Raw genomic sequence first — 144179 nt, forward strand, 5'->3', positions numbered from 1 at the left:
TTCATATATAAAATATCACGAGCCTCCATAAAGAACTCATGCATTTTCTTTAGGATAACCCTAAAGACAAATATAACAGATAAATCAATCACTAAAAGAAAAATCGTATTTAGTGACGGAATTATTCCGTCGCAAATTAGTGACGGATAGCGACGGAATTTCTGTCGCTAATTTTTTTTAATATTTTTTTAATTTAGCGACTGAATTAACGACGGAATACTCGTCCCTAGATTTAGCGACAGAATTTGCGACGGAAAATCCGTCGCTAAATTTTAATTTTTTTTATTTTTTAGCAACGGGAGTAACCCTGTAGCAAAATTTTTATTTTTATTTATTTATTTTTTATTTTTTAGCGACGGGGATGACCTGTCACTAAATTTTAATTTTTTTTTCTTTTTTAGCAACGGGAGAAAGCCCGTCGCTAAATTTTCATTTTTTATTTAATTTTTTTTTATTTTTTAGTGATGGGGTTGACCCTGTCGCTAAATTTAAATTTTTTTATTTAATTTCTTTTATTTTTTAACAAATTTGAAATTTTTTTTTTAATTTCTAGCGACGCGGTTGACCCCGTCGCTAAATTTAAATTTTTTATTTAATTTTTTTTTATTTTTTAGCAACGCACTAAATTTAAATTTTTTTATTTAGTTTTTTTTATCTTTGCGAATTTTAATTTTTTCTTTAAATTTTTTTTTATTTTTTAGTGACGGGACCCGTCGCTAAATTTAAATTTTTTTATTTAATTTTTTTATTTTTTAGTGAATTTGAATTTTTTTTTATTTAATTTTTTTATTTTTTAGCGACAGGGTTGACCCGTCGCTAAATTTAAATTTTTTATTTAATTTTTTTTTTATTTTTTAGCGACGGCGTTGACCACGTCGCTAAATTTTAATTTTTTGATTTAATTTTTTTTATTTTTTAGCGACGGGATTGACCCCTCGCTAAATTTTAATTTTTTGATTTAATATTTTTTATTTTTTAGCTATGGAGTTGACCCGTCGCTAAATTTAAATTTTTTTTATTTAATTTTTTTTAATTTTTAGCCAATTTGAATTTTTTTTATTTAATTTTTTTTTATTTTTAGTAATGGGGTTGACTCGTCGCTAAATTTTAATTTTATAATTTAATTTTTTTTTTATGTTTTAGCTATGCTCCGCTTGGGGATGTTATCCACTACCGATCCCAAGCCCGGATAAAGGAGAAGGGTTGTATTAGGTAGCCGACAGCCAACCTAAAACTTAGTCGGATTCAAAATATGAACTTTAGACAAATTATGAAAAAACGTTTGGACATGAGCGTAACCCTTCATAGCGACGCGCTACACTGCCCGCGTGTAGTGTCAAGTGAGCTAGGGCCGCTGCATCGGCGCCCGGATGTAGTGACAAATGAGCAAGGGTTCCCGCATTTGCTTGGACGGATGTGGGTAAAGAAGTTAGTCCAACATCAAAATCAAAATGAAAATAAAAAATAAAAAATAAAACCAAAATCAAAATCAAAACCAAAACCAAAAATAAAATCAAAAACAAAATCAAATTCAAAGTCAAAGCCAAAAATAAAATTATAGATTAAGGATTGAGTCATGGAGCATACGAACATTAACAGGCAAAGCTATGGAAGTGGTAGATATGATGATTAGGAGAAAGATTAATATTATGTGCCTTCAAGAGACGAGATGGGTAGGGAAAAAATCAAAAATTTTGTCAGAAAATGGATATAAAATATGATACACAGGAAATGATCGAGTAAAAAATGGAGTGAGGATCATTATGGATAAAAGCTTAGTAGATGAGGTAGTGGATGTAAAGAGAATAGGGGATAGGATTATTATGGTGAAGGTTATTCTAGGAAAAATGACTATGAATATCTTTAGTACATATGCACCACAAGCGGGGTTAGGTGAGGAGATAAAAGCAAAATTCTGGGAGGACCTAGAGGGACTAATACAAATGATACCAAGAGGAGAGAAAATGAGTATAGAATGTGACTTAAATGGTCACGTGGGTAGAGACGGAAACGGCTATAAAGAGGTACATGGAGGGTATGGATTCGGGGAAATTAATAATAAGGGTAAGTCTATTTTAGATTTTGCAATGGCATATGGGCTCATCATAACCAATACTAGGTTAAAAAAACGAGACGAACACTTAATCACATATAAAAATGTCACATCAAGCACCCAAATAGATTACTTCCTCGTGAGACAAGAGGACTGGGTATGTTGTAGGGATTGTAAGGTGATACCGGGAGAGTGCTTGACTACTCAACATAGACTTCTAGTACTTGACATCCAAGTAAGAAATTGGAAGAGAAAAAATCACATAAAACAAGATCCAAGAATCAGGTGGTGGGATTTAAAAGGGGAGAAACAACTAATCTTCAAAGAAAAATTAAGGGGTAGAAGAGAATGGAATGGAGAAGGACAAACAAAGCAAATGTGGAGAGAAATGGCTAATGCCCTGAGAAACACAGCAAAGGTAGTTCTTGGAGAGACAAATGGTAGAGCCCCTAACCTTAAGGAGTCTTGGTGGTGGAATGAAGAAGTGCAATTGAAAATTAAAATAAGAAATATTGCTATAAGACTGTATATCAGTGCAACAATGAAGAAAATCAAAAAAAATTATAAAGAATCAAAAAAGGCAGCAAAAAAAGCTATTAGTGAAGCAAGGTCAAAAGCATACGAGAATCTATATAAACGACTTGATACAAAAGATGGAGAAAGGGATATATATAAATTAGCTAAAGCAAGAGAAAGAAAAACAAGGGATTTAAATCAAGTGAAATGTATAAAAGATGAAAATCAAAATGTATTAGTGAATGAGAGAGCGATTAAGAAGAGATGGAAGGAGTATTTCACAAAATTATTCAATGATGATGGCGACACAAGAGTTAGGTTGGGATATCTTAGTAACTCCGAAGGGAACGTGAGCTATACATTTTATCGACGCATAAGTCCAAATGAAATAAGGCAAGCATTAAAAAAGATGAAAAATCATAAAGCGGTGGGACCGGATAATATACCAATAGAAGCATGGAAATGCATGGGAGAAGAGGATATCTCCTGGCTAACGAAATTATTTAATGCGATTCTTAAATAAAAAAAGATGCCAGATGAGTGGAGGAAGAGTACTTTAGTCCCTATATATAAGAACAAAGGAGATGTTCAAAACTGTGAAAATTACAGAGGAATTAAGTTAATGAGCCATACCATGAAACTCTGGGAGAGAGTAATAGAGCAGAGGCTCAAAAAAGAAACAGAGGTCTCAGAAAATCAGTTTGGTTTCATACTCAGTATGTCAACAATGGAAGCTATATATCTACTAAGGCGCCTAATGGAAAGGTATCGGGATCATCAGAAGGACCTACATATGGTGTTTATAGATCTAGAAAAGGCCTATGATAGGGTCCTTAGAAAAGTATTATGGAGGATTTTAGAGAAGAAAGGAATCCGAATAGCCTATATACAAGCCCTTAAGGACATGTATCATGGTGCAGAAACAAGGGCCAGAACATGCGGAGGGGATACTAAACCGTTTAAAATTACAATAGGATTGCATCAAGGTTCTGCACTAAGTCCATACTTATTTGCTTTAGTAATGGATGAACTCACTAAAGATATTCAGATAGAGGTGTCATGGTGTATGTTATTTGCAAACGACATAGTATTGGTGGATGAAACAAAAAAAGGAGTGAACACTAAGCTTGAGTTATGGAGAAACAATTTAGAAGTTAAGGGATTTAAATTAAGCAGAAAGAAAACAGAATATATGGAATGTAAATTTAGTAAGAATGTAAGAGTGAGGGATGTTATAATAAAATTAGAAGACCAAATCTTACAAAGAAAAGACCATTTTCGATATTTGGGATCAGTGATTCAAAAAGATGGAGAAATTGACGAGAATGTCACACATAGAATTAAGGTAGGTTAGCTAAAATGGATAAATGCATCGGGGGTGTTATGTGATGGTAAGCTAAAATGGAGAAATGCATCAGGGGTGTTATGTGATGGTAAAATCCCATTAAAATTGAAAGAAAAATTCTATAGGACAGCTATAAGACTAGTTTTGTTGTACGGCTCAGAATGTTGGGCAGTCAAATACCAACATAAGCAAAAGACGAGTGTAGCAGAGATGAGGATGTTAAGATGGATGTGCGGCCATACAAGAAAAGATAAAATTAGAAATGATGTTATTCGTAATAAGATAAGAGTAGTGCCAATAGAGGAGAAGATGAAAGAGACTAGACTAAGATGATTTGGTCATGTGAGAAGGAGACCAAGAGACACTCCTGTGATGAGAGTTGATGAAATGAAACAATTAATCAAAAAAAGAGGTAGAGGCAAACCTAAGAAGACTTTGAGGGAGACATTAAAGTTTGATATGAAATGTATGGATCTCAATAAAGATATGACAAAAGATAGAAATATATGGAAGTCTAGAATTCATGTAGCCGACCCCACACAGTGGGATAAAGGCTGGATATGTTGTTGTTGTTGTTTTATTTTTTAGCTACAGGGTTGACCCGTCGCTAAATTTAAATTTTTTTATTTAATTTTTTTTATTTTTAGCGATGGGTCGCTAAATTTTAATATTTAAAAATTTTTAGCGACGGGAGTGACCCCGTCGCTAAATTTTAAATTTTTATTTAATTTTTTTATTTTTTAGCGAGTGACTCCTGTCCCTAAAAATTAAAAAAATTAAATAAAAAATTTAAATTTAGCAACGGGTGTTTCCCGTCACTAAAAATTAAAAAAAATTAAATAAAAAATTTAAATTTAGCGACATGGTATTTCCCATCACTAAAAGTTAAATAAAAAAAAATTTAATTTAGCAACGGGCTCAACCCCATCGCTAAAATATAAAAAAAATTAAATAATTAAACAAAAAAAATTAATTATTAAAAATTAAATAAAAAGTTAAAGTAATAATTTTTTACATTTAAAAAATTAAACTAAAAATTAAACTAATTAAATAATAATTTTTAATTATTATAAAAATTAAATAAAAAATTAAAAATTTTACATTTAAACATATCACAATAATTTTTACCAACATTAATATTAGTAAAAATTAAACTAATAGTTTTTTGAATATATTAAAATTAAAATAAAAATTAAAACATAATTATTCACTGCTAATATAATAATTAATAAAATTTTATTTAAATTAATAACGAAATAAATTTAAAATTAATATTCATTTCCCTTTACTAACATTAAATATTAAAATTAATATCATTAAATAAGTTTAAGAAATTTTGGTGTATAAATATAATTCTGAAATATTTAAGAGAGAATAGTATAAATATATTTTATATACATCAATGAACAAGATGGCTTTCAGATCAGCTGGCTCGTGCGCGAAACTTGATCATAAGAGGTTGGGGGTTCGAATCTTGTTGAGAGCATTAAATAATTGTTTGGAATATTATCTCAGTGCTGCCACATGGCGAGTAGAGGAACGGTCACGTGGTGCACATAAGGGTGGCTGGGGCCTGGCGCGGTTGAATTTTGAATTTTGGAGTTGAATTTAGCGACGGGATCAACCCCATCACTAAAAAATAAAAAATAAAAAAATAAATTAATTAAAATTTAGCGACGAGGTCAACCCGTTGCTAAAAAATTAAAAAAATAAAAAATAAAAAAAATAAAAATAAAAAATAAAAAAATTCAAATTTAGGGGTCAACACCATCGCTAAAAAATAAAAAATATTAAATAAAAAATTTTAATTTAGCGACGGGGTCAATCTCGTCACTAATTCCGTCGCTGATTAGCAACGGATACAACCCCCGTCGCTAAAATACTCCCGTCGCTAAATTTCAGCGATGCCGTTTTTAGCGACGGAAAAGTGCCTATCATTAAATCCGTCTCTAAATTTTTTAGCGACAAATTTTTATGTTTTAGCGACGAAATTTTTTGTCGCTAAAACGTTTATTTTTTGTAGTGAATAAAGCATGTAACTAAAACAAGTTTAGCACATATAAGAGCATTAATCATACTAAAATATAAACTTATCAAGGTTCCTTGACGAAGGCAACCTCAACATTCATTCTAAATAAGATTGACCTATCAAGATATAAAACCTATCAAGAAAGACGTAACGTATCCTTAAAACATTATTTTAAATAAGAATACTGTAAAGATCTAGAATAATAATAATAATAATAATAATAATAATAATAATAATAATCCAATTCAAAAAAAATAAAAAAAAGAAATATAAATAAATAAAATAAAATAATATATATATATATAAACAGAAAAATATTAAAAGAAGCCTTATTAGATGACTCGAGACCAAGCAAGACTGACCCCGAGTGTGTTCTAGGCTAGCCTATGATGATGACTGGGGTTTATCCTGAATCCTAATTTATGATAGATTCATTTTATTCCGAGGCTAGTACATTGTAAATCATTTCTTTTAAGCCATCTATTAAATCACTAATTAATTAATTACTATATTTGAAAAATTTTCCAATTGAGTTATAAATATAAATATATATGTATTTTGAAAAAGAGAAACTTTAAAAATACTATCTATATTAAAAGAAATATAGTTTATGGGTGAATATAGAAATATATATATATTATTTTTATTGCAGCCTATAAGTGGGTGTGTAGTTCCACTATACACTTACATGTAGCATTCAAGGCGAGGCATGATGATGTAGTCGATGGCTAAGCTCAACGAATTCCATGGCGCCAAATTCAAATTTGTGCGGGGCTAAGATATAAAATAACCGATTCAAGGTGTTAGACAATTGTTAGGACTTTTGATAATTTTTATTACATTACTACTTTTATTACTCAAATGTGACCACCCCATTCTATTTATTGTAGGTTTGGATTCCCAGGATTTTGCTCGATCTTTTCCGCAGGCTCAGACTTGAGTCATCATTTCCCAGGCGAGTAGACAGGATATGTTATGTTTACCATATTTTGTGCACGTATATATTGTTCCATACATAACTTTTATATGATTTTTATATGCGAATCACATAAAAACACTTTTAAATATTTTTAAATTACATAAAATATTTTCATCCTACTGGAAAAGATATAAACAGAAAGATACCCTAACTGATTTCTTGTCTTTGATTATGTGAAATATTGAATGATATGGTGCATTTTGGGCACCACATAAAATGACAAATGGTTATGATTTGTGCATTAAGTAGGGTATCATTTGCATTATTATTAGAGGACTATCTAGTAGATTCCTTGGTGACTCATAGCAGGAAAAGATCATGGTACTGTGAGGCTTGGCATACCAAGGCCATGAAAGACATGGATAGTATGTTTCAGCACTACTATCATATGGGCTATGATGGTATTATAGTGTGGTGATAATGATGCATGCGCCAGTATATGTACTTGTGTGCATGTGTATATAGGCGCAAGGCCAATTTCTACTAGTGTGTCCTTAGATTCAATACATGCATCGCATAAAAAAAATATAAGAGACTTAAGTGGTTAAGTGAGCAACTTATAGGAGTTATCTCTAGGCACTTACTTTTCCTACACTATGTTTTTCTTTGAACCTCAGATTACGTAAATTTATGATACATATACTCTTTGTTTACCTTACTATTATGTTATTGTATTCATGATGTTCATCTTAACATTTTTATTGTATATTTCCCTAGTGGGCATGGCATACCTTATACTTGCGAGTTCACAAGACTCACCCCTTTTTTAAAAAATATTTTTAGGAGATTCTTCTTTTGAATATTGATCCAGTAGATCTTCTGGTATGATGTCAGATTTCTTTTGATTATTGATTTGATATATAATGCACTATGGAGACGCACATGTATTGTCGAGTTTATTCTTTTGTACTTTATTTTTGTGGTATACAATCGTGCCAAAAACCCGAGATATGGGACTGTATATGTATTTATGATAGCAGGATGACGAAAATTCATTTTTTTGTGTAGCTGCTATATATGAGATATTGAGATTTTTGTGGAAAGTTGAAATAGTATTTTATTCTCTATCTCTATATTTTTTCAGTAGTATTAATGTTTTTAGCAAATCGAGTTAGAAAAGAGGTTTACTAATCCATGGTGGGGCTGTTGGGCCTAGGAATTAGTGCCGGTCATGACTTTTTTAGAAATCGGGTCGTGACAAATACAAAACATATTAATAAGTCTAAGAGAATATAAAATAAGACATTAAAATTTGAGCATAAATATAGTCATCATCAAAATATCCATAACATACAACTCAACAAAAACCTTTAGACCAGAAACATTTTTTATTTGATTCACGGTTAAAAATCAATGCAACAAGTTAATCATAAACTTATTTAATACAAGATCATTTAGACAAGCATTTAATATAATTTTAATAGCCTAGATTTGAGAAATCAATTGCATTTAATGTAATGTAATGGCTAAAATTTTAAAATTTTAAGAAGATCAATCAATTAATATTATATATTAGTTGATTAACAAATATGGTTACTCAATTAATATCAAGTCTTAGTTGACTAATCTCAGTTATTACGTAAGTAAGAATTAATAATAATTGAGTAATTTTTAAATATAGATTCTTAATCGATTAATATTCCTAGATAGTCGATTAATATCATGGTGATTTAGTTCAAGTGACATTTTTCCCGATTAATAATTTTAATCAGTCAATTATTTTAACAAAATCTTATAAATACTTACAAAATTACTTGAATAATACTCAATTATATTTTTCTTGGCTAAACTAAATTTGATGAGTACATCTATTATACCTTGTTCTAAGATATGATGATGATATTACTCGAATATTATAACAAGTCACTCAATTGTTTTATTGATACTTGAGATGTTAATCAATTAATATCTAAAATTACTCAATTAATTAACTTTAATTTGATGTTAATTAATTAACTTGATTATAACTTGAGAATTTTAATCATATATCATAGGTTTAAATAGACCCTAATTACAAGACAACCCTCCAAAAAATGGACATTTTCCAATACTACCATTAAAGACTTAACTATAAAAAAGAAAATGACTTGAACGCCCTTCATCAAAGTAGCTTATAAAGTAAGACTTGTAGGAAATGCAACATGCTAGTAATTAAACTTCAAAACTTCTTCAAATCCCTGATTAAGAGGGAAAAAGACAGCTTGACCATCACCCAACTCATACCGGCATAACCTACCTCTTGTAAAGAACACCAAACTTAGATCCATAAAATAAAATTCCCATGAAACTACACACACACATCTTTCCCATGATACCAATGAAACTAGACGCAGAACGATACAGTCGTCGATTATTCTGCTTCTTCTTCCATCATTTTCTTACAATTAAACACTCAGATATCAGGGGATCTCTCCCCCTGGTTGGGAAGGACTCGCCCTAGACTCTCGATCAGTTTCATTTTCAACATAAGAAGAAAGATCAGAGCCACATTGAATGTTTGCCGAAACATCTTATGCACATATACATATATATGTGTACATATTTAGTTACCTGGCAGTTCTCAAATATATACAAAGTTCTCTCTCTCTCTCTCTCTCTCTCTCTCTCTCTCTCTCTCACACACACACACACACACACATTGGTCAATCTAAATGTAATTTCCGACTAACGATCATTTCATTGAAACACGAGGACTTTGTTCACTTCCACTGTACATTCAAACTCTCAGTTAGAACTACAAATATATTGTGCAATCTAATGTAATTTTGCATGCCAAAGGAGAAATGAAGTATGGATAAATCTAGAGTTTTCTGCAGTCATTCTCCATCAAAAGTTCTAAGATGGAAAATGAAATACATTGCCATCGACAGCTGCAGGATTGTGCCTTGGTCAAGATAAAGATGAAAAACTCATGTCCTTCAGGTAAACATCTTGGATTACACATTGATGCCTCGCTAAGACACTCGAGCTTTATATCACACACCTTAAATGGCACTGCAAACAATGCATGGATGATTTTCAAAAAGCTTCCGACCACATGGTTTGCGGATGTTTTGCAACCTGAAACAACCAAATTATTTGACATTCTTTTTTTTCAGTCGGCATCACCAAGTCCATCGCTACCATCCCCTCTCTTGAATATGGGTGCAAAGTTAGACTTAGGTTTCTTCTTCTGTGAAGCTATTTCAGCATTTTTTCGCAACACAGCTCCAGGAGACGGGTAAGGACGCTGCTGAAAGAGAGGACCCTGAAATTCATAAAGATAACCAATTTAAAGGATTAGTGTATTGATGTTCACAAGGTCAGTTCTATGGTGACACAACAATACAAACAGTTGGCACATATAATGTTCAGCCCATTGATGCATGCATGCAATGTCAGGCTTTTGCACCATAAATTAAATATTTAATTAATGGATGAAGGAAAATACAGGAAAATACAGAAAGAGAAAAGCTAACTACTGAAATAGTCAGATCGGAGGAGCAATTATTTTCTAATGTAAAGGTATCATACCACCTAACAAGAGGACCAATACAAAAGACAGGCCTGTCTTTTCTGTACATCGACTCTCACTCAAAGAAGTACACAGAATATCAAAATTTGTCAAAAGATGGGTCAACCGTGACAGAGAACAGACTAAATAGAAGGGAAAGAACCTAGGTCTTCAACTAGAAGAGAGATCCTTCCTTGCCCATGAAGAACCTTCAGAATGCATGGTAATAGTAGCCATCCTTTCTTTTGTTCACAAAAATGCCCATGGCAACTGATAGGCTCAAGGGTACAGAAAAGGCTAAATAGATTTTGATGATAACAAAAAATCAAAAAAATTAAACCAACCTAAAATCCTAAGCCTGTTCAAATGTCTAAGTGGACCGCAATCTCTTGCACAAAGAGTATGCTGGGAAAAATATTACTCTTATTACCTTGTAATCAACTACAATAAAGTATTTATAACATAACCTTAAGAGACTTAATTGCAAATCTTCTAATCAAAATAGGAAAAGGCCTAACAATATTAGGAAATAAGAAATTGACTCGAAATAGGAAAAGAAGTAATCCTATTCAGGTTTGGACTTAGTTGTATGCATGTAAATTTGGGTGATTGGAGGTCTGGTTGTAAGCCCATAACACCACCCCCCCACTTTAGAAATGTGCTTGTCCTCAAGAATCATCTCCTGCTCCCAAGAAGCTTCAGCCGGAGACAAATCAACCCAATGAATGAGAAACTCCTTGTTACCATTTTGAAGGCACGAATCCAACATCGTTTTGAGGGCAAAAGCAAGGTTCTGCCTTACATGGCGAAAATGCAGGGCACTACAAGTAATCCTCCATGAAAGCATTTTAAGATAAGAAACATGAAACACAGGTTGTACCTTGCTGTCCTCAGGCAAGGATAGTTCATAAGCAACGCTACCAATTCGGCGAAGCACCTGAAAGTGTACATAGAAATGAGGGGACAACTTCTCATTGAAATGAGAAGTGATTGAAGTCTGTCTAGAAGTTTGCAACTTCAATAACACCCAATCCCCTACAACAAACTGTAAATATCAACAGTGTTGGTTTGCTTGTTTCTTCATGGCAGCCTGAGCTGGTAACAAACTGTCCCTTAAAAGACTTCAAAATGGAATCCTGCTGCTGGAAAGCATAATCCCCAGCCTCTTACCAAGCCGTACTCAAATCATAAGAGAGCATCCGAGGAGGAGCTCTCCCATAAACCACCTCAAAAGGCGTGGTCTGCAAATTGGAATGAAACCGTGTTACAGCTATATTCAGTCCAAGGCAACCAATACAACCAATCTCTAGGCTAATCCCCCACAATCCACTTCAGTTTGACCATTGGATGGAGGATGGTAGGCCGAGCTAAGGTCGGTGAGCTAATCCCCCATAATCCACTTCAGTTTGATCATCGGATTGAGAATGGTGGGCTGAGCCAAAATCAGTGAACTCCACAAGCACCTTTCAACCTTGTTACCATCCATCCCAGGTTGGACCGTAACCCTACAAGTCCCATCCAATTCTAAATCAACTTGTCCTTGAAACCTCACTACCTAGTCAACTTGTTGAAACACCATTGTCATGTGCATGAAATCCCAATCAATCTTGCCCAGTGTACTCAACCAATCCACTCCTCAGACCACATCAAACCCTCCTAATTGGAGGACAAACAAGTCAACCATGAATTTTCAATACAGTAAATTCAACTCGTCTGCATAACCCAATGCTTCTCACTCGCTCTCCAGTAGCCACCATGACTCAAAATCCTTATTTACCCTCTATAAACTCTGTCAATTGTGCTGCTAATGTGAGACTCACAAAACTATGAGTGCCACCCGAATCTATCAGAAATAGTGGTGGAATCCTTGTTACCTTAGCCTTGACCTGCATAGTTTAAGAAGTTGCCATGCCTGCAATTGCATGTAATGATATAGTGAGCTTCGGTAAAAATTCCCCTTCCTCCTCTTGGTTGGTTTCCTTGTCCACAACCAAATCAGTGCAAAACAACCACTTGCAATGGTGGTTCAATGTGAATAATCGCAATTAAAGCACAGGCCCTTGGTGCACACTCTGCCATCTCCACAAGTGTTAATCTCCACCTAGGAGGGGTTTTTGATATTGGAGCCGCCAACTTGTTACTAGGTTGCAGTCTCCCTTGTGGATGCCCCATAGCTTGTTTAGACTCAAAAATCTTTTATTCACAAATTCTAGCCAAACGCATAGCCATTGCCAGACTTCACGGCTACTGTAGTTCTACATCAATCCACATTGATCCTTGCAATCTGCTAACATACATCTCAACCTCTTGTGATTTGGTCATCTTCTTTGACCTTGCCAACAATTGCTCGAATCTCCATTGATAGTCCACCACTGATCCTGTTTGTTTCAATTTGATAGCTCCGCAAATCCGCTTCCTTGAACGGGGGCACGGAATTTTTTGTGGCAGTTTCCCTTGAATTCCACCCAAGTCAATGTTGAAGAGTCTTTTTCAAAATTATGTCACGTTCCAAGGGCAGTAATTGTAATTTTCTTTTCCTTTCTGTTATAAATATTTGTCCTTAGCTATAAGTAGTTATGCTTACTGTTTGTACTACACATGAGTGCATGTGGGAGGCAGTTAGGCTATATATAAGCCATAGCTAGACGATAGGAAGGCATGTTGAGAAATGAATTGAATATTCTCCGTTATCTCTCTCTCACTTTGTGTTATCTTTCTCTCCCTTTCTCTCAAACATTCTCCCTCTTTCTAACTGTTTCCCTCTCTTCCATCTGAACTCTCCTTCCAAATTCTGCTCTCTCGATCTCTTTATCTTCTTAATTTCCTTTCTAAACCCTAGCCCAATCCTAGGTTGTGACATTTGGTATCAGAGCCAATCATTCCTCAACTTGGAAGTTGAACTCCAGTGACCTCTGCAGAAAAGCTAGGACAGGTGGATTCCAACAACTCACAAATTGGCTATAGTCCAATAATGGAATCTTGAGAAGCCTGGTCCTGAGAATGAAGGTTCTAGGCAGACTGCTCCCTTGCTATTGGCTTTGGAGAGTTCTAAGGAGTCCATGACTTTGGTTAAATCAATCATCAAGATGATGACAAAAATTCTAACAGGAAATTATCTCTCTACTGCTATGAATATGTTTGATTTCGAGCAATATGACAGTCTTGCAGTCATTTTAGCTGAAGCAGACCAGTCTTTGGTGCTGGTCCTAGTAGAGGAAGAGCAAGAGAACAGGAACGTAAAACAAAAGAGAACAAGCCTAGAAGGAGAAAAAATGAAAGAAGAATAAAACAGATAGAGAATGCTGGGATTGGATGAATAACGACTTAATGGTAATAAGTTTCTTGAGGACAAAAAACATTTCATGAGGGAAAATTTGTCACATTCCAAGGATAGTAATTATAATTTTCTTTTCCTTTCTGTTATAGATATTTGTCGCCACAGCTAGAGGATGGGAAGACATGTTGAGAAATGAATTGAATATTCTCTATTATCTCTCTCTCTCACTTTGTGTTATCTTTCTCTCCCTTTCTCTCAAACATTCTCCCTATTTCTTGTTATTCCCCTCTCTTTCATCTGAAATCTCCCTCCAAATTCTGCTCTCTCAACCTCTTAATCTTCTTAATTTCTAGCCCAATCCTAGGTTGTGACAATTCAGAAACCAAATCTGAGCCCAATCCTAGGTTGTTCCTTGATATCAATCGTTCATGCCCTATGTGTGGCGTTGTTGATGAGTCCGTGGGTCATATTTTCTTTCAATGTCAAGTTAGCTTGGACAATTGGAGCTCGATCAAGACTTGGCTTGGCCTTGCTCGTGCTATGTCTTCGCTGCCAAGGGCATTAAAGTGGTTGCAGCATCAAGCTAAAGAGTCTTCCTGGCTGAGTCGGGTTAAAAGGATGGCTTTGGCAGCCACGGCCTACCACACTTGGGAAGCTAGAAATCGTGTTGTTTTTGAGAATGTTAATCCTTGTTGTGAGAGCATTTCCTATAGGATTAAAACCTTTGTATACAAAACTATGTTTTCTTTATCCCCATGTTTTAATCTAGTACGAGTCTCTTGCTCAAAGGCTTTAGTCTTGGTGTTTCTCTTTGGCCTAGATATGCTCGGTGTATGCTGTACATTTTGATCTTTATAAATATTTACATCTTGATAAAAAAAAAAAAAAGTGGTGCTCACACCGATTTAACCAAGGTAATGGATCTGCCTCACCATTATAACAAGGGAAATCTAGCTTATAGTAGCGTGGCACAAAACCTCCTCCTGCGCTAACCCCCCTAGTGAGTTCTTTCTGTCTTGGCTGCTACTCACTACCCTCCCCTACACTTGATGATGTTGAACCCACCTTAATAGAGTCCATGTCACGCATAAGGGTTTGTATTTGTGCTGACATTCGCTCTCGTTTGTGATGTAGGACTTCAGTAATCCTGCTCACATTTTCATCCCTCTTAGTCACATTTCCATCTTTCCTACAAAACACATCTAGAAACATAACTTAGAGGGAGACTCTACGGGTTCTCCAAGGATTGCAAGCCTCTTTTGAAGGACTGCAAGTCGAGCTACGGCCTGCTGCACCTATCAATGATGGTCCTCGTGATTGGGCAGAGCCACTACCACAACCACCAACAAATTATTTAAATGAACCGCTACTGAATTTAGAAACGCCATTTCATAGACATGTTCAAGGAGAACTTGATGATAGCATTGATGAGGAGATCGAAGCCCCAGCAAACATGAGGCTTAACCAAAGGAGAAACTATTATGGCAGACCTAATTTAGATCGTGCTAGAGGTAATTTTGAGTACCAATTGAAGATGGATCTTCCCACCTTCAATGGTCAACTACACATTGAAGAATTTATAGATTGGCTTAATGAATTAGAAGGTTCTTTGACTACATGAAGATCCCCAAAGACAAAAAGGTCAAATTGGTGGCCTACAAGCTAAAGGGAGGAGCTTTAGCTTGGTGGGAGCAGTAGCAGATGTCACGAATTCGTATGGGGAAAACACAAATCAGATCCTGGCGGCAGATGAAACAACTACTGAATGGTAATTTTCTACCACATGACTATGATCAAATTCTATTTCAGCAATATCAAAATTGCAATAGGGAGATCGCTCAATATGTGATTATTCAACTAAATTCTTTCGATTGCCCACCTGAAATGATCTTTCTGAAACTGAATCACAATGAGCATCAAGGTTTATTAAAGGATTGAGACCGAATATCCAGGATATAATGGGTATTCAAGATGCGTGGAACCTTAGTGAGGCCATTCGACTTGCAATTAAGGTGGAGGCCCAGAGTGATAGAATTTCTAGTCGCAGACAACAGCCTTATAAGCCATACATGGGGGAGTCTTCACACGGAAACCTTGCTCAAAATAAAGGAAAATAAGTGTTGATCGAAGGGCCCCAGGCACAACTTCCTTTCTGGCATACAAATGGGCAACAAAAAGGCCATTTGGACAACAAATTGATAGAGGACCCAATCAACAACAAAAGTCATTCAGTCAACAAACTGAAAGGAAGAACTAACCTCCTAATCCTTACGCTTATCCAACTCAAGATAAGTGTTATTGATGTGGCGCAACCGAGCATAGATCCAACACTTGTCCTCAACCAAGGACTAGAGGAGTTAATCTAGTCAACCAAGAAGTAGTGATGGAAGAACCACCATATGACAATGGTGCCTACAGTGAGGAAACCCAAGAATGCCATACTGATGATGAAGTTGAGTATGCATATGCAGAAGAAGGCAGTTCAACGTGATTCGACATGTGCTGCAAACTGCTAAACAACCACTCCAGGAGTCACAACATAACAAGATGTTCAAAACCACTTGTAAAGTAGGCGAATATGTGTGTAATCTAGTCATTGATAGTGATATGTTGTGGCCAAGGTCGTGGTGGACAAAATGACCTAGCTGGTTGGATTTCGAACGATCATTAACAAGAGGTGAAAGGGCAATGCCGAATTCCATTCTCTATTGGTGGTGTTTATTTTGACGAGCTTGTCTTTGACATCATCGATATGGATGTAAGCCATGTCATTCTAGGAAGGACTTGGCAATACGATTACCAAGTATTGCATAAAGGAAAACACAATTTTTACACCTTTCAAAAGATGGGAAGAAAATTGTTCTTGTTCCATTAACTGTGAGAGCGTCCTAAAACTTCTAAAGTGGAGGGGCGATATCTTCTAGTCACAGAAAATATAATTGAGGAAGTTGAACTAGATCAAGAGTTGATTGCTTTAGTTGCTAAAGGAGAAGGTCCTCCACCTACTAAGGTACCAGCAACATTGCAACCTCTAGTGGAGGAGTATGCTGAACTTTTTCCAGAAAAACTACCAAATGGACTACCACCCATGCGAGACGCTCAGCATGCCATTGACTTAATCCTAGGAGCAAGCTTGTCAAATTTACCACACTATCGGATGACTCCTCAGGAACATTCAATCCTACAAGGCCACGTGGATTAACTTATCATAAAAGGAGTGCAAGCGAGCATGAGTCCTTGCACGGTACCAACCTTGCTCACGCCAGAGAAAGATGATAGTTGGCATATGTGTGTTGACAGTTGAGCTATCAACAAAATCACAATGAAATACAGATTTCCCATCCCTCGGTTCGATGATATGCTTGACGTGCTAGAAGGACCAAAGTTTTCAACAAGATAAACTTAAAAAAAAGTCACTACCACCAGATACGCATTCGCCCAGGAGATGAGTGGAAGACAACCTTCAAAACCAAGGAAGGATTGTATGAGTGGAAAGTCATGCCTTTTGGGTTTTCAAATGCACCCAGCAATTTCATGAGGTTATGCACCAAGTTCTTAAGCCATTTATGGGTGTGTTTGTCGTCGTTTACTTTGACAATATCCTTATTTACATCTAGACACCTACAAATTCTTGTTGCTTTAAAAGAGAATAAGTTGTATGCCAATCTCAAGAAGTGCAGTTTTACGACCAACAAGCTGATCTTTCTTGGGTATGTCGTGAGTGACATTGAAATTATGGTGGATGATGAGAAAGTTAAGGCTATTCGGGAATGGCCATCACCAAAAACCATTTCTGAGGTACGTTCTTTCCATGGTTTAGCCACATTCTATAGACGTTTCATACGTAACTTCAGTAATATAGCAAGTCCCATGACTGAATGCTTAAAGAAAGGGCCATTTGCGTGGACTAAAGCAGTAGAAAAGACTTTCAATTGATTAAAGAAAAGCTGACCAATACTCCAGTCTTAATCTTACCAAGTTTTGAGAAACTTTTGAAGTGCACACAGACGCTTTTATTGTGGGCATAGGTGTTGTTCTTTCACAGCAAGGTCATCCAGTAGCATTCTATAGTGAGAAACTAAGTAAAGCTAGGAGAAACTAGTCTACCTATGAGCTTGAATTATACGCTATTGTGCAAGCACTCAAGTACTGGAAGCATTATTTGGTACAACAAGAGTTTGTGCTATATTCTGATCATCAAGCTCTTAAGTTCAAGAACAACCCACAAAGCCATAATCGGATGCATTCAAGGCAGGTTACTTTTTTTCAACAATTTACATTCACCTTGAAGCACAAGTCCAAGGAGCAGAATAAAGTAGCAGATGCACTCAATTGACGAGTAGCTCTTGTTCATACCTTGCATATAGAAGTCATAGGATTTGATACTTTCAAAGATCTGTATGCCAATGATCCTGATTTTAGAGAACAGTGGAAACAATGAAAAAATGGCCAGCATAGTGAGTTTCTTATACATGATGGATATCTATTCCTTGGGGCACACCTTTGCATACCGTGTTATTCTTTGAGGGAAAAGATAATAAGAGAACTGCACAGTGGTGGACTAGCTGGACACTTTGGACAAGATAAGACCATTGCTCTAGCCAAAGCTCGTTATGATTGGCCACAGTTAAAAAAAGATGTCAGGAGAATTGTACAACGATGCCATGTTTGTCAGGTATCTAAGGGACAACAGCAAAACACTAGGTTGTATACACCTTTACCAATACCAAACAGCCCATGGGAAGACATATCTATGGATTTTGTGTTGGGGTTACCTCGCATGCAAAGACAACTAAATTCAGTATTTGTAGCAGTTGATCGATTCAACAAAATGGCTCATTTCATTCCATGCGGAAAGACTGCTAATTCCACCAATGTAGCCAACCTCTTCTTTGGAGAAGTAGTTTGTTTGCATGGAATACCAAAATCCATTACCTTAGATCAGGACGCGAAGTTTCTCAGTCACTTTTGGAAGACTTTATGGCACCGATTTGATATTGATCTACAATACAACACTACCTGTCATCCACAGACTAATGGACAAACTAAAGTGGTGAATTGATCCTTGGGCAATATAATTAGATGCTTTTTGTAGTGATCATCCCAAACAATGGGATTTCTTCTTATCACAAGCAGAGTTTGCATACAACAAGCAGAGCCATACTACAAGCAAATCCCCATTTGAGGTCATTTATGGTTGGGCCTCATGCCATACCTTAGACCTGGTTCCCCTACCTAAAATTCCAAGATACTCAATTACAACTGAACACTTAGCAGATCACATTCATACAGTGCAAAAGAGAGTACGCAATCAAATTGAGATTTCTAATGCTAAGTATAAGGAACACGTAGATGCTCATCGACGGGAGAAGATTTTTAAAGTAGGTGATGATGTGATGGTCTATTTGCACAAGGGACGATTATCAACTGAAAGTCATGGCAAGTTGACACCAAAGAAAATCGGCCCATACAAAGTTCTTCAGAAGATCAACGATAATGATTATGTAATTGACATCCCCAATTCTATGGGCATATCAAAGACTTTGTAATGTGGCTGACATCTACACTTTCTACCTGGAGGAGTCAAAAGGAAAAATTTAACTTGAGGATGAGTTCTTTTGAAGTGGAGGGGACTTATGTAGGACAGTAGTAATCCAGCTCACATTTTCATCTCTCTTAAGTCACATTTCCATCTTTTCTACAAGCTGCTACTACAACTATATAACCGTTGTGTTTCTAGGTGTGTTTTGTAGAATTTTTTTACATTTACAGCTGCCTAAACATTTGTCTAAAAAGGATGCCCAGCTGTATCAATTTACAGCTGCCTACCCTTTTGTCAAAAATGGCTGCGCAGCTGTAACAGCTTTATTTTCTTGTATTATAGCCCTATGACAAGCTGTATTTTTTCTATCTCCAGCAGCCTATATGAGGCTATATTGTTGTAGTTTCAACTACTTTTTCATCAATCAAGATTACTACTTGTGTGTTATTAAAATCCAGTATTTTCTGAAGAGTTAGAGATTTTATCAACTTCAACTCTAGTTTGTTTTACTAGCTGGTTTGAATTGTTTCAACTCTAAACCAGTTTTTTTCTATTTGTTTCACCACATCAGTTTGGCTACCTCAATCACATGGTACTCTTCTTGCTTCCACACATTATTGCCAAACTTCTGTCAGGAACCCTCATGTTCTAAAAAGGGCTTCCTTATTCATTTTTGTATAGCAGTTATATGCAATTGTACCTTCAAGCTGCTGCTTGAATTGTACCTTGTAGTTGGCTTGGGACCAACGTCAAGTTGCAATTGGGCTTTAGTATATAAACACTAACCCAGCTAATGAGAGGTATCAAGAATTTCCAAACAATTTCAGATCTCTCTCAATTTCTCTCCCTCCCGAACCTTCTTTCTCTCTCGCTCCCTCCTATTCTTCTTATCTTCCTCCATTCTCCTCTCATTTCTCACCCGAATTCTGTTCCAATTCTCATCAATTGAAGAGAATTTGTCCGTCAAGTTCAAGACCCTGACAACTTCTTCATGAATTCATCAAAAGCTTGACAGAAATTGTTATTGTTGCCCATGGTTGGCTCTAATACCAATTTGTTAATGGATCGAATCACCAGCCGATTAGCTAGATAAGAAGCTAACCCCTTCAAAGACCTCCTTCCTTGTCTACCTATGTTGAAAGCTAGGGCTTGTTAGAGAGAACCCTTCAATCTCTTGCACATAGAGTATGCTAGAAAAAATATTATTCTTATTACCTTGTAATCTACTACAATAGAGTATTTATAACATAACTTTAGAGACTCTTAATGGAAAATCTCCTAATCAAAATAGGAAAAGGCCAAACAATATTAGGAAATAAGAAATTGACTCAAAATAGGAAAAGAAATAATCCTATTCAGTTTTGGACTTAGTTCTACACTTGTAAATTTGGGTGATTGGAGGTCTGGTTGTATTGCCCATAACAGGCAACTATGCCCACATTAAGGATGGGAAGAAGGAAACAAGCAATACAATTTAAAACTATAACAATGGACACCAATGCATATTCTGAAAGACTGTTCATAAAGTCACGTGGTAAATGACTTATATGGCCAATGCAAAAGGTTAGGACCTGCTTATAGAGCTGAATTGCATTTAATTTAAACTAAATGACAGACAACACAATATGACACTGTATTTTTTATTTCTAAATGAATCACTATTTCTCAACAAAAAGGCCTTTGTACCGTGGCAGTGGTGTCTGCTGCTCGTGGCTGGACTCCTTTTAGGCCTACGACCCTGAAGAATTCGAGGAATTAAGGAACAATTCAGGCATGCTTCCAGATTACATATGAAAACTTAAGTGTAAGTATGTCAATGCATTGGATCTGTGCTCCTGTGGGTGAGAGGGGAAAGGGGGCAGTTCTATTAAGTGAAAATGCATGTAGCATACCAGCCACCACGAGGAGCATCCGAGTAAGAGCTTGGATCCATGGGATCCAACTCATCATCTTCATCATAGGTATGTTTCTTCTTTTCTTTTCTATAGCCTTTTGCAGCTGGAGGTTTGGAATTGGACCTGCAACCCAAAGATCAGATAAATATGTCAAATACTGAAATGCACCAATTTTTCTTGTTAATTTCTCCTTAGGAGACTCACATATTAAGATGGGCTTATCACTGGCATCCTAGCAGTCCACTGTTCCCCCTAACCCATGGACCCCCTTTAATTCCATATTGGCAAAATGAATGAATGAAAGTATGTTTTGAATAAGAAGCCATCAAACATGTAAAGCATATTGTTTATAAAGTAGATTCTCAGAAAGTTTATCAGATTCTGAGTTGTTGATTTTTCTACCTGAACTTGATGTGACATTTCTTGGTTTTAACTGAACATGACCAACAGAAATAACAATGACCATGATTTGGTAAAATGGGTGGTTGAGGGTAAAACTGGTAGCAATGATAAGATTGTCCAGGCTTGGGTTTTAAACCTCTTTGTAAAGAAAAAGACTGTAAAAACACAATCCCCCTCTCACCATAAAAAAGTGGGGAGCCTCATGCATTAGAGATGCACTGATCTTGAATGGATGTTTGTCTCGTCACCTAAGATCACTTATAGCAATTTGACTTCATCTCATGTCATTTGATTATAAGATAATGCCTTTATTTGCTACCTTAGATCTCTATAAGGTTGTACCTTCTTGCTTAGAGAAATGGGCACAGGAACAAAAATATTCTCAGGCCTGCAATCGCATAAGGACTTCCAAGAAGCAGAAGAGTCCTTATAGGCTCATTCTCTATGGTATACCAGGTCCAGTCCCTTCTGGATAGAGAGTAAATCTTTCCTACTTGTTACTTAACAAAGAAAAGAAGTTCAATTTTTGTTCAACCCTAAACAGCAAGAATCAAGTTATTTTAACATCATCTACAAAAGTTTAAGTTCCAAGAGAAAGTTAGGATACCTCTGCTTAGAGAATCTTTTATCTGAATCATCAGTAGAATTTGAAGAGTTTGTGGTCTGCCACTGGTCTCCAATACTAGCTGACAAGTATTTGCTTTGAGGAAGATTGAGAACTCTGCATGCATAATCAAACTTAATAAACCATGGGAAACTGGAAACTGACCAATGATAGAAGATGGGAAACTGGAAACAGGTCCAGTCTAGCCCACGAGGTTTAAAATGTACAACTAATATCCTTAACTAGAGAATAATAATGATTACTCAAATGCTGCAGACAATGATTACCATAATAGCTACAATAACAACAATATAACACATATATGAGTCTAAAATCATAGATGAGAGAAGGGAATGAGACCATGACAGTGATAGTTAGGACACTTTCTGTAGTTCATGTTTGTCCGTCTATCACGTAAACTATCATCTAGCCTACAATTAAAAATTAATAAATTGACCAACTAAATTTATTTTAGAATTGTTACTAATAATATAACATGGATAGATGTTATTAACCATGTTTTCAGACTTTTAATTTTAGTTTTTACAAAGAAAAATGAGTTATTAAGCACCATGCAAAAGTTTTATTTTTCTAACAAATAACAAATATTGAATAAAAGGAAAACTAAAAACAAACACAATAACTGAAAACATGAAAAATAACAATGTTGTTAAACCACCCTTTGGTGGTTTCATTCTCTATTGGGTTTTAAGAAGTTCTCTATTCTGAGAATATGCAAGAAAAAAAAATTTGTGGTAATATAGAGATGTGAGATGTTTACAATGGACTAAAGAAGAAATAAAACATTTACGCAAATCATATAGGATCACATAAAAAATGTCTTACATGCACATTGCTGACCTAATTCTCAATCCAATGCAATTGCTTGAGTTAAGATATAATTTGTATATAGTATCTCTACAATATTGTAACCATATATCTAGTTAAGTTTTGATTTATATTGACTTATCAGAATGCTAAGAGATCTGCTTAGATTAGGAATGATTTCTAATTATCATTTAGGAATCTTTCCTAATTATCATTTGAGAATCTTTCCCGATTATGTCCATATGTATCTTAGTGTATATTTCCTTTGTGTTTTAATTTGTTTCCTTTTTGATAGTTTCCTTTTTTTATGTAAATATCTACCTCTATAAGAGGACTTTTGTATCCATCAGAATTAATCATGAAAGCATAATTCTGAATTCCTACATGGTATCAGAGCCTTTCCCTTCCCTTCCCAAATTTTTGAAACCCTAATAGTGCCTTCATTGCACTTATTTGCGCCGAACTCCTCTAAGGTTTCAGCCTAGCCTTAATTGCTGTTCTGTTTTGTTCTCCAGCAGTTCTGTTCTAGCTACACTTCCAGTCTCCTTTTCCAAACTCAATCTTCTTAAGACAGTCATTACCACTGTTGAATCCTATCCTAGTGATCAACAACCAATGGGAGGGGGTGACCTGCCCGGGTTGTATCCTTTCTATCGACTTGATGGGCGAAACTTCTTGCAATGGTCTCAACTTGTGAGCACATTCCTCAAAGGCGGAGGAAAGCTAGGCCACCTGATCGAAACTCCTCCAAAAGATTCAGACCCATCCTTCACAACATGGGAAATTAAAGATTCATCAATCATGTCATGGCTTTGAAGTGCCATGTAGCCGGAGGTAAGTAAAAACTTTATGTTTTTAACATCAGTTAGGGACATTTGGGAGACTGTGAGGCAAACCTATTCTAAAGTTCAAGATGCCTCGATAATTTTTGAGGTTAAGACTAAGATTAGTAGGACAAGGCAAGGGGCATCCACTATAATAGAATATTATAATAAAATGAAGGGGATGTGGCTACAACTAGATCATTATCAAGATGGAGTGTAGCAATGATGCTGTCAAACTTAAACAAATTCAAGAAAGGGGCGGGATTGTAGAGTTTCTAGCAGGGATTAATCTGGAATATGATCCAAGTGAGGATCCAAGTGCTTGGTAGGGAAAAATTAGCTACTCTTAATGAGGTTTTTTCCATTGTTCGAAGTGAGGAAAACAGAAGGATGGCTATGCTAGGAGATCACAGTGTTGAAGGCTCAACCATGGTGTCAAGCCATAGAGATGGATCTCGATTTAAAGCAGAAAAGGTAGAAAATTCGTGGAAAAATTCAGGATGAGGTCTGTGGTGCAATCATTGCAAAAAACCTAAGCATACTAAGGATAACTGCTTCAAACTCCATGGCAAAGAAGCTGTGCTAAGCAGGATAGGTGGATTTAAGAGTCGTCCGCCCAAGACTCAAGCCTTTTTTTCCAGCACAAATCAAGGGGAAGCTGAATTAGCGGGTAAAACTGAATCTATTGGTGCTGATATTTCACAATTAAATGTAGAAGAGACGAACAAACTCAAGAATTTCCTTAGAACTCTCCAAGATGGAGCTTGTTCACTTGCACAGCAAGGTAAACTCTCCAATTCTGAGTGTTTTTCTACCTTTAAAACTGCTGGGAATACCAATTGGGTCCTTGACTCAGGAGCTACTGATCACATGACCCCTCACGTAAATTCCTTTGACACTTATCAACCTCTTGTTAGCCCTAAACAGATTGTTATTGCTAATGGAACCACTGTTCCTATTGCTGGCCAAGGTACAGTTAAATTCAGGCCTTTGTTAACAACCAAACAAGTTCTTCATGTCCCACAGTTAGCTACCAATCTTATATCTATTCACCAACTAACCAAAGAATTAAATTGTCATGCTATCTTCTATTCTCATATGTGTGAATTTCAGGACATGACCACAGAGAAAATGATTGGTGTGGCTGAGGAGCGTAATGGGTTATATACCTTACACAAGGTAGGCCGTTCTACAGAGAAGCAGCAGTCTACCATTGCTTGTTCATCTCATTCTGTTTCAGCATCCAACACCATTTGGCTTCAACATTATAGATTAGGTCATCCGTCTTTTCCTTTATTAAAAGCTATGTTTCCTCATTTGTTTAAATCTTTATATCCTACAATGTTTCAATGTGATGTGTGTGTTGTCCAAACACTATAGGGTGTCTTATCCTATGAGCAACAAATTATCTTCTAAACCTTTTTCCCTAGTTCATTTGGATGTTTGGGGACCATCCAAAATTCTCAATTGTTCTAGGGCTCGGTAATTTGTTTCCTTTATTGATGATTGTACTCGCATGCGTTGGGTATTTCTTTTGAAAGAAAAGGTTGAAATTGGCACAATCTTACCTTATTTTTGCAAAATGGTATCCACGCAATTTGTTACTCCTGTCCAAAAATTCATAATAGATAATGCTAAAGATTATTTTAATAATCAGTTGAATTCTTTCTTTCAACATGAGGGTATTGTTCATGAGTCTTCCTGTGTAGACACTCTACAACAAAATGGAGTAGCAGAGCGGAAGATGAGACATCTCCTTAATGTGGCTCAGACACTCCTTCATCACACTCATGTTCCTAAAACCTATTGGGGTGAAGCCATTTTAACCGCGGCCTATGTCATCAACCGCGTTCCCTCCAAAATCCTAAATTACCGCAACCCATTCCTCATTTTTACCCGATTACTATTTGCGTACTCCTCTTCCTCTTCGTGTGTTTGGTTGTGTGTGCTTTGTTCATATCCCCAAAATACATTGAGATAAGCTTGATCCTCATGCCCTTCGATGTATCTTCCTAGGGTATTCTCCAACCCAAAAAGGTTATAAGTGCTATCACCCTCCAACTCGAAAGTTCTTTGTATCCAAAGATGTCTCTTTCCTTGAATCTCAGCCCTTCTTTGGCTCTCTAGACCTTGGTCCTCAGGGGGAGACTCGAGGAATTGAGGACCAAGACTCATTTGAAATTTTTCCCGTCCTAGTACCCAACTCCTGTCTAGTTCTAATCCTTCTTCCTCAACTGTTCCAGCCCAATCTCCTAACCCCTCTCCTCTACCTACAGAATGTACTGAACAAGCAGTTCACAGGCCATCCTCTCTAGTTCGGTTTAAGGGTTCTCCCTATGTGTTCAAAAGGAGGCAACCTATTGTGGAGTCTCGACCCTCACCAGCATTAGATCCAGGTACTGAAACTGCACAATCATCAGATTCATCCCTATCCAGCCCTGTTTATAATGATTGAAACCTACCAATTGCTATGAGAAAGGGGGTTAGAAGCTGTACTTTACACCCTTTAACTAATCACTTGTCCTATCATCGCTTCTCCCAAAACCACAAAAACTTCCTCACCTCATTAGACTCTATTGTTATTCCCAAGTCAGTAGAAGGGGCTCTAAAAGACCAGAATTGGAAGCAAGCCATGCAAGAGGAAATGAATGCCCTATATAAAAATTAGACATGGGAATTGATGCCTAGGCCTAAGGGAATCACTCCAGTTGGATGAAGATAGATATTTAATTTGAAATATAAATCTGATGGCACATTAGACAGGTATAAAGCTAGACTAGTAGCCAAAGACTATACTCAGTCTTATGGCATAGATTACCTTGAGACCTTTGCACCAGTGGCAAAAATGACAACATTGAGAATTCTTATATCCCTGGCAGCTCATTTTGGGTGGAAATGCAGCAATTAAACCTGAAGAATGCTTTCTTACATGGGGATTTAGAAAAGGAGGTATACATGGAAGTGCCTCCTAAACTTCAGAAAAGGGGTCCAAGTACAGTATGTAAACTTAAAAAGGCCTTATATGGACTTAAACAATCTCTCCGGGCATGGTTTGGCAAATTTTCTAAGGCAATGAAGTTTATGGGATATGCTCAAAGTAAAGGTGGAAAAGTTACAGTACTCTTAGTGTATGTTGATGATATAGTTGTGACTAGAAGTGATATGGAAAAACAACAGAGTTTAAAAAGGAAATTAGCTAAAGAATACGAGATCAAAGACCTTGGGGTACTTAAATATTTCCTAGGAATTGAGGTAGCCTACTCAAAGACTAGAATCTTTCAATCACAGCGAAAGTACATTCTTGATCTTCTAGCTAAAACTGGAATGACAGGAGAAAAGAGGTCCAGTATACCTATGGATCCTAATCTCAGATTGAAGGAGAACTCAGAGGGACAAATGGTTGATAAAGGGAGGTTCCAGAGACTTGTGGGCAAGCTAATATATCTCTCACATACTAAGCCTGATATTGCCTTTTCCAAACGAGGAGCACATGCAAGCTGTACGGAAAATCCTGAACTATCCAAAGGTAACACCAAGTAAAGGCATTTTGTTTAAAACAGGGACTGAATTGAATGTACAAGGATTCACTGATGCAGATTATGGTGGATCCTCGGTTGATAGGAGATCCACTACAGGCTATTATGTGTTTCTGGGGGGAAACCTAGTGTCTTGGAGGTGTAAAAAGCAAAGTGTTGTGACAAGATCCAGTGCAGAGGCAGAGTTTAGGGCAATGGCCCTTGGATTGTGTGAACTTTTGTGGCTTCGAATTATCTTAGAAGACTTGAAAATCAAGGTTCAAGGTACTTTTGACCTACTTTGTGATAATCAATCAGCTATTAATATTGCTCATAATCCAGTACAGCACGACAGAACTAAATATATAGAGATTGATCGGCACTTTATCAAGGAAAAATTGGATGCTGATTTAATTTGAATCCCATATGTGCCATCTGAAGATCAAGTGGAAGAAGTGTTGACTAGGTTTTGGTAAGCAAACTGAGAATGATTGATATCCACTCCCCAGCTTGAGGGGGAGTGTTGACTTATCAGAATGCTAAGAGATCTGCTTAGATTAGGAATGATTTCTAATTATCATTTAGGAATCTTTCCTAATTATCATTTGGGAATCTTTCCTGATTATGTCCATATGTATCTTAGTGTATATTTCCTTCTTTGTGTTTTAATTTGTTTCCTTAGAGATAGTTTCCTTTTTGATAGTTTCTATTTTTTATGTAAATCTCTACCTTTATAAGAGGACTTTTGTATCCATCAGAATTAATCATGAAAGCATAATTCTGAATTCCTACAATTTATATATAGTATCTCTACAATATAGTAACAATATATCTAGAGATGTATAGGATATATGCAGGATATATTATTTCCTTTTTTAGTAGTCTGAGTTCATGTATACATATATTATTTCTTGTCTACCCCCTTGCAATCTTACATGGCATCTAAAGGGATTCTTCACCAAACTTCTTGCCTTGGCACTCCCCAGCAAAATGGGGTTGTTGAACGGAAGAATCATCTCATTGAGACTGCATGCAAACTTCTTCTACATATGCATGTTCTCCTTCAGTATTCAGCTGATGCTATTTTGACAACATGTTATCTCATTAAGAAGACGCCATCCTTTTTCCTTGTTGACTAGGTCCCTCATTCTGATTTATATTCTCTTCCACCTCATATATTTGGGTGTAGCTATTTTGTCCACTTACTCCTAATCGTGATAAATTGCCTGCTCAGTCTCTCAAGTGTGTTCTCCTTGGTTATTCTCGTCTTCAAAAAGGATATCGATGATATTCCCCTAAGTTGTCTCAATATGTTATCTCTATTGTAGAAAACCATGTGCAGAAATATAGGAACAATTAGGCAGTTAGGAAAAATAACAACCACGACATAATTGATTCATTATACTATTATTTATTTTTCTAAATTAAGCAGTTTTTTCTGTATTTAACTGTCTCAACGGAGGCAGTTACCATTTGTAATATATATATATATATATATACATGTCCAATCTGAACAATAGATCAAAGAGTTTTATAGTCCAAATTTCTTCATGGTATCAAAGCATTTTTTATTAGAAAATTCCTCCACTGTTCTAATGGTATCCTCCACCACAACAGTCTCTACTTCTTCCTCTCAAGTTTTAGTTGTTCCTAGTTCTAATAGACATTCAGTTATGATGTTTATAAGAGGCGAAAGAAAAGATGACTATCTTAATGGTGGAGCCCCCAAACCGAATTCAACAAATTCGAAGTACAAGACATGAAAGGCATAACACAATAATGTAATGTCATGGCTTGTCAATTCCATGACTAATGAAGTCAGAGAAAATCTCATCCTCCACCAAACGACACAAGAAATCTGGGATGTCACTTACAGGAAAAAAGAAATCTGGGATGCCACAAATGAGACATATTCCAATACTAAAGACATAGAGGCGTTGTCAAGTAGACATCTCAGTCACCCAATATTTTAGTAGTCTAACTAAATAATGGCAGCAACTCAACATGTACAAAGTGACCTAAATGGACAAACACTTCATAAAAAGAAAAATTGAAGGTAGATTTCCTACATACCAAGGATCTACCGAAGGCTCAGTTTGAAGATGTGAAGATCCAAACTGAGCTTACTTCATATTTACAACCCAACTAGAGGGGGCGTGTAGAAAACCATGTGCAAAAATATAAGAACAGTTAGGCAGTTAGACAAAATAATAGAGATAGTTTAATTGATTTATTATACAGTTATTTGTTTTCCTAAGTTAAGTAGTTTTTTCCTGTTTTTTACTATCTCCATAGAGGCAGTTACCATTTGTAATATATATATATAGATCAAGAAGTTTTGCAGTCCAAACTTCTTCTATTGATGTCACCTTCTTTGAGCCCACCCTTTTCTTCTCTCAGTCCACTACATCGTCCGAGTCAATGTTCGTTAGTTTACCACTATTGGTTCCCTTATTTGATCTTGTTGAACAAAAGAGAAAAAAATAGAGAAAACCCTTTTAGGAGAAGAGAACTGTATGAGGTCTAGCCTTCTTCTATCGAGATTTAGTAAGGCTATACAATAATTAAAGTTAAAATTAAGGCCTAATTACAAGCTAATTGACAGCTAATACACACATGCTAATTACATGTATTCCAACACCCCCCCCCCCCCCCCCTCTCAAGCTGGAGCATATAGGTCATATGCACCAAGCTTGTTACTAATGAAACCAATACGAGGACCCCGAAGAGACTTAGTGAAGACGTCTGCCAGTTGATCGGCTGAATTGAAAAAGCTAGTGACAATACATTCAGATAAAATCTTTTCTCTGATGAAATGACAATTAATTTCTCTATGTTTGGTCCTCTCATGAAAAACATGATTTGAGACTATATGCAAGGCGGGTTGATTATCACAAATTTACTTCATTTGTGTCATCTCGCCATATTTTAATTCTTGAAGCAATTGTTTCAACCATGTAAGTTCACATGTTGCCAAGGCCATAGGATGGTATTCTGTTTCGACACTAGACCTAGCAACCACCTACTTCTTACTCTTTCAAGATACCAAATTGCCACCAATTATAACACAGTAACCAAAAATAGAGCAACTATCTGAGAGAGATCCTGCCCAATCGGCATTAGAATACTCAATCACCTGGGTATGACCCTTATCTTCATATATAACAATCCCTGACCTAGTGCGCCTTTGATATATCTGAGAATGTGAACAATAGCATCCTAATGATATCACATGGAGACTACAAAAACTGACTAACCACGCTAATAGCAAAAGAGATGTTTGGCCAAATGATAGTGAGGTAGTTTAGCTTTCCGACAAGTCTGCAATATCTATTAGGGTCAGATAATAACTCTCCCTATCCTCGTAAGAGCTTGATATTCGAGTCCATGGAAGTATCAACTAGTCTACAATCAAACATGCCAGCCTCCTCAAGAATGTCTAAGGCATATTTCCTTTGTGAAATAACCATGTCGCTTTTGGACTGGATCATTTCAATGCCAAGAAAATATTTCAACTTACCCAAATCTTTAGTCTAAAAACGGTTGAAGAGAAGTGTCTTCAGATGAAGAATACCATCTTAATCACTTCCAGTGATGACAATGTCGTCCACAAACGACTAGATAAATGCATCGACCATCTGATGAGTGGCGATTAAAAAAAAAGTGGTTTGTTTCACTACGAATCATTCCAAATTCTTGAAGACCTATATTAAACTGTCTAAACCAAGCTCGTGAAGATTGTTTTAACCCATAAAGAGAGCAACGAAGTTTGCATACTAATTCAGACTCCCCCTGAGCAACAAAACTAGGCGGTTGCTCCATATAGAATTCCTACTAAAGATCATCATGAAGAAAAGCATTCTTAATATCCAACTGATAGAGAGACCAATGATTCATCGAGACAATGGATAAAAACAAGCGCACGAAGGCAATCTTAACCACTGGAGAAAATGTGTCACTATAATCCAACTCGAAAATCTAAGTGTGCCCTTTGGCAACCAGGTGTGACGTAAGGCGATTAACATTTCCATTAGGACCAACCTTCACAGTATAGACCCAGCAGAAACCAACAATAGATTTACCAGGAGGAAAAAAAACCAATTCCCAAGTGCCACTAGAATGTAGAGCATCCATCTTATCAACCATGGCCTAGCGCCACCTTGGATCTAAAAGTGCTTCACTGGTAGTTTTAGGGACAGCAATAGAAGATAAATTGGACACAAAATCATAATAGGGTGAAGCCAAGCGATGATAGCTAAGGAAAGTGTATATGGGGTGAGGATTGCGGGTAGAGCGTATACCTTTTCGAGTGGTAATGGGCTTAGGAGAAGGATCAACAACTGGCTCAGAAGCAACTAGTTGGTCCAAGGTAGGTAAGGATGTCGAAGCACAAGGTGAGTTGGCAGGTTCTTCGTCAACAATCATAGGAGGATGTGGACAACGATGATAACCCTGAAGGGGAAGCTCGGGGCCAGTAGAAGCAGTATCTGAGGAGGGAGAACAAAGGTAAGGAGTAGGAAGAACCTCAGAAACTATGCGACTCTCAACAAGAGAGGAGAGAAAGAAATGAGATGTCTCAAAAAGATAACATCAATAGAGATGAAATAATGTTTCTTATCAGGAGAGTAACACCGATGCCCTTTCTGAAGTCGAGAGTAATCAAGGAAAATGCACTTGATAGTCTTGGCAAAAAGTTTGGGATGGCTAGGGGTCATGTCATGAACAAAACAAGTGTAACCAAAGACACGAAGTGGAAGTAGATAAAGACTCTGAGTAGGGAAAAGAATGGAGTGAGGGACCTCATGCTATAAGATGGAAGAAGGCATTCAATTAATGAGGTAACATGCAATGAGAATAGCATCAGCCCAAAAATGGAAAGGAACATGACTATGCAGTAAAAGAGTGCAAGCGGTTAAATGACAGTTTTTGCGCTTTGCAACTCCATTCTGCTGGGGTGTATAGGTACAAGAGGATTAATGTAAAATACCCTGAGAAGCCATGAAAGTAGTGAAAGGAGCTGAAAAATATTCTCTAGCATTGCCACTACAAAAGGCACGATATAAATATTAAATTGAGTTTGAATTTCAGCACAGAAATCCTTAAAAAAGTTATGGAACAATTAAGAGCACATGTCAATTTACTAACAGAAGCAAGATTAAAGGGGCTTCCAAGAACATATAAAACAAAATCTAAGGGTAACAAAAGGAGCGGTTGGGCTTGACCAATGCCTGTAGCAAATGTTTTGGAACCATTGGCAAGAGTAACAGTTGGCAAACATGAAGAAGTAGAGAGAGAAGAAAAAAGACTTTGGTTACCAAAGAGATGATCGATTGCACCAAAATCGAGAACCCATGGTCTAGGAATGGTAGACCGAGTAATACAAGCAATAGAATTACCAGTGTGCACCACAGAAATAGTAGATGACGATGCAGCCTACTTACAAGCCTGATACTGAAGATAGTCCCCATAATCATTTCAAGTCAAAACAAGAGACGAAGAAGAATGATTCTTAGAAGATTCTATGGGGGAATTAACAGCAACAGACTGAGCCAGATTAGCAATGCGTGACGACCAACCATGCAGTTTGTGGCACTATTCTCAAAGATGTCCCCACTTATGACAGTAATTGCATTTAGGGTGGTTACCTCATTGTGAGTTACCACCTCAATTGTTCCCTTCCTCTCCTCAACCAAAAGTTTGTGACGCCAAGACAAAGAACTCAACCTGAGAACCATCGATGACTGAAGATGAGGAAAAAAACCCGAAGAAGTCTAGCAAAGTCATCTTCTAGCATCAGAACAGTGGAACTGGATAATATTTGATCTCGGACTAGAGCAAGTTCATATCGAATGGCAGTCAATCCCAAAACCATAAAAAACTTATCCCACTACTGCAACTCTTCTTTTGCAGTATTACCAACTGGTAATAAAGAGTTTTAACTCTTCCTTCAAAGATTCTAAGAGGTCAAGAAATTCAGACATATCCATATCCTGTTACTTTAAATGAACAATAGTGGAAACAACAGAATAGAGACGTTTGATATCATTAGTATAAAAAGATTTGGCCTTTTTTCATACCTAAACATAAGTCTTGTATGCCTTGTAAATGATATATAGTTTTGTATCAATGGTTTGCCATAACATATTACAAAGAAGACCATCGGTCTTCTTCCACGTTGCTCTCTTAGCATCGAGAATTTGATCGGCTTTCTTATTCAAGTGATCTTCCATTCCTAGACCCATAAACCATAACTCAACATAAGCAGCCCAAGACATGTAAATAGTACTTCCAACTAGCTTTTCAGAAGTAACAACAAGTGAGGAAGAAAAAGGCGAAGAGAACCCTGCAGATTTAGATCCAGAAGTGATTGAAGATGCTGTGCACTCCATATTTTGGATGGAAGGTAGCTCTGAAAAAACAGATCCAAGGCAAAACAGGGCTAAATAAGATGCCAACGAGTTATTGGAGTGTCAAAAAGGCATGGCGACAAAGAGGCAGAGGCTCGCCAGAGCTCCAGCTATGATAGACAACAGTGAACGATGATGAAACCACCGAAATCGAGACAGACTAAGTGAGACGAATCCAACTATGGTCACAACATTGTGATCGGGGATTGGATCGTCGGGGGGTAGGCCGAAAAAGGGGCGGGAAACTCAACGACGACATTGGTTCTGGCAACCGATGGCCAGAAAAAAGGGAGATTCAGGCAAGGCAACACCAACGAGGAGAGAGAGAGAATGGGAGGCGAGAAAAAATAGAAAATTTAGGGTTTTTCTCCCCCTGGCTCTAATACCATGTTGAACAAGAAAGAAAAAATAGAGAAAACCCTTTTAGGAGAAGAGAACTATATGAGGTCTAGCCTCCTTCTATTGAGATTTATAATAAGGTTATACAATAATTAAGGCTAAGATTAAGACCTAATTACAAGCTAATTGACAGCTAATACACGAATGCTAATTACATTTATTCCAACAGATCTTTGATCTCCATCTTCCTCCTCCTCTATGCTTGATCACCCAAATCTTCAAACATACTAGCATTGTCCTCAACCTGTGGACCCACTGGAAGAGCCATTAGTAGAAGCATCATGAGACCATAACTAATCTTAATGGACCATTGCCTTAACCTTCCGTGTTGATTAGTCTGCCCTTCTCTAGTTCCCCTCTTGATCTTGACTTGCCCATTACCCTTCCAAAGGTACTCGTCACTGTACTACCCAGTAGCCCATCTCAAATTTTTTTAGTTATCATTCATTGTCCCCTGGTTATCATGTCTTTGTTTCTTCTTTCTCTTCGATTTCCATTCCTAACAATGTTTTAGAGGCTCTTTCTCATCCGAGGTGGCGTGATGCAATGGTTGAAGAAATATCTACCTTAAATTTTATGGGACTTGGGACTTAGTATCTCTTCCTCCAAGTAAGTCCACAATTAGTTGTTGTTGGATTATACTATCAAGGTTGGACCAGATGGCCGCATTAATAGTCTCAAGCCTTGACTTGTCGCTCCAGGCTACACTCAAATTTTTAGCCTTGACCATGGGGATACCTTTTCTCTTGTGGCCAAAATCTCATATGTTTGATTGTTCCTATCTTTGGTTGCTATGTACAATTGACCTCTTCATCAACTTGATGTCAAAAGTGCCTTTCTTCATGATAGACTTACAGGAGGAGATTTATATGAAACAACTGCATGGCTTCGTTGCTCAAGGGGAATCTAGGCAAGTATGTTGTCTACAGAAATCCCTTTATGGCCTTAAACAATCTCCTCAAACTTAGTTTGGAAGGTTTAGTCAAGTTGTCATGAAGTTTGGGTTACGTCAAAGTGGAGTTGATCATTCAATTTTTTATTGCTTTAAATCTAATCATCACATTCTTCCGGTGGTGTATGTGGATAACATTGTTATTACTGGGGATGATGATGCAAGCATCATTGAGTTGAAAATGCATCTCCAACAACACTTTCAAACCAGGGATTTGTGTCACGTGAATATTTTTTGGGTATTGAAGTGGCACGATCAAAGGCTGTATCTATATCTTTTAGAGAAAATATGAATTGGATAGGTAGAAGAAACAAGGATGCTTGAATGCAATCCATTAGATACTCCTATGGATCCAAATATCAAGTTGTTACCAAGACACGGAGAGCCTATTTCTAACCTTGGGTGTTAACGTTGGTCAATTGGCAAACTCAACTACTTTACAGTAAATTGTCTTGATATTTCATTTGTTGTCAATGTTGTAAATCAATTTCTAGATTCACCTTGTGATAACCACTTGGACGCAATGATCCATATCCTTCAGTATATTAAAAGTGCCATTGGTCGTGGTATACTGTGTAAGGATCATGGTCATAATCAAATTATGGCATACACCAACACTAATTGGATAGGCTCTCCTAGTGGCATGTGGTCCACATCTAGATATTATGTATTTGTTGGTGGCAACCTAGTCTCTTAGAAAAGCAAGAAACATAGTGTTTTCGCCAGATCTAGCATAGAGGTTGAATGTAGAGATGTGGTCCTAGCAAAGTGTGAGTTGATATGGTTGAAACAACTAGTTGGGGAGTTAGGAGTAATTAAAATAAAGTCTATGCAGTTAATGAGTGACAATCAAACTGCAATGTATATTGCCTCTAATCTCATGTTCTATGAAAGAACCAAACACATTGAAATTGTTATTTAAGAAAAGTTGCTTTCAAGAGATATTGTCACATTGTGGTTTCTCAGGATCAATTAGTTGATTTGTTCGCTAAGTCTATCAGAGGTCCTCGTGTGAGCTACATGTACATCAAGCTAGGCATGGTTAACATCTATGCTCCAGCTTGAAGGGGAGTGTTAAGATATGATTCATATATAGTATTCTATAACATTGTAACCATATATCTTGAAACAAATAAAATATATGTATGAGATATATAGAATATATGTAGGAAAGATTATTTCCCCTTTTAGTAGTCTAAGTTCATGTATATAAAAGCTATACACACCACTCAATGGTGAAGGAAAAAGATACAATGATCTATCACAGGTCACATAATTGCTACTCTATCATTCACATCTTCAATGAGCAAACAAAATTGAAAATGAAACAAGAATGACTAAAACTAGTATCTTAGTATTGCATTCACGTTCAAGATTTAGCTATGTTGAGAAAGGAAAGGAAGCACCAAAGCTAACTATACACATATATGCATATGTATGTTCAAAAGATTGGTTGAAATAAAAAAGAAGGATGGTCAAACCGAGTACAATGATTGCAGTAACCCCACAATTGAACAAGGCTTACTCCCCAACCGCCGCACCCCATGCATTTGTTTAGCATGGATGATTGATCACCCCAATTCCCAATAGGCACACCTTTGGACTCGGTGCTTTTAGAATGTTGTGAGTTGACCTGATGCAATGAATTGGGGTACTCCCACTGTGATATATGGGTCCTCGTATTGTAGTAGTACTTTTGACCTGCATATTAAAGATTCTAGTTTGAGAAATTTATAGGGGCCATAATGAAACTACTAACCTAATTATTGAAGGCACCCTCCCGTAACATGGATTTTAATTCCTCAACAGTTAAGAGAGCAAGGAATGCATAATGTGCAATCAGCTTCAAAAATTAACATCATGAAAGCTAACAACTCAAATATCATCAATCATCATCATCATCAACTACCCTATCCTACCCAAGTTAGGGTCGGTGGCACAACATTCATAGTGTCATTGACTTCTAATGGTCAAATTGACAATAGAAATCCATTAAACGAGCAATGTAATAAAATTTTACATCAAATGCCCTTCCTAATGCAACCTCTTGTGAGAGAATAATGAAATAAAGTTTCAACACAATCTTCATATAAAAAAATTCACGAGATGATGGTGAACTAAGATAATTGATATGGTCATATTTTATCACATAGTTGAAACTGAATTAGAAAGACAAATTAGTCATGGGCGTCCATTCTAAGAGCAAAGATGGTCGAGACAAACAATGTGCAATGTGCATGGGAGTCAATTGTCACTTTAAACAAAAACATCTCATAAAAAGTCATGTGAGGGGATGGAGAAGTGAGACATGAAGAAAGAGAAATGGGGAGTTCTTTGAAGTGGGATGTAACAACTAAAGGTTGAACTATAAATCTATACATATTGTCTAACTTATGGGCACATAATTATCTTTTATCACATAAAAAGTAGGACATAAATTTAATTTCTATAAAATAATGAGGCGCAATCATGACTGCATAAGAAAAATATATATTCCTATATTGGGTTGTCTTGAGGCACAAATCTTTGGTAAAGTGTTGGACAATTTTATAGCCTAAAAAACACGAAGGAAGTAGTTCAAGTCTGCTGGCTAACATAACCTAATTTCTCATAGAAGTTAATTATATGAGCCCTTACTGTAAGAGATCAATCACATAATTGGATGAAATGCTTTGTGAAAAAATAGCAAGAGCCAAGAAATTTTCATTAACTTTAAGCTAGAGCCAAACTTCATTAGACATACTCCTCCCTCCCTTCCTCCCTAATAAACTAATGTGTATTCCATTCACCATTTTCCACATTATGCCTTCAAAGAGTAACACAGATACATGAGGCAGACCTGTTGTCTCATCCAATACCTCCTGCCAATCTTCTGGAAGTGATACAGGTGAGGGAGTATTTCCATTATTAGCTGCCACAACAGGTCTTCCCCACTGACTTATCCCAGAACGTTCATTATAATAGTATGGGACGCCACTTGCAGGATCCTTTGCCTCAACCTACATGAGAATTTATAGAAATCAAGATCAGAATAAATAAATGTAAGCAAAAGCCAAAGCCCAGGAAATAATGATTGACGAAACAACAAAACAACAACTAACTTTTGGAAGAAAAATAAACAAGAAAAATCATCGCCTTCAATTGCGAATCTTCAGCCACACACAAATATCAAGAAAGTCATTCCAGTAAAAAGAAAAAGCTCAAGAAAAATATCACTAAGAGAAGCCACCAGAAAAATACAAAAAAATATATATTTAAGATTAACCCAACATTTTTCTCTTTCTGACTAGAGAGAATATCAAGGGTAAGCTTTATAAGGGTGCTCTTTCATGACCAAAAGATCATAGGTTGGAGTTATGAAAATAGCCTCTTTGCAAAATGCAAAGGTAAGGTTGCATACAAAAAAGACCCTCCCCTGACACTTGCCAGTGGAAGCCTTCTTCAAAGGGGACGACCTTTTTTGAAAGTACAAATATCACTAACCTATCAAGCATAAAAAGAAAAATGTATCATGAAGGAAGCCACCAGAAAGTGGGAAAACATAAATAGACCCAGAAAGCAGAAAGAACCAACTGCCCAAAAATAAAAAGAAAAAAAATTCTGCACAAATTGACCGCTCTCTCTCTCTCTCTCTCTCATTGTGTATGTGGATTAGATTTTCCAAACTTACCCTCCATATTTTTCTCATAATGGATGTACAGGAGCCTATACATCCAGACTTCAACGCAGTTAATGGTACACATTGTGGTTAAAAGAAAATATTTTCCAAATACTACATACCACTCATTGATGTATTTCAGCAGATAATGTTGTCTGAGTTTTGTCTGGGTTTTCTTTTTGTAATAATTGAGCCTGAATGTAATCAAATATTGATAAAGATATTAGAAGTAACTAAATTAAGATATGCTTACATCCACAGCTTTCTATGTGGATATCAGTATCAAATAAGCCACCTATAATCCATGTTCAGATTCATGATATTCAATATCTTGGAGGCCTAGTTTCCAGCAAAATAAAAAGAATATTATGTGATTTGGCCATCCAAAAGACAGAAGAACATAGAAACTCTTCAACTTAAGCAATAATCAAAAAAGCATATATCTAGTGTTACATGTATATTATACAGTCTGAAGAACATTGTTACGACCCTAGGATTTGCCTAGGGTCTAGGAAGGAATTTGGTAAGAATTAGAGGTAGATAGGGCAGAAAGGAAGGGAAGAACAAAACTGACAGACCTGAGGAAGAAGAGAGAAAGATGGGAGAGAGAACTAGGAGAATTGAGAGAGGGAAAATGAGAGAATTCAAATCATTCATTCCGCTCACTTCCTCTAACTACTCAAGCCTATTTATAGGCTTACAATGGAAGATGCTGACAACAACAACAGAAAATGCAACTAATAGGAAAAACACATGACATGTACTACTAATATATCCTTGGGGTCGTGACAAACATATAATAATAGGTTTAAGTTTCAGCTCTGGTCAAGAAGACCTACTCCAGATCACTCAAGTGACTGTCTTTCTATCTAAGCAACATCCTGTTTAAAATCAAGCCATCTCCCTTCTCATGGCCTTTGATCTCTCTTGTCCTCTTGGTGTGAGTTGCAAATTATCAGACAATATAAAGCTATTCGTTTCATTTTATCTTCTATTAGAGCACTCCAAGTTTAGCACAGATGAACTCAATATCTGCAATAAAATACTCAATTCAATTGAATTGTTGGATCTCAAAGGAGATTCTGGATACTTTTAAATCAAAGCAGTTATTTCTCTGTTTCATCCAATCACTAATAACTTGATTTTTTTTTTTTAATTGTAGACAGATTGTATCCCTTATTATTAACTAATGCATTATAACATCCTCATCACGTTGCACAGTGCACGCTCAATCTGCTGAACATGTTATTTCTTTATTCCACTATCTTATGTACCACGGTAAAGACCTAAGGCTACCATTAGTCATCACATTTTTTTCCTTTTATTTTGGAGAAAGTTGCAGTCAACTTAAAACATCTGCTTCAGCATAGAAAGGCACAAAAATAGAATACATCCTAGCAACTTTCTGTCACATCCATCCTACCATATAATTATGCCAGCTCCTGTTAATTCCCTAGTGTAACAAGCATATGTCATGTGATAAGAGCAGGGGAGGGCAACCGGGTAATGGTCTATTAGTAGAAGGGGGTAACACTGTAATAAAGGAGATAGGCGGTTAGAAGAATAGAAGTACGTAGAAGCTTGGTAGTTAGCCGCATGTATTTCAAATGTTGGCGCCACTCCTTGAGGAAGGTATATAAGCCAACACACGCTGCTGAAGCAGATCATCTTGGAATAAAATTGGATCATATTCCCCTCCTCTCTTTTCCCTGAATTTCTTTCTCTTCCGGTTCATAATTCCCACGCAATTCAGAATTGCGGGAGAGGCATTTGTCAGAGTAGAGATCTGACAATCTGGTATCAGAGCAAGTTCGTGGGCGATCGGGAGGGCCATCGCAGACGGAACCAGGATGAAACAGATGGAGGCGCAACTTCAGCAGGTGACGGTGTCGGTATCTGAGATGCAGATTAGGATGGACACGTTTGAAAATTCGGTGAAAAGAAGGATCGATGGAGCGGTAAACTTGTGGCGGGAGGAGAGTTGGTCACAAACTGCTCGATTAGAGGAGCAGATGTGAGAACAAAACCAAACTCTCCGAGATCACATGCATCAGTTTATGCCGATGCTTTCGCGCCAAACTCAGGTACGAATCTCACCTGAGTTTCCTCCGAGGGAACATTCGAAACCGATCCTAAATGATTGAGGAGGTAATAGCAGATCAGAGGGATCTGCTGAACTGGAAATAGAGCAACTGATGATGGAAGAAAACGCGGGTGTCAGGAGGTCGGGCGTTGCACGAGGATTGAACCAGATCGGTTCGTTGATGCCGCGAATGGAGATTCCCTATTTGATGGCCAGAATCCGCAATGGTGGGTGAGGCGATGTGAGAGTGTGTTTCATCTCTACAATGCGACTGAACTACAAAAGGTGATTTGTAAGTCAGCGTGTATGGGATTCTATTGGCAGACGCAGGGGGAAGACTTTGAAGCTGACTTAAGACTCCACGGGTTAGGAGGTTGTGACATGGTCTTGGGCGTGGATTGGATGAGAGGAGTAAGCCCCATTTGCTTTGATTTTAAGAAAATGGAAGTCACTTTCGAAAAAAAGGGGGAAATGAATGACTATCACTGGCAGTGCAGAGGCTAGAACTTGCAAGCTTATTTCAGGAAAAAGACTACATAAGCTATTCAGAAGCAAGTGGACTCAGGTGGCTCAATTGTTCTCAATACGAGCAATTGATCAGAAGGAGGAGGACCCGGACTATGGTGGGAAACTCATACTGGACTCAACGAGGGATGGCTCCATTCCCTAGGAGGTAAACCAACTGGACTTACTTGATGAACTCTTAGCTAAATTTAAGGATTTGTTTGAAGAACCTAAGGCTCTACCACCTCCTACACCTTTAAACCACACCATAAACCTTAAACCCAATTCCGAGCCTGTTAACATTCATTCTTACCGGCATCCCCCAAAACAGAAGGTTGAGATTGAATGCATGATAAAAGAAATGCTACACCAATCAGTTATCTGACCTAGCATCAGCCCATATGCCTCCCCTCTTCTCTTAGTCAAAAAGAAGGACGGCAGTTGGCGATTTTGCATAGACAACCGCCAACTCAACTCTCTTACCATAAAGAACAAATTCCCTATTCCCATCATAGAGGACCTCTTAGATGAGTTACATGGTGCCAAAGTTTTCTCCAAACTCGACCTCCGTTCAGGATATCATCAAATTCGTATGAGCCCCAAAGATATCCATAAAACAGTCTTTAGAACTCACCAAGCGCACTACGAATTCTTAGTAATACCTTTTGGATTGACCAACGCACCAGCAACCTTCCAAACCCTCATGAATCAAATATTTGAACCCTATCTACGCCAATTCATTCTAGTTTTCTTCGATGATATCATAATTTACAGCCCCAACTTCCCTAAACACATAGAGCACTTAAGGATAACTTTGCAAATCCTCCAATTCAATAAGTTGTTCATCAAGAAGTCCAAATGCGCCTTTGCACAAACCCAGGTGGAATCATAGTTGTTGAATCGAGATTCGAATCGAGAATCAAAATCCTTATTTTACGAATCATGAATCGAGAATCGAATCGAATCGTAAGATTCAGTACACATTTTTAATTTCAAATATAAATAATATATATCCATAGAAAATAAATAAAATATATTAAAATTATATCAAAAATATATTCATGTTACCTTTAAATTCAAATTGTATTAAATCAAACCACTTTCAAAATAACAAACTAGAAAAAAACAACTATTAGCCATTAGGCTACCAATAAATGCCATTGTCCATAATTTTCACAAGTTATCAATCATCTTCATCTTCAAGTTGAAGAGCATCATCATCTTCAAACGTAGCCAAATCCACTTGCTCTCCATCCTCTACATCTTCCTCACCATCAATCATTTTTAAATCCAATTCTTCTTCCACTTTGTCTTCAACAACTTTTCCTTTTCTTTTTCTATCTAGCTTCAAGTTCCTTGGCCCTATATTATACAATATAAGTTATAACATATTAGAATTCAACTCAAACTTAAACAAACACATTAACCTAGTTTTAGAAAGTAGGAAACTATAAAGTATAGATATATACCTCTTCTATTATTACTTGGTTCAATACCTCCATCATCTTCAAAACATTCATTAGCATCCATCCATGAATTATCTTGGGATAAACAAGGATTTTCTTGTTCGGTGATCCATTCATCATCGGACTCCATATCACTCAAACAAATAGGATCATAATTTTCACCTCTTTTCTCCCTCTTAGCTTGCCTCAATTCAAGTTAAATGTTATACTTCACAAAGACGAGCATTTAATCTTTGTTGTTCCAAACGATTTCTCTTTTTTGAATGGACATGCTCAAATGTGCTCCAATTTCACTACATGTGAGACTCAAGACTCGTATGGCTAGGTTTTGTAACTCTTTGCATTCTTCCCCATAGCTTTCCCACCATAAAGCTAAGATAGAAAAATAAAAAACTAATTAGTTTAAAGGAGCTAACAATTGAAATTTAAAAATTGAAACATTAAATCAAAATAATACTTGGTTGCTTCTTGTCTCTTGTTAAAGTAGCCATACTCATGCCAAACAATCCTTCGCCTTTTTTAAACTTTTCTAATTGCTCATCAATTTTTAGTCTTATTTCAATATCTGGATAGATCTTTTCTATTGTCTTGTACAAACCAACTTTAACTTCTATATCCGCATTAAAAAACTCATCATATTGAAACCTTAAAAAAATGCAATACAAGTAAGAAACAATAAAGCATATACAATACAAAAATTTGTTATAGGAAATATGATTTTAGAAACTCACTTGGGATTAAGAAAATATCCCGCTGCATGGAGTGGCCTATGAAGTTGCAAATCCCATCTTGTATCAATAATATTCCACATGCGCTCATACTTTATCTTTTGATGGTTGAAATTTTGTGCAATTTCCTCCTTTGCCCTATCCATCGCTTCATATATGTATCCCATTGCTGGTTTCACATCCCCATCAACAAGTCTTAAAACTTTAACAAGTGGACTTACACACTTTAAGCACTTGACCGATTTCTAAAACTTGTCATCGGATAACAAAATTGCTCCCACTTTAATTGTATCCACCTTAGAAGCATAATGACTTTTAGCCCACACTTCCGATGCAAACATAGCCCTACGAGGAATCTTATTTTCCTCAAAGCTCCTCAATGTAAGAAATGATGTGGCAAACCTTGTAACTCCTGGCCTCTTTAACTCTCTCTTCTTAGAGAACTTCCTAAACATGCTAAAGACCAAGCATGTCTATAAATGTATACACAAACTTCTTTAGCCTTCTTTATTGTACATGTGAAAATAGGCAACCCACCTATATCATGTAAGATCAAATCAATGCAATGTGCTGCACAAGGAGACCAAAATAATTTTTTTCTTTTCTCCATCAACAAGTCACCCGCAGCTACATAGACCGAAGCACTATTAGTCACCACTTGAACAACATTTTCCTCCCCAATTTCCCACACCAATGAATCAAGCAACTCAAATAACTTTTGTGCATCTTTTATAACATCTGAAGTGTCAATAGATTTAAGAAAAATTGTTCCACTTGGACTATTCACCAAAAAGTTTGTAAGAGACCTACTTTTCCTATCTGTCCACCCATCCGACATCAAAGTACAACCAGTCCTTTTCCACTCCTTTTTATACTTCTCCAGCATTGAGTTTACATGGTCAACTTTCTTCTTAAAATATATAACCCTAGCCTCATGATAACTAGGAAGTTTTAAACCCTTACCATATTCACCAACCGCTTCCATCATTGAAGCAGAAAGAGGACTTTTTACCAAAACGAAAGGCAATGCATGTCCATACAAAAATCTACAAATGCTATGAACAACGGGCTCCCTTTTCTTAACCATTGCATTTAAAGTTTGTTGTTTTTCTTTCCCTTTAGTGACAAAGACATCCATACTAGTTTTTCTTTTTCCTCCTACCATTTGAACTTCTATCTCTTCTTCTTGGAAATATTCTTTTTCATTCACCTTTTGTCTTTCCAATTCTCCTAAGATTTGAATACAAAGTTCCCTCACATTGTGTACAAGGAGCCACATTATCATGATCACCCGCAAAATGGTGTTTCATTCGATTTATCCCTCCCCATCTTTCAAGTCCACAATAATTGCACTTTAAGTTCATTCTATTTCCATTAATCCGAGTGCAATATTCCCAGGTAGGATCATTATTCTTTGTTGTAGATCCCTTTTTTGATCTTGACGCCATATTCAAAAAGAAAGAAAGCAATATTCTTCTAGCATTGAAAAAAAATATAAAGTCAAATTTTTGAAATAAAAAACAGTAAAAATATCATAAAAGAAAATAAAAGAAGTAAAACAAATTTGACCAGACAAAAAAACATATTAGAAAAAATCAGAAGAAGAAAAAAAGACACAGCACAGCAGTCAGCACTGCAGTGCAACAGCAAGAAAATATATATAAAAAAAAAAAAAACAATAACAAGTTAAGTTAACAATTACAAAATAGGTTCCCTTAACCCCCAAAGTCAACAAAAACAGCTGCAAAAGACATAGTAGTCAGCACTGCAATGCAACAGCAAGAAAAAATAAGAAAAAAACAAAACAACAAGTTAACAAGAAAACCTCAAAGTCAATAAAAACAGCTGGTGCTCGGAACTAAGCATGAGTGGTTGAGGCTCATGTGCCCAACTGCCCACATCTCTGATGTCTTTGTTAGCACGTGAGCACATGAAAAATTATAATATCATTTTCAAGGATGAAAAATGATTTGACGAAAGAAGTGGCTAGAACAGAAGCACTGGTTTCAACACTTGTCAAGACTCCCAAGCTGGATTTTCTCTAGGAATAGATAGAAGCACTGGTTTTAAGCAAATGCAGTCTTCTTCTTAGGATTCGTATGGTCTCGCATAAAGCAAAGAAGAAAGAAGAAGAACTGAAGAAGAAGAAAGCAATGCACCTTGAACAAAACCTGAAGTCTTGCGGTCGCAGCTCTCGAGTCTCGCCTTTGCTTCTGTCGTTTCATCTCATGTTCATATGCAGCATTTTTGCTTCTCTGTTTCTACTTTGCAGCTTCCAGCTCCTAATGTTTCAGGAACTGCCGTTTCACCTCATTTCTATTTCAGTTTTGTGATTCGTTCGATTCACTCGATTCGTCCGATTCTATCGATTCTTTTCCGATTCTTTCGATTCATGGTCGATTCTAAGCAATTTTCGATTCACCCTATAGATTCAACTCGATTTCTCTTGGAATCGAGCCGAATCGTGCGATTCGCATCGACCTGGCCATGTTATATCCAAAAAGGGAGTGGCACAGACCCACAAAAGGTTGCAGCCATGACTACCTGGCCAAGACCGACTAACGTGAAGGGCTTGCGGGGATTCTTGGGCCTTACAAGTTATTACAGACGATTTGTTAAAAATTACAGCATCATCAATAAGCCATTAACTGAGTTGCTAAAGAATGAGGGATTTCTTTGGGGTGAAGCAGTCGAAGCCGCCTTTGATAGGCTGAAGAAGGCCATGAGTGAGGTTCCTACATTGAACCTCCCTGATTTTAATCATCCGTTTGTACTAGAGATTGATGCCAGCAATTATGGGGTTGGAGCGGTGTTGGCAGAAGGAGGAAGACCCATAGCCTTCATCAGCCAAGCTTTAGCACCAAAGCACCTAGGGCTCATTGTATACGAGAAAGAACTACTAGCTGTTTTGATAGCAGTAGAGAAGTGGAGGCATTATTTGGAGGGAAGTAAGGTCATTATTCGAACAGATCATGAAAGCCTAAAATTCCTATTGCAGTAGAAACTACAAACACACCTCCAAAGAAAAGGTATGTCTAAACTAATGGGTCTTAATTATATCATCCAATACAGGAAAGGACACGAGAACAAAGTAGCCAACGCCCTTTCCCGCTGCATGGAAAAATGGACCTCGACGGCCATGACTTTTGTTATACTGAAATGGCACTTAGAAGTAGCAACCAATTACGAGAAAGAAAACTGGACCAAGGATCTAATGGAGCAACTGACCCTAGACCCCACGAGCAAACTGGGTTATTCACTAAAGAATGGACTACTAAGGTACAAAGAGAAGTTGGTGATCGGAGGTGATGAGCTGCTATGAAGGAAGATCCTGACAACCCTACATGACTCTCCAGTAGGAGGCCACTCGGGGGTCCAGAGTACATACAACAAGGTACATCAGTTGTTCTATTGGTTGAGGTTGAAGAAGGCAGTGCAAGATTACGTGAAGGGCTGTGACATTTGCAGCTAGTGTAAGCATGAGAACATTCACCCTCCAAGGCTGCTACAACCATTGCCTAGGCCGGAGCAGGCCTGGTCCAGCATCAACATGGACTTCGTGGAAGGATTTCCCAAGTCAGAGGGCAAGGACTGCATACTGGTAATCGTGGACAGACTCACAAAGTACAGCCACTTCTTAAGCTTCGCTCATCCCTTCACGGCCCAAGAAGTGGCACGAGTGTTCCTCGACCAGGTGGGTAAATTGCACGGATTGCCTCAAGTCATTGTGACAGACTGGGACAAAGTCTTCACCAGCTTGCTATGGAGGGAACTCATGAAATCACTCGGTACCAAGCTCCATATGTCATCAGCATACCACCCGAAAAAAGATGGATAGACGGAACGGGTGAATCAATGCCTTGAGACCTACCTTCGGTGCGTGTGCTTCGTGCATTCAACAGGGTGGCACAAGTGGCTACCCTTGGCACAATGGCGGTACAACACCAACCACCATTCTTCCTTAAAGATGACTCCGTTTGAGGCACTATTCGGCTACAAACCACCACCGTTACCTACTAGTGGAGGTCCCAACTTGGTAGCCACAATGGATGACTATCTGAATCAGAGACAGCAAGATATGCAGACCCTAAAGAGGGTGTAACATCTCGAAATTTGAGATAATTGGCAATTTTTAATTTCGGCATTTGAAGTGATTTGAGGATTTAAGTAAAATAATTAATTTATGGGTTTTAGGGTAATTTATTGAGTTATGTGAGGTTTTATGGAGATTAATGAAAAATATTAAATTTGGTATGTTTTGGGGGTTAAAAATAATTATTTGAGGATATTATTGAATATGTGAAAATTTTAGAGAAAATAATTATTTTATGGTGTTTTGAAAAAAAAAAAATTCGGAGTAGCCCAAGCCCAGGCGCGCGCGCCACGCAGGGCCCTGTGCGGCCCTGCTACGCGCCCACGTGGCTGCCTCCTGCAGCCACGCATCCATATTCCCCCCCCCCCAAAAAAAAAAGAAAGAATTTTTCTCCTATATGCCCTACGACCTCCCCTACCCCTTGGCCCTTTGAGTGAATGGGGAGATTTTGGATGGGGAAGGTTTGAGGAAAGTTTGGGAGAATTTTGGGGGAAATTAAAGGGAAATTTTATCCATGTAAGTTTGGGCTATGACATAAGCAATCTTGATTCATAGTAGAGGTTAAAGAAGAATATCTAAGGCAAGTTCTCTTCCTAGTTTTTGCAAGTTCTTATTCCTATCTTGCAAGTTCAGTTTATCCCTCTTCTCAAGTTCATGTTTTTAATTTGCAGGTTCTTATTCCTATTAAGGGCAGTTCTTCTTCCTCTTTGTTCCATTTAAGAGGCAAGATCTCAATTTCCTTATTAATATGCAAGCTCTTAGTTCCTGATCTTTTAAATTGCAAATTCCTATTACTATTTTGCAAGTTCTTCTCCTATTTTACAAGTTAAATTCATCTTTCCTCAAGTTTATATTTTAAATTGCAAATTCCATATTTATCTCTTGTTATTGTAAGATCCTACTTCTTAATTTTCAAAAATTGCAAGTTATTTCCTATTTTACAAGTTATTTCCTCTTTGCTAGTAAATTATCCCACGATTTACATTTATACTTATTGAGTCTCAAATAGGGTTTTGTATCACCCTATCTTTTCTTGGGAATGATGCTTTATTGTGGACATGTAAGGGTTTGATGTTGTCTTGCATGAAGGTTGCCCTATTACTTTGTTAAATTGCATGCCAGTTATATATGAAAAGTTATTGCGAATATGCATGTTATGATAATGCATGAAGCATATGCATGAAATGATTTTTAAAAATATGTAAAGGCCTCAAGATGCGCCCAGCGGACGAGTTCACAGGATACATCCGCAGCGAAAGTGTTGAGCTCAAAGTTGGACTTCGGTCCCATGTTTATAGTTCTAAAAAATACTGCATATGAGCATGGATGCATGTATCATCATTTTATCATGTGAAAGTACCCTAAATGGCATTCATGTCTCTTTTGCTTCTTGATACCCATGACTTATGCTCGTTTTCTTCCAGTTATACTTGCTGGGCCTTGTGGCTCATGTTTGCTTGCATCATTCTAGGTAAGGGTAAGGCTAAAGTAGATGGCGAGCCAAGTGAGACAGGATCCATGGGGTAGCAGTGTGTATAGAGCCATCTCAATCAAAGGTCCTTGGGGGGTGTTTTGTGGTGTGTAATATTAAGTTATGTTTGTTTATGTTTTAGGTTGTACCCTTGAGGGGATATGGTGGGTTGTGAACCCTAATAAGGTGTGTAATATTAAGTTACATTATGGGTATGTGGACTCGAATGTATTTGTCTATGAGTAAAAATGTATGAGTGTGACTTCCGTTGTCAATATCAAGGAGGATGTGTAATGTTTTAATGGGTTTTGGCATTTATGTCATCTTGTTGTGGGTCCCTGGTTAGGGGCGCCTACAGAGGGAATGGGCAAGTGCCCAAAACCGAATGAAACAATATGCTGACAAGAAGAGGAGCGAACAAAATTTCTCAGTTAGGGACCGGGTCTATCTGAAACTGAGGCAAGCACAATTAAAGACTGTCTCCCCAAAGGCAATGTCCAAACTCAGTCCCAAGTTCTATGAGCCGTATAAGGTGTTAGCTCGGGTGGGCAAAGCGGCGTACAGACTACAACTACCAGCAAAGACCTCCATCCATCTAGTTTTTCATGTCTCTCTCCTCAAACCCTCTCCTGGCACTAGCCCGGTGAGTGCAACCCTACCTCCGGCTATCCCAGCATCCCAACAAGTAGCTGAGCCTATCGCTATCATGGGCAAGAGAGTGATTTACAAACAAAAACTACCCCTTACACAGGTGTTGGTCTGCTGGTCCACCCTTCATCCGGAAAACAACACATGGGAGTATTTACCAGACTTATTCCAACAATTTCCGAGAGCAATCGGACTCCTCTAAACTCTTCTTGAGGACAAGAAGAATTCCACGGGGAGGGAAATTATCACGTGATAAGAGCAAGGAAGGGCAACCGGGTAAGGGTCTATTAGTAGAAGGGGGTAACATTGTAATAAAGGAGATAGGCGGTTAGAAGTATAGAAGTATGTAGAAGCTTGGTAGTCAGCCACATGCATTTCAAATGTTGGTGCCACTCCTTGAGGAGGGTATATAAGCCAACACACGCTGCTGAAGCATATCATCTTGGAATAGAATTGGATCATATTTTCCCTCTCTTATTCTCTCGATTCTCTCTCTCTCTCTCTCTCTCTTCCCTGAATTTCTTTCTCTTCCGGTTCATAATTCCCAGGCAATTCATTCTAAATTGCGGGAGAGGCTTTTGTCAGAATAGAGATCTGACAGCATATAACACAAATATTCATTTAAATATCTTATGTATAAGCAAAGAAGAATAGAGCATGCACAAAGTTCAAGAATCCTATCATTTAAACAGAAATATTCAGGATTGACCCATAATTTCCTATTGCAATTGATCTAGAGATTCAAGCCATGCACCATCACACAATTATTTGAAAAGCAAATCACACTCACCCATCCTGGAGGCAACTTTCCAAGTGCTATCTTTTGAGTTGAAGTCTCCAACTTCTGAAATGTAAAATTCCAGAGAAACCTTTACTACGTGACTGAATAGGATACCTTGATAAGCAAAATGATAAATTTACATAATATCCAAACAAATTAGGAAGGGAAAGAAAGAAGAGAAGCCAACATTGGAAGAAATTGGATCTTTCAATGTCAAATGTAGGTATAAATTTGAAAACAACTAAGCTGATCTAAACTGTTGCAGATCCTACAAGACTAAAGGCCCTTCAACCAAGGCTTCAGCCTCACAGAAGCACCTAAAACAGAAAGAAGAATAAGTAATAGTTACTTGCATTTTCAAGTGAAGGATTCCCTTTAGCTTGCTCATCTTTCAGAATACCCCGTGCTCTCAACTTCTCTTTTAGGAACTCAGGCAACTCTTTGGCAGCAGGCCTCTGCCCCAACTCTCCATCAATTTCAGGAATTCCTTCTCCTATCTCCTGCCCAATACTTCTGGAATTACCTAAAGTGTAACAGCACATGAAATTATTAATTCCTGACATAGATAATAAATAAAACTTTTAAGCATTATAATCTTACTGGAGGTAACAATACAAGGCTTTGGACCACTGTTATAGGCTCCTCCACCTGGTACACCATACCCATTGCCAATCTCCACGTTACCTGACAAGAAGGCAAAAAACTTTAACCATGGGGTGATAACAAGTATTTGGATCTAACCAAATGTTAATAATGTTATGGATCCAATGTGATTACGAACTTCATTAAATCTTAGATATTTACCAATTTGAAGACATATATTTAGTTGTAAGCAACTCAAGGAGTTGCAAACAAACAGTTCCAGCATTGAGCCTGGTATTTAGTAAATGAGGTCCTGAGATTGAAGTACAGGAAGAATTGTGTGCAATTACAACCATCACAAGCCTTAATTCCACTAGGTGGGGTTGGCTAAATTGTGTTCAATTTTTTGGTTAAAATACAACAAAATGCTGATGGCTATTACCGAGAACAATGACCTAGATACCTTTGGAATGTTACTGCTCATACATGAAAATTGAGTAAGCAGAAGTATTACAAGGGATCTAAACCAGTTGATTACTCTGAATTCACAATTACTCTTGTTAATCCATATAACACAATTGAATCAGTGCATTACTCACTTAGCCAGGCCAATTGTGAAGGTCAAAAATGTCAACCTAAAAAACTGGAGAAACTTTAGAATTGCATTGCCTTAAAGTCGGAAAGCCCTCTATAGCTCATTGAAATAAGGTAAATTCTTGAAAGCTTACTAGAGAATTTATTGAATCCGAATGGAGCTATTTATACAAGGTAAAATATCTACTCTATCTCCTAGAAAATAGGAGCAAATTCAAATTTAGATAGCAGTAACTAATATTCAAAACATGTTGGCCATTATCTTCTGATTTCAATCTTGAATCTCTCCCTTGAATCTTGGAGCTTCATCTTATCGTTCAGGCTTCTTTTTTAAATCTTTATCTTATCCAACCACCTTATCTTTCCTTTTTAAACTTGAACACCTAATCTCATCCAACACTCCCCCCCTCAAGCTGGAGAATAGAAACTAGTCATTCCCAACTTGCCAATTAGCAATTCAAAACCTGATCTTGCATGGCTTTTGTAAGCACATCAGCCACTTGACTTGTAGGAATATAGGAGAGGGTAATTCCTCTTTCCTCAATTTCCCTCTTTATAAAACTTCAATCTATTCTCACATGCTTCATGCAATCATGCTGAACTGGATTTTTAACAATACTAATCGTTGATTTACTATCACTATACACCTTCGTTTGCTGTGACAAAAGAATATATAAGTCTTCCATCAGCCTTTCTACTTCACAAATTTCTTGAGCTGTAGCTCGAAATTCTGCCTCAGCACAGTTGCAGGCAACAACTGACTACTTCTTACTTCTCCATGCAATCACATTTCCCCATATTTTGGTACAATAACCTGAAGTTGATCAGCCATCTTCAATAGACCTTACCCAATCTGCATCAACAAAGCCCTCAATACCCTTCTCCTCAATTTTCTGAAATAGTAATCCTTTTCCAGGTGTCCCTTTTAGATACCTTAGGACATGAAACACAACATTCATATGTCTTTGAGTGGGAGAATTCATATATTGACTTATCACACTCACTACATAGGCTATGTTCGGCCTTGTAGGGGACAAGTAGATTAATTTTCTGACCAACTGTTAGTATCTTTCCTTTTCTGCTAGGGCATCATCATTAATTTCTCTAGATTTCTAGTTCTTTTCTAGGGGTGTTCCGGTAGGTCTACACCCTAACATTCCTGTTTCTTTCAATAAATCCATTGTATATTTTCTCTATGAGATGACTAGACCTTCTTTACTCCGAGCCACCTCCATTCCTAGGAAATGCCTCATTGTTCCTAGGTCTTTGACTTCAAATTCATCTCTCAATTGCTTCTTCAAGCTCTCTATTGCTTGCATATCATCTCTTGTCACTATAATATTATCCACATAGACAATTAATATAGCCTTCCTTCCATTTGTTGTGTGTTTTATGAACAAAGTAGGGTCTGTCTGCCCCTGTTTATACCCTAACTGATTTAGGGTCATGCTAAACTTCTTAAACAAAGCTCTTGGTGATTGCTTTAACCCATATACAAACCTCTTAAGTTTACAAACCTTTCCATTGTCAACTTCATGCTCAAAACCAAGAGGAACTCGCATATATATCTCCTCATCCAAATCTCTATTAAGAAAGGCATTTTTAATATTAACAGTAATAGAGAGTAATACCTTAATAGAATTTAGCTTAGCCACAAGAGAAAATGTCTCTTCATAGTCAATCCCATAAGTTTGTGTGAACCTGACATGTACTTAGGGTTTACCTAGTGTTTGAATTGGCAGCCGAAAGGATCAGATAGAGCTAAGTCCAAGAATAGAGGGAATTAAGGGAAGATTGGACAGAAATGGGGAAGAATTTAGAGAGAAATGAGGGAGAGTAATAGAGAGAAACGAGAGGGAGATTGGAGAGAAATCTAAAGAGAAAAAAATGAGAATTTCATTCAATCAATTCAAGCATAATCTTCCATCCTCAGTTGTGGCTTATATATAGCCTAACAACCTCCCACTTGCCCCAATGTGCAATGTAACAAACAACCCAACTACCTATTAGATAAAGACAAAGCCCTGTAACAGAAAATACAAAAGGAAATGTAAACTCCTACTATTATATTTACTAATCTATCATTGGAAAATCCTTAGGGTCATGACAATTCCCCCCCTCCTTGAGAGAGTTCTTATCCCCAAGAACTTGCAGTAAGTAGCCATTGTTTCATCCAATTCTCACCTTCTCTATCTGATTTATCTTTCTTTCTTTCTTTCTCCTTTTAGGCCTTTTCTTCTTTCTCATCCTTAAGTGTCCAAGATCAATCCTAGTCGTAATTTGGCCTAGAACTTCAATAAGAGCAACTTGAAAAGAGTTCAAGTTCAATACACCTTCTACAATAGTTGTCCAATCAAGATTAGTCTCCACTTTAAGAACACAATCAGCCATTGGCTCATCCCACCTTGCAGTAGACAGCAACTTGGATTTTTCAGTAGGGGCAAAAACCAACACAGTAACGAGAGCTTTGTTTTCTTCAGCAAAACCTTCAACTTCTTCAGCTATCCCCCTTAGCTTTCCTCCAACTAGTGTTGTCTTCACCTTCTCGTTGCCTATTTTAACCCAAGTCAGGGGCGACTCAACTTGCTTTTGAACCAAAGTCCCATTGAAAGAATGTCTTTTCTCAACCTCCAACTTCTTCCTTAATGCCGGTCCAAGTTCATCAACCTTAGAATCAGTTTCGTAGAGCCAATATACGATTGTTCAGGTCCTAATTGTTCAATCAAACCTTCTTCAACTGCATGTGGACCTTCACAAGATAGATGTTACAGGCCTTGCCATTCTCAGCTCCAGCCTATTTAATAATCAGCTTATCTAATGGATCCATGTTTTGTTCCAAATCTGATTGTTTATAACAATCAGATTTCAGTAAGTCCAAAATATGAGGAAAGGCTCCAACACCATCATTCGCACCGATGGATAGTCCTTCAGTTGGATTTGTCTGATCCCATGTTGTTCCATCAGCATCTCTATCTCTCGATTTCTTTTTCAGTGCTTCCAACGTTAATTCATGGAGCCTAGCACTATCAGCAGCATGCTTGAGAGTCCTGGGCTAAAGAACCGTCACCATTGGCCTCAACTCTTCGTTCAAACCAATTATGAAGCTGGAAATGAAATAGGCCTCTATCAAATAGGGGTTATGATTGAGCATCAAGGCCATTAGTTCTTCAAACCTCAATTGGTACTCCATCACTGACCTGTCATGTCCCTAGGAGGATTAGAAGGGTAATATTGTGATAGGGATATAATAAAGGGGTAATATTGTAATAGGTTTATATTAGTTTGTTAGAAGATATTTGGTTGTTTGTTAGAAGCACATGGGTGCTGTTAGAAATTAGTTAAGGAGCTACCTATGCCTAAAAAAGGTCCATTGTAAGAGGAGATGATGATGCTTGAATTGATTAGTGAAACTCTCATTTTCCTCTCTAAATTTCTCTCCATTCTCCCTCTCATTTCTCTTAACTTTCTCCCTAATTCTGTTCAATCTCCCCCTTCATTTCTTCTCTATCCTTCCCCAAATTCCTTCCAATTCCTTCTAAGACCCTAGCTAAACCCTAGGGTCATGACAAATTGGTATCAGAGCTACCGTTCCTCGGCGGTTCTCTCTGTTAAGTAAATTCCAACGAATACAAGGACTCCAACGAGTTTCCTTGGTTACGGTGTGATAAGCGTGATCGAAGCAAAGCCTCGAGTGATTTTCAGCAAGCCAGATTAGCATCGATCAAACGAGGAGATCATTTCAGTCATTCAGATCTGACTTGTCCGTACGCTGAAGCAAAGCTAGGCGAATTCAGCTTCCCAGGAGTCCGACGAAAGAATGGCTCTTGGCTTGAGAATTCCGAGAGTGTGTTCGAGTCTTGAAGACGAAGCCGACCATTGACGCTTGGCCACGAATTTCAAATGAGTATTGCCCGAAGTGGAAAGGAACATAGCTTCAATGGATTTGGAAGCCAAGTCGTAAGCTACTGCAACCATCGAATTCTCAATTCCGCAGAATTTCGTTGGTTGCATCACAGTCGCTCAAGGAAGGCGAGCAGCCAATACGATTCCAGATGCAATTCCTAGAGATCTGGCGCAATTCAAATATTCTGGTGCATTTGACGTTCGAGACAGAGAAACAACCAGGAGATTTTTGGTTGAATCTCGGAATCGATTCCGATGACTCTCTGTTGGATCGATCAAGCAGAGATTCAAGGTGATTTCTAAGAATTCAAAGAACTCGTTGGTAGCCACGACGGACACCAATCCACGGTAGGTGTCGACGTTGACCGCGATGCAGTGGGTTGCACTCTAGAGTGTCTCAATACAGTGGGTGTTGTGATTTGGACTCGGGAGTGGGTGTAGTGATTGAACTAGCAGTGAATTCTAGTGATTTTGGAATCAGAAGCGATTACAAATTGTGTTGGGAGCCTTGGACTGTGATTGGGCGGTAGCTGTTCTTTGGCTGCGATTTTGATTTGAGTTGAAGGCAGGGAAATCAGTTTCCATAGTTAAGGTCCAGGTTGAGAAGGCTTGAAGGCGACTTGGCCTAGCAGGTCCAACGGTGTTTTCGGCAACTCCGATGAATTGATTGAGCAGCAAATTCTAGAGTCCAGTGAGTTAATGGAATTGGAAGTTCTGATAACTACTCATTGATCACTTTCCTAAGGTTATAGAGATTGAGCTTGGGCTGATAGCTGAGGCCGAACGCGGAAGGAAAAGCAGATTCGAGCCCAGCCGATTCCAGTGGTGAAGCCGGCAATCAGTGTTTGAATTTCTGCAAGCGTAATAGGAGGTGATTCCAATCAAATTCTAGGTTGCTAGTAAGGTAAACAAAGGGTAATTTTGACTTTGAATTCTGGTTAACTTTGTTTGAATTGGAAAGACAAAGAAGAGCAGTATGTATATAGCTCCTTGGTCTTCAAAGTATGGTGATTGTGAAAAATCGACTAAGGGAAGCAGGGTACACAAAAAACAAAAGGGGTCTCAATTGCAGGCGAATGATGTTGCATTTTCAGTGGTTAATTTTCAAGCAAGAGAGCAACCTCAATTGCAGCGGAAGAGTGCTTCATTTTTAGTGGGATGTCCTACTCGAGAGGTTTTGGGAAGTAGTGCCCACATCAGACAATCAGATCCTCAATGGCAACAAAAAAATGCTGCATTTTCAGTTGACCAGAAGCATCAAACATGGGGAAAAGATTTTGAGAAGGAGATCAGCCAAGGGGACAAGGAAAAAAGAAGCGGGATTGATGAAGAGTGCGAGAAATTTGACCGTATTTTCCACGAGAAGCTGCAAGAGTTTGCGATGATACTAATCAAGAAGTATCAGTACAACTTCCCCGCTGAATACTTCGATGATTATCGCGGGAGTTTTAACAAAGACGAATTCCTTAAAATAGAGCTGTTGAAGGAGAAATTGAGGAGGCGGGAAGCAGATTCATTGCTCACCTCCAATGTTGAGCAGAAGAAGTATATCGGTTTAGGTGAAATTGACAAGGAAGATGCCAACTCATTACCCTCGTTAGCTAGTGCATGGGTTGAAGGATTTGGGGGTATTTTGGATCAGAAGTTTGTGAGAAATGGAATAGCATTGGATCAAGAAAATCTGACTGAAGGACCCTCAATCTACATAGATATTAGGGCTGGAATCCTTCCTCCTATTTTGGACCTACCAAAAGCTAAGGATTCTTTGGCTTGGGGTAAAATGGGCAACGAGAAGGTGGAGAGGGCTGAGGAGTACATGGAAGAAGAGGGTGAGGAAGAGGAATTGTAATAGGCTTATATTAGTTTGTTAGGAGATATTTGGTTGTTTGTTAGGAGCACATGGGTGCTGTTAGAAATTAGTTAAGGAGCTACCTATACCTATAAAAAGGTCCATTGTAAGAGGAGATGATGCTTGAATTGATTAGTGAAACTCTCATTTTCCTCTCTAAATTTCTCTCCAATCTCCCTCTCATTTCTCTTAACTTTCTCCCTAATTTTGTTCAATCTCCCCCTTCATTTATTCTCTGTGCTTCCCCAAATTCCTTCCAATTCCTTCTAAGACCCTAGCTAAACCCTAGGGTCATGACATGACCTACCTGCCTAATTTTGTTAAACTCTTCCACCATATTAGACAAGCCCCAATCTCCAAACCTCTCCTTAGGCTACCCTATTTTAAGGGACTCCTCTTGGTTAAAACTTCCGTAATAATCATCTAAAAGATTTCTTCTCGGTTTATCGAAGAATTTAGCGAAAAAGCTGACGTTATACCTCTTAGTCAACATCCTTGCAAGCTCCTGCATCTACTCTCATAGTACACAGCCCCTATTCCATGCACAATTCGTGTATCACTTTTCTTGTTTCCTTGTCCAATCGACCGGACTCATTATCAAATTTCTTTTCCCCTATCTCGTGATTTTGGCCAAAATCTTCATGATTTCTACCTCCAACTGAAAATGTAGCCTTCTTCTGCTGCAATTGAGACCCCATTTGTTTCATGTGTGCCTTACTCCCCATGGCCGACATCTCACAAACATGACACTTCAAAGACCAAGGGGTAAGGGTTCTGTACATACCGCTACTCTTCAAACAAATTAACCAAAATTCAAAGCCAAAATTAACCTTTGTTTGCCTTGACTTGCAGCCTAGAATTCGATTGGAATCAACTCCTACGGAATCCTCTTCACTGATTCGCTGATTTTAGTTGTTGGACTTCTAATCACTGAAATTGATTGCCCCGGCCTTCAACTCGAATCTATCAGAACCGCCGAAGTTCACTAGGATCTGCTTCGCACTTCCACTTTGCAAGATTACCAGATTTCACAACCGAGAGTCGTAGAATTCTGCTCCGGAACTTGCTGTATGAGTCGTCCAAAGCACTGTCAAAGCCTATTGGCCCAGTCACCTTCAAATTTCCCAACCTTAATTTCAGCTAACACTGCCCTCCTCTTGCATCAAAATTAATTCCTAGATTCAACCAAAAATCACTTGGTTGCTTCTCTATCTCAAACGCCAAACTTCACCGAAACAGTCAGAATTGCACATTGGAATCGCTTGAGCTGCTCACTTCCCTTGATTAACTTTAAGGATGCCAAGATGCACAACCAAGAATTAACCTCCCCCTTCTTGAATCGCAACTATAGTGGCCGAAGTCCCTCGTTTCTTTTGCAGCTAAGGAATTTTGCACAATTTGAATCGAAAGCCTAGATTACTCCTGTGACTTGATCGATCTCTACTTCCCTTAAATTGAATTGAAACCACAGTCAAGGCTAAATGGATCTACTACTAGAACCGAAATTATCAGTCAAAAATCAACCTCTCGCTTCGCTTCCAAGTGCGCATCAATAGTTACCAGAATTCACCTTACTAAATCACACTCTTGTCTAGTTCGCATTTCGTTCCGATTGCGCATGCAACGACCAAATCTAAAACCCCAATTGAAATCACAAGTCCTGTCTCACCTTCAAAATCGCGATAGCCAAGATTGATCGACTGCCTTGTTCACATGCACGCCTTTCTTCTCGCTATCTCCTTTCACTCAAAGTGAACTCAAGTTCGCCAGTGTAATCATCGATGTAATCGCTACCCAATCACCGACCATTGGACCAATGGAGTAGCCTCAAGCCCCACTACCTCAATCGCATACTTCCTTTAAACTCTCCTGCCTGAGTCGCCTGAGTCCACGACAATTGCAGCTTATATCGTCGGACTGCTTCACCCTCCGATGGACTCACGCCCCTTCGAAACATCCACTACTGTCCGCTTAACTCTCCGACGAATTGCCACTTCTCATGAACAACGTTTGTTCGCGTCACCCTACTGTCCACTTCTCACAAACAACGGTCGTACGCTTCTCCAGCGTGCTCGTCAGTCGACCCACCCCCATCCGACTGCAAGACAGCCGGTTATAGTCAGAACCACCTTCCGATCCAAATAAGCAGCACACCGCTGAGCCCCAATCGGATTCGCCTTCAAATCGGAGCCGCAACAGAAACACAGCCGAGGATGGTACTGCTCTCATAGATGTTAAAGGCGTGCCTAAGCACAAGGCGCCTTAAGGCACCAGTTCGACGCCTCAACTGGGCCGAGGCGACTCATTTTCCAGGAGGTGCTGGCCTTACACGACGAGGTGCCAGGGCGTGAAGCGCGCCTTTAACATCTACGGCCTACCACATAGATGTTAATTTTTTGCCTTTAATTTTTTGCATTGTTTGGATGATTTTGCCCTGTATATAAAAAAGCCACCAACTCTCTTTTTAATCCTCTCTCTTCTATCTCTGCAAACCAGCTACTGTCCACCACCATCTTGTCTAATTTCTTCTTCTTCTTCTTCTTCTTCTTCTTATTCTTCCAAGATCTGATTTCTTCCCCTTTCTTTTCTCTATTCCAACACTACGACGTCTACTGTCGCTACTGTCATTCACCTTCATTGTGACTTGCTGCCACCACCACCACCACCACCACCACTTCTTCTTTTGATTTGAACCCAGAAGATCTGGCTTTTGGCAATGAAATCAGATCTAAATTTTATCTTCTGCTTCTAATTTTTCTAGTGGCAATGAAATTAGATGGACCCACCAGATCACTAAGATGAGATAAACCCAGTGATCTGCTAGGTTCATCACACAGGTGATTCAACACCCTAGCAAATCGATGGAGTGTTGAATCATCCCCAACACACCCAGTCTCTGAAGCCATCACTGAAGCTTTATTTTTAAAAAATTTTATAGACATAATATATTTATGTTTGTATATTATATATAGTATTGTTACAATGTTTGAGACTTTGAGTTTGAATTTTGATGATGTTTCTAGTTTAAAATTTGCATGATAAATGAATCAACTTAGATGCTGTTAGTTTAGAATTTGAAGATGATGAATCATGAATGATATGCATGTGTTATTATTGATAATTTGATAATTGTTTATGATTTTACAAGATTTTGAGTTTTTTTCTAAAAGGTGCGCCTCGCTTCGCAAAGGCACGCCTCGCGCCTCAGACTCCAGGAAGCTTTCCTCCTCAATGCGCCTATCGCCTTTCAGAATTATGACTGCTCTAATACCAATTTGTCATGAACCTAGGGTTTGAATTAGCAGCCGAAAGGATCAGATAGAGCTAAATCCAAGAATAGAGGGAATTAGGGGAAGATTGGACAAAAATGGGGAAGAATTTAGAGAGAAATGAGGGAGAGTAGTAGAGAGAAACGAGAGGGAGATTGGAGAGAAATCCAGAGAGAAAAAAATGAGAATTTCATTCAATCAATTCAAGTATAATCTTCCATCCTCAGTTATAGCTTATATATACCCTAACAACCTCCCACTTGCACCCATGTGCAATGTAACAAACAGCCCAACTGTCTATTAGCTAAAAACAAAGCCCTATAATAGAAAATACAAAAGGAAATGTAAACTCCTACTATTATATTTACTAATCTATCCTTAAGAAATCCTTAGGGTCATGACAGAACCCTTGGGCCACCAATCAACCCTTATATATTTCAACACTCCCATCTGCATGGTGTTTACTTGTGAATACCACTTACACCTGACTACCTTCTTATTTGAGGGAAATTCTACTATATCCCATGTATTATTTCCAACCAAGGCTTTCATTTCTTCCAGAACAACAGCCTTGCACTTAGGATCCTTCATAGCACAATGGATAGTTTTGGGAATTTCAATGTTGTCAATACTTGCAACAAAAGCCCTAAATTGAGGAGACGATTTTGTACAGGTCAAATGATTAGAAATAGAGTACTTGACACATGACCTTACCCCTTTTCGTAGTGTTTAGGAACAACCCAATCCAAATCATCCATCCTTGTAGTAGTGTTGTCCTCAAATGGACTAGTCATTGGAATTAATGGCTGGCTGCGCTGAGGTTCCTGATGGCCTTTAAGCTATCTAGAATAAACTAGAAGAGGATTGTTAATAGTTGGAGTTGGAAGATGAGTGGAAGGGACTAGTTTATGAGTCGAGATATCGGGCATAGAAGTATCAGGAGAGGTATCATCAGGGTGTGAATCAAGAGGGCGGTGCAAAGAGGTATTGGGAGAGGTAGGAGCTGCTAGTATGTTGTCAGAAGTTGATGTTGATGATGCTCCCCCATGAGAACACACTGACAGTGTAGAGTCAAGCAGAGGAAGAGAGATGAGAGGATCCCAATGCCACTTTATACTGTCATTTCCTTTAGAGAAGATGTAGGAGGATAAATGGGTGATCCTCGTAGAATGTGACATTAGAGGACACAAAATTTGCGGGAGGAGGGGCAATAGCACTTGTATCCTTTTAGAGAAGGAGAATACCCAACAAAGATACACTTAAGTGCCTTTGGTTCAAATATGGCCCGAGAAGGATTGGTGTTGTGAATATACACAGTGCAACCAAAAACCATGGGAGAAAGATAAGTGAGGAGATGAACATTTGGACACAAATCATGAAGGGTGTTGAGAGAAGTTCTAAATTGCAAGGCTTTAGAGGGGAGCCAATTGATTAGATAAGCAATTGTAAGAACAGCTTCCCCTGAATAGGAATGAGGAATGTAGGTAGTGAACATCATAGCTCGGGCCACCTCAAGCAAGTGTATTTTTTCTCTTAGCCACTCCATTTTGTTAAGGGGTGTATGGACATGAGCTTTCATGAAATATGTCATGTTTAGAGAGATAGTCAATAAAATCATGAGAAAAGTATTCTTGGCCATTACTTGTTCGAAGAACATGAATATGAGTTTGAAACACATTCAAAATGAGTTTGTGAAACCTTTTGAAAGTGTTATTGGCCTCTAATTTTTCTTTCATAAGATAGACTCAGCAAACTATAGCATGATCATCAATGAAGTTTATGAACCATCAAGAACCTGAGATATTGGGGTGTTTAGAAAGACCCCAAATATCACTATGGATCAAGTGAAAAGGTTTAGATGGCTTACAGGGCTGTATAGAATAATGAGAACGAGGTTGTTTTGCAAGAGTACACTGCTCACATTTAAAATATTATTCTTTATTAATGAAAATGTGAGGATACAAGGATTTTAGATATGGAAAACTAGGGTGTCCTAGGTGTTTATGCCACAACAAAACATTGGCATTAGCTGTTACAGTAAGGACAACTTTATTAGTTGAAGAACTTGGAACACCTTTTGTCATATAGTCAAGGCCATCTCTAGTCTTAGCACTATCAATCATTATCCCCAAAGCCTAGTCCTGAAATATACAATAGGATGGGAAAAAGTTATACTACAATTAGTATCTCTTGTAAGTTTACTAACTGATAGTAAATTATACCGCAATCCTGGTACATGTAGAACAAATTTCAACTTTAGTTTTGATAAACACACTATTCCAAACCCCAAGGCAGGAGAGGTCGTGCCATCAACCATAGAAATATCAATAGTTGGGTTACAAGGTGTATAATCCATCATAGAGTTAGTCAAACTTGACATATGATCTGATGCACCAATATCCACTATCCAAACATGTTTAGGGAGCTTGCATGAGACTAGTGAGTAATGAGGAATACCTTGTAAGGCTATTGAGGTTGTTGGTTGAGGAGTAGGAGGACTTGAGGGGTTTATACCTTGATTTAGCAGCCTGTACAAGGTTAGAACCTGCTCTGCTGATAAGTTTAGATTTGAGCTATTCCCAGATTTAGCAGAGACTTCAACAACATAGTTGATCTGGTTGCAAAGGATGGTTATCAATAGGATTGGCAGAAAAATTTGGTGGAGAATGAGGATTAGGAGAACTCATGGTTGAGGCTTCGGTTATGGTAGGGTTTGGTAGAGTTTTAGCCATGATTTTGTAAACAGCCTAGACCTCAAGATCTAGGTGATCAGGATTTGGCTCTAATACCATGAAATAAGCTAAATTCTTGAAAACTTACTTGAGAATTTATTGAATCCGAAGAGAGTAATTTATACAAGGTAAAATATCTACTCTATCTCCTAGAAAATAGGAGCAAATTCAAATTTAGGTAGCAATAACTAATATTCAAAACATGTTCGCCTTTATCTTCTGGTTTCAAGCTTGAATCTCTCCCTTGAATCTTGGAGCTTTATCCTATCTTCCAGGCTTCTTTTTTAAATCTTTATCTTATCCAACCACCTTATCTTTCCTTTTTAAATTTGAACACCTAATCTTGTCCAAGACTCACAGTATAATTTTGCCTAACCCAATAACCTAATTGATAGTGCTCATTCAAAAAATTACATGTGCCTATTTAAGTCCCTTTTTTTTCTGGTCAGTGTCCTATGTTTTCCATGAAAGACAAACACAATATACCAAAATGCGTAATATACATCGTGGCACAGACATGGAAACAAATAAAGTATAAATTCAAATATATATGTAAAACTAATAACATCCTCATTTTTTTTGCCAAAAACATTTATTACGTTAATATTGCAAAAAATTATGTCCACCTTATACATGTTGTAGAAGCAGTAGGAAAAAAAAAATCCAATAGCTATTTTAAAAAGCTATTCCCCAATCAAATTCAACATTTTCATAGGGTACCTAAAATTATAAGGCCTAAAGTAGACATAGATTAATAGTCTAAATCTATAATGTTTTGATTTTAATCATTAATCAACATAAGTTAATTTTTTTCATGAAGATTTATCTCAATGTAGAAGCTGATTTTCTATGCAAATTTTCATGAAGATTGACGTCAATGTAGAAGTTGATTTTCTTTGCAACCAATGGCTTTTCCACATTTAGACACTATTCCCACTTGTGCTTTCTTTATCTCTCATTCCTCAATGCTTAAAACAGGTGGATGCGAATCTCAATCCCGAGCCACTGAATCAAACAAAAAACCTTCGCCAAAGTGATGCAGCTGGAAGCTAATCCACATAACTCAGTGTCTCAACAAAGAACAAACCCCAATTCCTCCTTGTTGGATCCATAACTAAATTCTGTAAATATATATTCAAAAGAATATACAAATAAAACGCAAATCTACATGCATATGAGAGAAAAAAAAAATGTCCTTAAAAGGCACATGAGAACAAGTAACAATTCTTGTACATTGTTCCTTGATGCGTTAAAGAGACTCGATGCTCAATACTTCAAACCGTTCAAGCTATTTCAGACCTCCCTTGGACAAAAACAAAGTATAGAATCACTTTACTTTTTGGGGGGGTATAATGTGACCTGCATCAGTAACACTATTTTTATATAATCCCACCTATCAAACCATTCAAGCTATTTCTAGCCCTACCTTGGATCAAAACAAAATTTAGAACTCTCCTAGTTTTACTTTTTTTGGTGTGTAATATGACCTGCATCAGTATCACTATTTTTTATATGATAGAACTCTCCTAGTTTTACTTTTTTTGTGTGTAATATGACCTGCATCAGTAACACTATTTTTTATATGATAGAACTCTCCTAGTTTTACTTTTTCTGGTGTGTAATATGACCTGCATCAGTAACACTATTTTTTATATGATTCCACCTTCTCAGATCCTTCAAAGTTGTGAGGCTGTTAAAATGACTGACTTGTCCCAAACTCTACTTCAGGTGGAGAGAGATTGATTTTACTGTGATATGCCTTTCTCTTTTTTTTCCCTTAATAACTTTTTCCTTTCTCACTGTTCCGTTATCTATTTCTGCATTTATAGCCACTTATCTTAGAACATCATTATGTTTCCAATAAAAGTCACATTTATCTGAGCTAAATTTGGCTGCTTTTAGTCAATTCTTCTTCTATCTCTTAAAAAGAAAATAGCCAATTTGAACTCTTTGATTATGTATGAAAATTATGAAAGACATGAATCAGTACTGTCAGGTAAATAAAATAAAAAATATCAACCTTCATCAGGGGCAGTAAATTTGCCACGCTTTAGGGCCATTTCTGCACGGTGCTCTGTGGTCATCTTCAATAAATGTTCCTGTATGTGTAAAAAGATGAAATGCATTTATCAGTGCATCAGCATAAAGGCCCAACAAAACAATTCAAGAGAAATCTTAATCAGTACCTTTAAAGCATTTGGGTCATGACGTCCTGAAAAAATGTCTCTACCATCCTCAGGTTGTGCACTTGCACTTCTTAAATATCTGTGTAATGCATGTAAGCAAAAAAAAAAAAAAAAATGGTAGCTTGTAATTCAGCATCATTGATACAATAAGAGAAGCAAAATCCAACCCCCCCCCCCCCCCCCCCCAACCACACGCACAAAAAAAAAGGGCAAAATAAACCTTTGACTTTGTATGATTTTCTGGGTGGCAATTTCCTGAAATTTACAGATAAAAACATATCAACCACCTGAATCCTAACTTGACATAAAAACAAAAAAAAAAAAGAAGAAACATGTAGACAAAGCCTTACATACCTGTTCCCACAACACAGCATCCTGAGCAGCAGCTTCAATGTCAATGGCACTTTTTGAATGCATCCCTGAGTTACTGGTAGATCTATCAGGAGCATCTGGGGAAACATTATACTCATTTGCCAAACATAATTATCAAATTGCAAACAAACTGAGACAGGAAATGACAAATAAAATTTAGAACAATTTGCATTTTCTTCCTCCAGAAACAGGTCATGCAAAATACAATGAGTTAATTTTCTTGAGGTTTTCGATCATTGTTCATTCAGATGTCTGTATCTGAATTGCTGCTTCAACAAGTTTACAAGTTCTCATATTACACTTGACAACTCACCTTCACGAACAACCAACGGTACAGAGGGCCCTCCAGATTCATTCCCATGTCTTATATTACCAAACTGTACATCTCGTTGCTCATTAGTGTCCAGTTCCTTTTCTGGGTTGGTTGAGATGTTTGAGTTAGCTAACTGAGGAAAACTTCTGTTGCCACCAATTTGAAGGCTTTCTGCATGCAGCTTAGAAGCATCAGATTCCACAACAAGATGCTGGGCTCCGTGCACAATCCCAGTGTCATGTACAAAGGGTTGAGGGGCTAGAATCCCAGGTTGACCAGAGTAACCATTCTGGAAGTTATTCAGGGTTGGATATGATGAATGAGGAAGATGAGAAGGATGATCAAATTGCATGGATGGCCTAATATGTGGATAGGAGCTCGGAGAGGGAGGAAAATTGGCTCCATGGGGAGGTGCAGCAGGAAACAGATGATTTTGAGAAAAGTGAGCATGATGGTGTGGATGAGAAGACTGCTGGCTGGATGGATTTAGAGAAACAGAGAATGGTGAAGAACTTGGAAGAGATGGAACTCCGGGAGGCAGTGGTTGGTCATAGTTCTTATCCATAAACTCTAAATATTAATATAACTAGTATGCCCACGATTATAGCAATATTAGCTGGCCAAAACTCAAATGAGCATCTGAGTGCAGAGAATCAACAGAAACCTGAGAAACCTGTGTACATGTGACCAAATAAAAGTAAAAAATAAGCTTTCAATGTGAAAAGAACATCTTGGCGCACCATATTGAACTAAAAAGGGGACTTGATAATGAAATATTCTTAGAGAAAAAAAAAATCTAAACTAAACATTAGAAATAAAAAGATGCAACAACCAAAAGCTAATAATCTTCACTGCTTCAAGTCTTCTCAATTACATTCCCTCTTTAAATTGTTTAATCAAGAAACTACAACTTGTTACAACTGCTTGCAACCAAATCATTCCATCCAGTCATGTCATCTATCTAAATCCGAATTTGACACTCAAAAATATCCAATATTCATTTTAAGAATGAAACATTCCTTTTCATTACAAGTCACAACATTTTTAATACTAATCCCTTCATCTTATTTTGTTGGCAGTTGGTTCACGAGAATATTGCAAGAAAGAGATCCTTTGAAGCTTCCAATTCTAAACTAGGATACTTCCTAAATCAGACTTAAAAAACTTTCCTAAATTTGTTCATATGTATCTTTATGTATCTTTCCTTTTTGCAATTAGATTAGTTTTCTTATGCTGTAATCTTTTCCTCTATAAGAGGATGTAACCATGTACATTCTTATTATCTAAGCGAATCATTCTTATTTCCTACATGGTATCAGAGCTGCTAACATCCTCCTGTTCATCCTAAAACCCTAGAGTGCCTTCATTGCACTTCTTCTTCTTCCTGAAGCCTCCAGTGCTTCGTCTCTATTCAGCCACCATTTACCAACTCCAGTATTCTCTCTGCTCAACCGATTTTTCCCTCAATCATGTCTAAAATATCTGAAGCAGCCCCTACCATGACCACTACTGAATCAAATCCAATCGATCAGCAATCAATAGGAGTAAGAGATCTGCCTGGGATGCACCCTTCCTACCAGTTAGATGGTAGAAATTACTTGCAGTGGACTCAGCTAGTGAGGACGTTCCTTAAAGGCCGAGGGAAGCTAAGTCACTTAACCGGACCCTCTCCAAAGGATTCAGATCCCATCTTCACAGCATGGGATACTGAAGACTCGTTGATCAAGTCTTGGCTACGGAGTGCCATGTAGCCAAAGGTGAGTAAAAACTTTATGTTTTTGACTTCAGCTAAGGGTATTTGGGAGACTATGAGGCAAACCTATTCAAAGGTTCAAGATGCCTCAATAATTTTTTAGGTCAAAACTAAGATTAGTGGGGCAAGACAAGGAGTCTCCACTGTAACAAAGTATTATAATAAGATGAAGGGATTGTGGCTAAAACTAGACCACTATCAAGGCATCAAAATGGTGTGTAGTGAGGATGTTGACACCCTCAACCAAATTCATGAAAGGGATAAAATTGTAGAGTTTCTAGCGGGTCTCAATCCTGAATATGATCAAGTAAGGATCCAAGTGCTTGATAGGGAAAAATTACCTACTCTTCATGAAGTTTTTTCCATTGTTCGAAGTGAAGAAAACAGAAGGGGAGCTATGCTTAATGATCATAGTGCAGAGAGCTCAGCTATGGAGTCAAGTAACAGAGAAGGGGCATGGTTTAGAGCAGGGAAGGAAGAAGGATCACTAAAGAATTCAGGCCTAGAAGGCCTATGGTGTACCTATTGCAAGAAGCCTAGGCACACCAGGGATACCTAGTTCAAACTTCGCGTCAAAGAAGTAGTGGTGAGTAGGATGGGAGGATATAAGAACCTTGCTCCCAAGACCCAGGCCTATATCTCTAGCAAAGAACAGGAGGAATCTGGATATGCAGGAAAAACAGATCCTATTAGATCTTACTCAATTAAATGCAGAGAAGATGAACAAACTCAAGAATTTCCTAAGGACAATCCAAGATGGGGCCTGCTCTCTTGTCTAGCAAGGTAAATGCCTACATTCTGAGTTTTTTTTTGCCTCTAAAACTGCTAGGAGTAACATGTGGGTCCTTAACTCGAGAGCCACTGACCACATGACCCCTAACTTAAAATTTTTTGACACCTATCAGCCTCTTGCAAACCCTAAACAGATTATCATTGCTAATCTAAGCCCTATGTGGCTAGATTAGCAATGATAATCTAGCCCTATGTTATCTTCCAAATAGGTTCTTCATGTTCCTCACCTAGCCACCAATCTCATATATATTCATCAACTAACCAAGAAATTAAACTGTCGTGCTATTTTCTATCCTCATATGTGTGAATTTCAGGACATGACTCCAGGGAAGATGAATGGTGTGGCTAAGCAGCATAATGGTCTGTACTTCTTGCACAAGGAGGGTCACCCTAAGGGGAGGCAGCACACAGTTGCTTGCTCATCTCAGTCAAGTTCAGAATTTGCCAACATTTGGCTCCAACATTATAGGCTAGGTCACCCTCCTTTTGCTTTGTTAAAAAATATGTTTCCTGCTTTGTTTAAAAGCTTAGATCCTAGTATGTTTTAATGTGAGGTGTATGTGATTTATAAACACTCAAGTATCCTATCCTGTCAGAAATAAACTCTCATCTAAGCCTTTTTTCTTGGTCCATTCGGATGTTTGGAGACCATCCAAAATTCCCAACTGTTCTGGGGGCTAGGTGATTTGTTTCTTTTATAGATTGTACACGAATGTGTTGGGTATTTCTATTAAAAGAGAAAGCTGCCATTAACACTATCTTGCCCTATTTTTGCAAAATGATTTCCACTCAATTTGGTACTCCTACACAAAAATTTAGAACTGATAATGCAAAAGATTATTTCAATAATCAATTGCATCATTTTTTCCAGCAAAAGGGCATCGTCCATAGTCTTCCTATATAGATACTCCACAACAAAATGAAGTAGTTGAGAGAAAGATGAGACACCTTCTTAATATGGCTAGAGCTCTACTCCATCAGCATCATGTTCCTAAAACTTACTGGGGTGAGGCTGTTCTCACAACAGCCTATGTAATCAATAGAGTCTCATCTAAAGTTCTAAATCATCACAACCCTTTCCACTGTCTATCCTCATTTTTTCCAAATCTAAGTTTGCATACTCCACTTCCACTCCAAGTTTGGTTGTGCGTGCTTTGTTCACATCCCCAAAATTCATCGAGATAAGCTTGATCCACATGCTCTTAAGTGTATCTTCCTAGATTATTCACCTACCCAAAAGGGTTACAAGTGCTATCACTCGACCTCTAGGAAGTTCTGTCTCCAAAGATGTCTCCTTTCTTGAGTCTCAACCCTTCTTTGGCTCTCCTCAACTTGGTCCTCAGGGGGAGACTAGAGAATATGAGGACCAAGGCTCCTTGGATGCATTTCTTGATTTAACACTAGCACCAAGAAGCTCACATGACTTACCTAACTCTCTTTCTATCCCTCCTCCTCCCTCTGCTACTACTCATCTACCTACAGCATGTACTGAGCAAGCAATCCCAAGGTTACCATCCCCAGTTAAGTTTAAGGGCTCTCCTTATGTGTTCAAAAGGAGGCAGCCCATTGTAGAGTCTCAACCTGCATCGACATCAGACCCAAGTATGGAATTTGCACAATCATCAGATTCACCTCCTCCTAGCCCTGTTTCTAATGACGTAGACCTACCAATTGTTGTGAGGAAAGGGGTTAGAAGTTGTACATTGCATCCTTTGACCAACTACTCGTCCTACCATCGTCTCTCCCAAAACCACAAAAGCTTTCTGACCTCATTGAATTCTATTGTTATTCCTAAGTCAGTAAAAGAGGCCCTAAAAGACCAGAACTAGAAGCAAGCCATGCTAGAGGAAATGAATACTTTACATAAGAATCAGACATGGAAGTTGGCGCCTAGACCTAAGGGAGTCACTCCAATTGGCTGCATGTGGATATTTAATTTAAAGTATAAAGCTGATGGACATTGGAGAGGTATAAAGCTAGGTTAGTGGCCAATGACTATACTCAGTCCTACGGCATAGATTATCTCGAGACTTTTGCCCCTGTGAAAAAAATGAGCATTGTAAGGATTCTCATATCCCTAGCAGCTCACTTTGGGTGGAAGATGCAGCAACAAGATGTAAAAAATGTCTTCTTATATGGGGATTTAGAGGAGGATGTATTCATGGAATTACCCCCTAGTTTTCAAGAAAGAGAAGCAGGTATAATGTGCAAGCTTAAAAATGCCTTGTATGGGCTCAAACAATCCCTCCAGGCATGGGTTGGCAAGTTTTCTAAGGCAATGAAATCTATGAGATACTACCAAAGTAGAGGAGATCACACTCTTCTTCAAACATTCAGGTGAAAAGGTTAAAGCTCTCTTAGTATATGTTGATGATATAATGGTGACTGAAAATGATGAAGAACAGTAGATCCTCAAAGGAAAATTATCCAAGAAATTTGAGATCAAAGACCTTAGGGTGCTCAAATACTTTCTGGGAATAGAGGTTGCTTACTCTTAAGGCTGGAATCTTCCTATCTCAGCATAAGTATATACTTGACTTGTTGGCTAAAATAGGAATGACAGGAGGGAAAGGGTCCAGCATACCAGTGGATCCTAACCTTAGATTGAAGGAGAATCCGGAAGGGAAGGCAATAGATAAAGGAAGGTTCCAGAGACTTGTTGGCAAGCTAATCAATCTCTCACATACTAGGCCTAACATTGCTTTTGTTGTCAGCCTAGTAAGCAAGTTCATGCATAGCCCAACTGAGGAGCACATGCAAGCTATAAGGAAGATCCTAAACTACCTAAAAGTCACACCAAGTAAAGGCATTTTGTTTAAGACTGGGACTGAACTAAATGTGCAAGGATTCACTGATGCAGATTATGGTGGTTCCATAGTTGATAGAAAATCCGCCACTGGATATTGTGTATTTTGGGGGGGAAATCTTGTGTTTTGAAGGTGTAAAAAGCAAAGTGTTGTAGCAAGATCTAGTACAGAGGCAGAATTTAGGGCCATGGCCCTTGGGTAGTGTGAATTGTTGTGGCTATGAATTATTTTAGAAGACTTGAAGATCAAGATCCAAAGTACTATTAACCTATTTTGCGACAATCAATCAACTATTAATGTTGCTCACAATCTTGTTCAACATGACAAGACTAAGCATATAGAGATAGACCGACACGTCATAAAGGCAAAGTTGGATGCTGGCCTAATTCGGACTCCCTATGTGAACTGTTGTGGCTAAGAATTATTTTAGAAGACTTGAAGATCAAGATCCAAGGTACTATTGACCTATTTTGCGACAACCAATCAACTATTAATATTGGTCATAATCCTGTTCAACATGACAGGACTCATGACAGGACTAAGCATACAGAGATAGATGGGCATTTCAAAAAGGAAAAGTTGGATGGTGACCTAATTCGAATTCCCTATATATCATCTAAAAATCAAGTGGCTGATGTGTTGACTAAAGGGCTGGCTGGAAAGAGATTTGAAGTTCTAATAAGCAAATTAGGAATGATAGACATTCATTCACCAACTTGAGAAGGAGTGTTGGTTGTTGGTTCACGGGAATATTGCAAGAAAGAGATCCTTTGAAGCTTCCAATTCTAAATTAGGATACTTCCTAAATCAGACTTGGGAAACTTTCCTAAACTTGTTCATATGTATCTTTATCTATCTTTCCTTTTTGCAATTAGATTAGTTTCCTTATAGTTAGTTTCCTTATGTTGTAATCTTTTCCTCTAGAAGAGGATGTAACCGTGTACATGCTTATTATCTAAGTGAATCATTTTGATTTCCTACATATTTCATAAAGTCAAGTATGTCCACTTCATAGAAAATTCCTGTCTCGGACAACTTTCTCCCTGATAACCATCAAATCATGTAAATTCAAGATTGTGTTCAGCATAGTTCGTTGAAAGGTGAATTTGAATCATTTTTTGCTTTCATGTCATTTGTCTTCAAATCTTAGGTTGCGTTCTCTTTACTGTTTTCAAGTCATTTTTAGTTTTCAATTTTCTAAAATAATGAAAATGCGTTTTCTTTGCTGTTTTTAAAAATGCATTTTTGAAAACAAAAAAAAAAAATTGTGAAGAAAACTCAAAACAACAAAAAGTTGTTTTGAGTGTTTTCATCCAAAACAAACTCAAAACATATTTATTTATTTATTTATTCATATTTTATTATTGTAATAGGAAAAAATATTATAAAATTTATTAAATTTAAAATGTATATATATTTTTAATAATATATTAATATTAAATATTTATAATTTACTTAATAATCAAATTTATTGTATAAAATATCATTAAAAAAATATTTTCAAAATTTCAAAGAGAACACGATTTCTAATTTTCTGTTTTGAAAAATAGTTTTTCAAAATGACAAAAAGAACGCATTTTTAATTTTCTAAAAACAGATTACCAAAACAAAAAACTGAAAATGAATTCAAAACTCAAAATTGAAAATTGAAAATTGAAAAGTAAAGAGAACGCACCCTTAGCTTTCTGAGTTTCCACTTTTACAGATAACAAGAAGTTAACAAAAGCTGATTTTTGGCCAGGAAAGAGTGATTTGTGGTACAAATGGGATTGCGAATGTTAATCAGGTTTCATGAATGTATTGATCAGCTGATAAATCCATCCAGATATTCAACGTCTTCAACAAACGACATATATCCTACCAAGTTTATCTTCTGTGCCTCAGGATTTCTCCCCTGCTACTGTAAAAAATCTAATGTTCAGCCCCAAAGGAAAAGGGAAATAAGTGAGGAAAAAAAAAATTCAACAGCTTAAAAGCATTTAAAACTTCATTAATTTCGCTAAAGCTAAAACATAACTCCAAAACAATTTGTAAGCATATAATTTCAAATTTTGGAGATTTCAAGAGCCAAAGACAGCCATGACCTAGCAGTCTAAACTATCTCCTTGTACGGAAGTAAGATCACCAGTAAATAATCTGCTTAACTGATGTACTTATAGAAAAGCCACAAAAGTTCTACACTTCGTTGAGAAGAACAAAAGGTGAAAAAACCATGAAGGACTACATTGTATGAATGCTTTTTAGCATAACACTAGCTCTAACAAAAATAATTCATGACAAATTCAAAAATATACTTATCTGTCAATGATAATCACTTGTCAACACATAAAAAGAGATATGTGATGAACAATCAAATAAATTGATGCTTGAAAGTAACCTAATGTGGAATCACATTTTTCCAATGAGAAAAAATTGGAAAAATTAGGCCAACCTGAAGGGCAAGAGTCCTTTCCTGCTAGTACTAGGTATTCGGCTATAGGAATTTTCCAAGAAACTGATGAGAATTTTTCCCAGTGGGTTTAGGGGAAGTTCAGCTTCTTCAAAGATAAAGAAGCACGATACAGACAAGTGAGTCGATTCGGGAAGAGGAGTTCTTGGGCGGCTAATGGGATCAGGGATGTAAATTGGGTGGGTTAGGTCAGGTTTCCAGGTTGCTGCCCATTGTGCAACTAAACAATTTTGGGTAAATTACGATTGATGTTTTTTGAGATTTAGTGAAAATATTGTTGACATCTTTATGTTTTTGAAAATGGCAAGACCTCCTCCGGCCGTTTGTTAACATTCCTGAAATTATGCCTTGATTTCCTATTATAAAATTAGAGATAACTTCAGTTTAGGAATCAATCTCTTTGATTGTTGTATTTCCTTGTATGTGTTGTTCCCTAAATTGCTTCTTTCCTTGTAATTAGAATCCTGTCCACGTTTAGAATAGGATTTCTTCTATATAACATACAGCTCTCTTTATATTGAAAAAAGTAGAAATTTTACCAAGAATGTCACGACCTAAGGGTCTAACTGTAATTTTTTCAAAATTTTGAATGTAGAGCAGTAGCCCAACTGAATCTGTTAGCTGTAATTTCCTTTCTACCCTCGATATGGCTCTAACCGCAGGGGATAGCCCATAAAGGGCTCAAAACGCTCAAGGATGAGAATTCATGCATGATAATAACATTGAATTCTTTCCCTCCAAAACTCTATCTCAATTCTCCCTCCAAATTCTCTCTTTCTCTCTATTTCTTTTCCCCCTCTTTCTATTCTCTTAATTGTTCTAAAAATTCAAATCTCGATCGAGAGGCTTGACATTTGGTATCAGGGCCGATCATTCTCAGTTGTGATTCGGCACTAGTAGGAAGTGAGGTAGGTGGAGTAGATCGGTGGAATTGAGGTTGATCCATCGGTGATTCAAAATGGCAGAGGGCATGAGATTGAAGCAACTGGAGAACCAGACGAAGGTGATAGAGTTTGGCCTAACTCAAACTCAGGAAACGATAACTTAGAGTAGGGAGGAAGTGCAATCAATTCGTGAGGAGCTACGGGAGGATATGGCAGCTTCCCAAGATGGAGTTTTGAGGGAGTTGATGAGGCAAAAGGAGTCTATGGATCAACGGCTCAACAGCGTGATAAACATGCTATCCACACTTCTGCAATTCCGGTTACCATCAGAATTTCCTCCCCAATCAGTTCCAGAGACGGGGACATCCGGCCAAGGAATTCTACTGAGGCCTCAAGAAGCAGCAGAAGCTGGTAATTCGCACTTTGAGGAGACCAGTGACTAGATAAGGGAGTTGAATTCCACTAGATCTAGCCAAGGACCCATGTCAAGGCTAGATACCTCTGTTTAAAGGATCTAAACCACGATGGCGGATCTGTAGGTGCGAGAGGTATTTCCAATACTATAATATCCCTTAGAACCAAAGGATAACCCTGGCTACAGCATATCTAGATGATGTGGCTGATTGTTGTTACCAAGGATGGTCCAGATATAGGGGCATGGGGGCAAGGTGGATTGATTTTGTAGAGGAATTGTGTGTTCGATTTGGGGAAAGGAATATGGCCGATGTTATTGAGTTTAACAAACTTAAACAAGAGGGGATGGTCACTGAGTACCAGGTGAAGTTCAAGGAGTTGGAGGCACTAATGTGGAGTGCTCAACCCACTCTTATGGATCAATATTTCGTTTCAAGTTTCATCAACGGCCTTAAGGAAGAATTAAGGTCCATGGTGAAGATGATAACGCAGGCCACAATGAAGGAGGCAGCAAAGAAGGCCAGGCTACAAGAGCTAACTCTAGATGCCATCTTCAATAGGAATAAGAGAGTAGCACGGACATTCACTACGGGAGGCCCCTTGATTGGAGGGAATTCTAAGGCTCTAATGCCAAGTGGGTACAAGGGGGGATCTAATGCAATAGCCAACAGAAACACAACAATGGAGCAAATGAGGGTGATGGAGTTATGTTTCAAGTGCAGTGAAAAATACAACCAGGGGCATCAATGCCGAAGGCACCTACTCAACATGGAAGGGGAGGATGAGGATGAGGAAGAAACGAAGGATAATGATGAGGAAGAAGAGGAGAAGAAAGGTGAGGAGTCAGTAGAAATACCTGAAGAGGAGCAGGGTCAGGAAGGGGGAGAGATCTCCTTCCACGCTCTAAAGGGAGGTCTTACAAGGAAGATTATTAAAGTTAAGGGCTAACTAGGGAAGAAGAAGCTTATGGTTCTTATTGATAATGGCAGCACCCATAGTTTCTTAAATGAAGCTACGGCTAATGAGTTGAAGTGTAAATTGACCCACACTACCCCTCTGTCAATGACCGTGGCCAACGGACACAAAATACACAGCCATTATAAGTGTGTGGATTTTACATGGGTGATGCAAGGACGTGAGTTCAGGTCTGACCTGAGGATTATGGAGTTGGGGGGTTGCGATATTGTGCTCAGGGTGGACTGGATGAGGACAGTCAACCCATTAACCTTTGATTTTAACAAGCTAAAGGTGACAGTGGAAATGGAAGGCAAGAAACCGACGCTAGTGGGTAGTTTGGAACAAGGAGAGTGCAAAATGATCAAGAGGAGTAAGTCACAGAAGCTGTTGAAGAAGGGGGGGGGGGGCAGATATCCCAGCTTTACTCAATCCATGCAATAGAAGGGGAGGAATCAGAAAAGATGGCAGGGGCTCAATCAAAAGAGAAGAAGGATCCCCACTCAACCTATTCTCGTAACTACTTTAGATAGCTTGCATGTACTTTTGGAAGACTTTAAGGACCTGTTCAATGAGCCAAACTCCCTACCTCCTCGAAGGCCATTGGATCATGTCATACCCCTTAAACCCCATACCACCCCAGTAAATATTCGAGCCTATCACTATTCACCCACACAAAAGGCAGAGATTGAAAAACAAATCTCTAGCATGTTAGCTACTTCATTCATACAACCTAGCCAAAGTTCTTTTGCATCCCATGTTTTGTTGGTCAAGAAAAAATATAGTTCTTGGAGATTTTATGTTGACTATCATCAACTCAACTAAGTGATGGAACACAACTATATCAATTATCTTCATTCACCACCATCTCATGAAACTTCTCCATATGAAGATGGTGTTAAAACTTTATTTCACCATTACTCCGCTAGGGGATATTATCCACTGCCGGTCCCAAACCCGGATAAAGGAGAAGGGTTGCGTTAAGTAGCCGACAGCCAGCTTAAAATCTAGTCAGATCCAAATATGAATTCTAGACAAATTATCTGTTGGGATGTAACCCACATAGAAGTTTAGAATTCATGTAGCCAACCCCACATAGTGGGATAACGACTGGATATGTTGTTGTATGTTGTTGTTGTATCATCAACTCAACTCTTACACCATCAAGAACAATGTCATGTACTAACCTGTAAGGGGGAGGTAACTGTAATTAAATATAGTAGAAGGGAAAAATAGTATATGCTATAAGTATGTTGTAATGGGTTGTACCAAGTTTGTTGCTGCATCAACAGCTGGTACATTCCCAAATGCATGTAAGCAGTTACCCGCACGTGGGGGAGGTTAAGATCAGCTATAAATATAGCTAGCTTCCTTCCACGGATGATTATGAAAATTCCCAAGAGAATTCTAAATTTCTCTCTCCCTGTTCTCTCTTTCTCTCTAACTCTGCATTCTTCTCTTCCAAATTCTCTCAATTTGTCTCTCCCTTTCTCACTCAGTCCGTCTATTGATCGAGACTACCGTCAAACCCTTAGGGAGCTGACAAACAAATTCCCCATTCCCCTCATCGATGACTTGCTAGATGAATTGGCAGGAGCCAAGATTTTTTCCAAGCTAGATCTCAGGTCCAGATATCACCAAATCTGGATGAAACTCACAAACATCCCAAAAACAACCTTTTGCACTCACCAGGGCTTGTATGAATTTGTTGTTATGCTCTTTGGGCTTACAAATGCCCCAACCACCTTTCAAGCCCTCATGAACCAAGTCTTTGCCCCTTACCTTCAAAGGTTCATCCTAGTATTCTTTGACAATATTCTCATTTACAGCCCAAGCCTGGAACAACACCTAACCCACCTTCAAACCGCGTTTGAGGTCCTTAGAGCTAATCAATTGTATGTCAAGCTATCCAAATGTATTTTTACCGAGAATGAGGTGGGATATTTGGGGCATATTTTTTCAAGAGAGGGAGTCAAAACTGATCCCAGCAAGGTCACAGCAATAGTGAAGTGGCCTAGACCCCTATCAATAAGAGAGCTTAGGGGATTTCTAAGATTAACAAGTTACTACAGAAAGTTTATAAGGCACTACGGAGTAATTAGCAGGCCATTGACAAATCTTCTAGAATGAGGGATTTCATTGGAACCCTTAAGCCAAAGCAGCCCTCTTGGCACTAAAGAAGGCCATGACACAAGCCCTTGTGCTAGCCCTTTCGAACTTCACCAAACAATTTGTAGTGGAGACAATAGACATATGCTTGTGAGAAGGGAATTGGTGTAGTGTTGATGCAAAGGGGAGACCTATAGCTTATATCAGCCAAGCTTTGGGACCTAAGCACCTGGGTTGCAACGTATACAACAAGGAATTACTAGTTGTGTTGAAGGCAATGGACAAGTGGAGACATAATCTAGAGGGCAACCCATTCATGATCAAGACAGATCATGGGAGCCTAAGGTTCTTGTCTTAACAAAGGTTGCGATCCCAATTACAAAAGAAGGCGGTATCCAAGCTGATGGGCCTAGACTACACCATCCTCTACTGCAAGGGAAAGGAGAATGTAGTTGCAGATGCCCTATCGAGGAGGAAGGACAGTGAAGATGGGGGCCATTGCCATGGAATTACTGCAATAGAGCCAAAGTGGGTGAAGGAAATGGAGCAGAGTTATGAACAGACAGAATGGGTGAAAGACCTTCTAACTAAATTAGCAGTTCAAAAAACAGGAGTGCAAGGATACTCACTGTCCAATGGTCTCATCAGATTTCAAGGGCGTTTGGTAATAGGAGATGACAAAGGGTTAAAAAGAAAAGATCTTGAAGTCCCTGCACTGCTCACCCCTAGGGGGCCATTTAGGAATCAGGGCCACTTATCACAAGATCAGGCAACTATTCTTTTGGCTAAGACAGAAGAAGGATGTGGTGGAGTTTGTTCTAGCATGTGAGACATAGCCTACTACAACCCATGGAAGTGCCGGAGCAAGCATGGGAAGGGATCTCAATGGATTTTGTGGAGGATCTGCCTAGATCTAAAGGTAAATATGTGATATTGGTAGTGGTGGACAGGCTGACAAAATTTGAACACTTCCTCAGCCTAACGCACCCCTTCTCAGCCCAAGAGGTGGCCAGGGTGTTTCTGGATTCGGTGGTAAAGCTGCATGGTGTTCCTAAAACAATTTTGTCCAATAGAGATAAAATTTTCACTAGCAACTTATGGCGAGAGCTATTTAAGAAGCTGGGCATGGGATTGCACATGTCAACTGCATACCACCCTCCATCCGATGGCCAAATGAAGAGGGCCAATCAATGCCTAGAGGCTTATCTGAGGTGCATGTGTTTTACCAAATCAAGGAGTTGGAACAGGTAGTTGCCACTGGCCCAATGGTGATATAACTCATGTTTCCATAGTGCAATCAAGAGAAGCCCATTTGAAGCAATCTTTGGGTACAAGCCTCCTCTCCTACCAGCCATAGCTAGCTGTTCTTCTAGTCTAGCAGCCGTGGAGCAATACTTACAGCAGAGAAGGGAAATACTCTCTATTCTTAAGAAGGAGTTAGCTAGTGCCCAAAATAGAATGAAGCAGGCAGCGGACAAAAAGAGGAGTGACAGAGCTTTTGAAGTAGGAGACAAGGTGTTTCTTAAGGTGAAAAGGTTCCTGCAACAACCTTTCACACCCACACTTGTATCCAAGCTCAGCCCCAAGTATTTTGGGCCCTATGTCATCGAAGCCAAGGTAGGGAATGTGGCATACAAACTAAGGCTACCTGCGAGGATAAATGTGCACCCTGTGTTCCATGTTTCTTTGCTCAAAAGATCCATTGAACCGCACTGTCCACGAGTCAACAACTGTCGGTCACAGAAGATGAATTGGAGGAAACCCTAGAGCCGAGAGCTATCCTAGACAAGAGGGTGGTTTACCAAGGAGCAATGCCCTTAATCCAAGTTTTGATCCAACAGTCACAACTCTAGCCCGACCATACCACTTGGGAAGACTTTCCTGAGCTGTTGAAGAAGTTCCCATGAGCTACCAGTCTACTCTAAAGAATTCTTGGGGACAAGAATGTTTTTGAAGGGTAGGAAAGTGTCATGACCTAAGGGTCTAACTGTAATTTTTTCAAAATTTTGAATGTAGGGTAGTAGCCCAACTGAATCTGTTAGCTGTAATTTCCTTTCCACCCTCAATACGGCTGAAACCGCAAGGGATAGCCTATAAAAGGCTCAAAACGCTCGAGGATGGGAACTCATCCATGATAATAACATTGAATTCTTTCCCTCCAAAACTCTCTCTCTCAATTCTCCTTCCAAATTCTCTTTCTCTCTTTCTCTCTATTTCTTTTCCCCCTCTTTCTATTCTCTTAATTGTTCTAAAAATTCAAGTCTCGATCGGGAGTATCAGAGTAGTTTTTCTAGGTTTTCTATTGGTCTTAATTGCACCAATACTTCCTGCCTTCATTTCTTAATCGGCCTTAGTAGCCCTTTCTTCCTGCCATTGTTGCAACTATCCCAAACCCTCAACCTGAAGATGTTGATAGTCTCCACTGATGCATTCTCACCCAATGCACCCTTTGCTACTATGGGCAAACCTCCTACTACCACTACACCTTTTAAAGTAACCAACCACTCCTCTACCAGATTAGCCAGCGAACTCTAAAGCATGAACCCATTCCACAGCCTTGATGGAACAAATTATCTACAATGGAGTCAGATTGTTCAAAAGTCACCATTCGATTTTTTAGCTCCAAGACATCTACTTTGAGAACCACCTCTCTAGGAACCCCAATTTTGAAAGCAAACACCCTGGTTTTGAAAACCAAACTCCATTCCAACATCCTATTCGCCCCGATTTCAGACCACCTCAGTTTTGAAATCTTGTTACAAATTTTGAAAACTCGATTTTCCAACACTAATTTTCATCCAAAGATTCACTCTTAATCCCCTTTTATCCAACTCAAAAATTCTCCACATTTACTTATTTGATAAAATAGATATATGTAATTATTATTGCGGGAAAATGGGCATAATTAGTGATTAAAGCAATTCAAGGAACCAGACATGAGCTTTTGCAAGAGAGCTATACAAAGGTGCAAACTGATCTTTGACTGTTTTTCTTTCACATGGAAAGCAACAGATGAAAACACGAGCATTCAACACAGATATCACTAAAATTTGTTACAAATCTTAATAACTTACAATGATCAAAAGGACAGAAAAATCTTAATATGTAGAAATCCCTGCTTATCAAAGCAAACTAGAAGCTTTATAAGTTGAATCAAAACTACAGTGCATGAAGAAGCAATTGTATTCTCCTGTAACTGAAATCAGATTTCTTACTAGCTAAGCATGTTCTTGGTGTTCCTATGGCAGTCTAATTAACTAAAGCAATTATACCTATGGCTTCTCCAACCTTATGAATAATTTCACTATGCTTCACAAAAATTACATCTTCTTGTTGTTGATAATTCTGAGAGGATATCATCAAAAGCTACACTTGTTTCCAAGGAATTATTCCCTTGACTTTTAATGGCCAGTAATGCTGAACGGGCTATTCAAACAAGAAAATAAGATCATTTTCAGAGGGGCTTTGACTTCCAGAAGTTCTTGCAAAGAAAATATGCTCCACTTTTATCAATTATCACTCAAGTCATCATAGACTGAAGAAGTTTCTTCATTTGATGGGAGCCATGCCCATTTGTCCAAAAAGCATACAACTCATTGTAGAAAGAAGATAAGAAAATGACCAATTCCAGAGTCATTTTTGGCCATCCCAAATTCCAAACTACATAAAAAATTACTTTAGGGATTTGATGTTCTCATAGAATCAGTTTTATACAGAAAGTATTACAGCATCCAGTGAGCATTTAGGGTTGTTTATGAAGAGTGGGGCTATAATCATTTTGATAAAAATCAAAAGGTCTCATCAAAAACCATATGGTACTATTGTAAGGGTGTAAAAACCGGACCAACTTAATAATAGATAGAATGAAAAAACAAAAACAAAAAATGAACAAAGAAAACATTAAATAGCCCATTCTTGACATATAACAACAACAACAACAACAACATATCCAGCTTTTATCCCACTATGTGGGGTCAACTACACAACTACATAAATTCTAGACTTCCATGTATTTCTATCTTTTGTCAATCTTCATTTAGCCCATACACTTCATATCAAACTTTAATTAAATAGCACATTCTTGACATATAAGCAAGAAAATTGCAGTAATAATAGGAAACACTGATATTCACACAAAAAGAAAATTAGGGTTTCCTCATTCACACATCCCTCTCCTCTAAAACCTGAGAACTTAATTAGGAAACCCGACAGAATCCTATAAAATAGCTTCAGGCACCCAGAGATTCTGAATTGGACCACAAAAAGAAGCTTAAGAACCCATAAACTCTCCAGAAGAACCGGCGAAGAACCAACAGGACGTTAAACCGAACCAGAACAATGAACAACCCCCCATCATTGACCCAAACCCAAGCAACCACCACCCCTACGATCACTCTGACCCCATCCCCAAAAAAACAGAATCGACATTTAAGCCCGAGTCTCACAGAAAAACCTCTTAAAGGGTATATAGCCATTACATAACAAGCTAACAAGCCCTTATGCCTAAACCCCCCAAAAATTCATGACTATCTGCTATCCTCAAGCTGAAGAAACAGAGAAGGAGAAGAAACCAGGGGGGAAGAAGAGAAGAAATAGATGAGAGACACCTGAAGCCGGACGATCTGCTTGGACTGTCGTCAAGCTCGTGACCGAGGTGCTGTGACCGGAAGAGATGGTGGGCGCCGGACGAACTGCTTGATCTATCTCTGTCACTCTCGTTCGATTTGGGGATTCAATTAGGGATTTTGTCAAATTAATTCGGGCATCCCACGCCATCCGTGCAGTTTCGTTTATTCAGGGGATTCATTGATTTGTGTATTTGTTATTTGTATTTTTATATTAATATTAATAACATCTTTATATTCTTTTGTGAATATAATTTAATATTTTCTTTAATAATGACAAAAAATAAGAAAATAAGAAAATAGTCAATAAATTAGTAACCAATTCGTTCCAAAATCACTGTCGATTACATCATGTGAAATTTATCATAAAATCAGCAACAGCTATAAATTATAATCATCATAAAATTATAAAAAAATTATTATAAAGTGTCATTTTTTTAATTAATTTCTTTGCCAATCCTCATGGTCAAAAATTATATTTAATGAGTTAGTTCATGAAAATATACACTATATCATTATCTATTAGTATAATTATAAATAATCAAATACTGAAATCTAAGGATAACTTAAAATTTTAGAGATAAAAGTCTCACCTTAAATTATAGATCTTTAATTAATTACGCTCATGCTCCCATTCTTCTACTACGAATTGCTCACAACTATCAAGTTGCTCCAATTACCATTGTAACCTTCAACGACCATATTTTTGCGTCAAAAACCACTATTCACCTTTATCTTGCATCGTTAACAATAGTAAGCCATTCTTTTAACATAAAATTTGCCAAAAAGTGTTGTCCATTGCCATTACTTCATTATAAACTACCTTTCACCCATTGGAATATCTTCAAATTCCCTCAAACTCATTATTGTTATATTTCGAGTGTAATCTAAATTCCTTATTTATTGCAGTTGAAGGCAGTTACAACTTTTATTACTTAGCTTATTTTCCTTTCTCGTATATATATACACATACATACATGTATATTGGCTTGGTACTAAAAAAATTGTTCTTGTAATCTCCATCTTTATAATGAAATCTTCTTATTTGTTTATGTTTTTTTATCTCGTTTTTTAGGTTTTTCATGTAGATCATTATGTTGATTGTTCATTGTCCATGTATATGTTGCTTTGATTGTTGCTTGGATGATTTACACAATGTGCCTATGGATGTATCAAACTGGTATTAGAGCCATCTTGATCTTTAAAAAGCAATAAAATAGTAACACAGTTGCCTTGCGATCGTCGATGCCAGTTTGTCTCTATGGTTGCCGATGTCGAAACTCCTCTTTGTCATCATGTTTCTCTTTATGAACGTAACACAATCTTTATGTTTGCTTCTACAATTTCTTTGTTTTGGGTGTGAGCAACTAGTGTTGCTGTTGTCATCATTGTACTATTTAGATTTGGGTCAAGTTTTGATTTCTACTTGTGCTAGCTTCTACTAATCTAATTGTTTTGATTGTTGTTGAAATTGGTGAAGGCTTTGTGTTTTGATTTTGGTAATGACAGTTTTGAAACATGATATTCCTTTGTTAGACTATAGTACTAGATTTTCGTTATTATTGGTTAAGATGCAGGCAATTCTTGCACAAATAGATTTATATAATGCATTGCTAAGATGTGATAAGATTCATCTGTCTTGGAGTGATAAAGAAAAACAAAGCAAGGATCGCAAAGCTTTGTCTCATATTCATTTACATTTATCAAATCAAATTTTGTAAGATATTTTAAAGGAGAAAATTGCTATTGTGTTATGGTTAAAATTGAAAAAATTATGTATAACTAAAAGCCTAACCAACAAATTGCATCTAAAGCAACTATTATATTCTCATTGTATGTCATAAAGTACATATATCAAAAATCATTTAACAAACTTTATGGAAATTGTTTTTGATTTAGAGAGCATCGAGGTTTGGTATGATGAAGAAGATTTAGGATTAATTATGTTATGCTCTTTGCTAGCTTTGTAAGCCACTTTTAGAGATACTATATTGTACAGTCGTACTACTCTTACTTTAGATAAAATTTATGATGTCTTTTCTCAAATGACAAAACTGATAACTAGTTAATAGCCAATTCAAAGGCTAACGCAGAGGGCTTTTTTGTTAGGGGAGACACAATAGAGAAAAAAATGTGGCAAAGGAAAAGTTAAATTAAAGTTTTGAAATAAAAATAAAACTTATAACTATTGTAAGAAAAAAAAAAAAAACACATCAAAAGTGAGTGTTTTAAGCTGCAAAATAAAAATAAGAGACATGAAACTGACTAGAAGGAAATTAACCAGATAATTAAGGTGAAGCTTGTAATATTCTAGAATTTTGAAAATAATAATAATTAATTTTATATTTAATATATTTTTGGCATCCATTAGAGATAATAATTGAGAAATGTGGGAGACAAAGTAGGGTATTGACAAATAATCAAAGATAATGAGTAAAATAATTAAGAAATGTTGGAGACAAAGTAGGGTGTGGACAAATAATTAAAGATTTTTTTTTGTAAATAAATAATTAAAGATTATGTGTGAGATTTAGTGAAAAATAATTAGGAAATATGACAAAATAATTAAAGATAATGGGTGAAATAATTGAGAAATGTGAGAGACAAAGTAGGGTGTGGACAAATAATCAAAAATAATGAGTGAAATAATTAAAGATTATGAGTGAGATTTAGTGAAAAATAATTAAGAAATGTGACAAAATAATTAAAGATAGTGGGTCACTACAATTATGCTAAGCTTAATTCAACCTCCTATAAATAGAGGAAACTTGAAAGGTTTGATGACTTAAATTAGAAGGAGAAATGTTGAAAAAAAGATTTGAGAGTGAGAGAGAGATTTGAAAAAGAGAAAGAAAAAATATATATATATATAGAGAGAGAGAGAAAAATACCAAAAAAATTCTTAGAAAAATCCTATATGCTAGGTTTAGTAGTTTGTGCAAAAATTTATGGCAGAAGGCGTTGTTGGATGTGCAAATCGAGGCTTCGTTGCAATATAAATGAATACCGAATCGCTTCACGGGAAGGTGAGTTATCTTCAAAAAAAATTTGAAAAATTTCAGAAATATGAGAATGATATTTTAGAATTTTTGATGATGAAATTGGAAGAGAAATGCATAATTGGTATTTATTATGGATTTTTGAGGCAATAGATGCTTGAAAATCAAAGAAAAAATGAGAAATAAATAAAATATGAATTCTGAAAGTTATGAGAAAATTTCTATGGCTTAGGACTATTATTTTAGAAATTATTGTGAAGAGAAATTGAGAAAAGTATTTATTTCATAATCTTGAGGAAATAATAAGAGGAAATGGGAGAAATTAGGAAAATTAGAGAAAATTATAAATTTGATTTTCTTAAGTAATTATGATGCCCAGGATACGTCAAGGTTCATAATTGAGTACGATTTGAAGTCTGGCATTAATTTTAAGGTAAAATTATGCAAGGGGCAAAATTGTCTTTTTGCAAGGTAAGTGGTACTTCCAACTATATTTAGTTTTATGAAAATGTTTGGTTTGTAAGTGATTTTTCCAAAACCCAATTTTATGTAAATGGTTTTATCATGTTGTCATGTCTTGATGTGAATATGTTCATATAGATTGCATTTACATGTATTGATGATGAGATATGCATATGAACATGATGATATTATTGATCATGCATTGCATAAGGGTTTGAGAGTACGAGTTGGGATCGCTGCTCTACCAATGGTGCACCCATACACCTTAGTCTGGTAAGGAGGCTGTGAAAATGGGGAGTAGCAATAAGGTACGGTCGGCTCAAACAAAAAAAAAAATGAAAAATGACATTTTGTATTTTACATTTATGCACGAAATATGTTTATTGTTTCCTTACTTAGATGATTCATCATCTAACTTGAGCTTTGCCCCTGGAATATTCAAACGTTCCAGATGGAGATTGTAGTAGAAATGAAGATGAATGAGACATGAAATGGCACTTAGCAAAGTGCATAATGAATTGTATGATGAGTTAAATGTATGTTATGTAGCCCATGAGTTTAAGTTATGCTATTTTGAATTATGAATGTTTTGAGAATTGATGATATATAGTCTCATTTATAATTAATGATGATGTATAACCTTAATCAAGGTTAATGAGAATGTAAGAACTGATTTATGATTAATGTTAAGATGTTAGGTTCGATTTTAGTTTCCGCATTTAATGTTTATGATGATTCTCTTTCGAGAAAATGTATGAAAATTTTGGGATGGATAAGAGCAATGATATGATTTAGTTTTAATAGTATTGAAAAAAAAATTTATTATCCCGAAATTGTCCTAAGTTATAACATGCCCAAGAAAACGGGGCATTACAAAGCTAGTGTTATTAAATACACAAACAATTATGGGAAACTTTTGGTTGTGACTAATGAAATTTCCTAACCCAATGAAGATTGGATTCTTAATTCAACGTGTACGTTTCATATGTCTCTTAACCGGTATTAGTTTCGAACATATGAAACTCTGTTTATAGGTGATGTGTTGATGGGAAATAATGCCTCATGTGAAACTGCCGGTATTGGAACAATTAAGATTAAAATGTTTGATGGTGTTGTTAGAACTTTAGTTGATGTCAAACATGTTCCCAATCGTAAGAGGAATCTGTTTTCTTTGAGTACCCTTGACTTAAATAAGTACAAGTACATTAGTGAATGCAGAGTTGTTAAGTATGTAAAATGCTCTTATTGTGATGAAAGGTAAGAAACAATCTAGAAAATTATATGTACTACAAGGTTCCACAGTTATAAGAGATGCTACTGTTACTACTTTTTTGTCAGATAATGATATTACAAAGTTGTGGCATATGTCTTAAACATATGAGTGACGAAGGCATGGTTGAATTAAGCAGAAGATGACCACTTGAAGGTCAAAGTACAGGAAAACTTGAGTTCTATGAATGATGTGTTTTTGGGAAGCAAAAAGCAAGTTAGTTTTAGCAAGGTCATTCATAACACAAAGATGACTCTAGACTATGTTCATTTTGATCTCTGGGGATTGCCCAGAGTGCTTTATAAGGGTGGTGTTAAATATATGTTAACTTTAATTGATGATTTCTCTAGAAAAGTTTGGGTGTTCTTTTTAAAACAAAGAAGTGAAGTTTTTACTACATTTAAACAATTGAAGACTATGATTGAAAAATAGACAGAGGCAAATAAAACACCTTCGCACTAATAATGACTTATAGTTTTATTCAAAGGAATTAAATAATTTTTGTAGAAAAGAAGGAATTATCAGACATTTAATAGTTCCGAGTACCTTACAATAGAATCATGTAGCTAAGTGGATAAATACAACTTTGACGGAGAAAGTGCATTGCATGCTTCCCAATTTTGGTTTACTAAAGTCATTTTGGGTTGAGGTTTCAAGTATTGCATACTTTTTGGTTAACTATTCTTTTATTGTTATTGACAAGAAAACTCTAGAAGAGATATAGTTTAATACTCGTGCAAATTATTCTGATTTAAATTTTTTTGGATGTCCTATATATGTACGTGTCGATGAAGGAAAATTGGAACTAAGATCTAGAAAATGTATTTTTTCTTGGTTACAAATTTGGTGTGAAGGGTTATAAGTTATAGGATCTAAAAGTATTTAAAGTTATAATTGTGGAAATTTTATATTTGACAAAATTGTTATATTCCGTTGTTTGTCTCCAAAGGACATAGTGACACAGGCCTGTAGAAATTGGGGCAAGAATTACATTAGAGCCCTCATCACAGTTTAATTTAGGTCTTCATTCGAGTTCTAAGTTGGGTGTGTTCTATCATAATATTTTATTACAAAAGAAAGACCCAAAAGAAACATTAGACCTCCTCAAAGGTGTCCTAATGTGGATCTTGTTACTTATGCTCTAAGTGTGGCCAAAGGTATTAATTATAGTGAGGAACCTTCTACTTATTCAAAGGTAGTTAATTGGGTTAATTTTGGGAGATGGATGATTACCATGCATGAAGAGATTGAATTCTTATACAAAAATGGTACTTCAAGTTTAGTGAAATTACCAAAGGGTAAGAAAGTTGTTTAGTCAAATAGGTATTTAAGAAGAAAGAAAGTACACTATGAGTTGAAGAAGAAAGGTATAAGGTGAGGCTAGCTACAAAAGGTTATAGCTAGATTCCAAGTCTTGACTTCATAGATGTATTTTTCCCAATTGTGAAACATAGTTTAATTCGAGTATTACTGTGTATTATGGCCATTCAAAATCTTGAACTCAAGCAGTTGGATGTGAAGATGGCATTTCTACATGAGAAACTTGAGGATAATATTTATATAAAGCAACTAGAGGGTTTTGTAGTTATTGGTAAGGAAAACTATGTGTGTTCACTAAAGAAGTCTTTCAATGGCCTAAAATAATCACCTAAACAATGGTATAAAATGCTTGATTCTTTCATGACCACTCATGATTTTAATAGAAGTAATTATGATAGTTGTGTCTATTTTAAGAAGACTAAGGATGGATCAGTTATATATGTTTTTATATATTGATGACATGTTGATAGCATCTAAAGATAAAGATGAGATAATAAAGTGTGAGAAATAAAAGACACATGTTGAGTTTTCTATTATGTTCTAAATGTTTTGATGATGATTGCATTACTGTCAAAACTTTAATATCCTCTCATGTTATGTTCTCACAACTTTATTGCTTGAGGATATGCTAAGCTTATCTTGATAGAATATATGTATAAGGTCAAGGAATCTTCATTACAAGAAAAGTAATTTTTAGTGGCGGCCAAAAGATATTTGTCACAAATACAACTATTAGTGGCGCCCATAAATTACTTGTCAATAAAAAGGCATGTTTAGTAGCAGCTGAAAAAAATGGCCACTAAAGAGCTCATTATTTGTGACGACCACGATTTGTGGCCATTAAAGGTGCACTATTGTGATAGCCGATCATGGCAGCCACTAAAAGTTTTGAGTGTTGATCATGTTTATTTTGTGAGGGGCGGCATTGACAGTTACTAAAAGTGGATTATTTGTGACGGCCATGTGTGGTGGCCACTAAAAGTGGATTATTTGTGACGGCCGAACATGGCGATCACAAAAACAAGCAAGCTTATTTGTGAGGGTCGGTATGGGCGGCCACCAAAAGTACATTATTAGTGACGGCTACGGGTGGCGGCCACTAAAGGTGGAGTATTCGTGGAGGCCACTGTAAGAGGTGTTGATCATGTTTATTTTGTGAGGGGCAGAATTGATAGTCACTAAAAGTAGATTATTTGTGACGGCTTTGTGTGGCGGTCATTAAAAGTGGATTATTTGTGATGATCATGTGTGGCAGCCACTAAAAGTGGATTATTTGTGACGCCGAACATGGTGGACACAAAAAGCTTGGGGATGTGGGAGAGACTCAAACAAGCTTATTTGTGACGGCCGCAAAAGGCAACCACTAAAGGTTCATTATTTGTGACGCCCAAAATTGGCAATCACTAAAGTGTATTATCTGTGATGACTAGAAATGCCCGCCACTAAAAGCTTGGGAGAGTGATTTGAATCATTATGCTTATTTGTGAGGGTCGGGGGGTGAGGCTACTAAAAGATGACTATTTGTGATGACCAAACGTGGCAACCACTAAAGGTGGATTATTTATGACAAGCGAACATGGCCGCCACTAAAACTTTTGCTATAACTTTAATTTCAGTATACTTATTTGTGACGGCTAGCTTTGACAGTTACTAAAAGTGAATTATTAATACAGAAAAGTACAATAATATAAAATATAATTAATAAAAAAAACATTTTCATTTTTAATAACATTCTTCTATTATGTTTTTATTTTTTAATAACATTCTTCTTTTGATATTCTTAAAAAGTATATATTATAATTAATTATTAATAATATACTTATTCTGAAAAAGTATATTTTTATATTCTTAAATTATAAAATATAAAATATAATTAATAATTAAAAACAAAGTATGTTTTTATTTCAATACACTTTTATTTCATTCTTCTTTAATATTCTTAAAAAGTATACTTTTTACTACTAAAAAATTTACAAAAAAGAAAAAAATATTTTGTTTATTTTTCTTTTCCTTTAAAATATAAACAAAAGTTAAAAAATATCTAAAATTTTCAAAAACAGAAAAAGATATTTTGATTATTTTTTTCTTTCAAAATATAAATAAAATTTAAAAAATAAAATTTAAAAATAACTTTTAAAATTTTAAAATTATTTATAAAACTTTAAAAATAAACAAAATATATTTTTATGTTACCCCTTCATTTCCCTCCCTTATCTCTCCCGCCTCCTTCATTTCTCTCTATCTCCCTCTTTGTCTCCTTCTCTCCTGCCTCATTCATTTCCATCGCCTCCGCCACCTGACTGTCACACGCGCATCTCCTTCTCTGTCTCCTTCTCCAGCTTCGACTCTTTCTTTGTCTCCTTCTCCAGCTTCGGCTCCTCCTCCGTCTCCTTCACCTTAACATCTTGCCTCCGTCTCCTTTGCCGCAACATTTTGCCTCAATCTCCTTCTCTCTCTCCGGCTCCAGCTTCGGCTCCGTCACAGCCTCCTCCAGCTCCAACAGGTATATCTCTGATTTTGTTACAATAGAGAACATATTTTGTTTTTGGTGCTTAGAGAATAAATTTCGCTTTAGGTTTTAGCTTGGGGATGTACAAGGTCGTGAGGATTTTATTCGGTTTTTCTTCTTCTTCTGATGGTTGATTTGAATTGCCTTTGGTTTGGTCTATGCTTAGTGTTGATAGAGCAGAAGACGGTCGCCAAGGAAGGCAAGATCAATCAGCTCATGCCTGAGTATTAAGCTGGATATTTGGAGGAAAAAAGGGGGAAATATTAATTAATTTAAGTAGCTGTCTCTTCTATGTTTTCTCTCTTTCTTTTTTTTGTTTTTAAATTTTCTTTTTGGTATATATCTACATGAGACAACGAGTTTTTTCAGATTGTTGTCTTTTTATTGGTATTAGTAATCTTTGCAAAAATCAGTTTTTAGTTTCTCTCTTTTGCCATTTCCCCCTTTTTCCCGTTTTCTTTCCTCCTCCACATCCTCTGCCTCTGGTGTCTATCGTTGTTGCCTCAGGATCCTGATCACGAGTTCTATTATTAATAAAATTTATTACAAAAAATTATCTGTCTTTAGCTTGCTTATTTCATTTATAGTCGTATATCCTTGTCATGCATAATTTCTAAGTAGCCAAATGGTAGGTTGGTTTGCGGTAATCTTCTTGTAGGCTAGTATTTTTTTTGTACTTAATTTTGATAAGATTAGTATTTTGGAGAAATGAAATTGAATTAAGTTGTTCACGTATATAATTGTACATGAGGAAGATGGCTGCAATCTGGAGGATTTATATATGTACTTGTGTATGTATTAGGAAATTGTTATTTTTAATTTTTGGATTTAACTCATTCTCTGTGTTGATTTACAAGATCATTGTCTTGGCATATGCTTGCAATTATTGTCCTTGGTGAGAATTGGATTAGTTTGGGCTGTTTGGTTTGGTTTGCTTTACTTTCTTTTCTTTTTTTATATTCTTTGTCCTGTCTCCATTTTCCATCACATTATATTTTTAGGAAATAGTTTTCATCTCTTTCGTAGTTTACTTGGCATATGAAATGCTTCCAAGCTAATAGTGGAGTATTAGTTCTGTTGCCCTTAATGTTTGTGTTTGTTGTTGATCTGTTTCATTTGCATGCATTTTAATACTTTGATATTTTATTCAAAGGCTTTGGTATTGACAATTATGTTCTAAAATATGTAACCTGGTTAGAACCGTGGATTTATTTGAGTACTAGGTACTGCTAAAGTAATTTTCATAAAATAATTAGACTTTTAATATAATAAATAGTCATGTTTACTACAAATTAGTCATGTAAAATTTCATTATGATGACTATTTTCACCCCTCCTGAAAACTCTACTATTTGTAGGTACAAATTTGTCCTATTTGATTTTTCTGCCTATCGTTAGGCAGAAAATATTTAATGTAATTGTAACGGCCCGCCTCCCAGAGCCCCTATCGCGCATAGATGATCCGTGAGAGGGTCATTATTTGAGTGATACCAAACAATAACACAACTACAACTCTCACACAACCCTTATTAAAATCATAATCTTTCTTCTATATAACATCTCATAATCGTCTTTACACAGCTGATAACCGCGTGCCCATTTGGCTTACACAACATTTATCTAACTCAAAATTATATAACATTACACAATGACACCTAGGACCTATGTTCGGGAGAGCTCTGCACTTGCTATCATGACTCAACGATCGGGACCCAACTTTGTCAAGCGCGCCAGTAGAACTTAGGGCTCTTTTACCTAGAATGATGGAAAACAAACGTGAATCACAAGACTCAGCAAGCTCATGAAAGAAAGGTTGAAGGGTATAGACAAGACTCTTCCCATAACACCCCATGCAATTCGTGCCAATGCAACGTCATGTCATGCCATGTCCAATACCTGTCTTATTTTCATATGCATATAATAAACTTCACATAAACGATCCTTGGGGCTCACATTAAACACACATTAGCACCCAAATCCCACATACATACCTGTCGGCAGCCTTCTATAGGCTACCATTCAATTTCCCTTACACGTTCATTTCCTTGTCACTATCGTCTTATCTTGTCGTTGTCGTGGGACTCTAACCCCTGGTCTTGTTATTGCCGTGGGACTATAATCCCCAGTCTTGTTATTGCCGTGGGAATCTAACCCCCGGTCTTATTGTTGCCGTAGGACTCTAACCTCCGGTCTTGTCGTGGACCACGCCGCCATGGGTCTCACCCCAAGGTCTTACCGTGGCCACGTCCACCACCTATACTGAACACTTAAAACCGCATATTTTCACCATGCAGTGCAACAAATAAGAAATGCAACGGCTTTTGTAGCATAAACGTGATGACAAGGCCCCCATAAACTAAGCATCAAGCCATACTACACCCACATAGGAATACACACATGTAATATGCTCTAAATGCACCGGCTCACCTAGGGAACCCAAGTTGGCTCTTAGACCGACCGGGTCATGCAAATGCTCACACACCCCGTCACACACAAAGCATGTCCCAACAGTGAATGCAACCCAAGCCCTATGTAGCACACACATCATGATATGCACAAGGCAAGGCGGGAATCTGGCAGTACCAGCTCTTTCGGTCCGTCTAACGCTTATCGTAACAGCTAATGACTGGCGCCCATACATCCAGCCATCAACGGCCACGACCTACGGTCGATAGTCAGTGGCTTTGTACCCCATACCCTTAGACACACTTACTGACAACATCAAACTTATACACTTAAACTCATCATTTCATACACTTTATTTATGACAACATAGACACCATTATGTCATTCACGTTCTCATCTCTTCTCATACACATGAAATCATCTCCACGTTCAATAATAAATTATTAACATAACCCCACAATCTTGATCGCATCTATTTTCTAAGATTCTAGCCCCAATGGGTTCGGCATCATTCCCAAGGAAAGCGGAGCGATATGAAGCTCCTTGACGGATGGAATGAGTGACACCAAAACATCATTTACTTAACTTATTTAATCACCAATAGACCCATTATTAACATACAAGTTATGGAATGGTTGCCATGCGGATTAGCGTTATTAATGCGTGGAACCGAGTCACGGTGAGAGAGGGTTTAAAATATGAAAAATAACGAAGACTATCGCAGGAAATGAAGAACAGGAGGAGAGGGTTAGGAGCTTGCTTGAAAACAGTTGATTCTAGACTTTTCTACGATCCTGATGCGAAGTAAAACGTTCTACATAAAATAATAAGTTAACCGCTCAAATTAATTAAATTTAACCGCATAATCGACATAATCCAACTGTGAAAAATCTATGATTTGCATATATAACACCTTTAGTAATTTAACCTACTTATTAGAATATTTTTAAACACTGAATAGCATCAAAAACCCCTTATTTTCTTCACTTTTCTTCTCTTTTTTCTTCTATTCCTCAGCTGTTGTGCGCCTCTTTTTTCTTCTCCTTTATTTCTCTCATTCCTCTCTCATTTCCTTTTCCATTTTCTGCCTTTACCTTACCCAAATTGGGCTTCTAGAATGGCCGAATTGGCCTTAAAAATGACATAGTGAAGGAGCTTGGAGGCCAAGGCAATTTCGGTGGCCCTCAGCGTGCCACGCGTCCCACACACACACACCATATCACACACACACACACATATATATATAATGCTTGGGCTCCCTCTCTCTCTCTCTCCTCTGATTTTAACAAAATGATGCCCCCCTGCGCACCTATACCTATATATATATTTATATACTAATTCATTCATTTAAGTTAAGTTAATATAATTTACACATTTGTTATTATTATTAGCATTAACCCTATTATTGTTATTATTATAACTATTATCATTATTATTATTATTATTATCTCTTTTATTAGTATTATTCTTACCATTATTATGATTTCTATTATTATTGGTATTATTTTTACTATTATTTAATTACCTTAAATCCTCGAATATTCAATACGGACCTCAAATACCGGAATTTAATAATTATTATCGTCTCCAAAATTTTAGAACGTTACATTTCTCCCCTCCTTAATAGAATTTCGTTCTCGAAATTCGCGCTCGGTCCATTTCCTGAAGACATGCTCACAACTCTCATGATATTACTCAACATCACTTCTGAAACATTCCATATCATCATTTTCCAGTATCTGTCTGGGCGTCTCGCCCCACGGGTTACTCCCTAGGTTTTGTCCATGTCGGGTTCGTTTCATGTCATGTTTATCGAGTCAAGTACCAAACTTATCATAAAACAAACTCCCATTTCATTCACATTTACCTATTTTTACATATATAGTGCCTGATATATTTTCGTACACGTACACAACGAGCAACATCAAAACTAAGTAAGTTAGGGAGGTTTATACATATCATATATGCCCATTCAACCTCTTACACGATTTCTTTCTCATTTCCCTTTTCGCCATCGGTTGCTGTGAGAGCGAATGCTCGTCCCCGACCACGGGGCTTGTCATACGCTGCCTCTTGCGGTGCTGGCGGCACCATTGGTTGCCGAGCGGCTTCTCCTTGCAATCCAGGTGGTGGAGGTCTTTAGTCAAACCTCGATCCTTGACCACCATAACAAGATTGAGGGGCTTACGGGCAACTATTTGCTCGATGACCTTTCTGTCCACACCGAAAACATGTTATACCTACATCTTTCCCTAGGTTCATCGCCCCCCGTTACTGAGGGCAATCCCGTTGCCGATGCCCTACCTGTCCGCACAAATAACATTCAATACTACCCAAGTGATAGGTTCATCCATGCCTTTTCCCACAAATGTTGCATGCTAGAGGACTTGCCACATTACCATCCGTTCGCATCTCTCATTTTCTTTTCTTACTGTCGCTAGGTCCTTGAGAGAGTTCTGTCCCTTTCCGGGATGTCTGACTGTTCTTGAATTCATTCTGATCTTTTTCAATGGCATAGGCCCACTGCACAATAGTTGCAAAGTTGAGGATCCTCGCTCCTGCCAAAGCATACCGGATTTCTGCTCGAAGACCCCTTTGAAATTTTACCGCTTTCATGTCTTCTGAAGATACCAGGCCTGGGGCGAACCGAGCTAAGGAGGTAGACTCAGCCTCATATTGTGCCACTATTCTATCTCCCTGCTCGAGTTCGATGAACTCGTATGTCTTCTGCTCCCGTACCCAATCGGGAAAGAAATGCTCATTAAAGGCCATATGAAATTCTGGCCACAAGGGCTCTCGGATTCCAAATTGCTAACGAGTAGTTTCCCACTAGCGTTCAGCGTCTCTTCTAAAGAGAAATGTAGCTAACCGTACCTTCTGCATGTCTGCACATCCAATCATCCGGAGATGTTTTTCCATAGCCATCATCTAATTCTCGGCCGCAATCGCATCAACGCCACCACAAAACTCAGGAGGGTGGTTTGCCATGAAATTCTTGAGTAGCTTGCCAGTTGCATTAACTTTATCCCCGCTTCTCTGAGCCTCAGAATTTGGGGTCTGTTCTTCATTACTGCCAATGGGGTTTCCCCCGGTCTCTTGACTCGCTGGTTCCTGCCTTGCTTGATTTGCTACAAGCATTTCTATCGTTCTCATCATTCCTGCTAAGGTACCACGCACCTCTGCCATCTCCTGGCGCCAATCTCTGTTTGGCTCCCCTGGAGTCTCTGGTGCGGGTACCACTCGTCCTCGACCCTGCTTGCGAATTGGTGGCCTTCCACTGTGGGCACTCATCATTCCATCACATCCCATATACACAAGAATTCAATGCCAAGACTACACTCAACCCTAGTCCAAACTCTCATCACTATAACCTCGCGGAAACCCATGACATAGAGCCTAGCTTCACCCGACAAACCTATGTGTGCAGAGTAATCTCCCTTAAACTTAAATTGCTCTGCTACCAAACTGTAACGGCCCACCTCCCGGAGCCCCTACCATGCATAGAGGATCCGTGAGAGGGTCATTATTTGAGTGATATCGAACAATAACACAACTACAACTCTCACACAACCCTTATTAAAATCATAATCTTTCTTCTATATAACATCTCATAATCGTCTTTACACAGCTGATAACCGCGTGCCCATTTGGCTTACACAACATTTATCTAACTCAAAATTATATAACATTACACAATGACACCCAGGACCTAGATTCGGGAGAGCTCTGCACTTGCTATCATGACTCAACGATCGGGACCCAAATTTGTCGAGCGCACCTGCAGAACATAGGGCTCTCCTACCTAGAATGATGGAAAACAAACGTGAGTCACAAGACTCAGCAAGCTTATGAAAGAAAGGTTAAAGGGTACAAACAAGACTCTTCTCATAACACCCCATGCAATTCGTGCCAATGCAATGTCATGTCATGCCATGTCCAATACGTGTCTTATTTTGATATGCATATAATAAACTTCACATAAACGGTCCTTGGGGCCCACATTAAACACACATTGGCACCCAAGTCCCACATACATACCTATCGGCAGCCTTCTATAGGCTACCATTCCATTTCCCTATCACTATCGTCTTATCCTGTCGTTGCCGTGGGACTCTAACCCCTAGTCTTGTTGTTACCGTGGGACTCTAACCCCCGGTCTTGTCGTGGACCACGTCGCCATGGGTCTCACCCCAAGGTCTTACCGTGGCCACGTCCACCACCCATACTCAACACTTAAAACTGCACATTCTCACCATGCAGTGCACCAAATAAGAAATGCAGCGACTTTTGTAGCATAAACGTGATGACAAGGCCCCCATAAACCAAGCATCAGGCCATGCTACGCCCACATAGGACTATACACATGCAATATGCTCTAAATGCACCGGCTCACCTAGGGAACCCAAGTTGGCTCTTGGACCGACCGGGTCATGCAAATGCTCACACACCCCATCACACACAAAGCATATCCCAACAGTGAATGCAACCTAAGCCCTATGTAGCACACACATCATGATATGCATAAGCCAAGGTGGGAATCTGGCAGTACCAGCTCTTTCGGTCCGTCTAGCACTTATCGTAACAGCCGATGACTGGCGCCCATACATCCAGCCATCAACGGCCACGACCTACGGTCGACAGTCAGTAGCTTTGTATCCCATACCCTTAGACACACTTACTGACAACATCAAACTTATACACTTAAACTCATCATTTCATACACTCTATTTATGACAACATAGACACCATTATGTTATTCACGTTCTCATCTCTTCTCATACACATGAAATCATCTCCACGTTCAATAATAAATTATTAACATAATCCCATAATCTTGATCACATCCATTTTCTAAGATTCTAACCCCATTGGGTTCGGCATCATTCCCAAGGAAAGGGGAGCGAAACGAAGCTCCTTGACGGACGGAATGAGTGACACCAAAACATCATTTACTTAACTTATTTAATCACCAATAGACCCATTATTAACATACAAGTTATGGAATGGTTGTCATGATTAGCGTTATTAATGCGTGGAACCGAGTCATGGTGAGGGAGGGTTTAAAATATGAAAAATAACGAAGACTATCGCAAGAAATGAAGAACATGAGGAGAGGATTTGGAGCTTGCCTGAAAACGGTTGATTCTAGACTTTTCTACGATCCCGATGCGAAGTAAAACGTTCTACATAAAATATCAAGTTAACGGCTCAAATTAATTAAATTTAACCGCATAATCGACATAATCCAATTGTGAAAAATCTATGATTTGCATATATAACACCTTTAGTAATTTAACCCACTTACTAGAATATTTTTAAACACTGAATAGCATAAAAAACCCCTTATTTTCTTCACTTTTCTTCTATTCCTCAACTGTTGTGCGCCTCCTTCTTCTTCTCCTTTATTTCTCTCATTCTCCTCCCCTTTCCTCTTCTATTTTCTGCATTTACCTTGCCCGAATTGGGCTTCTGGAATGGCTGAATTGGCCTTAAAAATGACACAGCGAAGGAGCTTGGAGGCCAAGGCAATTTCGGCAGCCTTCAGCGCGCCACGCGTGCCACACACACACATATACATATATAATGCTTGGGCTCTCTCTCTCTCTCTGATTTTAACAAAATAATGCCCCCCCTGCGCACCTATACCTATATATATATATACTAATTCATTCATTTAAGTTAAGTTAATATAATTTACACATTTGTTATTATTATTAACATTAACCATATTATTATTATTATTATTATTATTATTATTATTATTATTATCTCTTTTATTAGTATTATTCTTACCATTGTTATGATTTCTATTATTATTGGTATTATTTTTACTATTATTTAATTACCTTAAATCCTCAAATATTCAATATGGACCTCAAATACAGGAATTTAATAATTATTATTGTCTCCAAAATTTCAGAACGTTACAGTAATAGCTGATTCAGGTCTTTGATTCATTTCATTAGTTTCTTGCTTTCCCAACTCAAAATTTTCTTTATTGACTTGCTATTATGGATGAGTACAAGAAATTAGATTGACTTTATTATTGATGTTTGTTAATCTAAATAGAGGTGCAATGTGCAATGTGAAATAATTTCTTTGATCAAATCCTTAATATTAAGTTTAAACTTGAAGACAACAAAAACTTAATATTGTCACCTTTAATTTTGTTGAAACAAGACAACTTAATTTCAAGAAAATTCTTATTACTATAAGCTTTGGGGCTACTAATATTGTTACCCTTCTCATTTCCCTTATAGTGTTGGTTTGTTTTCAAATCGTTGCGTTATTTGGGATTGTATTTGCATCGTAAGAGGTATGTATCCCGTGAGTGATGGGGATTTATCACTCCCTCTGGGTGGTGGGAGATCACCTTAATTTATAAGTATGGAATATTAGTGAATATATATATATATATATACATTGACATTGTGTATGTACATACCCTGTGAGTGATGGAGATTTTATCACTCCATCTGGGTAGTGGGAGATCACCCTAATTTATGTGTTTATTTGTCCATTATGTACCTTACATTTGTTGTAGTTTCCTTTATTAGTTTTTTGAATAGGAATATTAATTTTTTTATTAATATTTATTTTTAATTAGTGTGATGGATAGGAGTTGGATGCAATTGGATGACAGACTTTGTGACCAATACTTGAATGGAATTAATGATTTCCTTGAATTCGCGTTCAGAAACCCACGCATAGATGGAAAAATTCGGTGTCCTTGTGTGCAATACAACAATACATATTTTGTTGGTTAAGATGATGTCAAGTTTCTTCTAGTTAGGTATGGAATAGTTAAGAATTATGTTAATTGGTACTATCATGGGGAAGAGGTATTGGTTGAGGTAGAGATTAGTGATGAGGATGATGACAATAATAATAATGACGGTATGCGTCCTATGTTGGAAGAAGCCTTTGGGATGCCACATGTTAATATTGATATGGGTCATGATTCATCTAACGAGAATGAGCCGAACTCGATTGCAAATTTTTTTTATGAATTATTGCATGATGCTAAACAACCTCTATTTTCAGGATGCACCCATGTGTCAAAGCTTTCGTTTCTTGTGAAACTATTGCATTTGAATTGTTTAAGTGGGTGGAGTAACAATTCATTCAACATGCTACTTGAGATAATAAGATCTACATTTCCAATGAGTGAAACTGTCCCATCTTCTTATTATGAAGCTGGGAAATTCATTCGAGCTTTAGGACTCGATTATGAAAAGATAGATGCTTGCCCAAATGATTGCATACTTTTTCGAAAAGAATATGCAAATTGTCATGAATATGTGAAATGTGGTGCTCCTCGGTGGAAGTCAGTGGTAGGATAAAAAGATGTAACTAAGAAAAAGGTACCTACAAAAACCCTGAGGTATTTTCCATTGACCCCAAGGCTTCAAAGGCTATATATGTCATCCAAAATAGCTTCAGATATGCGATGGCATGAAGATAAACGTGTTAAGGATGGATTATTACGTCATCCAACTGATTCTGAAGCTTGGAAAAAGTTAGATGAGCATTATCCTTCATTTTCAATTGAACCTCATAATGTTAGACTTGGATTGGAAAGTGATGGATTTAATCCATTTGGCTCAATGAGCATTGCTCATAGTACATGGCCTATGGTTGTAGTTCCATATAATTTTCCCCCCTGGATGTGCATAAAGCAGCCTTATCTCATATTAACCTTACTTATTCCTGGTCCAAAAGCCCCTGGAAACCACATTAATGTTTTCTTGCAACCTTTGATTGAAGAATTGAAGGAGTTATGGGAGGCCGATGTTCAAACATATGATGCCTCAAAGAAACAAAATTTTCAGATGTATGCAGCTATTTTATGGACTATTATTGACTTTCCTGCCTATGCAAATTTGTTTGGATATAGTACAAAGGGAAAATGGGCTTGTCCTTGTTGTAACAAACACACTGAGTCTATATGGGCCACTGTCGGTTTTTACCTAGGAACCATAAATGGCATAATAATAAAGTTCATTTCAATGGAAAGGTGGAACAAAGGGGCCGATGCTGACAGGGATAGTGTGAAAACAATTGATGGATTATCTGTGTTTACTCAAACAGGTCGTGCTTTAAGAAAAACAACTCAATGTGAGCTTGGAAGAGAGGAATAGTCCTAAGCTCGATTATATGTCCTTAAAAATTATGATGAAATCCAATCATTCATAGAGTAAGTGATAATTTTGACATATTTTATACCAATTAATTTATAACAATTATTTTTCCATGGAATTTTTCTTATCGCTTTTGTGTGTAATTTAAAATAGAGAACACAAACAATTGGGGGTCCAATCTCTAGCCATTCCCATCCCAGAAATGTAGAAAACATGCACAATAGAGAATTCCCAAGTTAGTTTGAGCATCAAGTAAGTATATTAAGATCCAATATGTATCATTTAAATGTTTTGTGGTTACATGTTCAATGCCATCCATTTGAACTATATTGTTATTTAACCTATTTCCCTTTAAATGGATAGGTGACACAAATGTATAATTTAGAAAATGGCAAAGTCACCAATCATTTGTTATCACTTGCTCGAGGGACAAATCATAGTGCATTGTTATACAAAGGCTACATTGTTAATGGTTTTCAGTTCCACACCCGAGATCGAGAGAAAGAATTGAAAACTCAAAATAGTAGAGTTTTCGTGAGAGGGGAAACTAATAGTTTTGTGACTGCAAGAGATGGTAACCCAACCCTTGGTAATGTGGATTATTATGGCGTGTTAATGAATATTATCGAATTGCAATATCTTTGTGGTTTACAAGTAATACTATTCAAGTGTGATGGGAGAGATGTATGTAATAAAGGAAGAGGAATCAAGACAGATAATTACGGGTTCACTTCCTTAAATTTTGATAGATCATTGCAAACTAATGAACCATTTATACTTGCTTGCCAAGCTGAATAGGTGTTTTATGTAAGGGAAATGGGGGAACATAATTGGTATGTTGTTCAACGATCACAACCTCGAGACTTTTTGTGATATGGATGCCTATGAAGCCACTAGTGATGAACCATTTCAACAAAATGATCTGTCAAACATCGGCCAATGTTCAACCCAAGATGCGGATCTAAATGACCGTGAGTTTTCATGCCATAGAAGTGACATTCCACTAGAGATTGCATTTGAAGAAGGGACATCAAGACAACGAAGGAAAAGAATGTATCGTTCAGTAAAGGGAAAGAAAAGGACTAGAGGAAAAAGGAAACAAAAACCAATTTTAAGTGATGATGATTGATTGTTTGCTTAGTTTTGATATGTTTTTTTTTTTTCCTCTATTTTTCTAAAGCTTAGTGTATTTTAGTGTTTCTTTTTTCTTTAGTCACTTTCTACATATAAGTCTATGTTGTAGCCAATGGAGGGTATAGCTGAAACCAACGAACAAACTCTCGTCACACCACCTAATTTTGATCCATCTACAAGACAAAGTTGTGCTGGTAAGAAATAATTAGCTATGTTTTAATAGTTTGGTTCTCTCATATGTAAAATGATAAAAAAATTATTAGTTTTTATTTATCATATATTTATTGTATAGGATCATCATCATCTAATGCAAGAAAAAGAGGTTAAGGGAAAACAAAGAATAAAATACTAACATCTTTGGCTCCTAGTAAAAAATTGCCATTGGAATTCAATAATTATGGTTAAGCCATTGGATCAAATGCTAATGTGTTTGCAAGTCATATTTGCATGATTGTTAAAGTATGTGAAGATGCACCAATATCTTGCAAGCGTTGGGAAGATGTTTCACAAGACAATAAGAATAAAATGTATTCTTATGTACTGGTAAGATTATTAATTATTCTATATTATACTTATATGATATTGTATTAAATCATTCTTCATGACTTATAATGTTTCAAACAACTTTTTCTTTTAACTTGTGTAGGAGAAATTTGAATTTGAAGAAAACGAGGTAAGAAAAAATTGGATCTTAAGAAAGATGGGAAGGGCTTTTGCAAACCATAGATATAGGTTGAAGGCTGACTATTATGATGCATATGACAATGATGATGATCAAATTAAGTTTGCTCCAACAACAGTCGACCAAGGACAATGGAGACAAGTTGTCACTTGGTTGAGCTCACATGAGTTTCAAGTATTTTATACCTTTGTTTTTTTATGCACAAGTCATTTTAATTATTTAAAACATGATTATTGTATTTGGTCTTACATATAGGTTGCTTGTGCTCGTAATAAATCTAATCGGTCAAAGCAAACAATGACTATAACTACAGGCACTAGAAGTTTTGCTCGAGTTAGAGCTGAACAGGTATAATTTAAGTCATTTATACATCTTTCTCTTTAATTTTTTTTTTTGATTAACTAATTGTCTATTTAATATAGGCTGAAATATTAGGACTTGAACCGTCTGCATGGGAAATGTTCAAGGTGACACCTAAGAAAAAAGACGGGTCAATGGTTGATTCCATGTCAAAACAAATAGTTGTAAATTTTATTTTAAGCAGTTTATGTTGTTATTGTGATATATATTTAAGTATTATGTTACAACATATCTATTTTATTTATTATCAAATTTTAGGACAAAATTCAATCTTTAGTAACCCAAAGAGCTGAGGAAGGACCTTCTCAAGCTATTGATGAAAATGAAATTTGCTCTGAAGTAATGGGAAGAGAAAGACATGGACGTGTTCATGGGTATGGATTCAGACCAACTCCTTCTTCTGTCCCTGAAAAGATTCCATCTTGTAATGAGCTCATTACAGAACTAGAACAAATGCGATAACATAATAATGGTTTGAAAAATGAAGTGCAACTTTTGAAAGAGAAAAATGAAGCGTTGTCAACAGAATTGGACCAAGTCAAAGAAAGACAATCAATTTTTGAAACTTTTATGGAAGATATTAGGGCAGGAAGGATTAGAAATAACAATTGACTAGACTTAATTGGTTGACTAGATATATACTTAAATGTAAATGTAAAGTGCTAGATGTATTTTTTTGATAACAATGTGAATGGAAATTGCTAAATGTCTTTTTTTGATGACAATGTAAATGTAAAGTGCTAGTCAATTATTAATTGACTAGAGTTGTTTCCTTAATTGTCACTAAGTTTTAAATTAGTGTTACGAAGTTTCTTGATGATTAGAATGATGTTTATTTTGGATGCAATGTATTAAATTAATAGGGTTTAAAATATAGAAAAACAAGCTAAAAAACACTTTTTGTGGTGGTCAACAAAAAGTGGTTACTAAAAATGTTCATTTTGTGGCGGCTAAAACTATCACTAAAATCTTATCATTTGTGACAACGGTGGCCCTCACAAAAAAAAAAAAAAATTAATAGTGACGGTCACTAGTGGCCGTCACTGAATAGTGATTACTTGTGACAGCCATGACCATTAGCCCTCACAACGGTGGCCCTCACAAAAGAAAATTAATAGTGACAGTCACTAGTGGCCGTCACTGAAGAGTGATTACTTGTGACGGCCATGACCGTCACAAAAAATGATATTAGTAGCGGAGGACTATGGTTGTCACTAAAATTTTTTTTGTGACAATCAATCTCGGTCGCCACTAAAGGGGTATTTTTAGTGACGACCAGCTAATAATCTCCACTAATACTATTTGTGACAGACTTTTTAGTGACAGCTTGTGGTGGCCAATTCGGCGGCCACTAAAACTGTAACGGCCCACCTCCCGGAGCCTCCTCGTGCACAAAGAGGATCTGTGAGAGGGTCATTATTTAAATGATACCGAACAATAACGCAACTACAACCCAAACACCACCCTTATTTAGACCATACCTTTTTAATCACATAGCATCTCATAGTTGTTCTTACATAAACATATATCTAACTGAAAATTATAAATGTTACACAATGACACCCAGGACCTAAGTTCAGGAGAGCTCTGCATTTATTATCATGACTCGACGATCTGGACCCAACTCCGTTGAATGAACCTGATACATCGGATAATTCTCTTACTTGGAATGATGGAAAAATAAATGTGAGTCACAAGACTCAACAAGCTCATGAAAAGAGGGTTGTAGGTTAAAGACATAACTCTTCCCATAACACCCCATGCAATTTATGCCAATGCAACGTCATATCATGCCATGCTCAATACCTGCCTTATTTCTAGATGTATAAACATATAGTAAACTCCACATAAACAATCCTTGGGGCCCACTTAAAACACACATTGGCACCCAAGTCCAATATACCAACCTGTTAGCAGCTTTTTATAGGATACTTTATCATTATTCCAAACATGTAATCTCATGTCATCATACCGTCCTATCATGCCGTTGCCGTGGGACTCTAACCCCCGGTCTTGTTGCCGTGGGACTCTAACCCCTATCTTTCCGTGGGCCACGCCACCATGGGTTTTACTCCCAAGATCTTACCGTGGGCCACGTCGCTGTGGGTTTCACTCCCAAGGTCTTACTGTGGGCCACGCCTACCACACATACTCATTACTTAAAACCACACATTTTCACCATGCAATGTAACAATTAGGAGATGCAACGGCTTATGTAGCATAAACGTGATGACAAGGCCCCTATAAACCAAGCATCAGGCTATATTCTGCATCCACATAGCATCTCATATTTGCATAATCTAACCATATAAAATTCATAATTTAAACATATAAAATTCATAATTTAAACATATAATATTTATTCTAATTTTACCCACTTACCTGATCACTTGAAATCTTGATAAAATTCAATATTTCCTTCAATTTTTTGCATTTTTCCCCCTTTTAAATTGGTGGCGCACCCAATTCCTCACCCCCAATCTCGCTTCCTATTTGCTCTCTCGAGAATGGCCAAAATTAGTCATTAAATAGGCTTAAACGAGCCTTGGCAGCCAAGCAAAAATGGAGGGACCAGTGTGCGCCACATGGCGTGCGGCTGGCCGTACTGGGCCTACTAAAGGCGCCCCTAAACGGCATCATTTTGGCGCCTGCCTGTTAGGAAAAATTCCCAGCTTTTTCCCTCGCCCCAGCAGCGTTTCGAACCCCTGACCTGTCGCACACCCCTCCTCTCATGCGACCGCCCGCGCTACCACTCGCCCCCGTTATATAGCACGTAATTACATTTAAAGTGACTCACGCCTTTCTTTCCCGAATTACACCAGCGCCCCAGATTTTTCGAAGACTTGCACTTAGACCCCCGCATTATAAAACTGCCTATTTCACTTATACCCACAACTTTTCAGAAATCAACCCAATGTAATTTAATTTTTCCCATTTATTATTATTATCCTTGCTATTATTATTAGTTCCATTATTATTATTATTATTATTATTATTATTATTATTATTATTATTAAACGAAACGAACTATCATTTATATTACTTACACTCCGAAACTTAACGCGTAGGAATTAATGCCAAAATGATTGGACCCATTATTGGGTCGTTACAAAAACTTTTAGTGACGAGTTTTTATGCTTTTAGTGATGGTCCTAGCTGCCACTAAAAGTCATTGATAGGTTTATCTTTTAGTATAATTTATCTATTAATTCTCTTATATGTGCTAAACTTGTTTTAGCTATATGCTTTATTGATATATCTTTTATGTTTCTCTTTGGGGTCATTCTAAAGATCATGCATGGGTGCTTTGTAGAGCTCATGATATGTTTAGTGCTTTATGTGGCAACATTACTCAAGTTTAAGAGTAATGTATTCTATTCTTCATATTTGATGTTTAAGTGCTAGACATCAAGATTGTTATGTACATAATCATATTCTCAAGAGTTGGTTCTTGAGATTTGATTTATAGAATTTAAGTTGTTTTATCCTTCATGATAAGGTTATACTAATGATCTTACTATGTTTGTAATTAATCTTGTTTGTTAATATGCTTGAATGTTGATAGGTTGCACTAGGATCTTTAGAAATATCCTAAGTATCGTAATGCATTAGTGTAATGGATAAATGTCATATATCGTTATGACACTTAGAGTAAGCTTGAGGTTGAAAAATATCTTAAGTACTCTAGACTCAAGTCTAAAAGTAGTGTATTTTAGTTGATGCTTTTGTATCAATCTTCTTTGCTCTTGAGTATATGCTTAGGTTGTGATTCTAAAGCTTTAATTCATAAAGCCTTCATTGCCTGTGTTGTAACGACTCGTTAGCAAGTTTAGGTCGTTTAATCATTATTATTGTGAGTGTGATATTTTTTGATTAATGCTTTTGAAAGGTTATATATGATGTTGGGAAATAAAAAATAAATGAAATTATAATTGTAACACCCCAAATTTTTCGGGCATGTTATAACTTAGGATTTCAGGAATTCTTTTTCCTTTTCACATCGCAACCATCAATACACGACATACAATTCCCAAAAATCCCAATTTCACCTTCTCAGCCTAAAAAGCCCAATAAACAAATAGCTAAGATAGGTGATATAATTACGAATATGGAAGCTAGATCGAACCTGATATGGTACACAACCATAATGCTTTATTGATCATATAGGAAATTGTTCAAGATGTCTACAAAATATATTACATGGATATCATTTCTCGGAAGCGATAACCAAATGCCTCAAACATAACCAAGACATACTAAGGCTCACATCAACTAAATTTCTCATACATACTTAAAGATATGTTGAAACATGCTACACACAACAAAACGAACTTATCCTTCAGCCATCTCTTTTCCCTTAAAGCCGCTTGTCGAACTTGGAACGTTTGAATATTCTAGGGACATAGTCCAATTAGAAGATGAACCTTCTAGTGAGAACTCCAAAACAATTTATAGTAATGTATGAACAAGTATAAAACATATTAGGAAATAACAAGAACTATTCTGAAGTACCTCGTGAACACGTCAGCCTCCTCCAACGAGAGCTTTCTTAATGGCGCACACATAGCACATCTTAGGAGGTCCTTAACCATGTCATCTCGACCCAACCTCATAGAACTTATGCAAACACCACATCTGTAGTCCCTTAGGCTCATGGTCTTCCCCATGAGAGCTTTTTCAATGGCGCACGCACAACGCCTCTCGAGGGATATCCTGACTTTTGCCCTCGAACAACAACAAATAGGTACAACAGTATGGCCACACGAATTTTTATAAATGCAACAGTTGAAAACCAATGGCATATATTTTCCAAGAAAACACATTTCATATATGTAACATGATTTCACTAAAAGAACAATAGGATTTTGCGTACAAGAACGTTACACAAAACACGTTTCATGTAATAGAAGTCTCTCATAAGACAATAAAAAATAGGATCTGGAGTATAGGAGTCTCACATAAGAGAACAAAAATAGAATTTGGAGTATAAGAGTCTCACCTTGAACTTAATTTGGGATATCTCAAAATTCGTGCAGATCCCCAAGTCTTTTGACCAAACCATCTCCTCACATGCCCTTACGTGTTGCTTAAGTGTTTCTTATTTTCTAGGAACAAAAGTATTCTCTCCACTAAGCTAGAAGCACTCTCGTCTAGTACGAATTTATCGCAACTTAGAATGAGGAAACCCTTGACCATGAACACCCTATTTATAGGCTTTGAAACTTGGCCACCAAGTAAGTCACAATCATTTCAAATCTTTTCTAAATCTTCCAAGATATTCCAATCATTTCACATCTTCTAAAATATTCTCTAATTGTTCCAAATCTTTTAAGATATTCTTTAATCGTTCCTAATGTTCTAAAATATTCTCTAATCATTCCAAATCTTTTAAAATTTTCTGCAATCATTCTTATCTGAATCAAATCACATCCAATCAAATCTTATCCAAATCAAATCACATCCAATCAAATCTTATCAAAGAAGTCATCATGAGGCTTTATCCTTAATCTCCCATATGCCCATAAGAAAAAGGTTTCAAGAATAACATTTTAGCCCAAACTTTTTGGATAATTGCACTTAGACCCCTTTCAACTTGGTCCTTGGTCCATTTTTAATTCCATTTTAGTCTCTAAAGAAAGGACTAATTACGCTAATACCCATTATTTTTAGGTAAATTATACTTTTACTCGAACTTCAATATTTACGATTTTGCCCCTGGCTCAAAAATTGAATTTACCTCTCAAGACATTCATAACCCTTTTGTTTTATCTCGAAACCACTTAAGGGTTATTCTATTCACAAAATTAGAGCCTCCTCAGGGTTCCGTGGATTTCCCGAAAGCCCTTCACCATCATTCGATCTTTTAAGCCGACTCACAGCTGTACCGAAAATCATATCTGATTTGATTTCTTTCAGTGTCATAAATCTCGTCTTGAGACGCTCATCAAAGACATACCTTTGTCCTTAGGTATCTAAGGTCTAGGGATCTCCCTGCAACTAATTCGACAATTTCAAACTAACTTTTCGATATTTTAAACTCACTTAAAATACGTTGCAACCATACGAAAATATGAGAATGATGCCAAACCAATATGGGGCTAGGTTCTTAGAGAATCGAGGGGACTCAGGTGATTATGGCAATATGATGTGTTTGTACGGTTGTCCTATAGGTCCATGGTGGTCAACTGACTAGCCTCTCTTTAATATTTAATATTATCGAATATGATGAATCAATCAATAATGTGAGTAACAGCGGGCGATATCCCTAATCTTGAAGACGAGGTAGTACAAATATTTATCCATATGAGGGATTCATAATTGTATATTAGAATCATGTCAAATAGAAACATGTTGACTTACGAATATTGGGCTAAAGCCTTATGCCATAAATGTGTTCGGGAACATACTAATATGCGATCAATGATGTGATTTGCATAACGTAAAACATGTGGGCTTTTGCCTAGAATTATCAAAAAAAGTATTCCCATAACAACTGTGTAAAGACCCTTGCATACACATGGTGATATGAGTTTCATATGATCATGCATGGCATTGTATATATGATTATCAAGGGAGGTTTATGATGGGTATTTGTACCCTCGGCCTCTGAGCGAGGGCACTACTATCACTATGCCGGTGACGTCAGGGCAGGTTAAGCGTGTGTTGCCAAGCTAAGGAGGGTGACATATGGTTGATGAGTATTATGGGCTTTGATGTTATATATGGTAGTATTGAGCATGTGCATGTGTGAGCCTAAGAGCTATTTGTATTTTATTGATCATGTGCATGTGTAACATTATGATATGAAACCTTTCATGGGCATATAATGTAAAGCATAATGAATATATGAAATAACTTGAGAGATGACGTGTGAATGAATGTGGGAAGCCTTATTAATGCTAGTCGTGGTGATTGATGCCCCATTTACTTCAGATGTGCTTGCTGAGCCTTGTGGCTCACTTTGTTTTAACATAATTCCAGGTTATGGAAGGGGAAGCTTGAGGTCAGAATCAGGGGTGTCAGATCCTTGTAGATAGCTATGTGTACGGGCCTCTCCCAATAGAAAAGATCTTGAGGGTGTGTTGGAGATAGGGGTGTTGGTTTCATGTTTTATTATGGTTATCAATATGTTTTAGTATAGTGCTACCCTGAGTATGTATTAATGGTTATTTGAGCTTCCATTGTTGTGAAAGAAGATTGGTATCAGAATATTGTGTCTATTGTGTAGGAATAAAAGAATTTATTTGGTATGGAAATTTTTCGATCATTACAAGTTGGTATCAAAGCGGAGGTTGGGATAAGTTCCTGTACACGTATTGTAATATTCGAAAATGATTTGAGGATATAAACGGTATTTAATGAAGGGTATAAATGGAATTTTTGAAAAAATGAGACTCTAGGGTTCACCAACGTAGCTTTAGATGACCAAATTAGACAAAGGGAGTACCCCGGACCCTAGATAGCCAAGGAAAATGGTATAGTAAGGATAAGTGATTCAAGTTATGATTTTAGGAATCAAAAGAAATGAGATCAAGAAAAGTTTTCGGTATAGTTGTCAACCGCGCTTAAAAAATTGAATTAACGTAGGAGATGTCCGAAAGGTCAATGGAGCATGTTGAGGACCAATATTTTATGTGTAGAACAACCTTTAAGTGATTTCGGGTTGAAATGAATGGATTTAAGGTCAAAACGATCAAGCGGGCCTAAGTGCAATTTTCTAAATTTGCCTGAGAGAGGTTTAAACGATGGTTTTATGGAAACTTTGAGGATGAAATGAGAAGTACTAAACTTGTAGGATTTAGTGGTATAGTTGTATAGTTCAGGGGTGCTTGGGAAAGGGCAGAATTGTCATTTGAAGAAAATAGGGGGTCAAAGTGTAATAAATGGAATTTTGTGGTGTGAACACAAAGGAAGAAAAATAGCTGCCGCTTCCACCGCATGTGGCCGCCGTTTTCGGCGATGGGGAAGGTTGTATATGGTCGAGGGAATGCTTGCGGGCCAAGCTTGGCTGGTGATTGGCCGAAATCTGATCGAAATTTGTTATAAAAGGGGGCCGAGGGTTTCAAAATTTGGCAAACAAATTGGCCTCGTTTTGGTGTGATTTTGAGAAAGTGTTTAAGGGGTTTTTGATCCTTGCCTCGAGGAGAAGATTTTGGGAGCATTTTGGTGAGCATTTGAAGCTGTTATGAGCTTCATCGGAGTCGGGTGGCGAACCGCTTATCACCACCTGCAACTCAACTTTTTGGGTGTTTTTCGGTGAGGTTTCAGGCTCCAACCAATGCCATCGTGATCGAATTTAAGTGGGCTTCAAGGGGGTACCTTTAGATTGGCCATCGGAGACATCGGAAGTGGCAAAAAATTTGGGGAAGAAGGTGGTGCGTGGTTACATGCGCCGCACACCACTCACACCTACGCGCTAGGAGCATGAGGGCACGTGACAAGGGGCAATTCAGTAATTTCAATTCCAGTATTTTTATTGAATTATTTTAGGATTTATCATGTTAAAATATTTGAGAAAATATTTGAGGAGATAATTATTTTGGAATTATCAAGGTGAAAATTGGGAGAAAAATAGAGAAAATTATGAAAAATTGAGGAAAAATGGACTTTGATGCTCTTTAATTAAATACGATGTTTAAGGAGTATCATGGCTCGAGGTTGAGTATAAGTTCAAGAGTTTGTGATTTGGCATGCAAATCGATGTAGTGCACGAGGATCGAGGCGATCCGAATACGTTCAAGGTGAGTGATTTGATTCTAATCTTACTCTTGTTTGGAAGTGTGTTGGTGTGTGTATGGTGGGTTCAGGTGAGCGGTTTTACCCTCCCAAACTTAGGTTGCATGTGATTGAGCCAGTTCAAGTGAGCAGTCATACCTTCCGGAACTCGGGATGTTATGCTTATGCGTTTTACTTATGTAATTTTGGCATCGTATGCATATTGAACATGTGGTATATTGCATCAACTATTTTTACTTGCAAAAGAGTTGGTGCATGGCGTGTGATTTTCATATCATCGGGGCATTGGTTTTCGTGTCGATGTTGTGTCATTGGGGGACGGGATGGGGTCTTTTTGAGAATGGGACAAGGTTAATCCAAGTGAATGAGTGATATGGTAGGGCACTCGAGAGATTAAGTATGTCGCGGCAGGGTCAACCCCAACGGTGTGTGGAATGGATTTTTCGCAGGAGGTTGAGTATGTCAGGGAGATTTCTCAAGTTAGACGTGTTGCATGTTTTGTCTGTATATGCCATGCTTGTATGTTTTTATGCATTATGTAAACTATTTCATGCCATCACTTAGATGTATTATCATCTAATCTGGGTTATGCCCCTTGAACATTCAAACGTTCCAGCCAGGGACCGCTGCGAGGGCGAGAACGTGGCCAGTTGAGTGCCAATGGTGTTTAGTTTGATAGTCATTGTATCTTTCTGGAGGCTTTAGTATGTAATTCAGTTTATGTATGAACAATTGTAAGATAATAATGTTATTATTTGGTAGTTTGCAATACGTAGTTTGGTGTAGAAACACCTTGTATGGAACTCGTGGTTGGCCACGGTATTTTGATGTTAATGTATCCGCTATGTTATAATATGTCTCGTTTAGTTGTTAAGATTATTTATCTTGTTAGTTAAACGGGCAAGACTGGGGTTCTCGGGATTCGTTATCTGTATGTGAAGATGGTTCTTGAAATCATCGCGTGTGATGAACTTGAAAAAAAAAAGATTCTCGAAAATACCCTTATAGTGACATGCCTAGCGAGGCGGGGTGTTACACATATGGCATGTTGGGTAGTGAATCAGGAATTTCTAGCAATTGGATGATAGTTGGGCTAAGAACTTTGTAGTCAAGGGGTAATGATATGTGGCAAGCTTTGAGTGTATGCCGTGAGGTGGCATAGATTTACTTGGAATATGTGTTGCGCATTTAAGCTAAGAAGGAAGTGAGTTGTATCCTTCCTCAATTATTTCATCAGTCAAGTATGAGGAAAACTACCTAATTCTGGCAATGATAGTATAGGCGAATGCCTTACTTATGTGACAAGATGGTTAAAGAACTAAATATGAGATAGCAAGGGTAGTGATTAGTGGTTAATTTTATAAAAATTTTGTTATAATTATACCCTTCTTTTGATCTTAAAAATAGTTTAAATTAGATATTAATATATATTTTATGGTTATATGCAAGTTTAAATTGAAAAATGAATGAAATGAAATTTTAAATAAAATTTAATAATAATAATAATAATATATAAAATTATATATAATACATATACATCATTATATGCATTCATGTAATATATATAATATAATATAATATATATATATATATGTGCCATGTGTAATACATATATATAATATATAATTTCTTAATAATATTAAATTATTTTTATTTTTTTAGGCATGAAGAATTAAAGCCCATGAAGACTTAAAGTCCATGAAGAATTCAAGTCCATGAAGAAATCAAACCCATGGAGAAATCAAGCCCATGAAGAATTCAAGTCCATGAAGAAATCAAGCACATGAAAAATTAAAGTCTATGAAGAATTTAAGCCCATGAAGAATTAAGGCCCAATTTGAGCAACCCATGGAAGATATTATTTGGAGAAGGCCCAAGGATTATTTTTAATCCTAATGAAGATTAAAAATCAATTTATAGAAATCTATTTTTATTTTTTATGTGAGAGCTTTATTAGGTGTGTTTTTTAGCTAAAATCCACTTAACTATTAGGTGGATATTATAGCTAAAATCCATTTAACTTTATGAATGCTTTATTAGGTATGTATTTTAGCTAAAATCCATTTAATATTAGGTGTGTATTATAGCTAAAATCCATTTAACTTTAAGTGTGTGAGTGCCCATTAGATATAATTATGTCTAGTTGAATAATTGAAATTGTGTGGTTTGTATTGCATCTTGTGGCCTATAAATAGATCACTTGATTGCATTTGTAAGTGTGATTATTATTCTTGAATCAAAGTTTAGTTGTTTCCTTATAATTCTCTCTTTGAGAATTGTTTTTGTTCTTTCCCCTTTTCTTTAGTATTTTCTCTTGTGATCTTACTTCCTTCCTTTCTTCTTTTAAATTCTTATGTCATTTATTATTACTTTATTATTCACCGCCTAAATGGCCGGTTAATTTGTGCCTTTAAATTTCTGCAATTTTCATTCTTGTCATTTAATTGTTCACCGCCTAAATGGACGGTTAGTTTCTTGCCTTTAAATTCTTGCAATTTTAATTCTTGTATTTTAATTATCTACCGCCTAAATGGCCGGTTAGTTTCTTCTATTTTAATTCCTGTCATTTAAATTCTGTTATTTAAATTATGTCATTTAAATTGTTGTCAATTAATTTAATAGAGATGAGTAGCTAAATCTAATCTTGGGTTAAGGCAAGGACAGTGTCTAACGCCAATGATTCCCAAAGAAAGCTACGCTTTAAATGAGTAACATTGGTTTAAACTTCAATATGAGTGTGTTTTGATTATTGAAAAATCACTAGGTTTGGATTGGAGCGTAAGCCTAACTTAGAGCTTTCATGTCACGCATGAGAGTTACTAGAACTGGAAACGCTATCATACCCAAACCCGGATGATTAATTTAGTTGTTTTGTGTATTAATTGTAATTGAATTTATGGTAGTTTCTTAAATTAGAATCCCGCATATCATGTATGGGGATTGCTTAAACTAGAGCTATCATTATCTTTAATTGCATTTAATAACAAATCCTCATATCTGAAATTAAATTAATGTTGCTAATCTTTTATGCTAATATTTGGGAATCAACGGGTTGGCACTGAAATTGTCTTAACTCAAGTACTTTCCAATTTCATATTCTCACGTTTAGTATTTATTTCAACTTCTGTCTTGCTTTATTTTCTAGTATTTCTTATCTAAAAAAATCATAAAAAATCATGTTATCAATCCATCTAAATGCGTGTGCGTGTGTGTGACATTCTTTTTTTTCTTTTGCCATAAATAAATCTCTCAGTGGACGACTTGGATTTATCCAGAAAGTATAAATTTAAATTTGAACTACAACTGCACTCGTACACTGACGAGTATAAACCTCTCGCCTAAATAAATAAAATATAAAATTTTTATTGTGTTTTGTTTTGTGTTTTAATTGCAGGGTGAGAGTGCAGTCAAATTTTGGCGCCGTTGCCGGGGAGATTGAGGCAAAAAACAAAAAGGAAAAACAAAATATAAGAAGAAGCATCTCCTGATAAATTCGGTAACTCTGTTTCTTTTTACTTTATTTTTATTTTTGCATAGTGTATGATACTTAGGTCAGGTAAAACTGTAGAAAATCAGTCACTCATGTCTCAACACAATGAAAACATGCCACTTCCACAGAACATGTCTGCACGTGGTAGTGACCACGGTGACCCTGATCCCATTGATCAGGAGATGATCAGACCCCTTAGGGAGTATCTTCATCCTCCTAGGCAGACAACCCCCTCATGCATTATTCTTCCCATCAATCAGCATAGGTTTAACTTCAAACCTGACACAATCCAATTGTTGCCAACTTTTCATGGCATGGATTCTGAAAATCCATATACTCATATGAAAGAATTTGAGAAAGTATGTAGCACTTGCATGGACCATACAGCAAATGAGGATGTCATAAGATTAAAACTCTTTCCATTCTCACTGAAAGATAAGGAAAAAATATGGTTAAGCACTCTCCCACCTAGATCTATAGGAACTTGGAGAGAAATGCAAACAACTTTCTTAAAAAAATACTTCCCTGCCAACAGAACTGCTACTCTTCAAAGACAAATCATGAACTTTGCTTGTAAACCAAATGAGAATTTTGCGCAAGCGTGGGAAAGGTTTAAAGACCTTCTTCACACTTGTCCGCACCATGCTTTTGAGCAATGGAGAGTGGTCAGTTTCTTTCATGATTCACTCACTCCCCAATTGAAAATGCTAGTTTCTACAATGTGCAATGGAGAATTCTATGGGAAGACTCCAGAAGAAGCTTTCCACTTCTTTGACACATTGGCTGAGAATACAAGGAACTGGGAAGTTGGTCCAACATCTGCTCTTGATTCAAGAGAAAATCCACAACCTAGAGGGAGATACCAACTGAGTGAGAGTGACGATTTAAATGCAAGATTAACTGCTTTAACAAAGAAAGTTGAAAACATGCAACCCAAAAAGGTGCAATCTGTTAATCAAGTGGAAGTAAAGTGTGCTGTGTGTGATACAACAGATCATTCAACTGAAGAATGTCCTACCCTACCTGCTTTCAAGGAGGTATTGTATGGGCAGACTAATAACAATCATTCACATAACTTTGAGGGGAGACAAAATCAAAATCAGAGTGGAGCCTATTATGGGAATAATCAGAACTACAATTCATACCATCCCAATAATAGAAATCACCCCAATTTTTCTTGGAGAAATGATTCTGGAAATCATTCTCAACCTCCCTTCCCTACACAACAACATACCTTCCAACAAAATCAAGGTTCTTCATCCAATACTTACCAACCTCCTCATAGGAGATCTTTGGAAGATACCTTGCACCAGTTCATCCAAAGTCAAACAGGTATCAATAATCAGGTTGCTCAGCTTGTCAAAAATCAAGACCAAACAAACAGAGCCATAGAAGACATTAGGAGCCAGTTGACCAAGATAACACAAACATTGAGTGTGAGAGAACCCGGGAGGTTTCCATCCCAAACTAATCCTAACCCAATTAGGCAAACCAACCAGGTAGAAGCTTCAAATAGTGAAACCAACACTCATGAACAAGTGCAAGCAGTGACTGCCTTAAGAAGTGGAAGAATAATTGAGAAACCAACTGATCCTAGGATAAACCAACATGTTGATGAAGAAAAAGAACCAAAAGATCATGAATCCACCGTGAAAAAAAATGAAAAAAATGAGAAAAATGAGAAAAATGAAAAACAAAAAGAAGATGAGAAAGAAATTCAATACAGGCCCAAACCACCTTTTCCACAAAGGTTGAATCATTTGAAAAAAGAGCAACAAAATGCAGATATATATGAAGTGTTTAAGCAAGTGAGAATCAACATCCCGCTGTTGGATGCAATCAAACAAACACCTTCATATGCAAAGTTTTTGAAAGATCTGTGCACTGTCAAAAGGAAAACAAATGTGCATGAAAAGGCATTCTTGACTGAACAAGTCAGCGCCATTCTCCAATTGAAAACTCCTCCCAAATACAAAGATCCAGGCTGTCCAACCATTACATGCATCATAGGAAGTCAAAAGGTTGATCGGGCACTCTTGGATTTAGGAGCTAGTGTCAATTTGTTGCCATACAGTGTGTATCAACAGTTGGGATTAGGTGAGCTTAAACCCACTAGAGTGACCCTTCAGCTGGCTGATCGATCAGTCAAAGTTCCACGAGGAATTGTGGAGGATGTTCTGGTACAAATCGATAAGTTCTACTTTCCAGTGGACTTCATCGTTTTGGAGACCCAGCTGCATCAGGGGCCTCAACCTCCTGTGCCAGTCATCTTAGGTCGACCATTCCTTGCCACATCAAATGCCATCATCAACTGTAGGAATGGTGTGTTAAAGCTATCTTTTGGGAACATGACTGTAGAAATGAATATCTTTAGGGTAGCCAAACATCAGGACACTGAGAGTGAAGTGGAGGAGGTAGACTTGATCCAAACACTGACCAATGACTGTTTTGAAGAGTTCATGAGAAGACCCAAAGAAGGAAATCAAGATCTCGAAGAAATAAAAGAAGTGGAAGTCATAAGCAAAGAAAGTGAGAAGCCTACATGGATGCCTGGTTTAGAGCCATTAAGGAACTTGGACAGTAAGCTCATGGCTCCTGATAGCCATCAGTCCACGCCTGAGAGAAAGCCATTGCCCAGTGATTTGAAATATGTCTTTCTAGGAGAAGGGGAAGCATTCCCAGTGGTGATCTCTTCAAGTTTGACACCTCAGCAAGAGCAACAACTGATAGAAGTTCTAAAAGCACACAGGAAGTCATTAGGATGGACCATTTCAGATTTGCAAGGTATTAGCCCTTTGATCTGTACTCATAAGATATTCTTGGAAGAAGGAGCAAAACCAGTTAGGCAAATGCAAAGGAGATTAAATCCCAACATGAAAGAAGTTGTCAGAAAAGAAGTGCTTAAGCTATTGGATGCTGAAATAATTTACCCAATCTCTGATTCTAAGTGGGTAAGTCCAACACAGGTAGTACCCAAAAAGTCTGGAGTCACTGTTGTAAAAAATGAGAACAATGAACTGATTTCCACGCGCATCCAGACAGGATGGCGTATGTGCATTGATTACAGAAAGCTCAATTCTGTGACAAGGAAAGATCATTTTCCTTTGCCTTTCTTGGATCAAGTTCTGGAGAGAATAGCAGGCCAAGCCTACTATTGTTTCTTAGATGGCTACTCAGGGTACAATCAGATAGAAATTGCACTAGAAGATCAAGAGAAGACAACTTTCACATGTCCATTTGGGACATTTGCATACAGGCGCATGCCATTTGGGTTATGCAATGCTCCAGCCACCTTTCAAAGGTGTATGATGAGCATTTTCAGTGAAATGGTTGAGCAGATTGTTGAAGTATTTATGGATGACTTTTCTGTTTATGGAAGTAACTTGAGGCCTGTTTGGAGAATCTGAAAAAGGTTTTAGCAAGATGTGAGGAAACAAATCTGATACTCAATTGGGAAAAATGTCACTTCATGGTGAAACAAGGCATAGTCTTGGGGCACATCGTTTCATCTAGGGGGATGGAGGTAGACAGGTCAAAAATTGAAACAATTCAAAAACTCCCCATCCCTAGGAATGTGAAAGACATCAGAAGTTTTTTGGGACATGCAGGGTTTTATAGGAGATTCATTGCTTCCTTTAGCACCATAACAAGACCCTTGTGCCATTTGTTGTCTCAAGATGTTCCGTTTGAATGGAGTCCTGCCTGTCAAAATGCTTTTGATAAATTGAAAGATGCACTCATTTCAGCACCTATCATTCAGTCCCCTGATTGGTCCCTCCCGTTTGAACTTATGTGCGATGCTAGTGATTATGCGGTAAGAGCTGTGTTAGGGCAGAGGAAGGATAAGAAACCTCATGTGATATATTATGCTAGCAAAACTCTTAATGAGGCACAAAAGAATTACACCACTACAGAGAAAGAGTTACTAGCAGTTGTCTTTGCCCTGGACAAGTTTCGATCTTACCTCGTAGGGTCACTAGTGATCATTTTTACTGATCACGCTGCTCTGAAGTATTTGTTCACAAAGCAAGATGCAAAACCCCGTCTGCTCCGATGGATCTTACTCCTGCAAGAGTTCAACATTGAAATCAGAGACAAGAAGGGAGTAGAAAATGTGGTGGCTGACCATTTGTCAAGGATTCCAAGTCAAGATCTCACACAATTTGATGAACCAATTCATGACAATTTCCCTGATGAGCAACTGTTTAAAGTGAATGTTATTCGTGCATCATCTGTTGTCCCTTGGTATGCCGACATTGCGAACTACCTGGCAACTGGTCTGATCCCAGACCATTGGAGTAAGCAAGATAGGCATAAATTCTTCAGAAAAGTCAGAACATTCTTTTGGGATGAGCCCTACCTCTTCAAGTATTGTCCTGACCAAATCATCCGTAGATGCATACCCGATCATGAGCAACAAAGTGTCATCAATTTCAGTCATACTCTTGCATGTGGAGGCCATTTTTTTGTCAAGAAAACAGTTGCAAAAATTTTTCAGAGTGGATTTTATTGGCCGAAACTGTTCAAGGATGTGTACAAGTTCTGTTCAAATTGTGATCGATGTCAAAGGTTAGGAAGTCTGTCAAGGAGAAACATGATGCCATTACATCCGATCCAAGTGTTAGAAGTTTTTGACTGTTGGGGTATGGATTTTATGGGCCCATTTGTCAATTCATTTGGTCATGAATACATCTTACTTGCTGTTGACTATGTGTCCAAATGGGTAGAAGCAATCCCGGCCAGAACAAATGACCATAGGACTGTCGTGAAATTTTTGAAAGAAAACATATTCAGTCGATTTGGGATGCCACGAGCAATCATCAGTGATGGGGGTTCCCATTTTTGTAATAAAGTTGTGGCAGGATTAATGAAGAAATATGGTGTACTGCATAAGGTTGCAACACCATACCATCCCCAAACCAATGGTCAAGCCGAGCTAGCCAATAGGGAGATTAAGCGCATATTGGAAAAGACTGTTGCTGCTAATCGTAAGGATTGGTCCTTAAGACTAGTAGACGCTCTTTGGGCATACAGAACAGCTTACAAAACAATTTTGGGAATGTCTCCCTATAGGCTAGTATACGGTAAATCTTGTCATCTGCCGGTGGAAATTGAGCATAAAGCATATTGGGCAATTCATAAGATCAACAAGAGTCTAACTGAAGCAGGCTTATCCAGGAAGCTCCAATTGAATGAACTTGAGGAAATTCGGAATGAAGCATTTGAAAATGCACGATTGGCCAAGGTTCGCATGAAAGAGTTACATGATCGGCACATCATTCGAAAAAGCTTTCAGGTAGGGCAACGGGTACTCTTGTATGATTCTCGATTGCATCTATTCCCAGGAAAATTGAAGTCTCGATGGGTCGGCCCCTTTGTAATCAAGTCCATCTCAGGATATGGGGCATTTGAGATAGAAAATCTGGAGTCAGGACAGCTTCTAACAGTCAATGGTCATAGGTTGAAACCATACCAGGGTAGTGTTGAGGAGAATGAAGGAGTTGTGGATTTAGATGATCCATCATCATCTGATGAGTAGGGAAAGTTTCCTATCGTCTGGGAATCTGACGTTAAAAGACCACCTTTCCATTTAGGTTAAATGGATGTTTATAGATCTGAAAAAAAAAAATAAAAAAAAAATAATAAAATTAAATAAAAAAAAGAAAAAAATAAAATAAAATAATAAAGAATTATATATATAAGTTGTTCATTTTCTGCATTACTTAATTAACTTTGATTCAAATAGTGTTTCTCTGTGTGCAGTCTAAATAAATTTTTTTTTTTTGCATACGAGTTCATGCATTGAAGACCACCAGGTATGCCTATCTTCTATCATTTTATTGTCGATTGAGGACAATACGCAATTTAAGTTGGGGGGTAAGGTGTACTTGATTTTATTGGTGTTTGAAACTGATCTATTGTGCAAATAATTTTGTTAGACTCGATAATATTGTCTTGTGTGGTATGTATGATTTTATTGGGCCCCTAAAACAAAACATTTATTAACAAAAAAAAAAAAATCAAAAAAAAAAAAATAATAATAATAAGAATAAGAATAAAAAAAAAATTAAATTAAAAAAATAATAAAATAATAATAATAAAAAAAAAAATTTTGAATTGAGAGAGACAGAATTGACGCTGGTGGTAGCTATCTTTTGTTGGGCAGTGCAATCACACTGCCCTATAAAGGATAAGGCACACTGCCAAATGTTGAAAAATGAGGCACCAAGCGTTGAAAAAGAGACGCCAAGCATAACCCTGTAATTATGGCATGCCTCGAGCCGAGTGTAAAATAGTGATGGTCATTGCTCTATAAGAGACTCCATATCTGTATAAGGCAAGCCACCCTTCTTGAGCTCAGTCTTCTCTCTTTTGTGTTATTCTCTGATCAGGTACTCTCATCCCTTTTGTAAAGTTTATAGTTCTTTACTTTTTTTTCTTAGTATAGTTAAAAAAAAAAAAAAAATGGATCTTTATCTCTCAAAAATTCACAAGTACTATCCATCTCTCCCGCAGAATGATTTGAAAAAAATTTATGTTGCTAGGTGTGAAAGACTTAGGTTGTTGATGCTTAATAACATCCCTGAAGATATTCGTTGGCTGATCGAAGCAAAAGTTCGATTAGCTGGTGAAACTTCACCTAGTTTTAAGCATTTTCCAGGCTTAGGGAAGAGTAGTTTTGCGAAGAAAAGAAGAGCGAAAAGAGTGAATGGTTGTTACAAATGTGCTCGATGGACCTGTAACACACGATGCAAATCTGTGGGGTTTACGTCCATAAATCGAGAAGATAAAATTAGTTTCATAAAGGATGGACTGAGTAAGGAGTCTCTGGATGATATCCGATTGACTCTTGAGACGCATCCGTGTGGAATAGTGCAAAGAGAACTTCTTGCTTTATGGACCTAGTTCAGAAGTGACCACCAACGCTATAGTCTTGGGAATCTGACTAAAAACGACCCTGTTTGCCAATCTATAAGAAAATTGGATGGGAAGCTTATCCCCACTTCATAGAAAGTGTTTAAGCCATTTCTGGACGTAAAACCAGAGGAAGATGTGAGCCACAATCACAACTACTTATACATACGCAAGATTTTTGTTTGTATTTATTTCTTGTTGAATTGTTGTATAGCTACTTTTGATCTCCAAACTTCTTTTCAGGACATACAAAAGAAACAAACATGGAAGGGCAGTTCGTTCGTCAAATTAAAACCATATGTGTACTTTGTGGCTCTCAACTTGGGAGTGATATTTGTTACGCACTTGCAGCGAACGAACTTGGTAAAAAATTAGGAGAGAAAAAAATTAATTTGGTATATGGAGGGGGAAGTCGTGGATTGAATGGTTATGTTTCACAAGCTGTACATCTTGGAAATTCATCTGTGGTAGGTATAATGCCAATCCCTTTAGCTGAACCACATATTTCCGGGATTACACGCGGTCAACTTATAGAAACGACTTCTATGTCTGAGCGCATGGCTTGTAAGATTTATCAGTCAGATGCCTTCATTGCTTTACCAGGAGGTTTTGGAACACTTGAAGAAATCTTTTGTATAATCTCCTGGGCCAGGAGTAATCTCCATACCAAACCCATTGGACTTTTAAATGTTAACCATTTTTTCGATGGGTTACTCTCTTTTCTTGATCAGGCTGTGGACCAACAGTTCATTTCTCGTTCAGCAAGAAAGATTCTCATTTCTGCATCCACCATTGATAAGCTGTTAGAGAAATTACATGCTTATGTTCCACAGTACGATCCTCATGAGCCTCGGATAGACTGGTCTAAGGCAATTAGTAACAAGCGCCCAAGGGGTCTGATTAATTTAGATTTATCACTGTGAGAAATGCTCTTTATTAAGATGGCTGAGTAAGGAGTACTTTTTGTACTCTTGAGACGCATCTAGTTATTGTACAACTTGCAGGATTTTTTTGGTTGTGTTCTTGAAAAAAAAAAAAACAAAAAAAAAAACAAAAAAAACAAAACTGTGGAATGTTGTTAGCAAAGTCTTTGATAAGATGGCTGAGTAAGGAGTACTTTTTGTACTCTTGAGACGCATTTTACTTATCTTATGACTTGCATGAAATTTTTATTTTGGTGTGAAAATATAAATATATATCTATATGGTGTGCTCATTTGTTGTTTAAGTTTTAGCAGTTCACAACAAATCTATGGACTTGTGGAGTTACAGGTATTCTTAACAACCCTAATTTATTACTGCAATTCAAGTTGGGGGGTGTAAGGTTTAGTTATGAATTATTTGGTTCATATTTAACTGTGAGTTTGCTATTGCTAGTTTGTAGTCTTATGTGAATTGATTATCTTTATCTGCTCTTATTAAAAAAAAAAAATTGTGTTTTAAATAACGCTATTCCTAAAGTTTTGAAGTTATGCACTGATAGCCGGTTAAGTTTGCAATACGAAACATGAATGCATTGATTTCTCATTTGAAAACGTTTATGCATGAGAATAAGTAATTTACATTCATCAGGGATTCAAAATTTAGAAATTGGTTATCGGTCATAAAGTCAAAGGTAATAGTAATTAGCTGATTAGTACACTGTATGATCCCTCAACAGAAGTGGAGACTATTACCCAAGCAAGTGTTTGAGCCTAATAACCGTTAATTCTGAGTGAAATAACACTTACTCTAAATATGCTCTCTTGTTTATCTTATCTTTTCAATGGCTTCAAAATATCAATTCGCTTTGAATGTCTAGTATGATAGCGGATGAATTTGACTGGTTTCAAACTATGAATTAGATGACTGAGAAGCATGATAGGGGGATCAATTTCTTTCATTTTGAGTCTATTTTTTTTCTTTAAATCAACCTCTTGTTAGCCCATTTGAGCCATTTGTAGTACAACTTCTTTCGTTACCCTTGTTTAACCCATAACCATATGAATTTTATCCAACCTGGTGTGATTTTGGGAATTAGTCTGTTTATCTATTTTCATATTTAAAAAGAAAAAGAAAAAAAAAGAAAAAAAAAAGAAAAAAAAAAAGAAAAAAAATGGGGCAAATTCTCTTAGTTATTCAGCACAACTGTTTCAAAATGAATGCTAAAAAAAAAAAAAAAAAAAATCCCGACACACCCTTTGCACACTCTACCTTTTCTTTGACAACCCGTATTAACCTTATAGCCCCATTACAACCTAGTCTGGTCCTTTTTTATGCTATAAATCATGTGATCTCAGAATTCGAGTTTGGAGTAGGGAATCATGTTTAAATTCAGAAGTTACTCATCTAGAGCATTATTCCAATCATGAAGCTATGTCAATTTCCTTATTCTTTCATGAAAATACGTTCCTTGTATTTGGGATGGCACCGAGTTTTGAACTTGTTCTGCATTTACTCTTATAACGGTGCACCCCCTTGTGTGTACACTTGAGGAATCCTTTTTATTGGAGAGAAAATCCATAGTAAGATTTGAAGTCAAAACTTCGAGGGAGTAAGTCTCTGTGTTGGTTATCCTAATTTCCATTCCTGAGATTGTATGACCTTTAACCAAAAATCTGATTTAGAATGCTAAATTATTTATTTAATTTTATGCATTTCGGTTTCGAATTTGAAATTTTTACATTCATACAGTTATTGTGAATAAAGTTTGGCAGGTGTATAATCTGATTGCTAAGGGACTAGCAATGTTTAAGTTGGGGGGTATGATTAGTGGTTAATTTTATAAAAATTTTGTTATAATTATACCCTTCTTTTGATCTTAAAAATAGTTTAAATTAGATATTAATATATATTTTATGGTTATATGCAAGTTTAAATTGAAAAATGAATGAAATGAAATTTTAAATAAAATTTAATAATAATAATAATAATAATAATATATAAAATTATATATAATACATATACATCATTATATACATTCATGTAATATATATAATATAATATAATATATATATGTGCCATGTGTAATACATATATATAATATATAATTTATTAATAATATTAAATTATTTTATTTTTTTAGGCATGAAGAATTAAAGCCCATGAAGACTTAAAGTCCATGAAGAATTCAAGTCCATGAAGAAATCAAACCCATGGAGAAATCAAGCCCATGAAGAATTCAAGTCCATGAAGAAATCAAGCACATGAAAAATTAAAGTCCATGAAGAATTTAAGCCCATGAAGAATTAAGGCCCAATTTGAGCAACCCATGGAAGATATTATTTGGAGAAGGCCCAAGGATTATTTTTAATCCTAATGAAGATTAAAAATCAATTTATAGAAATCTATTTTTATTTTTTATGTGAGAGCTTTATTAGGTGTGTTTTTTAGCTAAAATCCACTTAACTATTAGGTGGATATTATAGCTAAAATCCATTTAACTTTATGAATGCTTTATTAGGTATGTATTTTAGCTAAAATCCATTTAATATTAGGTGTGTATTATAGCTAAAATCCATTTAACTTTAAGTGTGTGAGTGCCCATTAGATATAATTATGTCTAGTTGAATAATTGAAATTGTGTGGTTTGTATTGCATCTTGTGGCCTATAAATAGATCACTTGATTGCATTTGTAAGTGTGATTATTATTCTTGAATCAAAGTTTAGTTGTTTCCTTATAATTCTCTCTTTGAGAATTGTTTTTGTTCTTTCCCATTTTCTTTAGTATTTTCTCTTGTGATCTTACTTCCTTCCTTTCTTCTTTTAAATTCTTATGTCATTTATTATTACTTTATTATTCACCGCCTAAATGGCCGGTTAATTTGTGCCTTTAAATTTCTGCAATTTTCATTCTTGTCATTTAATTGTTCACCGCCTAAATGGACGGTTAGTTTCTTGCCTTTAAATTCTTGCAATTTTAATTCTTGTATTTTAATTATCTACCGCCTAAATGGCCGGTTAGTTTCTTCTATTTTAATTCCTGTCATTTAAATTCTGTTATTTAAATTATGTCATTTAAATTGTTGTCAATTAATTTAATAGAGATGAGTAGCTAAATCTAATCTTGGGTTAAGGCAAGGACAGTGTCTAACGCCAATGATTCCCAAAGAAAGCTACGCTTTAAATGAGTAACATTGGTTTAAACTTCAATATGAGTGTGTTTTGATTATTGAAAAATCACTAGGTTTGGATTGGAGCGTAAGCCTAACTTAGAGCTTTCATGTCACGCATGAGAGTTACTAGAACTGGAAACGCTATCATACCCAAACCCGGATGATTAATTTAGTTGTTTTGTGTATTAATTGTAATTGAATTTATGGTAGTTTCTTAAATTAGAATCCCGCATATCATGTATGGGGATTGCTTAAACTAGAGCTATCTTTATCTTTAATTGCATTTAATAACAAATCCTCATATCTGAAATTAAATTAATGTTGCTAATCTTTTATGCTAATATTTGGGAATCAACGGGTTGGCACTGAAATTGTCTTAACTCAAGTACTTTCCAATTTCATATTCTCACGTTTAGTATTTATTTCAACTTCTGTCTTGCTTTATTTTCTAGTATTTGTTATCTAAAAAAATCATAAAAAATCATGTTATCAATCCATCTAAATGCGTGTGCGTGTGTGTGACATTCTTTTTTTTCTTTTGCCATAAATAAATCTCTCAGTGGACGACCTGGACTTATCCAGAAAGTATAAATTTAAATTTGAACTACAACTGCACTCGTACACTGACGAGTATAAACCTCTCGCCTAAATAAATAAAATATAAAATTTTTATTGTGTTTTGTTTTGTGTTTTAATTGCAGGGTGAGAGTGCAGTCAGGTAGGTGGAGTTTACTCAAGGACTATATCAATGTTATGTTACCGGGAGCATGCCAATGAAATGACTGATGCATTAAGTGGGGAATATGCCTACTAATATGACCGAGTTAATGGCCTGTAAATGGCATTTGATAGAGGTTCTTAGCCTATTGATGATGATGGTAGTATCTATCAACTTGAGGAAAAAGCCAATGGCTATAATTTGTTCTCACATAATTATTTGAAATAAGGTAATGCAGTATGTTTTTTCTCAATTATTTGTTCAGTTAAGTGCTAATTTTGAAGATAAAATTTTGAGATTTAGAATATATGACAAATTTTGAGGACGAAATTTATGGTGGGGGCGGGAGAATGTAATATCCAAGAATTTCTAAAAGGACTCAAGTGTAATTTATCTTAGGCTATAAGTTCATTTTTTAGATAAATTGGGGTTATATAATTTTCTACAATTATCAGTACCGAATAGATTGTAGGGAGTGCCCTGGAGCCTAGATGTCTAAGAAAAATGATATGGTATTGACGAGCGTCTCGAGTCAGGATTTATAATATTAAAAGAAATCGAAATATAAACAGTTTTCGGTACACCTGTGTTTCAGGATGAAAAATCGAATTATCGTAAGGGACCTCCAGAAAGTCAATGGAACCCTGATGGGACTCTGATTTTTCGTAAAGATCAACTCTGAGGTGATTTTGGGATGAAACAAAGGTCCTGTGAGGGCTCAAGGATGAAATCGACCTTATTGAGTAACCTTAGATTATTAATTTTGGGTTAATAGTTTAATCCAAATAAATTTATATTCAAGGGTGTAATTGCAAAGTAGAATCATTCAAGTGAGATTAAGGATCTAATTTAGGGATTTATATATATTTAATTTTCATAATTTTAAGTATATAATATAAAGATATAATATATATGTGTGTATATTTGTGGGCCGAAAACTATGGGTGGAAACCAGGGGGTCAATCCAATGGGCCAAAACTTGGTGCCCAAGTCAAATTGCCTATATATATGAGAAGATTTGAGAAGCCACGTGTCTAGCTTTTTCAATTCAAAATGCAATTACTTTGTAATTTAGAATGATTAGCTTAGGGATATGGGAATGGCGTGGCTGCCGAGGCATGAAATGCCGATAAATAGGAAAGGAGAAATTGTGGGGAATTAAGGGAGAAGAAGGCATCACACACAGAGGAAAAAAAGAGGAGAATGAGGAATTCAGCCAGCAGCGGAGGAAGAAGAAAAATAGGAGAAAAGTAAGAAAAAATAATGAGATTTTGGAGTTTATTGGCATTTAGAATATTCAGGTAAGTGGGTAAAGCTAAATCATGTGTTTTGCGTAATTAGATCTGATTATTATGATTCTTAATTTTATTATCTTCCTATCAAATATTTTACTTCGCAGCACGAAGGCAGAAAATGCAAGATTTAGTTGTCTCAAGGCAAGCTTCCAACCCTCTTTTATGTTCTTTAATCCCTACGCAAGTTTGCATTGTTTTTCATAATTTATTCCCTCCCTTACCATGATTCGGTTCCACGCATTAATTATGTAAATACACGTGGTAACCATTTTATAATATGTGAGTTGTTGGGCGTAAACTAAATATGTGACTCCTGGTGATGTTTATTTCTAACCAGCACGTGACTTTGTATTGCCCCTACTTCTTTGGGAATGATGCCAAACCGATGTTGGGCTAGGTTCTTAGAGAATCGGGGGGACTCGGGTGGTTATGGCAATACTAATGTGTCCGCACGGTTGTCCCATAGGGCTATGGCGGTCAACTGACCAGCCTCCCTTTAATATTTAATATTATCGAATATTCTAGATCAGTCAATAATGTGAGTAACAACAGGGTGATATCCCTAATCTTGAAAGTGAGGTAGTACAAATATTTACCCACATGAGGCATCCATAATTGTATGTTAAAATCATGTCAAATAGAAATGTGTTGACTTACGAATATTGGGCTAAAGCCTTATGCCATAAATTTGTTTGGGAACGTACCAATATGGGATCAATGATGTGATTTGCATAATGTGGGACATGTGGGCTTTTGCCTAAAACTATCAGAATAACTATTCTCATAACAACTTTGTAAAGACCCTTGCATACGCATGGTGATGTGAGTTGCATATGGTCATGCATGGCATTGTATATATGATTATCAAGTGAGGTTTATGATGGGTATTTGTCCCCTCGGCCTCTAAGCAAGGGCATTGCTATCGGTGTGCCGGTGACGTCTGGGCAGGTTAAGCGTTTGCTGCCATGCCAAAGAGGGTGACGTATGGTCGATGAGTATTATGGGTTTTGATGTTATATATGGTAGTATTGAGCATGTGCATGTGGTAGTATTGTGTAGGAATAAAAGAATTTATACAATTAAATTATTTTATTCCTACACAATACTCTAATACCAATCTCTTTTCACAACAACGGAAGCGCAAATAATTGTTAATACATACCTCATGGAAACACTATACTAAAACATATCGATAACTGTAATTAAACTTGAAACCAACACCCCTATCTCCAATACACCCTTAGGATCTTTTCGGTTTGGGGAGCCCTGTACACATTGATATCGACAAGGATTTGATACCACTAAACTTAACCTCGAACTTTCCTTTAACAAATCTTGAATGATGCAAGCAAATATGAGTCACAAGGCTCAGCAAGCATATCTGAAATAAATGGGGCATCATTGGAAATTATATCCCGATAGAATCACACGACTAGCCATAACGAGGATTTCCACATTCATTCCCACATCATGTCCCAAGTTATTACATATATTCGTTATACTTTACGTCACATGCCCATGTCAGGTTCCACAGGCTTATATAACACATATTCATGATTATGGGAATTGCTAATCAGGCCCAGTTCATACTGTGTGTCGTGCACCATCATGCACATGCTTAATAAACTACAAATAGCCCTTATGCTCAATATGCTCAACAATATCATATGCAATATCATAATCCGTAATAGTCATTAACCATACGTCACCCTCTTTGGCATGGAAGCACACGCCTATCCTGCTCGGACGTCACCAGTACAGCGATAGTAGTGCCCTCGCTCAAAGGCCAAGGGGATAATTACCCATCACAATCCTCACTTGATAAACATACATACAATGCCACGCATGGTCATATGTAACTCACACCACCATGTGTATGCAATGGTCTTTACACAATTGTTATGGGGATATTTATTTGAATAGTTCAAGGGCAAAAATCCACATGTTCCTTGTTATGTAAAATTGCATCATTGATCCCATATTGGTACATTTCTGAACACATTTATGGCCTAAGGCATTAGCCTCATATTCGTAAGTCAACAAGTTGATACTTGACAGAATTCTAACATACAATTATGGATCCCTTGTGTGGGTAAATATTTGTACTACCTCACCTTCAAGATTAGGGATATCGCTTGTTGTTACTCACATTATTGACTGATCCAGCATATTCGATAATATTAAATATTAAAGGGAGGCTGGTCAGTTGACTGCCACAATCAAATCTAGTTTCCCTGACTGTCTAAGAACCTAACCCACATCGGTTTGGCATCATTCTCAAAGAAGTAGGGGAAATACAAAGCCCCGTGGTGATTAGAAATAAATATCACCAGGAGTCACATATTTAGTTTAATCCCACCGTTCACAGACTCAACAACAACTCAGATATTATAAAAGGGTTACCACGCGTATTTACATAATTAATGCGTGGAACCGAATCATGGTAAGGGAGGGAATAAATTATGAAAAACAATGGAGACTTGTGTAAAGATTATAGAGCATAAGAAGAGGGTAAGGAGCTTGCCTTTATTTGGCCGATTTTTGCCTTTCTCGTGCTCCACTGTGAAATAGAGAATGAAGAGTTTGACTTGTTTTTCTATTTTTGTGAGAGGAGTTGTCACTTGTTAGACGAACTGAATGAAGAAATAGTCGAAGAAGAACCCATGGAGGAATCAGAAGAATAAGAAGATCCTAGTGAGGATGAGGAAAAAGAGAATATGGTCGAAATCGAGATTGAAGATGATCCCCCTGAGTTCGAGTATAACAATTCTAATGATGAAATGGATTTAGAGGAATCTCATAGTAATCATGAGGGACCTGCTTTCGAGTCTAAAGATGAAGTTGATGCATGGATTTGGAGTTTCGCCAGTCCTAAGGACACATAGTAGTTGTAATAGTTTTGTGAAATGTTGTATCAATAGTGTTGTACCCAAATATTTTGATAATTTATGAGAGATATGCTTCGCTGTTTTGAATTAATGATAAGTTAAATTTGGGTGAATGAGAAATTTTTTAGGATTAATGTGCGATAGAGGATAATGTTGGGGAGTATCACAAGGGGTGTTACACCATAGATATAGATCATAGACTAAGTACCCAAAATATGACATTCAATCCATTTATTCAATACAATTATAAGAGATCAACCATGATGTGATACAATTACTCAAAAAGTTAAATCATAGAAACTAATTCACCCACGTTGATAGTTTTGAATGTCGCCGATGCTCAGTGCCGATGTTGATTGCCAAATATGACGGGTTCAAGCTCATCGACATCTTCTTGGAGTGGCCACTGACTACTACTAGTTTCCACGGGGTAAGGTAGAGAAGTAGCCTCTACGAAACTAGGAAACTAGACATTTTCTGGGATGATAGAATATTCATAGCTGCAGATTGGATTTGGATCATCCATGGGTAATGATCCATGCGAGATAGGTCCAAGATTATAGGCAAAGCTCGGATCAAGTTCTGGAAGAAGATTTGGGTTAGGTTGTGGGTGAGACTAATTTGGAATAGATTGAGGATATGCAAAAAAGTTTGCAAATTCTTGCAATAAAGCTAGATAAGCTTGCAGATTGCCAACCTACTGTTGGAGGGTAAGAATATGGGATACACAGTCGTAAACGAGATCTTGAAGCCGAGCTTGTGCTTTAATAAAGAGTGTAACGGCAGCCCTATACTGGTCACTTACCAGAAGCTGGGCCAGGAGGTTGGAGGCATTTCTGGCACAAAAAACGTAATGGATGGCAGCAAAATGAGTAGATCCTTCTTCATGATAGAAGTAAGGGGAAAGTTGCACAGTGGGGTACATTGTCTTCTTAAGACTCTGTAGGCACCGCATCGAGACTGAGTTCTTGGCATGATAGATCTGGGTACTAGTTAAGATCTAACCAGCTCGGGTATTGGCCGAATCTAGTTAGACAGGTCGAGTCAGATTTAATAGGGTCGGGTTAAACCAGATCTGATTTTAGATCTAAACTATAATGGCTACAATGGGAAACGACGACGTGGTTGGATTTGGAGGCTGGCGGAGCAACAACTGGTGGCGCAAATGGTTGTGATGAAGGTCAGGCAGCAACGATGGTCGTTTGAGTGGGCGATGACTGATGAAGGGTCGGATCTCAGCGGTGGCAGCCTGATCTGATAACGGCAGCCGATGGTGAGGCTGAGTGGTAGCGACGACCTGGTTCAACAGAAGAGACTGAGATCTAAAAGGCGGTCATTGGTCGATGCAGATCTGAAGATGTGTGGGACGACGACGGTTAGAGAGAGGAGTAAGGGTCGTGGGTCCGATTGGCGAAGGCTCGGGAGGTAGCAAGCTTGGGCGGTGGTAGTAGGTGTGCATGGGTGTAGCGCGCACAAGTGCGGGCGAGCGAGGAAGAAGAAGAAAGAAGAAGAAGAAGGAACAAGAAGAAGGGAAAAAATAAAAATAAAAATAAAGAGTAAGAAAAAGGAAAAGAGGAAAAAATTATGGAAAGATAGGAAAACGTGTTTTATTATTATTTTGGAGATCTAGGCTGGTACTGAGAGAAGTATTAGAAGTGGCAGGAGTAGAGACAATTACAACTCTCGAAGATGGGATAAAGAGGCTCTGGCATGATGATAACATCATGGGTGTGTAGCTTGTAATAGCGGATCTGAGCCTAAGGACCAAGGCAGAGGACTAGTGATGAGCTCGTGACTAACGACTGGAGTAGCTGGGTTGGCTCGCAGTACAGGTCTAGGACCCATGGGTCAGAGCTACATAGTGAATTGCAGAGACGGTCAGATGCCAAAGTTTAGGTAACACCACGACTGTTATGTTTTAACTAGAATCCAAATCCCAAAGGACTGGAGCACTATGATAGGATCCCCAACTGTCTAAAGATGGTTGGAAAATTGTTGTCAGAAAGTCGTGATAGGACACTCTGAAAAAGTTATGTCCATGGAAGGACTCGTGAGGAGAGTCAGGTAAGAATGATCTGCCGGATGTAGGTAGAGCTTGTGATAGCTCAAAGGACCAGGCTATGTGAACGAATGATTGTGCTAAGGCACCAGAGTGAACTACCTGATGCAAGGCAGTGGCGGTCAAATGACCATTTTCTGTCTAATTTTCAATATTATCAAATATGTTGGGCCAACCAATAATGTGAGTAACAATGGGCGGTATCCTTAATCTTGAAAGTAAAGCGGTACAAATATTTATGTCATATAGGGGTTCATATGCTGACCCCAAAATACCAACATGTTGACTTGTGCATATTGGGCTAAAATCTTATCCCATAAATGTGTTGGGAAACGTATAAATAAAAGTTTAATGACGTGATTAACATTCTAACTACCCGTTAATGGGTCTAGAAGTTTATTAATATTTTAATTATGAGAATTTTGAAAATTGCCCTATTAAATTAAATGTTGGAAAATATTCTTATGTGTTAAAATGTATGTAAATGAACGTATGTATTTAAATTAATGGATTGGGTTGTGTTTTAATTAAATGGGAAGGATTTGATTGGGCTTAAGCCACATGTTTTATGATGTGTTTAAAGTAAATGAAAGTGGGCTTAGGCCATGTGTTTAAGGCCAATGAAAGTGGTGGGTTAAAGAAAACCCATGGGCCTAAAATGAAAGTGAGTAATTTTATTTAATTGAGCCTAAGCGTATTGTGATATGTTTAATTGAATTGAAATGGAATGGGTTGTGTCCCAAGTTGAAAGAATGCCCATTGGGCCCAAGAATGTGTTGGGCTATTGATTTGGGCTTAGGCCCATATGCATAATGTTTTTTTTTTTAAATAAATGGAATTATTTATATATTTTGTGTAATATGTGGATTAAAAGAAAAGAAGAAAGAAAATGTAAAATGCAAAGTGACCAAATGGTCCTTGCTTTATTGAAAAAAGTGATGGTAATTAGGGAATTTTATAATGGGATGGAATAAAGAAAATGGGAAAGAAAAATAGAATATGGCAAAAGTCTAAAAGAGACACGAGATATTTTGTGATTTGTGTGTGTATATGAGGGCATTTTGGTAATTTCTGTGGGGAGAGTGGTTGGCTTCATGCCCCTTCTTCATTTTTCCTTCTCCTCCTGGCAGATCCTTCTTCATTTTCATCTTCTTCCTTCTTCTTCTTCTATTCTCATTTTTTCTTCTTCCATTTATCTCCATGTTTGAAGCTTCAAGAAGTGGGGAGGTTAGCTTCATCGAAAGGATCTTCTTCTCTTTGGTTTTCTTCAACAAGGCAAGCTCCTCTTGCACTATTTTTTCCCATGTTGTGCAAGTTTTTCTCGCTTTTGGTTGTGTTGTCGAAGATATATCTTGGTATTGCATCCTTTGATGTTAAAATGATTTTTCGTATTGAGGAAAGATGTTATCTTCATTTTCGTTCATATTTCAAGTTGTGTCAAGCTGTTGTTGGGTCCCATTCATGGTTTTGTTGGGGCTTGATCACCCCATATTTTTCTTTCATGGAATGACATTGTGGGTTAGGAAGCTAGTTTGAGAGTTTTTGGAGGTTTAGTGGCTATTTTGAGTGTTTTTGGTGGGTTTTTGGCCTTTTTTGTGCGTTCTTAGCCAAGTCGACTCGCCCAGGTGGTCAAGACGACTCTGGTCGAGTCGACTCAGTTTTGGGTGAGTCGACTCTAGCCAAGTCGACTTGAATTTCCGCCGAGTCGACTCAGCCGCGGTTTTGACTACTCTGCGCATGCTTCATTTTTTTGCCATAACTTTTGATGTAGAACTCAGATTTGCGATCCGTTTAAAGTGTCATAAACTAGACTCCAAGAGCTTCAATTTGATATATAATATCATATATTTTGGTTATGATTTTAATGGGTTAAGGATCTTCTTAATCCAAAGCATGTAAGATGGCTAAAGTAAAATGTTTTTAAATGCTTCCATTGAAATCCCTCAATCCTCTATAATGATAAAATAGGGTTGAAGGCACCTATATGTATATTCTTAGGGTTAATAAGATAAGAGTGATTGAGTTGCATGAGGAAGCATGATGATAATCCCTTGGGAAGTTAATAAGAAGTGATCTTGGTTGGCATGTCCAAGTAACTCATGCTTGATGCATGACTATCGTTATATGAATAATTGCCCTTAATCAATGTGAAATGTGTGGAAGATCCAAGAGCTCTAATGGGAAATCAAAGTGAGGATGTGTGAATGCCATTTATTATAGCATTGCATGTGATTGTGTTACATGGCATTATGTTTCTATATTGCCTCACTTTGTGATGCTGGAACATGGGTTACAATCATTGGGGGGTCATGCTTTGTATTCGATGGGAGCATGAGCATTAGCATGACACGATTGGCCTATGAGTGCTGACTTGTGTATTAAGCAAACATATGCATAAGAGCCATTGCATTCCTTATATGCTGCATTGCATGGTTCCTTTGCGTCGGGGGGGTGTTGGTGGTGGAAATTGGCTTGTGTTGGTGGTGCGTAAGACTGTGGGTGGAGGCCCACAACAACTAGATCCTGTGATGCGTAAGACTATGGGTGGAGGCCCACAGCAGCTGGATCCTATGATGCGTAAGACTGTGAGTGGAGGCCCACAGCAGCTTGTGACATTGATGAGATTATGAGTGATGTGGTACATGAAGATGATGTGATGGGTGTGAGATGAGAGCCTCAGGCTCACGTTCTTATTTTGGTAGCTTGTCATTGGCTACAATAGGTTTGTGTACAGGGTCTTGGGCACCATTATGTGCATTTTCTTATGTGGGCCTAAGGACCATATGTGTGCATCCATGCATTTATGTTATGATTGGATAACATGTGATATAACTACATAGCATTGATTGTAAGTCACCTATGCTTTGGGGACTAGTGTGTGTTCATGTGTGGTATGATATGAATGATGTTCAGGGAAGTCTGGTTATATCCAGTTTTCGTTAGTTTATTCACTTGCTGAGCCTTAGGGCTCCATTTGAAAAATGGGTTTTGGTGAAATATAAATTCTTGGGAGATGATGTTGTCGAGTGTTAAAGGCATGGATTCGAGTGAGGTTTACTTGTTGGGATTGTGATGTTTCCTTGGCTCTAATTGGTTCATGCCTTCAGATATTATCCTATTGATACTTCTCTTTTGTTATATGCTTGCTGAGCCTTGTGGCTCACCCTTGTTCTTTTTGTCATTCCAAGTAAATGGAAGATAAGTAAGTGGGCGAGTTATGGTTAGATGTGTACAAAGATGTCCCGGCCTTAAAGATCCATGGGTGTAGTTCAGGGCATGATTAGAGGGTTTCAATTTGTATTTAAAGCATTGATGCCCTTTCATTTTAAAAATGTATGGGTTGTAAACCCAAGTTTATGATGTAAAGAATGATGGATGATGTTATTTTTGGCTCCTATTGATAGTGAGCAAATATGGAAATGAAAAGAATTTTTAGCAAAATGTTAAGTGATGTTTGTATCTGTATCCATCTTGTATGAACCTTCTCACGGATTTCCTATGCTAACGAGTAATCCGGGAGCGGGCCCTGACAAACATAACGTGGAACATGTGGGCAATTGCCTTGAACTATCTGAATAAATATTCTCATAACAACTGTGTAAAGACTTTTGCATATACATGGTGATGTGAGTTACATATGATCATGCATGACATTGTATATATATGATCATTAAGTGAGGTTTATGATGGGTATTTGTCCCCTCAGCCTCTAAGCGAGGACGCTGCTACTGCTGTGCCGGTGATGTCCAAGCAGGATAGGCATGTGTTGCCATGCCAAAGAGGGTGATGTATGGTTAATGAGTATTATGGGTTATGGTATTATTGAGCATATTGAGCTTAAGGGCTATATGTATTTTATTGAGCATGTGCATGATGTAAAAAAGGAATGTGAACATAAACGTGCATGACGGTGCACGACATACAAAATGAACTTGGCCTGAATGGCCATTCCCATAATCATGAATATGTGTCACACAAACCTGTGGAACCTCAAATGGGCATATAATGTAAAGTATAATGAATATATGTAATAACTTGTGATATGACGTGAGAAGCCTTGTTATGGCTAGTTGTGGTGATTCCTTTGTGTTGCAATATCCTATGGTATCGTGGTTGAAGTATTCAAGTAATAAGCTATGTTTGGTCTTAGTTATTTGATAGGTCTGGTGCAAATTTCGAGGATAAAATTTATTAAGGAGAGGAGATTGTAACATCCTGAAATTTAAAAAATAATAAATTATATTATTTTGAGGAAAAAGGAAATTAATTATTTTATTTGGGAATATTTATGGAAATAATGAAAGAATAGAATAAATTAAATTAGTGGATTTTTGAAAATTTTAGGGTGTAAGTGAAATAAGGAAAAAAAAAGGGGTGTGGGGGTCTGTGTGTGAATTTCAGAAGACTGGGGGTTGTGGTGCTATTTTCGAAAAAGACGCAGGATCACCTTAAGTAAATTAGTGTGTAGTATATATGTAAGGATGGTGGCTAGCACGGGAGGTTGCGTGTGCACATGTGCTAGGTGAGGTCCCGGGTTTGAGTGAGGGGGAGCAAGCGCGCGGGGGGAAAGCTGGAGCATACTTGTTACGACTGAAAAATTTCGATACCAATAAATTCTTTTATTCCTACACAATAGACACAATATTCTGATACTAATCTCCTTTCACAACAGCGGAAGCGCAAATAACCGTTAATATATACTTCGAGGTAGCACTGTACTAAAACATATTGATAACCATAATAAAACATGAAACTAACACCCCTATCTCCAACACACCCTCAGGATCTTTTCAGTTGGGAGAGCCCCGTACACATAGTTATCTGTAAGGATCTAACAGCCCTGATTTTGATCTCGAGCTTCCCCTTCCTTAACTTTGAATGATGTTAAAACAAAGTGAGCCACAAGGTTCAGCAAGCATATCTGAAGTAAATGGGGCATCAATCACCACGACTAGCATTAACAACGCTTCCCACATTTGTTCACACGTCATCTCTCAAGTTATTTCATATATTCATTATACTTTACATCATATGCTGATTAGTGGTCAATTTTGTAAAAATTTTGTTATAATTTCACCTTTATTTTGATCTTAAAATGGTTTAAATTGAATATTAATATGCATTTTGTGATTGCGTGCAGGTTTAAAAATATTAATATAAAAATATATATAATATATAAAATAAAAAATGAATATAATATATGGATTGTAACCTCAAAACAAGGAAGGTCCAAGCCTAAAAACAAGAAAAACCCAAGTCCCACAAGTTGGTATGATGTCATTACTTACATCATCGCTTACATAATGGGTTGATATGATGTCATCTCTTACATCCAGTCACTAGTTCCAAGAACTATACTTTGGTCCGAACTGTTTGAGTAATTAGATATTTTGTTTCTCTTTGTATTATTAAATTAAATATTTATTTATCTTTTTTATTATTAAATTAGATAATTATGTGGTCTCCATTGTATCTTGTGGGCCGTAAATAACTTACTTGGTTGCATTTGTAACCATCCAATTTTTCATATAATGAAAGCATAGTTGTGTTATTAGAATTTCTCTCTCAAATCTTCAACTTTAGTTTCTATATAGTTGTGTTAGAATTTCTCTTCCAAATCTTCAAACTTTAGTTTCCATATAATTGTGTTATGTTATTCTTATATTCTCTTTATTATCCACCGTCTATATAGTCGGTTAAATATTGTCTTTTAAATACTGTATTTTAATTTTCGTCATTTAAATTCCTGTCAATTTATTTTCAAATGAAGATGAGTAGCTTAATCCAATCTTAGATTAAGGCAATGATAGTGTTCAACGCCAATGATTTTCAAAGAAAACTGTGCTTCAAATGTGTAATATTAATCTGATTTAATTTGAGCAGTGTGCGTATAGTGTATCTTTGAGTTTGGATTGGAGCATAAGCATAACTTATAATTTTTATGCCACGTATGGAGATTGCTAGACTTGGAAATATTTTCATACCCAAGCCTAAATGATTAATTTGTATCTATAAATTCTGTTTGTAGAATATAATTCAATTTATGGTAATTGTTTAACTTAGAATTTTCATGCCATGTATGGAGATTGCTTAAACAAGAATTATCATTATCTTGAACTAAAATTACTGACAAATCTGCAAAACTTAATTCAGATGAATATTACTAATCTTTTCTATTAAATTGAGAATTAATTGATTTCGATACTGAAATTGTCTTAACCTAAACTGCTTAAATTCAGTGTTAGTTTAGTTTTAATTATTGCCGTTAGATCATCTTAATTACCTCCTAAAACCAAATATTCTGTGACTTTTGTTTTTATCATAAATAATTTCCCTGTGAATCGACTCGGACTCATCAAAATATAAATTTAAAATTATACTACACACACACTCGCACACTGGCGAGTATAATTGCTCTACACTTGTTTTAATAAGAGGATTGACGTTTGATGAATTTGGTTATAGTTTTGATGAATAAATGTGCAGGGTAATGTAACAGTCAGTTTTTAATGCCGTTGCCGCGGACATTAAATTGGTGACTTAGTTGTTTTACTTAGTGTGTTATTGTTATTGTTTTACTTTTTTAAAAAAGATTAAAAAAATAATAATTAAAAAAATTAATTTCGAAAAAATATATTTTTAAAAAATAAAAAAATAATAATAAAAAAATTATAAATTAATTTTTTTAAAAAAATTAAATTAAAAAATAAAAAAATATTTAGATAACTTTTAATTACTAAACACTGTAAGAGACTACGGCCAGGTATGATTATTGAAACATTAATTGATTCATTAGCATCATTATCTATCATTGAATTGTCATTTCCATATTATTTATGTCTTAGTATTTTAGAATTTCTGTGTCTTGTAATGCATTCGGCCATCCCGATCCTAGTGAGGGGAGGTTTTCTTTTAACCAAAGTCAGAAGGAGAATTCTTATATGTTAAGTTACGACCCGGATTTTTACATTGATTACCCCAGTTCCTATGACCACTGGAATTATCCTTGCGGCGATAACTCTGTGTTCCAATCTCATGAACCTTTTCCTCCACCACCTCACCAATTCGAATTAGAAAAAGGGGTTAGAATTGATGCTTATCAACCTCATGATGAAAAATTTTTAGAGGACACCCTTCAGGAGTTTATGCAAGGTCAAATGAGTTTTAATGCACAAGTGGCCGAACTTCAAGAACAAACTACTAGGGCTATAGGTGACATTTTAGAACAATTGACTGAATTTACACAGACCTTGAGCATGAGTGAACTTGGTAAGTTTCCAAACCAACCCAATCAAAATTTCGTAGGTCAATGTCTTGGGGAGGAATCGTCATTCAATGCACCCATAGGTTAAGAGTCGGTCTAATCTACACTCATCCCTAAGAATGATGAACCAATTGAGAGACTTGATAACCCTAGGATGGTACAAGAAATCATAGAAGAAAAATTAGACCAAAATGATGTGAGAAAAGAAGAAGCCTGTAAAGAAGAAGAGGATAAAATCCAAGAGCTGAAATGTGAAGATTTCATAGGTCTATCCATATTTGAGCCTAAATTTCTATCTTTTAGGCTAGTCTATATTATTGGGGATCAAATTAAACTAGACATGTGTGAGGTGTTTGTGCGAATTGATGTGCCGTACTCTGATGTAATAAAACCAATACCTCCGAATGACATATTTTCAAAATATGTATGTGCATTCATGAGAAAAATCAATTTACATAATTTTGAAAATAACTTTAAAAGTGATGTAATGAATGAGAGTTATTATACGATTAGGTGGGCAACCACTCATTTGATCCTTAACTGGAAGAAAAGAAAAAAAAAACTCTAAAAAAAATAAAAATATATAATAAAATAATTTTTTTTTAAAAATAAATATATATACATAAAAAAAAAGATAGAGAAAAGAGGGAGACAAGCTTAGCGCTGATGGCAACCACTTTTCTCGGGCAATGCAGTTACACTGCCCTATAAAGAAAAAGAAACGCCAAGCGTTGAAAAAAGAAGCACCAAAGGTTGAAAAAAAGAGACGTCAGACGTGACCCTACACTCGTGGCATGTCTCGAGCCAAGTGTGGTTGTTGGAATAGTGACTTCCACTACCCTATAAGGGACCATGTATCTGTATAAGGCAAGCGACACTTCTTTGAGCTCAGTATTCTCTCATTTGTGTTGTTCTCCGATCAGGTACTCTCTTCCCTTTAGTAGGATTCATAATTTTGTTTTATTTTCCTCTTACTATAGTTGTGTTTTTTAAAAAAATGGATCTTCAGCTCTCGAAAAATCACAAGTACTATCCATCTCCCCCGTAAAATGATTTGAAAAAAATTTATGCTGCTAGGTGTGAAAGACTTAGGCTGTTGATGTGTAAAAATATCCCTGAAGATATTCGTTGGTTCATTGAAGCAAAAGTTCGATTTGCTGGCGAAACTTCATCTAGTTTTAATCACTTTACAGGATTGGGAAAGAGTAGTTTTTCGAAAAAATGAAGAGCAAAAAGATTAAATGGTTGTCACAAATGTGCTCGATGGACTTGTAACACAGGATGCAAATCTGTGGGGTTTACTTTCATAAATCGAGAAGATAAAATTAGTTTCATAAAGGATGGACTGAGTAAGGAGTCTTTGGATTATATCCGATTGAGTCTTGAGACGCATCCATGTGGAATAATGCAACGAGAACTTCTTGCTTTATGGACCCAGTTCAGAAGTGACCACCAACGCTATAGTCTTGGGAATCTGACTATAATTGACCTTGTTTGCCAATTTCTAAGAAAATTGGATGGGAAGCTTATCCCCACTTCATAGAAGGTGTTTAAATCATTTATGTACGTAAGACTAGAGGCAGATGTAAGCCACAATCACAGCTACTTGTATATATACATGATTTTTGTTTGTGTTTATTTCTTGATTTGTTGTGTAGCTACTTTTGATCGCCAAACCTCTTTAACCAGTTCTACTTTCAGGGCATATATAAAGAACTAACATAAATAGAAGGCCAGTTAGTTCATCGAATCAATACCATATGTGTACTATATGGCTCTTAACTTGGGAGTGATATTTGTTACACACTTGCAGCAAGCGAACTTGGCCTAAAATTGGGAGAGAGAAAAATTAATTTGGTATATGGAGGAGGAAGTCGTGGATTGAATTGATGTGTTTCACAAGATGCACATCTTGGAAAATCATATGTGGTAGGTGTAATGCCAATCCCTTTGGCTGATCCACAGATTTCTGGGATTACATGCGGTCAACTTATAACAACGACTTATGTGTCTGAGTGTATGGCTTATAAGACTAGGATTTTCAAAACAATCCACTAAAACCCCATACTTAAACCAAGTAGGTCCTATAGTCTAAGACTAGGAATTACAACCTCCTACTTATATAAGTAGGCCCTCTAGCTACACAAGGTAGGAAATACAAGAGATGTAACAAAGAGAGGATCTAAGAGATAAATCTCTTAGTTATAATGTCTCTCAAAATACAAACAAGGCTTAAATGAATGTATACAAATTAATATCAAAGCTTTGAAGAGAGAAAAATAAAGCACGATTAATATAAATACAAATGTGTATACGATGTAAGCTCAAATCATTTCCTTTCCATCCATTAGTCTTCTCT

At 37.0% G+C, this 144179-nt stretch overlaps 2 protein-coding genes across 2 annotated transcripts; one reads left to right on the forward strand and one right to left on the reverse strand.

Annotated features, from left to right (window-relative positions):
• Positions 1 to 9570: 9570 nt before the first annotated feature.
• Positions 9571 to 83247, reverse strand: LOC127798728 (uncharacterized). The gene is made up of 15 exons (XM_052332293.1): positions 83062 to 83247; positions 66293 to 66965; positions 65962 to 66056; positions 65828 to 65862; positions 65608 to 65686; positions 65442 to 65520; positions 51093 to 51176; positions 50846 to 51015; positions 50502 to 50555; positions 37900 to 38059; positions 36542 to 36761; positions 22139 to 22252; positions 21127 to 21252; positions 20921 to 20972; positions 9571 to 10169 (listed from the first exon to the last, which is right to left on the reverse strand). Exons 2-15 carry the CDS (start codon positions 66855 to 66857, stop codon positions 10017 to 10019), a joined length of 1986 nt encoding a protein of 661 aa, XP_052188253.1. The 5' UTR covers positions 66858 to 66965; positions 83062 to 83247; the 3' UTR covers positions 9571 to 10016.
• A 20184-nt stretch (positions 83248 to 103431) lies between these two features.
• On the forward strand, positions 103432 to 104823 carry LOC127799729 (uncharacterized). Its single transcript, XM_052333952.1, has 6 exons — positions 103432 to 103513; positions 103780 to 103862; positions 103966 to 104175; positions 104257 to 104349; positions 104424 to 104525; positions 104620 to 104823. Exons 1-6 carry the CDS (start codon positions 103432 to 103434, stop codon positions 104821 to 104823), a joined length of 774 nt encoding a protein of 257 aa, XP_052189912.1.
• Positions 104824 to 144179: the final 39356 nt, after the last annotated feature.

Source organism: Diospyros lotus, chromosome 4 (genome assembly GCF_014633365.1).
Source record: "Diospyros lotus cultivar Yz01 chromosome 4, ASM1463336v1, whole genome shotgun sequence".
Taxonomy (NCBI): Eukaryota; Viridiplantae; Streptophyta; class Magnoliopsida; order Ericales; family Ebenaceae; genus Diospyros; species Diospyros lotus.

Excerpts from the sequence above, each read along its gene's own strand:
- LOC127799729 (XM_052333952.1), top strand. The coding sequence starts at position 103,432 with ATGGAGGGTATAGCTGAAACCAACGAACAAACTCTCGTCACACCACCT. Across the intron at positions 103,514-103,779 it reads TACAAGACAAAGTTGTGCTG|TATGTGAAGATGCACCAATA; the intron begins GTAAGAAATAAT and ends TGATTGTTAAAG. Across the intron at positions 104,176-104,256 it reads TGAGCTCACATGAGTTTCAA|GTTGCTTGTGCTCGTAATAA; the intron begins GTATTTTATACC and ends TCTTACATATAG.
- LOC127798728 (XM_052332293.1), bottom strand. The coding sequence starts at position 66,857 with ATGGATAAGAACTATGACCAACCACTGCCTCCCGGAGTTCCATCTCTT. Across the intron at positions 51,177-65,441 it reads ATTTACTGCCCCTGATGAAG|GTAACGTGGAGATTGGCAAT; the intron begins GTTGATATTTTT and ends CCTTCTTGTCAG. Across the intron at positions 50,556-50,845 it reads GGAATCCTTCACTTGAAAAT|AAGTTGGAGACTTCAACTCA; the intron begins GCAAGTAACTAT and ends TTTACATTTCAG.